Genomic DNA, 136,619 nt, shown 5'->3' with positions numbered 1-136,619 from the left:
CATAATAATGCTAAGACATTTTAATTTCTAATATAATAAATATTGATAGACATAGCTCACATGAAGAAAAGTTCAGGGGGAAGGTCCTTAATAATTTTTAAGAATGTAAAGGGGTCATGAGATAAACGAATTTGAGAACCCCTGTGATACACAAATGCGCAGCAGATAGGTGACCAGCAAGGTGAATGATAGATTTGCAAAGAGGGAAATTTGACCTCATAGGTATCACTGAGACTTGGGGGGAATGAAAGCTACGATTTTATTTAAAAAGTACCCAACTAGTAAAAGGACCAGTAGGGTGTGTGTGTGTGTGTGTGTGTGTGTGTGTGTGTGTACGTGTGCACGTGCTCACATGCATGCATGAGCAAGGACAAGAATATATTAAGAAGCTACATTCACAAGAAGAAATACAAGAACCAGAATGGGGCAGGATGGTGAAAAACAATTAGGTGAGGATCATCAGAGACAAAAACAGAACTGATATTGTCACTGGAGTTTGCTACGGATCATCCAGACAGAAATAACAAAGAGATGAGGCTTTTGAGAAACAGACCTGAAGTCTGACGTAGAGACATGACACAGAAGTGCTGGGATAATGTTGATTATCCCAGCATCTGTTGGAATTCTCTTTCTGCTAAAAGCTGAGCAGTTGATATTTCTCGAATTGCCTGGATGGGAACTGCATTCTTGGGTAAGAGAATCGACCAGAAGAACCATTCTGTATATGATTCTCACCAACAAGAAAAAACTGGTTGCTGAGGTGAAATGATGGAAAATTGGGAGCGAAATGATGGAAAATTGGGAGCAAAATAACTGCTCAAACTTAGAATTTGCAACTGATTTTTATAACTATACAACAAGGTGATGATGATGATGATGATGAAGAAGAAGAAGAAAGGGAGGGAGGGAAGAAAAAAGGAAGGGAGAGAGGGAGGGAGGGAGAAAGGAAGAGACAGAGGGAGGGAGAAAGGAAGGGAAGGAAGGAAAAAGGGAGGGGAAAAAGGGGAGGGATGAAGGAAAGGAAGGAAGGAGGGAGGGAAGAAAGGAGGGAAGGAGGAAGAGAGGGAGGGAGAGAAAAAAGGGAGGAAGGGAGGGAGGGAGGAAGAAAGAAAGAAACCATTAGCCTTATATGAATGATATATTTTGATCACTTTCCTAAACCTTTTGATCATCCTCACCATTCCTAGAGGGATGAGAAGAAGAATTAGGGGAAGGACTTGCATGTCTGGAACTGAAACTGTAAGGCAAGGACAGCACTGAGGGAAAGGTCTTTGTCCCTGCTCCCTCCTTGCCCTCTAACCCTCCTGGCTCTCCACTAATGAGCGAGCTGTCCCTGGCACTCTGGACTTTGCCCCAGCAGACCTCAGCTCTGCAGTGAGAGTCCCAGTCACTGCAGACGGTGCCACAGCAACGACAGAAATAGTGTCAGGTGACAGTCACATTCCACCACCAGCATTTCTCCATCTCTCCCTCTCCTGGCTCTCTGGCACTGGAACCAGTACCCAGATGAGACAGAACAGAAGATTGGTCACAAAGAAAGAGTCAGATGCAGTGGCTATAGGAACCTCTCTCAGAGGGGAAGCCTTCATGCAAAGCAATCAAGGGAGAAGGACACAGTGTCTGTCTTTGGCTTCCACCTCCCCCTTTCTCCTGACCTTTCACACAGCTGAATTCATGCTCTGCTAGCCCCACTTTCCGAATAGCCTGTGGGTTCAGGTTCCCTTTTGGCAGGTCTCAAGGTCCCACAAACTTCCACAGAGAGGAAACCTTTTGCCGCATTTCTAAAAATATGAAAACAAGGGAAAATGATGAAGAATGTTTTTTTTTTCCCCAAAAATGGCACTCATAAGAATTGTTCCAAATAAAGTGAAATACAAGACCGTTGACGATTTTTTCTTTTTTGGTGAGGCAATTGGTGTTAAGTGGCTTGCCCTGGGTCACACAGCTAGAAAATATGAAGGGTATCCAGGCCAGATTTGAACTTCCAGACTGGTGCCCTATCCATTGATCGATCTAGCCGACCCCATTTTTTTAAATTATTGGGAGAAAAGAGGAGGTTCACAGAATGGACAGGACTTCTATGCTTTTACCCAAGTTACGAGAAAATTTGAAACAGCATCTTTGGAGTACTCCATTAGAGATGCCCTAAGCTGACAGCACAACATGAGGCTCTTAGATCTGGCAGGAACTGTAGAAGTCCTCTAGTCCAAATCCCTCATTGTATACCTAAGGATCAGGTGGGCTGGGGGACTTGCTCAGGATCATACAGTTCAAATCAGTGATGGGTTTTAAACCTGGATCCTGTGACTTCAGGCCACTGTGGGGCATTATAGGGCACAGAGTGCTGGGTCTGGAATCAGGAAAGCTCATCTTCCCAAGTTCAAATCTGCACCAGGCACTTACTAGCTGTGTGACCCTGTCCAAGTCACTTAACCCTGTTTGCTTCAGTTTCCCCATCTATCAAATGAACCAGAGAAGGAAATGGCAAACCTCTCTAGTATCTCTGCCAAGAAAAACTCAAATGGGATCATGAAACAACAACCAAAGAATAATGAACAGGTGACTTCAAAGCCAAAGCTCCTTCCACTGTACCCCACTATCTCTGGGCCTGGCCATTCTGTCTGTTTTGTGGCTTCCTAACAGTACTTTAACCAGCCTGTCTTTCTCTCACTCATTTACTGACAGAGTATGGAAAACTATCAAATCATTTGCTAAAATCTAGGTAAACTTTTACCTATGGCATTCTCCCAATCTACTAGTAACCCTGTCCAAAAGAGAAAAAAGGTTAGTCTGACATGGCCTGTTCTTGATGAAGCAATGCCGGCTCTTTGTGTTCAACAATTTCTTTTCTTGTTGTTCACTCACCATCTCCTTTATAATCAGTCAGTCGTGCATTTATTAAACACCTACTATATGCCAGACACTGGGTTAAATGCTGGAGATACAAAGTAAGGAAAAAAACAATCCTGTGCTCAAGGAGCTCATAGAATGAGGGAAACAATACCCAAATGACTAGGTACAAACAAGCTATATTAGAGCCAACTTTAGCAAGGAGGCATTAGCATTAAGGGGATGGGGAAAGGATCCACAAGATGATAGGTCAATCACTGAACTCTATTTTCCCTCAGTTTCCTCAACTGTAAAATGGAGAAAGAAATGGCAAATCGATTCAGTCCTTCTGCCAAATGTGAGCCACATGGGGTCACAAAGAACTGGACACGGCTGCAAAAAAAAAAAAGCATGAAAAATAACCAAGTTTTGACTCTACTATAGAATTTTATCCTAAATACACAAAGGGACTTAGCACTGCATTCTGCTGCCTATTTCTGTTAGCTAGGAGATATCCTTCGTCAGGGTAGAGGAGAGCATGAGGGGAGAGGATGGAGGGCTGGAAAGGGGAGGTGAGTTCAAGGACATGGGATACACAAACAAGGAGCGTCAGGGGGATGGAGCCAGCCAGAGGCAAGAAGATAGGACCACATAATCTCTAAAAGGTTCCTTCTGCTCCTGGTAGTACTTTGCTGGATCAGGATGCATCCAGGGCAGAGCCATTGCTGCCACCTGGTGGTTGCAATAACACATAGCATAGAATGCCAAGGGAATATTGTGAGCCTGATAATAGGGGAGTTGGGGGCTCACAGGAACAAGATTGGCCAAGAAGTTATTCACTAAAAATAATAAGAATCAAAATAATTATGATTTATGGAGTATCTTAAGGTTTGCAAAGCACTTTACGTAAGGTTCATCCCTTTGCTCTTCACAACCTTTTGAGGTAGGGGCTATTATTAATTGAATTTTGCAAATGAGGAAACCAGGCACAGAGAGGTTAAGTGGCTTGTCCAGAGTCACACAGTTAAGTAAGTGTCTGAGGCAGGATTCAAACTCAGGTCTCTCCTGATTCCAAGCCCTGTACGCTATCCTCTTCACCTCCTAGTTGACTCACCAATGCATTTATAGAATGTTATAGGTAGATGGGACTTTAAAATATAGAATGTTATATTGGATCACTTGCCATCTCGGGGAGGAAATAGGGAGAAGAAGAGGAAAATTTGGAGACCAAGGTTTTGCAAGAGTCAATGTTGGAAAATTATCCATGCATATGTTTTGAAAATAAAAAGCTTTTGGGGCAGCTAGGTGGTGCAGGGGACAAAGCTGGTGCAGAAGTCAGAGGACCTGAGTTCAAATCTGGTCTCAGATACTTAACACTTCTTAGCTGTGTGGCCCTGGACAAGTCACTTAACCCCAATTCCTCAGCAAAAAAGAAAAAGCTTTTGGGGACAGTTAGGTGGCACAGTGGATAGAACACCAGCCCTGAATTCAGCAGGACCTGAGTTCAAATCTGGTCTCAGACATTTAGTACTTCCTAGCTGTGTGACCCTGGGCAAGTCACTTAATGCCAATTGCCTGAGCCAAAAAAAAAAAAAAGAAAAGAAAAGGCTTTAATTTTTAAAATAGAGAATATTAAAACTGAAAAGCACCTTAAAAGTTTGTGAATGTTCAGATTTGGAAGAGACAAAGTATAACATCACATAATGTTAGAATTGGAAGGGATTTCAGAAGATATTTCACCTGAATCATTTCTCAAAAAGAATCTCTTCTACTACATCCTAATAAAGGCGCTTCCATCTTCTATTTGAATATTCCATGATGAAGAACTTTTTATCAAACTAATCTGCTCTACCTTTGTTTTTTAATATCATTTAACTTTTTCCAATTACATGTAAAAACAATTTTTAACATTCATTTAAATTTTTTCAGTTCCACTTTTTCTTCCTTCCTTCCTCTCCTCCCCTCTTCATAAAGTGGTAAGCAATTTGATATAGATTATCCATGTGCAGTTATACCATGTTAGTCATGTTGTGAAAGAAAACAGAAAGAAAAACAAGAAAAATAAAGTAGTAGTATGCTTCATACTTAAATATTGTAAATTAGCTATCTTTCAGAATAAAAACTTATATGTAGACTTCTCTAATAATACTCTTAATTTACTTTTAATGTTTTTTATTTTCAATTTTATGAATATTTATTTTATTTGCCATTAAAATTTTTCTTTAAAATAAATAAATAGTATGCTTCGACCTGCTTTCAGACTCCATAGTTCTTTCTCTGGATGTGGATAGCATTTTCTATTATGAGTCTTGTGGGATTTTTTTACATTGTATTGCTGAAAAGAGATAAATATTCACAGCTGATCATCGCACAGTGTTGCTGCTACTGTGTACAGTGTTCTCCTGGTGCTGTTCATTTCATTCAGCATCAGTTCATGTAAGTTTTTCAAGTTTTTCTGAAATCTACCTGTTCATCATTTCTTATAGCACAATAGTATTCTTATAGCAGAAATAGTAATGGATATTATGTATATATATTCATATACCATAACTTGTTCAGTCATTCCCCAATTGGAAAACATCCCTTCAATTTCCAATTTTTTGCTGCCACAAAAAAAGAGCTGTTATAAATATTTTTGTATAGGTAGATCCTCTCCCCACACTTAAAAACAATTTCTTTGGGATCCTGACCTAGTATTTACCTCACCTTTGGGGCCATTCCAAAAGATTTTTGATTTGTTTTTAATATAGAGTCCTAAACTCGTGTCTCTGGACCTTCCACCCCTTATTCCTGGTCCTCCCTTGGGAGCTAAGCAGAATAAGGCTAAATTTCTGTTCATATAACAATTCTTGAAATATTCAAAGACCACTGTTTTGTTCTCCTATGTCTTCTCTTCTCCAGGCAAAATGGTTTCTTTCAACTGATTCTTTTCAAGCAACCATGGTCCTAAGACTGAGCTATCGTCTTCTTCCTCCTCATCCTCATCCTCCTTGCCCTCTTGTGAATGCTTTCTAGTCTATTAATGGACTACCCAGAAGTGAACACAATTCTCTAGCTGAGGTCGGATGTAGGCAGGGCACAATGGGACCAGCATCTCCTTTGTTCCAGCCACAATGCCTGAGATCTCATTAGTTTTTCTTGTTGTCATGTCAGTCAACCAGTCAGTCAATGACATGCTGTTGACTCCCATTAAGCTTTCAGCATATTAAAATACCCAGATCTTGTTTACACAAACTGTTTACCTTTGACAATCCCATTCTGAACTTGTGTCATTGATTTTTTGAATTCAAGTGTAGCTCTTTACATTCATCCTTATTAAAACTTTATATTAACTTTGGCCCATGATTCCAGCCTATTGAGATCCTTTTCTATTTGACTCTATTATTCAGTATGTTAATCTTCCTAGCTTCCCAGATTTGATAAATAAGCCATTTACACCTTTATCCATGTCAATGATTCAATTAGATCTAGTTCAAGAAATGTTTAATCACCTACTATGCATAATAGTAGTATTATTATAGTTAATAGCATTTTATTTATTAATTTGTCAATAGTATTATTATAGTTAGTATTATAGTAATAACAAGAGTATTTTTAGTGCATTTTTAAAGTTTGCAAAGGGTTTTACAAATATCATCTCATTTAATCCTCACAAGAACCTGAGATCCATTTTACAGATGAGAATATTGAGAGAGGCAGAGATTAAGTGATTTTTCCAGAGTCACACAGCTAGTAAGTGTTCAAAGTAGGATTTGAATTCAAGTCTTTCTTATTCCAGTGTTATATATATTTGGCTGCATAAGGCATTGTACTAGGTGTTTGAAATACCAAAACTAAAATGATATAGTATCTGACTTTAAGATATTTATTTTATATTATGGGGTGGTGGTGAAAGGTCTATTTTTTCATACCTTTGGGACATACACATAAATACATATACTACGAGTTAAGGTATAACCTGGGCAAAGGAAGGAAAGAGACAAAAGGACCTGGACAAAAAAGAATATTTTTAGATGGGCCAATCAAAGATGGCTTCAGAGAGATGAAGAGAAAGGTTTTGAAAGGCAGAAATGAGGAGAGAGTACATCTTGACATGCAGAAGGGTCTGTTCAAATCAAAGAAGCAAGAGATAGTGAGCTGAGCTTAGAGGGGAAAGAGTTGGTTTGGCAGGAATGTAGAGAAAGAAAGAAATGAAATAAACCTGGAGAAGTAGAGTGGAGCCATACTATAGAGGGCTTTGAATGCCAGGTTGAGAAATTAATTCATCCCTGAATGATGCTTTTTAGATTAAAAACTAGCCTGTGACATAAACATCAAGGTAAGTCCTTTCAAGCTGGAAGAGACATTGAAGGCCAATGAGACAATTTTTTACCTCATTTTATAGATGAGAGAAATTAAATCACTTGCCCAGGATCACCCAACTTCTGAGCATGGGAGGCAGGATTTGAACACAACTCTGCTTGACTCCAAGTCCTCCACTCTATCTAACATATCCCATTGCATCTCCTGCTAATTGTTTTGAGGGGATATTGTAGGATAAAATGGCTTTTAGCGCAAGAAATTCTCTGACTTTGTGAAATGCCTCATTGAAAGAGGCCGTGATATTCTATGTAATATCTTCTCTAGCCTTGTGGCTCTGTTAAAGTAGAGATCCATCTAAGAGGGGAAGTGTGGTGTAATAGAAACAACACTGACTTATCTATAGTCAGAGAGAGCTTGGGGTCTAGTCTTGTCTCTACTATGGGGCACTTCATCTCTGTGATTTCCTCTGTACAACTGAGAGGTCTAGGGCTTTCTAAAGTCTCTTATCCCTTCTATCTATAATAGCTCAGTGTCATAGGATTCAGAACTAGAAGATGCTTTAAAAACCAATCTACTCATTTTTATAATTAAAGAGACTGATTCCCAGAATAGGGAGGTGGCTTGCCCAGGATCACACAGGGAGTAAGGAGATGCAATTAAATTTGCACCCAGGACTGCTGCCCCCTCCAGTCCTCTCTTTCCACTACTTTGTCCAAGCTCTGATATTTTTTGTTTTAAAGCTGTTTCCAACCCCCCCTTCTGTGTTCTCAAGCCCTTTCCAACTCTGAAATCTGTTATTCTAAGGTGCCTTCCTATTCAGATATTCTATGTTCCAAGCATCCCTCTAATTTTGACTTTCTGTGTCCAAAAATCTTTTCAAATTTGAGCTTCCTTTGCTTATCCTATTCTGGAAGGTCATTTTTTAACCGTCTGAGATCCCTTTGAGGTTGGGGAGAGGTGGGTATTTAGGGGTCAAGGTGGGATCAAATGAGATAATATATGTAAAATGCTTTGTAAACCTTAAATCACTACATAACTGTTAGCTATTATGAGGAAGTCCTTGGGCAGAGAGAGTCCTCAGCATGAAGAAAACTCTGCAAGGACTATTGCATCAGCCTTGGCTGTGGTGAAGGACAATCACTCACAAAGAATTCTGGGTACTCCATCATAGCCAGACTGGCGTCATTATCCCTGGAGAGGGGCTGCAGGGAGAAAAGAGCACCTGGGCCCTGCCTGGCTCCCATGAACCCAGTGTAACCCCAATTGAGCTAAGGGAGAACCAAGCTTTGGGGCAGAGGCTGGGGCAGGTTGAGGAATCCAGGTGATTTTTTGGGATTCGATGATAAGAGCCCCCGTTTCTCTTAACTTTCAGGGAGCCCCCACAGGGGTTTCAGAAATTGAGGGAGGAGTGAGGGAGCAGACTGACCAGTAGCTTCATCAATAAAGCAAATACCCTCTGGGATATACAAAACAGCAATTTAGAAAGCCACCTGAGTCATGGAGAGAAAGTGATCTTGTCAAGATAATGCAGCTAAACTAAACCAGAGCTGGGATTTGAATCCAGGCCCTTCTAAGACAGAGGACTACTCTCCAAGCTCGGCCCGACTCCAAGCTGTGTCTCAACTTCCATATGGCCCCCCAAAAAACCCAGCTCTCCCTCCAGCAAACTCTGCCTCTTAGAACCAGAGAAGCAGCTCATCCAAACCCCTCATTTTACTAGATCACGTGTTCTGCAATTACTGAGACAACTCTCACTCCCACTGCCAAGTCAAGACCTCAGGGGATATGACTCTCCTCTTCCTCCTGGCTGGTGGTTTCTCCCCTAAAGGGCTTTGTTAGAGTTCTCTTTCCTGGCTCCACTGGCTGACCCCCTAGGATGTGGCCAAAACCTTCTCAGCCAAAGGAGCACTCACTTAAGCGGCAGGTGGCTGCTGAAGGGGATTGTTGTTCTCCAGGAGGACCAATGACATCAGGAGGGTGATGTCTTGACTTGCAAATGAACTGGATTTAAATGAGGCCGAATTGTGTAGTGGTCACTCTCACTCCCTCCTCCAGAAAGTGTCCCTTGGCAGGACATAGGTCAAGAAGGCTGGCAAGGGCTCCCTGAAAGGGATAAAGTCTTGGACTTGGAATCAGAAACCTAGGTTCAAATAGTTTAGTAACTTAGTAACATAGTGACTATGTGTAAGTGACTTAAAGTTCTGTCAGCCTCAGTTTTTTTATCTATAAAAGGGGGTAGTAATAGCACTGACATCACACAACATTTTGTTGTGAATTTTGAATACGTAAACTATTTAGTGCTATCAATTGGAGAATGATTCATTTTATAAATTTTATAAATTGGCTTAATTCCCTATAATTTGAGAAAGGAGGCCTTTATCCAAGAAACTTGCTATAAAATGCTTTCCCCAGTTTCTTACTTTATAATTTGGGGGCAATGGTTTTGTTTGTGCAAAATCTTTTTGATTTAATGTAATCAAAATTATCCACTTTTATCTCCTGTGATCCTATCTCTTGTTTGGACAAGAACTTGTCCCTTATCCATAGATCTGAGAGGTTAATTTTCCCATGCTTCCCAAATTTGCTTATGATAACATTCTTTATATCTAACTCAGGCACCCATTTTGAAATTATTTTGGTATATCTTGTGAGATGCTGTTCTATATCCAATTTCTGCAGCCTACTTTTCAGTTTTCCCAACAGTTTTTTCAGATAGTGAATTCTTGGCCCAATATCTGCAATTTTTAGATTTATCAAACACTAGGTTACTATGGTCATTTGCTTCTATATATTGTATACTAAAACTATTCTATTGATCAATCATTCTATTTCTTATCCAGTACCTGACTGTTTTGATGAAAACCACTTTGTAGAATAATTTAAAATCTGTTACTGCTGCCTTCCTTCACTTCCCCTTCCCCATTTTTCTTTCTAGTTACCTTGATAGTCTTGACCTTTTGTTTTTCCAGATAAATTTTATTATTATTTTTTCCCAACTTCATAAAATAATTCTTTGCTAGTTTGGTATGGCATTGAATAAGTATTGTCATTTTTATTATATTGGCTCAGCCTACCCATGAGCAATTAATATTTTCCAATTGTTTATATCTATCTTTATTTGCATGAAAAATGTTTTGCAATTGTCATATTCCTAGGAGTGTCTTGGCAGGTAGATTTCCAAGTATTTTATATGGAGTGGTATTTTATTTTACATGGAATTTCTCTATCTAGTGACTTTGTTGATAATATATAGAAATGGAGATAGTTTATATGGATTTATTTTATGCCCTACAACTTTGCTAAAGTTGTTCATTGTTTCAAGTAGTTTTTAAGTTTATTGTCTTGGGCTCTCTAAATGTAACATCACATTATCTGCAAAAAAATGATACTTTTCTTTCCTCAATGCCTATTCTTATTTCTTTGATTTCTTTTTTTCTTGTCTTTTTGCTGAAGATGGCATTTCTAATACAATATTGAATACCAGTGGTGATAATGGTGGTGATCCTTGCTTCATCCTTGATCTTATTGGGAAGGCTTCTGTCTGTTGTCATTATAGATAATATTTGCTCTTGGTTTTAGATAGATAGTACTTATTTTACTGTTTCATTTGTTCCTATGTTTTCTGGAATTTTTAGTAGAAATAAATGTTTTTTTTTAAAAAAACTTTTCAAAATTTATTAATATAACCATATAGTTTTTGTTATGGATATGGTCAATTATGCCCTGCTTTCCTGGTATAAATCCTACCCAGTCATAGTGTATGATCTTTGTGACATATTGCTATGCTCTCTTTGCTAGTATTTTATTTTAAAAATTTGCATCAATTTTCATTTGGGAAACTGGTCTATAGTTTTCTTTCTCTATTTTTATTTTCCTTGGCTTAAGTATCAAAACCGTATTTGTGTCTTGGAAGGGATTTGGTAGAATTTCTTTACTCTCCTTCCCGACCTCCTCCCCCAATAATAGTATATATAGTATGGGGATTCATTATCCTTTATATGTTTGGCACTTATAAATCTGTCTGATACTGGAGTTTTTTCTTAAGGAGTTTATTTATAGCTCGTTCAAATTCTTTTTCTAATATAGGATTATTTAAGTATTCTGTTTTCTCTTCTATTAATCTGGGCAATTTGTGTTTTTGTAAATATTCCATATCACTTAGGCTGTCAGTTTTATTGGCATATAATTGAGCAAAATAGTTCTTAATAATTGCTTTAATTTCATCTTCATTGTTTGTGCATTCCATCTTTTCATTTTTGATTCTAGTAATTTGGTTTTCTCCTTTCATTTTTAAATTAAGTTAGCCAATGGCTTATCTATTTTATTATCTCCTTCATAAAGCCAATTCTTAGTTTTATTTATTAGTTCAATGTTTGCTTTTTAAAAAAACTTTCAATTTTAGTAATCTCTCCTTTGATTTACAGGATTTCTATTTTGATGGTTAATTGGGGATTTTTAATTTTTTCTTTTTCTAGTTTTTTTATTTACCTGCCCAAGTCACTGATCTGTTCTTTCCCTTTTGTTGGTATAAGTATTTAGAGATATAAATCTTATCCTAAGTGCTACTTTATTTGTATCCAACAAATTTTGGGATATACTAGAGTTCTTTAATCCTTACCCTTGTCTTCAGGGTAAAAGCCTTCCTGGCTCTTTCACTGACAAATTTTCAACACCTTAGTCCTCTTCTCCTCTCTGCCCTGGTTCTATTCTCATTGTATTCCTCTTCTTTTTCCTTCCTCCTTTCTTCCCTATCCTGGGATCAGATGCATAGCATCTGTTACTTCTGGCATACCACATCTGAAGTGATAATAGAAAGCAATATGTTACTCAAATAGAACCACCACTCCCATAACGACCGACCAACATCTCTCCTCAGACTCTTATGGAAACAGCCCTGAATCTGGAACCCAAGAGCTTTGGGAACAGCAGTGCCTCCAAATCACCAGAATTGCTGCCAGCTCAGGCCCTGTGGTCATCAAGGGGAGAAATTATTATGAAAAAGAGGCCTGCCTTCTTCATCATTATAATCAACAATGGGCGATACGCTGCTACCCATAGGCAGATGGACACAACAACGGAGTGACAGCACCCTTAGTCCAATGATCCTGTTTCCATGCTTCACAGATACCATCTGGGGAAATGACCTGTGGAAAAGGGGTCAGGAATTGTCACTCAGAAGAGACAAGTCAGTTGAAGCAGCAAGGACCCCTGAGAGAGAAAGGAGACATCATGTACCAGACAAGTTAAATTGCTACCATCACCTTGATTACTATCTCCTCTTGGATCCTGATGAAGACAACCCAAGATCCAAGAACCTCAGGAATAGCGATGCTTACATCCCAATATCATATGGTTCAACATAAGAAACTGATCTGATTTTATCAGTGGAAATGACATTAAAGAATAAGTATTACTTCTTGCTTTGTCACTCTACCCTGAGGATCATGGGACTTTTTCCATCTGACTTACAGCTAAAGTCTTCCACATGTGTCATCTCCTAAATTGGAGGATGGTGAACTTCCTGAGAGCAGAAATTATCTTACTTTCCTATTCATATTCCTAGTAATGCTTTGCACATAATAAATGCATAATTAATGTTTAATTCATTCATTATTGTTCATTCAGATGCAACAAAGTTGTGTATTTCTTATCAGTCTGTCAATGGAAGTTTGCTTGCCTAAATACTCCTTCCTCTGTGCACAGAGTACAAGTTACTGAGGTGGGATTGAGACTACCTGCGTGGTTCAATTGGAGAAGCACTTGACAAATTCCTTTGCCTAAAAGTACTATATGGCAAGTAAGTGGTAGTGCTTGGCAATCCGCCATTTTTCCTTTGTGAGCCCACCCTACACACTCTCTGAATCAAAACAGCATAGCTGTCAGAATGCAAATATTATCTGGAAGGATAATTTTTTTTTTTTAACCATTTACAGCCAATGAAACTAAGATGCTTTTAAATTTATCAAATTATCTAATATCCAATACCCCCGAAAGGTCTAGCAGGACAGCTATTTGAAAGGGAGTTAGCTGGGCAAGAAAGTATAAAGCATCAGGAGCTGATCTAGGTAGAATGATGCCCAGAATGCTAGGTAGAATTCTGGGTAATATAGAATGAGCAGTAATATAGAATGTCCTCATGTTAGATGCCATGGAAATTATGAGGAGATGTGGTCTCTGCTGATATGATGGTAATGAGGTCTCAGAAATATTTATAGAGCACTTAAAATGTGCTACCTCATAAGTAACTGGAGGGATGGAGGCAGTAAGACTTCCAACAGGGGCCCTGTGTAGAGCAGGCACAGGTGAGGCCAAAGAGAGAGGGTTAGAATGATGGCAACATGGTTGGAATAAATGAAGAGACTTCAAAGGGACCATTTTGAGGGAGACAATTTGTATTTGAGGGTTTTAATTGTGCTCTGTTTGTTATAAAATAGATTTCAGAGGCAGTCTATGGGAGTGAGGGGAGGAAAAAGCAAAGGACTAGAGACACCTAGATCTGAGTTCTCATTGTCTTTAACAGCTGTTAAGGGAAGTCACAGCCCCCTTCTTTGGGCTCTTGTCTTCTGTAAAGTGATGTTAGAAGAGATGATCCCTAAGACCCCTCCCAGCTCTGGCATTCTGTGTTCTAAGGTCTTCCCGAGTTTGGCATCCTGTGTTCTAAGGGCCCTCCTCGGTGTAGCATTCCATGTTCTGAAGTCCCTCTCGGTTCTTATGTCTTGGGTTGACATTTACATAGTGATTTGTAAGGCTTACAAAGCACTATAGAACAAAGCCACCTCATTTTATGCTCCCAATGCTGCATGATAACTAGTATACATATTCTTTTCCCCATTTTTAGATGAGAAGATGAATTCTCTTTTTTTTTTTTTTTTTTTTTTTTTTTTTTTTTTTTTTTTTTTAATAATAAATTTTATTTTATTTAATAATAACTTCGCATTGACAGAATCCATGCCAGGATAATTTCTACACGACATTATCCCTTGCAATCACTTATGTTTCGTTTTTTCCCCTCCCTCCCTCCTCCCCCCCCCCCCAGGATGGCAAGCAGTCCTATATATGCTAAACATGTTGCAGTATATCCTAGATACAATACATATTTGCAGAACCAAACAGTTCTCTTGTTGCACAGGGAGAATTGGATTCAGAAGGTAAAAATAACTCGGGAAGAAAATCAAAATTGCAAATAGTTCACATTCATTTCCCAGTATTCCTTCTTTGGGTGTAGCTGTTTCTGTCCATCATTTCTCCAATGAAACTCAGTTAAGTCTCTTTGTCAGAGAAATCCACTTCCATCAGAATACATCCTCATACAATATCGTTGTCGAAGTGTATAATGATCTCCTGGTTCTGCTCATCTCACTTAGCATCAGTCCATGTAGGTCTCTCCAAGCCTCTCTGTATTCATCCTGCTGGTCATTCCTTACAGAGCAATAATATTCCATAACGTTCATATACCACAATTTACCCAGCCATTCTCCAATTGATGGGCATCCATTCATTTTCCAGTTTCTAGCCACTACAAACAGGGCTGCTACAAACATTTTGGCACATACAGGTCCCCTTCCCTTTTTTAGTATCTCTTTGGGGTATAAGCCCAATAGAAACACTGTTGGATCAAAGGGTATGCACAGTTTGATAACTTTTTGGGCATAATTCCAGATCGCTCTCCAGAATGGCTGGATTCGTTCACAACTCCACCAACAATGCATCAATGTCCCCGTTTTCCCGCATCCCCTCCAACATTCATCATTGTTTTTTCCTGTCATCTTAGCCAATCTGACAGGAGTGTAGTGATATCTCAGAGTTGTCTTAATTTGCATTTCTCTGATCAATAGTGATTTGGAACACTCTTTCATGTGAGTGGTAATAGTTTCAATTTCTTCATCTGAAAATTGTCTGTTCATATCCTTTGACCATTTATCAATTGGAGAATGGCTTGATTTTTTATAAATTTGAGTCAGTTCTCTATATATTTTGGAAATGAGGCCTTTATCAGAACCTTTAATTGTAAAGATGTTTTCCCAGTTAGTTACTTCCCTACTAATCTTGTTTGCATTCGTTCTGTTTGTACAAAGGCTTTTTAATTTGATATAATCAAAATTTTCTATTTTGTGATTGGTAATGGTCTCTAGTTCATCTTTGGTCACAAATTTGAGAAGATGAATTCTCAAAGAGATTCAGTGACTTTTTCAGAGTCACATGGCTTGTAAGTGGCAGAGGTGAGATTCCAGTCCAGCTACTGCTCACGAGTCCATTAGTGTGCCCACCAACCCTAACATGCTTCTAGGTTGTAGACCTTCCTGGGAAGGGAGAGCACAGGCTTTTTGGTTGTGGTGGTGCTGGGTGGTCAGAAAGAAGGGGGGAAGACTACAAATGAGATAGGTGGAGGAATGGGTGATACCCACTGACACTTCACTCCTGAGGCTTCTCAACAGGATAAGTCAGAGACAGACATGAACTTTTTGGTGAGTAGATTCATTCGGTTTATTCATTCAGAATGCTAAGTCTATTTTTAAGGTCTCGGGCTGGTCACCAAGGTTCATCTGGGCTCTGATTGATTGGGCAGAATTATTGGTAGTCATTGGTGCCTGCTCACCCTTTAGCTCTCACACTTTCACACTTCTCTTAGCATACAAAATTCTGATGGACCTCATAGCCAGCCTTGGCTTCCACACCAGCCAGGTGGAGCTAGCTCCGAAAACAAACCCAGAGTTTCCCATGGGGTGAGGAACTCAGAGATAGGGGTCCGTTGCTAGGGGCAGGAAGGCTCATCCATGGAGACCACTAGGAGAAATGTAAACTTTTTGCTTTAGTAAGAATATTCTTTCTTTCATTCCAGAGTAAAAGAATGCTGTTCACACTACTTTAGTGGACTATTTGGTCTCTGAGGCTCCTTCTACCTTAGATTCTACAGCTCTAAGGTGAAAACTTGAAGGGAAACAGAGCTGTGGACTCCAGAGAGTTCATTCCAACATACAGAAAGGTAGAGGGAAGAACCCTAGCTTTGAGTTCTCAGTCACAGATCTTGTCACAAACTGACCATGTGCCTTTGGGCAAGTTTTTCCCCTTTATGGAGAATAAATGCAATCCCATTCCTGGGCCTATAGGGTCCCACTTACCAAGGCTTTGTAGGGTGACCACAAACCCACCAGTTGGTACACCACACCATTCAGCACTGCTGACCAGCTCATCAGACATGAGGCCACAGAATTGGTAGTGATGCCCATACTTGTGAAGCCCAGGGCTCGCAGACCAAAGGCCAACAACCCTGCAACAAAGAGTAGCTAAATCAGTCCATAGTTGGAGTAGTCACATAGTCACATAGAGTGGTCACAGCCTGCGTCCTCAACACAGATGTCTCTCATTCATCAGGGCACAGAGGTGAGCTGGGGTGGGAGGAACAAATGACTTGCAGTTGGAAATGCAAAGTCATTGAATCTGTTCCCCTCATCTTACTGCTGAGCAAACTAAGCAAAGAACAATCAAGTGACTTGCTCAGGATCATGCAGCTAGCTAGCTGACATATGAATCAAGGACATTATCTACTATTCCATTCTGTTCCTTGTCTGATTTTCTTCCACAAAGCTACTTGGTTGAAGTGCTACTCACTGAAGTGAGAAACAAGATGGAGTGGTAGATAGAAAGCAGCTTTGGAGTCAGATAAAAATAAGTTCACATCTCCTGTCTCTGATCCATCTTAGCTGTGTGACTCTGGGCAAATCCCTCAACTTGTCAGGGCAAGTAGAGATTCTCTTGGACCCTAAATTTCAACTGAACTGCAGATTTAGAGAAGTGGAGGAAGTGTACACACCAGGTGTTCCCCAACCAACTAAATCACTGGTCTGGACCAAAAAAATTAAGTCCAAATTACCATTATGAACCTCATTTTACACATGAAGAAAATGAGGCTCAGAGAGACCAAGGGATTTACCCAAATTTCTATCAGTGAGCTGCAGAGGCTGACTTTTGGGTCCCAAACTCATTCTGCTCTCTAGACCCCACTGTTTCCTAGGGGTCAGCACCCATGGTATAAGAGTTCCACTAGTTATCCACTGTCAAAGAAACTCCTCTTTGGTACTGGTTGTATGATCATGGGCAAGTCATTTTCCTTCAGACTGTGTCCTCATCTGTCAAATGAGGACTAAAAAAGAGTTGTGAGAATCAAAATAACATACTATACTATAACATTATTTTAAAACTTGTAAGCCTTAAAGTATTATATATATAACACACGTTATTGTACATACACATATTATATGTTAATACACATCATGCATGATGTGTGTATGTATTATGTGTGTATTAATTTTTAAATATGTGTATATAAATTTTTAAAATATCCATATGTATACATATAGAGCAGCTAGGGGGCATCATAGTGCATAGAGAGCCAAACCTGGAGTTGGAAAAACTCATCCTCCTGAGTTCAACTCTGGCCTCAGACACTTCCTAGCTAGGTGACTTTAGGTAAGTCACTTAACTATAATTGTCTTAGTTTCCTCATCTGTCAAGTGAGCTGGAGGAGGAAAGGGCAAACCACCCCAGTATCTCGCTAAAAGATAACCCTCCATGGGATCCCAAGGAATGGGGCACAACTGAAAAGGAACATACATATTGTTCTTATTTGCCCTTAGTTTTTCCAATCAGACTTGATTGACTTCTGTGTAAATTGGATTTAAGTGAGGCAGTCATAAAAGTCCAGTGGCAAGATAAAAGTCAAGGCAACTGATAATGGCCCAGGATGCAGCGGAGGATCACAGAACCTCCTTTAGCCACCTTTGTGGCCCTTGGGATGAAGTGCTCTCATCTGTCTATTCCACTGGGGGAAGTCCTTGAATGTTTGGTTTAAGCTAGTCCGATTCACCAACCAGTAAAAAGCTTCTTGATTCCCCTCCCATCTGCTAAGATCCTTTTACTGGGGTGTGGCTACTGCACATGTTACAGATTCTCCGAGCCATGGGTGAGAGTTAGGGGTTTTGTGGGGTTTTCAGGGAAGACGAGTACCTCAGGTGTAAGGACTCGCCCCTTTTCTAGGACCATCTCCTTCCATTTTACAAATGAGGAAACTGAGGCCCTGAGAGACTGGACTAATAAAGGGCACAGCTAGAACTTGGATTTGAGTAACCCAGAGTTCCAATTCCAGCTCTCATATATATATTTACACACACACACACACACACACACACACACACACACCCGGATTCAATGGGCTGGAGCACCTCCCTTGGAGCTGGACCTGTGCTTTGGTCCCTTGCTAAAGGATAAACATCCTGTACAGATGACATAGCTCCTCATTATTAGCAGTTCCCCTGACGTGTGTGTGTGTGTGTGTGTGTGTGTGTGTGTGTGTGTGTGTGTGAAAGATGATTCCTTTGTGTGCTATAGAACAGGAGCTAATTTCTTACAGGGTATTTTCTCTTTGGGGATGGAAGCATCCAGCACTCTCTCTCCTTTCAGCCTCTCAGTAGAGGGAAGGGGAGGGCCTTTCTCACTTGATCTCTCCTTTGCCTGCCACACACTTTGCCCCCAGCAGTCACGGTGGCCAGGCGTGTGGCACAGGAACATGTGCTTCCCTTGGTGAGCCAAGGCCCCAGCTTCCTCTGTTTTATTCCTTCTTTGTTGCAGACGGGTCAGCAAATAGCAACCCTGACAAATGGATCTTTCCAGTTGTGGCAGCTCCGTCCTCAGTGCAAGGATTCCTGGATTCCCAAGGCGGAGGCCGGCTGCCCAGAGAGTAGGGCTTCCTGTAACAGCCCATTTCTCACTGGAAAGAATGACCGACTATTCGGAAACCTGAAGCACTAAAGAGCTTCTGCGCTTGGCTGGCTAGAAGCTATTGTGGGGACAATACAGGGCTGAGGGGAAAGCAATATATTTCTCCCATCCTTGGTACCAACTGGGAGAAAATGATGAGTCTAAGAGGTTCCTTGAAATATTTTATGTCATATTGGATTACTTGCCATCTAGGGGAGGGGGGAGGGGAAAGAAGGGGGAAATTTGGAACACAAGGTTTTGCAAGGGTCACTGTTAAAAAATGATCCACGCATATGTTTTGAAAATAAAAAGCTATAAAATTTTAAAAAATTAAAGAAATATTTTATATCTTCTGATTTGCTTTGCACATCTTTTTGTCTTAAGAATGTTCTATAGTGGAAGAAATAAACTGTCTTATACCTGATACCCATACACTGAATACCTTTTCTAGCAGGTTGAGCGAACAAGCTAATATAACGAGAGCCCGGAGGCAGAGGGATGGCTCAGCAGCATTGTGGTGCCTTCTGTTCTCTGTGTGGGTCTGTATGGGTTTGCATGTTAGAGATGGATAAACAGAGATGTAGCTATAGACTGAATAACTAATCACCTGTGATTTCAGCGGCTTAAGGAGTGCTCTGCAACAACAAATCTTGACTTAGGGATAGCTAAGGGTACCACGTGCCCAGAAATTTCGGACCTAAAATTCGACCTGAATTCCTAGCTATGTGATGCTGGCTAGTCACTTAACCTGTTTGCCTTGGTTTCCTTATCTGTAAGATGGGGATAATAATAATAATACCAACCTGCCAGGGCTTTTGTGAGGCTCAAATGAGATGACAACTGTAAAGCACTTAGCACAGTGCCCAGCACATAGTAAATTCTAGATAAATAACTGCTATTTTTAGCTAGAGTAAGTGGATGGGTAAGTCCTAAGCAGTTGCCTGAGGCACAAAAAGGCAGTTGTACAAAAGGGCTCCTGAGCCAGCCATGGGAGGCGACCTCCACAGGCTTCAGTTTCTCTCTTCTGCATAATGGGGCTAATCCTATTTGCCTCATAAGGTTGCTGTGAGGAAAGTGTTTGTTGAACCTCAAAGCTCCCTAGGGATGCCAGCTATTATCATGATGCCTCCCAGAGGCATTGCTCTGCTACTCATTTGCAGAAGCTTGTCTAGACCACTCCTTATTTTTCAGCCCCAAAGGTACTGGACCCAGGGAAAACAATTCCTGTTCCCTCCCCCAGCCCTCCCCAGCCCCCCACCCGCCACCCACCCTTCAGATCAAAAATAATTAGTGTGGGACACTCACAGCTTTTCCTGTGAGTGCAGAATTTGGAAGGCAAAGACAGCAGCACTGCTTCAGCAGTAGAAAAACAATAGTTTAGCACCTGGTTAGATGGAATAATTAGTCGCAATAGGGTATGGATGGCATTGTGCAAGGAGGGGAGGATTCATCCATCCTCCATTCTCCTCCTGCCCCACCTCCCAACCCTTCCAGTGGCCCACAGGCTGAGCCTTTCCCCATGGGTTGGTGTCCTAGCCTCCCACTGAACTGAGGGACCTCAATTTCCTGGCACAAACATAACCACGTTATGGTTTCTTCTAACTGCTTTCTTCCCATCCCAAGCCATTCTTTTTTTTTTTTTTAATAACATTTTGTTTTTTTCCCCAATTACATATTAAAACAATTTTAAACATTTTTAAAAAAAAGTTCTGCTACCTAAATTCTATCCCTTCTTTTTTTCCTTTCCCTCCTTCCTCCCTGAAATGGTGAACAATCCAATGTAGGTTATACATATGTAATCATGTAAAATATTTCCACATTAACTGTGCCCAAATGGCTATAAAACTGTACATAGTCTTTGATCCAGCAGTGTCACTACTGAGTCTGTATCCTAAAGAGATCATAAGAGGGAAAAGAACCCAAATGGGTAAAAATGTAGACAACAGCTCTTTCTGTGGTGGCAAGAAACTGGAAATTGAGCGGATGCCCATCAGTGGGAGAATGACTGAATAAATTGTGGTCTATGAATGTTATGGAACATTATTGTTCTATAAGAAATGACCAGCGGGATGATTTCAGAAAAGCCTGGAGAGACTTACATGAACTGATGCTGAGTGAAATGAGCAGGACCCAGAGAACACTGTACATAATAACAAGATTATGTGATGATCAACTATGATGGACCTGGCTCTTCTCAACAAATTCTCTAACAAATTTGTCAACATGACAAATATGATTATATGTTTAAAAGGATTTTACATGCATAATCTATAGCAGATTGTTTTTGTCTTGGGGAGGGAGAAAAATTTGGAACACAAAGTCTTACAAAAATGAATGTTGAATATTGTGTTTACATGCATTTGGAAAAATAAAATACTATCGAGAAAAATATTTCCACAGTTATTTTGCACAAGAAGACGCAAACTAAAAATAAATAAATAAATGTGTAAATATGCAAATAAATAAATAAATAGGTAAATAAACAAATAAATAAGAAAGTGAAAAAAAGCATGCTTCAGTTTGGTTTTTGGGTGTGTGTGTGAGGCACTTGGGGTTAAGTGACTTGCCCAGTCACACAGCTAGTAAGCATCAAGTGTCTGAGATCAGATTTGATTTAAATCCTCCTGATTCCAGGGCCAGTGCTCTAGCCATTTCATCGCCTATCTGCTCCCAGTCTGCTTCAGTTTGTATTCAGACAATATCAGTTCTTTCTTTGGAGGCAGATAGTATGTTTCATCATGAGTCCTCTGGGATCTTCGTATTACTAAGAATAGGTTAAGTCATTCACAATCCTTCATCAAATATTGCTGTTACTGTTTACATTTTCTTGGTTCTGCTCACTTCACTTTGCATCAATTCATGCAAGTCCAGGTTTTTCTGGAATCATCCTGCATATAGCACAATAATATTCCATCACAATTATATGCCACAACTTCTTCAGCCCTTTCTCAATTGATAATGCATCTCCTCAATTTCCAGTTTTTGCTACCACAAAAAGAACTGCTATAAATATTTTTGTGCAAATAGGTCCTTTCCCTTCATTTCATCGTCCTCATCAGCCTATGTATGTGGATTTACATCTAGTTTCTGCCATACTGTATTCCAGTTTTCTCAGGAGTTTTTGTCAAATAATGAGTTTTTGTCCCCAGAACTTGGGTCTTTGGGTTTATTATTTCTTTTTACTATTCTGTATTGTGTATCCATTCTATTTCTTAGCTAGTACCAGATTGTTTTGATAATTATCACTTTATAATAGTTTGAGTTCTGGTATGGCCAGACCACCTTTCTTTACACTTTTAATTAATTCCCTCAATATTCTTGACCTTTTATTCTTCTAGATTAAGGCTTTTTAAACTTTGACCACTAATGAGTCCTTTTCAAGAAAAAAGTTCACCCCTTTCCATCTCAGATCTGAATCAAAGAGTTTCTAGCAGAGTTTGTTCATATGCAGTACAAAGTGTTCATGCTATATGTTCAGAACCAAGGCTAAAGTGATATCATGTGATACAATACCAGTCAGTGTTGTTGGATTCATTTCACATTTGATTTTGAGTTAATTTTTGGTCTTTGTCTTAAAAATCTTTTACTCTTACCAAATTGTTCATGACCTTCACATTCAGTTATGTGACCCCCACATGGGCATCGGGCCCACAATTTAAGAAGCTTTGTTCTAGATGAATTTTGCTATTATTTTTTCTGGCTTTAAAAATAAAGTAAATAAAGTAAAAATACTTTTTTTGATTATTTGATTGGTATGGCATTAAATAAATAATGTAAGTAGGACTGTCATTTTTATGATATTTGATGAGGTCCTGAATGGTGGGTATAGTGAACAGAGAAAAATTGAAGAATTGATAAAAATTGTTACCTGGGACAGACAGGAAGAAGACTCTGATAGTGCAGATAGTCTGTAACCTATTCCTTTAAATAAATCTATCTTTTGCCAAAGAGAATGCCCATTATGAATCCTTCATATGACTGAACCCCAATTTTGGGTGTCTCATAACATTTGGTGTCAAACCAACCCACATCATAGATCACATCATATTGATTTGGCCTATAATTGTTATTTTTCCAATTGTTTAAATCTGACTTTTTTGTGTGAAAAGTGTTTTGTCAATTGTGTTCATATAGTTCCTAGGTTTCTCTTGTCAGGTAGACCCCGCAAGTATTTATATTGTCTAAGCTTATTTTAAATAGAAATTCTCTTTCTATCTCTTGTTGTTGGACTTTGTTGATAATATATATACTGCTAATGATGTATGTGGGTTTATCTTATGTCCTATACCTTTATTAAAGTTAATATTTCCACTAGCTCTTTAGTTAATTCTTTAGGATTCTCTAAGCATATCATCCTAATCCTGCAAAGAGATCACTCTTTGTTTTGTTTCCTCATTGCCTATTCTAATTCCTTCCTTTCTTTTACTTTTTTTATCGCTATTGCTAGCATTGTACAATGTTGAATAGAGGTGATAATTGCCATCCTTACTTAACCCTGATTGTATTGGGAAGGCTTCTAGCTCATCCCTGTTACACATAACAGCTTGCTAACTGTTTTAGATAAATATTACTTATCATTTTAGAATAAACTCCATTTATTCCTATGCTCTCTCGTATTTTCAATAGAAATAGGTATTGTATGTTGCCAAAGGCTTTTTCTGGTTCTAGATGATTATATGATTTCTATTGGTCTTATTATGGATATGGTCAATTATGTTGATAGTTTTTCTAATATTGAACTTGTCTTGCAATTCTGGTATAAATTCCTTCTGGTCATAGTACATGATTCTACCCCCTCCCAAGCCATTCTTACCCCAGATAAATCTCACTGATGTTGGGGGAGGTTGAGGTTGTCACAGCTGTTGAGTTTGATTTGTTAGGTGATTATTGTGTAGGTCAGGATTGAAGTTGGGTATCTTTGTTGAATGGCCGTGGGGGGTGGCCTATTGTATTATTAGGTTGAATTTTGTTTATTACTATTCTGGTTGTTTTGGAAGTTGTTTGAGGTCTATAATTATATGATTAATAGGATTAGTACTATAGAGATCATACCCAGATAGCTGTCGTCCTACTCGTGTGGGGTTCATGGGACTTGGACCTAAAATGGAAGCATGGGGAAGTCATGTTTCCTTTCCACAGCTTACCTTGCAATTCTCTAGTTCTTGTTTCTCCTTCACTCTGGAAGGAGACCATGACTTAAGGGATTTTATGCCATAACTTGCAAGAGAAGTGGATTTAAGTGCGATGGGGCAATGTAAAGTCACCTGCTTCATGTTCCCCTCCAGAGCCGTCTGGGTTCAGTAGCAAGATATGAACCAGGATGTCTGGAGATGGCCCTGGATGCCATCCAGGATGCCAAGGAAGACCTTGGCCCTTTTAAGCTAAGGTCTTTACCGAGTCTCACTTTGACTGAGGCAACGTTCATTCAGTGATTAAGGCTAGGTAAGAACTGAGGCAAAGAATAGCTTCTTTTCCCTAGCAAAAAACAAAAAACCAAATCAATCTGAGAGGGGAAGACTTTCAGGGTTTCTGACCAAAACAGAATCAACTGCTGTTTACATTCACTCTGAGTCATCAAAATCCAAATAATGATCAAGTGTGGCTTGTCCTGGGACCGCTTGTTGGCGAATCAGTGAGAGTCGGAGTGATTTGGGTTTAAGGCACGGTCTTCAAAAAAGAAATCTAGCCTGAATAACCGAATTCTATATTTCTTTGGGCAGAGCACCCAAAGATAAGGATATGATTCCCTACATGGAGGGAGGAAGAGGAGGAAAGAAAGAAGGAAGAGAGCTGGGACTAGCCCGTTGGTTCCCAGTGGGGCAGCTCCTACCACTCACAGGTGGTTGGTTGTCCTTGTTCTCCAGGGGGACTCTGACATCAGAAAGGTGATACCATGATTTTCAAGTGAATTGGACTGAAGTGGGGGGCCTCACTGGTGACCTGTGGCACAGGACCCCAGGACAGTGACTCCTTCCTCCAGGGTCTGCCTTCCCTGGATGACGGCCTACCTGTACCACTGGCCCTACTGACCCCCGGGCTGATACCAACTCCCCCTTACTTCCTCATGCAAATGAACCCCCAAATGTGAGAATTCTTAGCTAAATGGGGACAATCTCTTGTAGTCTAATTATAATTCCATGACATAAAATGCAGTTTTGGAATGATCCTTTAGACAGAGACCTGAAACTCTGTGTGACTCCCAGAAAGTACCTTTCCTTCTCTGGGTCTCTGAGGACATTGGACTAGCCCCTGAAGAGTCCTTTGCAGTTGGCAGTTCCTTTATTCTTCCAAGCTGTCTTGGAGCTGCTGGGGAGCATTTTGTTTAGAGATGGTACAAAACAGAAGAGGCTTTTGGAGATCGCTGAGTCTGGCTCCCAAAGGAGTCTAACACCTTTTTAGAGAAGGAGAACGACTAGAGGGTTAAGTCAGCCAGCTCATCGGGGTGAGATGAGAACTAGAACTCTGTTCCCTTCCCAAACCCCACCCTGTTGGACCGATGCCCAAGCCAGCCCCAACAACTGTCCCAGAATCTGAAGAGCAGCAGTGGGCCTGAGAAGCCCATCCTAAAGTTCCTGCCCTCATCCCGCACTCCCTGCATGATTCACCCCCTTTTGCAGCATCCCTGACTGATAACCATCCGGCCACTTGGAACACTACTCCCGAAAGAATTCTTTAAAAAACCCAAATTCCCAGTAAATTAAATTCTTTAGAGCAGAGAATTCAAAGGGTGGGGAACAGCCATTTTTCCTCATACCTTGGCGTGAGAAGCCCTGTTGAAAGAGCCTTGGCTGGTTGGGCAGGCCCCCCCTTAGACGACCTATGCAGCTGCTGGTCCCCCTTTTTGTGATCCCCTCCTTGATGCTCAGTCTGTTTCTGTTTCCCTCTTAAGGTTCGGTTTCATTTTCTCTGGTCTACAGCCCAGAAGGGAGAGTGGACACAGGCCAGTACTCATCATGGAAAAGGAAATTCAGCTGTGTCCGGCAAGTGGCGCTGGGAGGGGGAGCTTGGCCATCAGCGGCATCTGAGAGTCAGCACTTAGGTGCAGGAGCAGCTGCAACCGCCTCTGTGGCTGCCCAGGAACAGAAATCTGAGAGCGGGAGGGGGTGCTTGGGTGGGAAGAGTAGGGTCACATACTTTGCCACTTACTGCACATTAAGCCTCATTTTTCTATACCTCAATCTCCCCATCCGTAAACTGATGGCTACTAAAGTCTCCTTGAAGTGTAAATCTATGATTCTATGAAAATAGAATATTAAGGCTAGAAAAAAAGAAGGGAGGAAAGAAGCATTCATTAAGCACCTACCATGTGCCAGGCGTCATGCTAAGTTCTGTACAAATATTTTTTCAGGACAGCTAGGCCATGCAGGGGACAGAGCACCAGATCAGGAGGACCTGAGTTCAAATCTTACCTCAGACACTTAACACTTCCTAACTGTGTGATCCTGGGCAAGTTACTAAACCCCAATTGTCTCAGAAAAAATTTTTTCATCACTTGTAATTGAGGAAAAAACTAAATTTACAAATATTATCTCATTTGATGCTTTCAACAACTCTGGAAGGTAGGTGCTTTTTGTCATCCTTATCTGACAGATGAAGAAACTGAGGGATTTGCCCTAGATCATGAGGATCTCAGGAACTCAGGTCTTCCTAGCGCTATGTCCAGTGCACTATCCACTGTGCCACCTAGTAATTCTGAAGCTTTAGGGATCATCCACTCCAACCTTCCATTTTTTTTTTTTACAAATAGGGAAACTGAAATCCAGAGAGACTAAATGGGTTGCTCAAGAATACCCAGTGAAGAGTAATAGTGAGGCCAGTGCTCAAACATAAGATCGAATTTAGGAGAAGGGAAGACTTAGCAGGGGAAGAAGACAATAAAAAATTTCCCCATCTTACTGTTCTTCAGGGTTACAAAGTGCTTTTCTACTGGCAGCCGCATAAGGCAGATGGTACAAATACTGTTATTCCCATTTTATAAAGGGGGAAACTGAGACTGACTCGGTGAGGTTAAATGAATTGCCCAAGATCACATGGCTTAGAAGGGTCAGAGCCAGGATTCTAATCCAGATCTCCTGATACCAAATTCAAGATTCTCCTGACTGAACAAAGGCTTGTCACAGGGAAGGGGCAGCAAGGCCAAAAATGGGAGATGAGGGTTTTCCAGTTCTCTGCCCTGGTCAGTGTGTACCTGGAGTGTGGTTCTCCATTCTGGATGCCACAGTTTCAGAAGGATGCTGGAGAAGTTTGCTAGAGTTAGCTTGAGTCAACTCTAGAGAATTTTCCATTTAAGTGCTGACACCTTGGAAATGCACATTGATATAAATCAGGGCTTGATCTATTGTTGTGGTGATAGGAGATCAACCTAAGAAAGTGTTGGAAAAAAATGTTAATATTGAAGTTTAAAGTTAAAAGTGGGGCAAGTTGTAGATAGAAAGGTGGGCCTGAAATAAGAAAGACCCATCTTCCTTAGTTCAAATCTGATCACAGACACTTATTAAAGCTGTGTGATCCTGACAAGTCACTTGATCATGTTTGCCTCAGTTTACTCATTTGTTAAATGCACTAGAGAAGTAAATGGCAAACCACACAAATATCTCTGCCAAGAAAACCCACAATGGGATCACAAAGAATCAGACACACCTGAAAAATGGCTGAAAAACCAAAAACTTAATGCTTCAAAACATTCCCCTTTCATCCATCAGTCAGTTAAACATTTACCTGCACACCACTGAATGTTGACAAGATAGCACATGTCTAACGGAGGGTGGGCAAGATAGTGAGATAATTTAAATCTGGCCCCTATACAAAGTAGGTGTTTAACATTGCATATAATATTGAAGGAAGTGGGATGTTTAACATGAAGAACATAAGATTTGAAGAGATATGGTGGTTGTCTAGAATAATTTGGAGGGCTGTCCTGTGAATGAGGAATTAGACTTTTCCTGTTTAGTTCTAAAGGGTATAACTGGAATCAGGCTGTCAATCAATCAACAAGCATTTATTAAGCATTTACTATGTTTCAGGCACTGTGCTAAGTGTTTGAAATATAGAGACTGGAAAAAAAAAAGACAATCCCTGCATTCTATGGAGCTTATATTCTATCTTGGGGTGACCATAAGATCTTCCCAGTGGTACGAGTTTGGAGAGAATTCTTTTTTTATTATTATATTTTATCCATTTAGTATTTTCCCAGTTACATTCAAAACAATGTTTTTAACATTTGTTTTTAAGGTTTTGGAGTTCTAGGCTCTTTCCCTTATCCCTACTTACAATTAAAAAAAATACATTATGCAAAACATTTCCATAAAAGTCAAGTTGTGAAAGAAAGCAAAGATCTCCCCCCCACCCAATGAAAATAAAAACCGTCAAGAAAAAAATAAATTAAAAAGAGAGAGAGAGAATGCTTCAAACTATATTTAGACGCAATCAGTTCCTTCTCAGGGTATGGATAGGATTTTTCATCATAAGTCCTTCAGAGTAGTCCTGGATGATTGTACTACTGAGAATAACAAGGTTATTTACAGCTGGTTATGTGGGAGAGAATTCCAGAGTTCGGAAGTAAGAGGAAGACATGACTGGCATGGACACTTCAGTGGAGGCCTTGGGAGGGCCGTGATGTAGGAAAGAGAAGCTGAAGTGACAGAATACTTTTTTAAGATATGAATTCTAGGATAAAAAGGTTTCTGGAGCATGGTGGAGAAATACTGAGGCATGTATCCTGGTTGGGCGAGCTGCTGATGGGGATTGGGATTGCTCTCTCTACTAGACATGCTCTATCTTGTCAACATTCAGTGGACAGCTGGTAAATGATTAACAGCTGGCTGATGGAGGGGAGGGGGATGTCTGCATCCCTGGGGATTCCCCCTCCTTCCTGCTCCAGGAAGAGAGTTCTCAGGAGGCTAAAGGAAGCAACTGGCAAAAGTTCCAGAAAATCAGATTTGAGGTCACTATGAGGGAAAAATGGGTCAGAGGATTTTTGACCTAGAAGTAACCTTAGCATCTGATCCGATAGTTCGAGCTGTTCAAACCTGGAATGAGTTGTCTCGTGAAGAAATGAATTCCCTCTCTTTGAGGTTCTTAGAGCAGAGGTTGGATAACTATTAACAGAGACTGTTACAGAAGCAATTCCCTGCTTTAGGGGTAGTTTTAATAGAAATTCTCTGAGCTCTCTTCTGACTCTGAAATTCTGTGATTCCATGAACCAAAACTAACAGGCAGAAGTTATGGGGAGATGGATTTTAGCTCAAAATATGGAAAAATTTCCCAACAACGCAAGCCAGCCATAAATCAGTCTATTTAGAGAGATGGTAAGCTCCCCATAAGTGGAGATCAAAGTAGCTGGTCCCTCTATCATTTTCAGAAATTAGCATTCACAAAGAGTAGTACCTTAGGCAAGGATACCTGTTCATCTGAACCTTGATTGGTGATTGGGAGCCACAGGAAAACCCAGTATGGCCAAGATATTATCACACACACATACAAACTCAGAAAACTCCAGTGACTTCCTGTTGCCTCCAGGGGCAAACACAAATTGCTCTTTTTGGTATTCAAAACCTAGTCCCCTCCTACCTTTCTAGTCTTAGACCTTGTTCTTTGACACCCACCCTTCCTGGCCCCCTGTGCCGGGAGTGCTCTCTCTCCTCTCCTCAGACCACTGACCTCCCTGGCTTCCTCTAAGTCCCAACCCAAACTTCTTCCCCACTCTTCTAGTATCTTTCCTCTGCTAAGAATATATATAGTTTGTTCTGTATATAATTGTGTTGTCTTCCCCATTAGACTGTAAGTTTCCTGAGATCAGGACTAATTTTTTGCCTTTTTATATCCCTTTGGCTTAGCATAGTGCCCGGGACAGAGTAGGGTCTTAATGTTGATTGGCTCTCAAAGAGTTGGAAGAGACCTCAAAGCCTATCTCCTCCACTCCATATACACAAATCCCCTCTACTATCTATCTAACAAATCTTTGCAGATCTCCAGGATGGAGGACCCTCACTCTCTCCTGAAGTAGTTCATGCTATTTTGGCTAGTACTAATTATTGGGAAGTTTGGGGGAGTTGGGTTTTTTCCCCCCATTAAGCCTAAATTTGCTTTTTCAAAATTTCCATCCATTGCTCCTCCTCCTTCTGCCTGACCGGAGTCAGACAGAAAAAGCCTGATCTCATGTCCACCTGACAGACATTCACATACAGCTTTTGTCCCCCTCATCTCAGAATCTTCTCCAGATTAAATTTCCTTCCTTTCTTTAACCAATGTTCATACAGTAAAACCTTGTCACTTATTATCTTGCTTCTTTTCTAAAAGCTCTCTAGCCTTAAACCTTGAGTCTGTGAACTTGTTTTATTTCAGTATTTTAATATTTCCATAACTATGTTTCAATATAATTTTATTGTCACTTTATGTATTTTATTCATTTAAAAACAATATTCTGAAAAGAGATCCACAGGTTTCTTTGAACTGTCTCTGGGATAGGATCCCCCAAAAAGGTTCAGAACCCATTTGAGTTGGTTATCCTCCATAAAATGCAGCATTCAGAATTGAACACACTATTTCAGACAGTTTTGTCAGAGCTTTTTAAAACTTTTTCTACTAGCAACCACTTTCTGAGAAATTTTTGTTATCCCAGATATGTAAGCATTTAAATTTAAAATAAACCATAATTCCATAACCTCCCAATTCAGTTATGAGACCCCATATGGGGTCATGACCCACAGTTTAAAAACCTGGGTACTAGAGCAGTAGGGAGGGTTATCCTAGGCTTAGAAAGTAACGTATGAGACCAGAGCCAATTTCTGATTAAGATGGTATGGTCTGAGGATGAATAACGATGGCTGATGTAAAGGTTCCAGAAATTTATTTGGCTGAGGAAAATATTGCTATTGAGATGATTTTCATGGTTAAATAGGGGCATCATGGAGACTGAAACATCGTCATTCCATGTCCATGCAGCATCTTTGCACTTTTATAAAATTTAATTCTCTGGATGTTTTGAAGGAAAAGCAGAGCAACAAGTCTAGGGGCATCATAGAAGGCCCAAGGAATTTGGGGGGGGGTTACTGTTAAATTGTTCAGTCATGTCTGACTCTTCATGTCCCCTTTTGGAGATTTTTTTTTTTTGGCAAAGTTATTTATTTGCTATTTCTGTCTCCAGTTCATTTTACAAATGAGGAAACTGAGACAAACAGGGTAAAGTGACTTGCCCAGGATCACACAGCTAGGAAGTATCTGAGGGCAGATTTGAACTCAAGAAGATGAGTCTTTCTTACTGAAGGTCCAGCACTCTATCCACTGGACTTTGATCAAAACTCAATAGAGAGTATGGTCTGAACCTGAGCAGTAATAGGAAAATACAGTTCAAAAGACACTTTTTAAAAAATAGTTTTTAATTTTTTAAACATTATGATTGTTTTCTCTGATATCCCTCCTCCCCTCCAAAAGATCCATCCCACGTACCATTTTTAATGAAAAGAAAAACAAAAGAAAAAAAAATCAACATAACTGTTCAATAAATGTTAAAAGCCTGAAAATAGGTGTGCACTGTGTGAGCCTCTCACTTCTGTGGAGGGTAGAGAGGGGAGCTAGGCAGTTCCCTTAGCTGGCTGGGATATATATCCCAGGAAGAATGCAATCTAGTTTCTGGTGCTCTTGTTGTCCTTCCTTCTCCGAGAGGACCATGACATGGGGCGGAAATACCATGCTGTGCAAGTGAATTGGATTTAAGGCTGCACAAGGTCACCTGCCTCACTTCCCCTCCAGAGCCATCTGGGTCCAGTGGCCAGACAGAGCTCAGGAGGACCGGAGATGGCCCTGGATGCACTGGGAGACCTTGGCCTTTTAAGCCAACTCAAGAGTTACTGGTTCTGGTCCAGTAAAAGCCATAGTTCACCTGACAATCAGCAGATGGCAGCAAGCAGTTTGATTTAAAAAAAAAAAAAAAAGATTACAGATCAAGACCAGCAGATGGCAGCAGAGAATAGAAGGAATTTTGGACACCCACCAGATGTCTGTCTTCTGGGCTCTACTGCACTGTATGCTGTGAACTTGTTTTAGTAAGTTCACATTTTTATAACTGTTTCAATATAATTTATTTCCTTTGTCATATTTTATTTCATGCACTTAAAAATATTATTCTGAGAAGGGATCTCGAAAGGTCCAGGACCCACGAAAGCTTCAGAACCCTGCTCCAGTGGGTTCAGGTTCCTGATAAAACGCAGCCCCCCAAATTGAACTCGTTGTTTCAGTTTTGTCATGGAATGACAGAGTTCTCTTCCCCTGCAGTCCTGAGCAGGATTCCTCTCTCAATGCAGTCTGTTCCCCAGCGGAAAAGAGCTATCTCAAGATAGAGATAGCCTAGGACAAGTGTCCAGGGTACACATCCCAGCTCTACCTACCTCCAAAAGTGCCCCTTGGTCATAACACCCTCCAGGACCCCAAAAAACCCGCTCTGCTTGGTGTCCAAAGCTTGCCCTTCCACCTCCCTCCCCACCGCAAGCCTTAATCCAGCCACATTCGCCTCCTGGCCGTTCTCTGCCTCCTGATATCCCTGGCTTCAAGTTCCAGCTGAAATCCCACCTTCTACAGGAAGCCTTTCCCCTAATTCCCATCTTTTCCCTCGTTTAATTATTTCCATTTTTCCTGATTATAGTTTGTTTTGTATATATGTACTTGCACACTGTCTCCTCTGCGGGAATGGAAGCTCCTTGATGACAAGGACTGTCTCTTCTTTTTCTATCTCCCACACGCAGCACAGTGCTTGGCACACAGTAGGAGTTTATTGATTAAAATGCATTACATGATACCTTAATAACACTTTAAAATTTGCAAAGCACTTTAATTATATTTGATCCTCCCAACATATCAATATAAGTATTTAGGGGGGCTGAAAAGGCCTGAAAAGGGCAGATAATAAAGTTTTTAATGATGAGAAGAAAAACAAGAGAAAAAATCAGGCTTTTAAAAGCCTGAAAATAGGTGCAAATAAAGTTTTAAAATTTTTAATGATGAGAAGAAAAAGAAAAGAAAATCAGGCTTTTAAAAGTCTGAAAATAGGTGCAATGTGTGAGCATACTGTGCTCATATTGTGTTATTCCTTTTCAAAGTTTGAAAAGATATTTCTGATTGAACTAGAAGTTGGCAATAGCTGGCTAAAGATTGTCTATGTCCCTGATAGGGTTGAAAAAGTTAAGCCTAAATAAATAAATAAACAGACACACACACACAAAAAAAATAGAAAAAGTCTACTCTGGAAATAGTCAAGGTATGTTCAAGGCAAAGAGCAGATTAATGAAGTGAGATCCCTGAGCCTTTACCAGAGGGCACCTGGGGTTGGAGGGAGGGAATTTTTTTCACCCCTGACCAAGGCACCTTGCCGCAGAACCACTCAGCTGCTCACATGCACTCAGCAGGAAGCACAGAGAGGCAAGGGAAGGAAGCAACTTTGAGGAGTTTGACTTGTGACAGGATTCAAGACTAACCTTGGCAGTTAATGTGAGTAAAGGAACAGAGCTGGTCCAAAGAGTCCAGCTGAACTGACCCATCCATAGGAAGAAAAGGGAGGCTGGAGCCTGGCACTATGGGAAACATGAATTACCTTGGCTATGTATCCCTTATGAATAAAGTAATGTCCACTCTTTTTGTAGATTATGTACTTGGGGAAAGCATTCCCAGCTTTACGGGGAAGTGTTTTATAGCTATTGTTCTGTTATATGAGATTTTACTTTGAGCTAATTGTGTCTAGTGGCTGACTAAGGTAAACACACTGGTGGGGAGTCCTAAGCTATAATTTTAGGGGTGTATACCTACAGAGTACCTTTGAATCTGTAATTATAGCTAACTCTTAGGAGCTCAATTTGTACAACTATGAATACCAAGTTGGGATTCATAGTTCCATGCTTTCCCTCCCCCGTGATGATGTGGTAACCCATAGGAGAATGTGGTCCTTATCCACCAGTGATGACCTGTGGATTGTGGGTGGAGGAGGAAGACAATGGGCAAATATTTCTTGTCATTATCATGCCATCCTATTACATTAAATGCCTTTTATTTTGAACTAATGAGTCCTTTACTTGGTCTAGCAAAAAATAAACACAGTGAGGGTTTGGTTTTATGTTGAACACAGAAGACCCTTAAACCTGGGGGCTTTCTGGAGTCTTATATATGGGTAACAGGGGAGCCTTAGTGCTTCATTAAGACTAAAGAACCAAGCAGGTTCCTCATATCAGCTCTGCATAGCAGATACTACAACTTATTAGCTCCATTTTAAGATCAATTCATTTGTTTAACAAACTTTTGTCAAATCATCACCTCAACTTCATATCATCAGACAGAATGAAATGTTGGATATGGTTGCTAAGCTACTATCAGTGATCTCAAAGTTCACAGAAAATTAAAAAAGTTACCTCAAAACTAAAGAGCAAATATATCATTAATTATTCATTTTTAAAAAGGGGGTGAAGAGAATGACATCTTGACTTAAATTCCTATAAAAGATTTTGAGTGTATAAGGAAAGGGATGGTTAATGAATACATTACATATATACTGGGATCACAAAGAGCTGACAACAAGATAAGGTAAATTCAATTAATTTCAATTCAACAATTATTAAGGGCTTATTATGATTCCAGTCCTGAAAATAAAGAAAAATTGAAAAGTAACTGGAAGAATCAGTAAAGGCCTCATGTAGGAGATGGCACTTAAGTGAACTTGGAAGGAAGCAATAGGTGGTGCAATGGATAGAACATGACACTTGGAATCAGGAACACTTACTAGTTATGTGACCCTGGGTAAGTCATTTGATTCATTTTCCACATCTATAAAATGGGCTGGAGAAGGAAATCACAAACTACTCCGATCTCTTTGCCAAGGAAACCCCAAATGGTTTCATGGAGAGACGGGACAAGTGATATGATTGAATAACAACAAGGGATTTCAAGGGGAAGATGTAAGGAGGGAGAGGGAGACTCGGAGTGCAGCTTGTGCAACAACATAAGAGGGGAGTGATGAGATATCATGAATGGGGACTATCATGAGGCCAGTTGGATTGAAATGAAGAGCACATGAGAGGAAGTAACATAAAATTACTCCATAAAGATAAATTGGAGCAAAAAAGAATGCAAGTTATGTCAAGTTCCTGAGGCTAAATTTTCCCCATAAAATAAGTTATGACCTATGGCTTCCGCATTGTCCTTCTTTGGGTCAATTCACTACTGGCACTCTGCCTTGTGGTATCTTTTTCCCTTAAACCCCACTCCATGCCACATGATATCTGTTCTAACCCACTTCTCCTCATAATTAACTAACTTTTTTAGGATTTAGCTTGCCTTTGTCCTTTTCAGGATTTAGCTTGCCACCTAAGGACATGTCCCAACTCCATGGTATGATCCCTTCTCCTGGATAATTGTGAGTTCCACTGGGGAACCTGTTTTTCATAATGCTCTCCCATTCTATTTCATATTTAACATTCCTGGTGTCTATTGTAACTCTTATTTTGCCTGTAACCTTTCCCCCTAACTTTTGCCAAAGAGAATAGTTATTCTTCACATGACCAAACCCCAAATTTTGGTGCTTCTAAATCATTTGGTACTTGCCATCTTCTGGTGTCTACATCAGCTACATAAATACTCTACATCAGATTGCTTGCTGTCTTGGGGAGGGGAGATTTAAGAGAGGGAGAAAAAAAATAGAAATCAAAATCTTACAAAAATAAATGTTGGTAACTATTTTTACATGTAATTGAAAAAATAAAGTACCATTGAGAGCAATAACAAAAAGTACCTAAACCCAGTTTGGATTTATATGTTAGGACAAAAAAATAGAGAGAAAAGAAGTTAGCCTGGAAATGACAGAGGGGGCAATCTGGTGGAGGATTCGGGGCGGAATGCTATCACACAAGAGTTCTTTTCCCTGAAGGGAGAGCTCCCTCTAGACGGTCCCCATTCGTGATCCTTCCTCTTCCCAGGTGGGGACAGTCTCCCTTTCAGAACTCTCCAATCGGATCGGGGATCCTCCCCCTTCATAGAGTGGAGCAAAACGAAACCCATCTTCGCCCCTTCCTGTCCAGTCTCACTACACTGGGAGCTTGTCTCTTCTCAAATCCCCTATAACAAATTTCGAGCCCTGAGCCACCTGGCACCTGCCTCCAGGAGCAGGCCACAGACTTTCTCGCAGAGATGCTGCTACTGCTTCCCTCCCCGAACTGGGCTCTGGCTCCGTCCCACCCAAACCTTCCACCGCTCCTCTCTGCCCTGGTTCCGCCCCATGCACCTCCTCCGCCAAGTACTCCACCCCTCCCTTCTCTAGCCCAGGCTCCGCCCCCTGGTGCCCATCTTCACGCCTATAAGGCACCGCCCTTTTCCTTAGAGGAGGTGCGGTACTCACGCAACGCCTTTCAACTTCCCCGGGACCTAGGGAAGAAGTCTCTCGCGAGACTTGCGGGTTGTTTTTGTTTTGTTTTGTTTTTTTCCTCCACCTCCACCCTCTAGGGGTGAGTGGCAACTGCGGACAGTAGGCTAGCAAAAGAAAAGGCAATGAAAAGGTATAGGCACTGCACAGACGCCTAAAGCTCGCTGGGGCAGAGCGAAACCTTTCCCCGCGGGCCCCGCCTCTCTCGGTAGCCCGCCCGCGTGACCCTGGCTTTTACATAACCGCGGTTTCGTTGTGTCACCTATGGCGTCGGTCTTGTCGACCCAATCGGAACGTCCCAAGCCTCCGGACTCCGCCTCTCTTCTTGGGATGGACGTCGGGTCAGACCAATGAGTAGGCGGAAAGAGTAACTGTGCCCGCCCCGCCCCTCCCCGCTGTGTCGCCTCCGCCTCCGGTGGCTACAGGTTGGGGTTGAATCTGTCAGGGGGAGAAGCGAAGCTCGAGGCGGGGCAAGCTCGGAGCGCGGCCGGGGGCTGAGGCCCGGAGTGGGACATGGCGGCGCTCTACGCCTGCACCAAATGCCATCAGCGCTTCCCCTTCGAGGCGCTGTCCCAGGGACAGCAGCTGTGCAAGGTGAACGGCGGCGGCGGCGGGCGGCGGGACGCGGGGCGTCCGGGCCGGGGCGGGGCTGGGCGGCCGCGAGGAGGCGGGGGCCGATGGCAGCCCGCGCAGGGGGCGGGGGCGGAGGCCGGAGCTTCCACCAGCTTGCGCCCCGCGCCTGGGGGGAATGGGCAGAGGTGGCGGAAACAAAGGGTGCCGACAGCCCTGTCCGGCTTCCGCCCAGCCGCACCCCCGCGGGGCTGCCTGAAGGCCTCCGAGGGCCCGCCTGCCCGCGGCTTCCTCTGGTGCTTAGCAACGGCCCGGGACTGGTTCCACGGCCAGGGCACCCGCCCACCTCGACCTCCACACCTCTGGTGTCCCGGCGTGGATAGAGCTGGAAGAGATGGTGGCCAGCTCCCTTATTATATACCCTTGAGGAAACTGAGGTCTACTGAGGTGTAGGCACTGGTCCGCTAGGAGGTGACAGCATGTGCGCCCGGCTCTTCCAGATTGCAAGTTTTGCGCGCTTGTCTCTCACCTCGCTGCCTCCTAAGGGAGGGGCTGGAATCCTCCTTTTTCCGAGGGAAAGGGCTTGGTGGTCTTCTGAAAAGACTTGGATGATGCCTAAGGAGAGCTTCAGAGAGGGTTGACTAGATGGACAGACTTGAATCCAGATCTTTCCTGTGCGTGATGCTGAAACTCTGCTTTCTTTATAATTCAGGAATAAAAATAGCTTCTGCCTCACCTCAGCCAGGTGAATAAAGTGCTTTGTAAACCTTAAAGCACTTCCGTTAATCTCGGCTTTTTGTCATTATTGATGCTGTTGCTAATAGGAATGTTAAAGAAGTTCCTATATACCATTCATTCCAGAGCCCCACTCATTCTAGAGATAACTTTAAATAGGAAAAAGAAGGCAAATGGAAGAAGTCAAAAGATTTGCAGACTCAAAATTAGCATGCTATCCCATCTCACTGTTATTTTCTGGAAAAAGTGATATAGTGGAAAAAACATTGCATTTGAGAGCTGAGGAAATAGATTTGAATCTAACCTTTACTACTTAATACTTAGGTGAGTTTGGCAAATTATTAACCTCTTAGGGACCTTTCTGTCCTTAATTGCCTGGCCCAAATAATCCATAAAATCCCTTCCAGCTCTGAAATCTGTAGTGCTTGGTAAATTGCTTCATCCTGTGGTCTTAATTTCCACATCTCTAAATAAGGAGATCAAAGAAGGTCATATTTAAGATTCCTTATCCTTCTAATTCGCTGATCTAACTCACTGACTTTGACGAGTTGATGGTAATTTTTTAGACTTGCATCACAATGTCTTGATTTCCCATCAAATAGCATTGTCTCCAATTTTCAGGTGAATTTAGCATAGAGAAGTGACATTTACAAGTCACCTAACCAGATATCTAGATGACTATTGCTCAAGCAGTACACATTAGATATTCTAAAATAAACAGTAATCTGGCTTTCTCATTTGGGCTGTGAGTTTTCACATTTTACTGAAGAGAGTAAGGTATCTTCCTTCTACTTTTATTAGCTATCTGGAGAACTTTGATAGTTGAATGTCTTATGTGGTCCCATGATATCTATTTGGGTTCCAAGAAATAGGCATATGTATGCATTTTTTAAAATTATCTTTAGAGATTATTTAGTCCAGCCTTCTCATTTTACCAAAAAACTACGACACCCCCAAACTTAGGATCCTCCAGAATCAACTAAAATCCTCCAGCATTTAAAGCCCTTCACAGCCTGGCTCCTTCTTACCTTATAATTTTTTTTATACAGCATTCACATATTCTTCTGTCCAGTTCACTGGATTAAATGCTGTTGCTTGCAATGCTCAATTCTCCTGACTCCAGGGCTTTCTCCATGTGCCCCATTCCTGAAATGCTCTCTCTTGTCCATTCTTTCAAGACTGAACTTAAACCTGACTTTCTGCAGAATTCCTTTCCTGGTTCCCCTTCTGAGATATTTTGTATTTTCCTGTATTTATCTCATATGTACATAATGATTTGCCTGTTCTCTCCACTCTCTAGGAGGTGAGCTCCAAAATCTTTTGCCTTTCCTTGTATATTCAGTGTATACTTAGCAGAATAGCTAGCAAACAGTAGGTGCTTAATAAGTGTTTATTTACTGAGAAATCAATCCCCAGAAAGGTGAGGACCTAGCCCAAGTATATGCCGATAGCAAGTAGCAGAGCCAGTATTAAATCCTAGGTTCCTTTGATTCCTTATACTGTACTCTTTCTTCTCTGTCCAGTATGATCTCCCAGAAATGGAAAGGGATCCCAGAGGTCATGCTCCTCATTTTGCAGGTGACTAGACTGACATGAAGAGTAAATAACTTGCCAAAGTTAAATAATTCTAGGGTTCTTTCCAGCATGTGTCCTCTATTTATAGTTTTTGTCCACAAGTATTTTAACATCTGATTTTAACAATTGTATTTCATTACAGGAATGTCGCATTGCACATCCTATTGTTAAATGCACCTATTGTCGAAGTGAATTCCAGCAGGAAAGGTAAAGTTTCCATTGATAGTGGTTTTTCTCATGTCTTTTTTATAAACACATTTTCCTCCTGTAAAAAAAAAAAAAAAATGTTCTCTCTAAAAATACTTAATTTCTTACTCAGGCTGCTTTTTATTAAGCCTCTGGCCATTTCATTATTGTAATTTCTCTTTTTAATAATACTGTTCCCTTGAGTCTCTTCTCTCTGAATCTTTGCTTCACAAAGATGAGACTGAGATACTTTGGGAAACTTGGCAGGCTTGCTATAAGTATCAATTATTATCTCTTACTACTTGTGAAATTTATATTACTATAGCACCTCCTTAAGAAATGTATATTACTTGCTAACTTTACCTTCTCAGAAAGGCCCATTTCTGTGATTTCTGAGTGTTGACATGTGTAAACTTATAATTTTGAATATAATGGGAATAAAAAGCTTTAGGGAAAGACATGTGTAACTGAAAAGCTGTTTGAATAAATAGATTCATATTTGCTGGCAAAAACTACCTCTTCTACTAGGGCATCTCTTCTGCTGTGGTCCAGAATAAGGCCTGAAGTTAGATCTCCTACACTTATTAAATGTGTGACTTTGGCTCTCTAGCTTGTTTCCTTATCCATAAAATAAGAATAATCAACTATTTCTACTGCACCTTGGTATGTATATCATTAGCAAAAATTCCTTATAAACTTCAAATAAGAAGAGACTGGCTGTGCAATATATAGCTGTGCAAGATCCTCATTCCAATTCTTACAGGTTAGTTTATACTCTAGAAATAGATGATAATTTTTTGGAAATTATTTTAGACAAGTAATTTTTTTCAATTATATTTAGTTTCTTTTTCTTTTTTTTTTCTTTCTTTCTTTGAAAGGATCACTCTAAAAGTCTGTGGTATTTTTCTTTTATAGTTAGCCTGGGAAAATATTTAGTCATAACATTTTAGAATATATTGGGGTATTAATATTTTTATATTCTTTTAAGAGCCATGGGATTATTCTAAATATTGTTTCCAACTGAATGCATTATTAGGCAGAAACTTCCCTGAAGTCAATGGACCTAGCAGGGGATTTTTTGCTAACCTGAATCATTAGCTCATAGGTACATTTGATTTGTATTATGGCTCTTAGAATTTCAAAAAGGGAATGAGGGAACACTTACTTTTTTCATGAGCTTAGATTTTATGGAAATCATTATGGAAAATGAGCTGTTATCCACACTGTAGACAGATATTAAAATCATAGCTTAAACAGTTTTCTTCCACATTTGTGATTTTCTTATGCCTTTGCTTATGAAGGAAAACATGAAACAGCATTGAGTGAAGCTTCCTAAATTCAAACCTCAGAATTCTTTATTTATTGAAGATTTTTTTCCTACCAGTAATTTACTTGTAAACCTTCCAGTTTTGATTTTATACATTTTGCTGACCCAAAAGTACCAGTTATACTGCCTGGTAGTATTGGGAATACTAATAACTACTAAATAACTTAGTCACCATATCTATCAAATTCTTGTTTGACATCTTCCCTTCCCCATCAAAAAAACCCCCAAAACACCCCAGTTGCTGGAAATGAAAGGATAGCCTCTACCTGAAATAATTTTATTATATGATTTATTTTCATAGCCCTATATTCTGTAAGGTAGCAGAGTATCCACAAAATCACTGACCGGATAGTAATATTTCAGTTCACATGAATATTGTAACTAAATTGCTTTTTGAAAGGCAATTTCCCAGTCTTTAGGTATTGATCATTTTTCTATATAAAACAATTTTTTTTTCTGAAGATTTTTATGTGTTTTTCCCTTAACAGTAAAACTAATACGATATGCAAGAAGTGTGCTCAGAATGTAAAGTTGTATGGAACGGTAAGTAGACATCTCTCAAGAGTTCTCTTCATTTTTAAAAAATGCTTTAGTGATATCTTTTATATTTATTTGGTCATCATTTTCAAATAGAACCTTCCCCTAGAAGGGGCAAGGCTTTGTAACAAGAAATCAAAAAGAAAAAGGGGGAAGAAATCAGGTGGGCCAGGCTGCCCAGCTTGTCACCTGATTCGGCCAGGGGCTGCAGCTTTCCACTGTTCATGTCAGTGGCCTCTGCCAAGAAGGGAGAGAAGCATATTTCCTTACGCTCTTCTTCTGGTTCACGTGTGGGCATTATAATCATACAATGTTTGCATGGATTTTGTAGTTGTTATCATTCTTCTTTCCATTTATATTGTATTAGTCATTGTGTACAGCAACTGTTTTTCCTGGCTTTGCTTAGTCTCTTTGCATCAGTTTACTATATGTTTATTGAATTTCGTTGTGTATTTAAGGTTAAGTTTCCCAGAGAAAGCCTTTTATTTTTTTAATCATGCCTTCAGGCTAGCGTTTTGAGAAGTCTGATCTTTTTTCCTTTGCTAAAAATAAATTTCACAAAAAACATACTGAATGGACTGACAGGTTAATATCAATAATAGCTTAAAGTAAATATTAACTATTGTTATTTTTATATATAATTTTATTATATGCATAGCCCTTTCACCTTCATCATTTCCTTTGGTTCTTGTAACCCTGTGAGATAGGGCAGAGGGTATTTCCATTTTACCAAAGGGAATACTGAGATAAGAAAAGGTAAAGTGACTCACCTACAGTGTTGTAGTCAGTAAGTGGCAAAATTCCAGAATTGAACCTCTAACATCATGCCTTCCGGCCTGAGCTGTTTGTACTGGGTCACATCAACTTTTTGATAAGCTTAAGAAAAGTTCTTAAAGAAAGCTAGATGAGATAAAGAACGAAAAATTTCCTTTGGAGCTGATCTTTGTTTTTCATTTTAGCACAAGTCTAACTAAATATGTTTCCTAGGGATTCAAATTTTTAAGAATTTGTGGCGCATTATTTATTTGGTGTTCTTCTGAAGATAAAACATTGCTTGTGATCATGTGCTTGTAGGGAAGAAAAGCATTTGGTATCAATATGGCATAATTTCTCTCTTTTGCACTTTAATCAAGTTATTTTTCATTTTGGAAATTTACTACTGTGATACATTAGAGATATTAGAGTAATATTTTTAAATGTAGGAGATAAAACACATATGATTACAAAGAAAACCAAAGATGTGTGAAAATAAAGATAACAGTTTTTTTTTTCCAAGTTCATGCTTAGGGTTATCTATCCAGTTAATTTTTTTGTAATGGGTAATTGGAAATTTATTAGGTATTACTTTAGTGAAGAGTAGAATCTTTTTTAAAATGAGCCGGAAGGGAAGATTCTTTTTTTTTAATATCTTTATTTGCAAATATGTCTTTCCCTACCTTACCTGTGAGGAATCTCTTGTAACAAAGATTGGGAGGGTGAGAGGGGGAGGAAAAAGGCAATTAAAAATCAGTGAACACAATAGCTACATCTGACCATTCATGAAATTGTCCACATTCATAGTTTCCTTCATGTGGGCACAGAAAGATGGGAAGTATATATTCTCTACTCTTTTTTTCCCCCTAAGGCAATTGGGGTTAAGTGACTTGGCCAGGGTCATGTGGCTAAGGAAGTGTTAAGTATCTGAGTTCACATTTGAACTCAGGTCCTCCTGACTCCAGGGCTGGTGCTCTATCCACTGCTGCCTAGCTTCCCCTTTTCTATTCTTCTTATAGCCAAGCTTAGTCATTTTAATTATGCAATATTCAATTTCTTTATTCTTTCCATTTACATTATTATTGTGTATATTGTTTTCCTGGATCTGCTTACTTTCTTTGCATCAGTTTACTATATGTTTATTGAATTTCGTTGTGTATTTAAGGTTAAGTTTCCCAGAGAAAGCCTTTTATTTTTTTAATCATGCCTTCAGGCTAGCGTTTTGAGAAGTCTGATCTTTTTTCCTTTGCTAAAAATAAATTTCACAAAAAACATACTGAATGGACTGACAGGTTAATATCAATAATAGCTTAAAGTAAATATTAACTATTGTTATTTTATATATAATTTTATTATATGCATAGCCCTTTCACCTTCATCATTTCCTTTGGTTCTTGTAACCCTGTGAGATAGGGCAGAGGGTATTTCCATTTTACCAAAGGGAATACTGAGATAAGAAAAGGTAAAGTGACTCACCTACAGTGTTGTAGCCAGTAAGTGGCAAAATTCCAGAATTGAACCTCTAACATCATGCCTTCCGGCCTGAGCTGTTTGTACTGGGTCACATCAACTTTTTGATAAGCTTAAGAAAAGTTCTTAAAGAAAGCTAGATGAGATAAAGAACGAAAAATTTCCTTTGGAGCTGATCTTTGTTTTTCATTTTAGCACAAGTCTAACTAAATATGTTTCCTAGGGATTCAAATTTTTAAGAATTTGTGGCGCATTATTTATTTGGTGTTCTTCTGAAGATAAAACATTGCTTGTGATCATGTGCTTGTAGGGAAGAAAAGCATTTGGTATCAATATGGCATAATTTCTCTCTTTTGCACTTTAATCAAGTTATTTTTCATCTTTTTTTTTTTTTAATATTTCATTTTTTCAGTGAATTTTGGACTAAAAACTCCATGAATACAGAAATTCCATCAGGGTAGAAAAGAATTACTTATTTGTTCTTTGTTCTCTACTGAACCTATAGTAGAGCCTACTGTGCTGCCTCATGAGGACATGGATGTGATAGTGAGTTCTTGAAGTACTCTAGGGTATGTCAATACAGATTCTGGCAAGGCCTACTAAGCTAGGAAGTCTCAGAGTGAGGGGGTAGGGCTGAACTCTTATCTGTCATCCAGGGACCAGTTTCATGAAATATGGGTGAACTCATCACTATTGGCCACGAGACAATGAGTATTTTTGCTTACAGCAATTGACAAAGGTATCAGTGAACCACAGTCTGTATTGGTAAAAGGAGTGGCCATACCAATGAAAGCATGTTCCCTAAAGTATTGCATTTTAATTATTCCCTCCCTCTCCCTTTCCATAGGTGTTTAACATTGTGTCCCGGATTTAAGTTATTTTTCATCTTTTTTTTTTTTTTTTAATATCTTTATTTGCAGTTTAGTCCACTTGCTCTAGTCTGAGAATTGAAAAAGAACCCTTTACATCATGTTTAACAATGATGTGTCCAATGTTGGTGGTAGGGAATTCATTGCCTGTGAAAGCCATCCATTCCATATTTGGGTAGCTCAGAAAGTTCAGCTTTTCTTTAAATGAAGAACATCTTCACAACTGAGACCCATTGCTCCTTGTTCTGTTGGCCCTCCGGGGCTAAGCAGAGTCATCTTGTCCTTTTTCTCCATCATAATCCCATCGTCGTGCTCTTCTCCATTTCCCAGCCCCCATCCCCAGTGTATTCTCTTTTGAAAGATTTCAGCATTGACTTGTGTTATGAGATAGAGGAAAAAACCTCTCCATTTTAACTTGTCTTGGTCTTTCAGGTAGATGGGAAGTTGCTGTGTTGGCTGTGTACATTGTCATACAAGCGAGTCCTTCAGAAAACCAGAGAGCAGCGGAAGCACCTGAGCAGCTCCTCCCGAGCAGGCCATCATCATCAGGAGAAGGAACAGTACAGCCGGCTGAGTTCTGGGAGCCACTTTAACAGGTAAGGCAGAGACTTTTTTTCCCTGAAAAAATTTCTTTCTGAAAAACTGGACTGGGTGCTCAGCACCTTAGATGTAGGGTTGCTATTTTACATAATTCTTTGTGTTTTTACTTTTGATAGTTTTCTCATAGAAGCTCATTTACAAGAACAGTACATCAAGAAGTCAGATTTTATTGGTATACTTGGTGTGCTGCTTTAAGGAAATTTTAATGAAGTTTACATGACCGTCACATGTAGTATTTTTAAGCCTCCTGGAATGAATAGGGTTACCTCCAGGTTGCAGCCAAAGTTAATTCACACTTTATGGGGGAAATCTTTGTTATTTTATATATAATTTTATTATATGCATAGCCCTTTCACCTTCATCATTTCCTTTGGTTCTTGTAACCCTGTGAGATAGGGCAGAGGGTATTTCCATTTTACCAAAGGGAATACTGAGATAAGAAAAGGTAAAGTGACTCACCTACAGTGTTGTAGCCAGTAAGTGGCAAAATTCCAGAATTGAACCTCTAACATCATGCCTTCCGGCCTGAGCTGTTTGTACTGGGTCACATCAACTTTTTGATAAGCTTAAGAAAAGTTCTTAAAGAAAGCTAGATGAGATAAAGAACGAAAAATTTCCTTTGGAGCTGATCTTTGTTTTTCATTTTAGCACAAGTCTAACTAAATATGTTTCCTAGGGATTCAAATTTTTAAGAATTTGTGGCGCATTATTTATTTGGTGTTCTTCTGAAGATAAAACATTGCTTGTGATCATGTGCTTGTAGGGAAGAAAAGCATTTGGTATCAATATGGCATAATTTCTCTCTTTTGCACTTTAATCAAGTTATTTTTCATTTTGGAAATTTACTACTGTGATACATTAGAGATATTAGAGTAATATTTTTAAATGTAGGAGATAAAACACATATGATTACAAAGAAAACCAAAGATGTGTGAAAATAAAGATAACAGTTTTTTTTTCTTCTAAGTTTATGGACTTTCTTTGCAGTTTAGTCCATTTGCTCTAGTCTGAGAATTGAAAAAGAACCCCTTTACATCATGTTTAACAATGATATGTCCAATGTTGGTGGTAGGGAATTCATTGCCTGTGAAAGCCATCCATTCCATATTTGGGTAGCTCAGAAAGTTCAGCTTTTCTTTAAATGAAGAACATCTTCACAACTGAGACCCATTGCTCCTTGTTCTGTTGGCCCTCCGGGGCTAAGCAGAGTCATCTTGTCCTTTTTCTCCATCATAATCCCATCGTCGTGCTCTTCTCCATTTCCCAGCCCCCATCCCCAGTGTATTCTCTTTTGAAAGATTTCAGCATTGACTTGTGTTATGAGATAGAGGAAAAAACCTCTCCATTTTAACTTGTCTTGGTCTTTCAGGTAGATGGGAAGTTGCTGTGTTGGCTGTGTACATTGTCATACAAGCGAGTCCTTCAGAAAACCAGAGAGCAGCGGAAGCACCTGAGCAGCTCCTCCCGAGCAGGCCATCATCATCAGGAGAAGGAACAGTACAGCCGGCTGAGTTCTGGGAGCCACTTTAACAGGTAAGGCAGAGACTTTTTTTCCCTGAAAAAATTTCTTTCTGAAAAACTGGACTGGGTGCTCAGCACCTTAGATGTAGGGTTGCTATTTTACATAATTCTTTGTGTTTTTACTTTTGATAGTTTTCTCATAGAAGCTCATTTACAAGAACAGTACATCAAGAAGTCAGGTTTTATTGGTATACTTGGTGTGCTGCTTTAAGGAAATTTTAATGAAGTTTACATGACCGTCACATGTAGTATTTTTAAGCCTCCTGGAATGAATAGGGTTACCTCCAGGTTGCAGCCAAAGTTAATTCACACTTTATGGGGGAAATCTTTGTTATTTTATATATAATTTTATTATATGCATAGCCCTTTCACCTTCATCATTTCCTTTGGTTCTTGTAACCCTGTGAGATAGGGCAGAGGGTATTTCCATTTTACCAAAGGGAATACTGAGATAAGAAAAGGTAAAGTGACTCACCTACAGTGTTGTAGTCAGTAAGTGGCAAAATTCCAGAATTGAACCTCTAACATCATGCCTTCCGGCCTGAGCTGTTTGTACTGGGTCACATCAACTTTTTGATAAGCTTAAGAAAAGTTCTTAAAGAAAGCTAGATGAGATAAAGAACGAAAAATTTCCTTTGGAGCTGATCTTTGTTTTTCATTTTAGCACAAGTCTAACTAAATATGTTTCCTAGGGATTCAAATTTTTAAGAATTTGTGGCGCATTATTTATTTGGTGTTCTTCTGAAGATAAAACATTGCTTGTGATCATGTGCTTGTAGGGAAGAAAAGCATTTGGTATCAATATGGCATAATTTCTCTCTTTTGCACTTTAATCAAGTTATTTTTCATCTTTTTTTTTTTTTTTTAATATCTTTATTTGCAAATATGTCTTTCCCTACCTTACCTGTGAGGAATCTCTTGTAACAAAGATTGGGAGGGTGAGAGGGGGAGGAAAAAGGCAATTAAAAATCAGTGAACACAATAGCTACATCTGACCATTCATGAAATTGTCCACATTCATAGTTTCCTTCATGTGGGCACAGAAAGATGGGAAGTATATATTCTCTACTCTTTTTTTCCCCCTAAGGCAATTGGGGTTAAGTGACTTGGCCAGGGTCATGTGGCTAAGGAAGTGTTAAGTATCTGAGTTCACATTTGAACTCAGGTCCTCCTGACTCCAGGGCTGGTGCTCTATCCACTGCGCTGCCTAGCTTCCCCTTTTCTATTCTTCTTATAGCCAAGCTTAGTCATTTTAATTATGCAATATTCAATTTCTTTATTCTTTCCATTTACATTATTATTGTGTATATTGTTTTCCTGGATCTGCTTACTTTCTTTGCATCAGTTTACTATACGTTTATTGAATTGCGTTGTGTATTTAAGGTTAAGTTTCCCAGAGAAAGCCTTTTATTTTTTTAATCATGCCTTCAGGCTAGCGTTTTGAGAAGTCTGATCTTTTTTCCTTTGCTAAAAATAAATTTCACAAAAAACATACTGAATGGACTGACAGGTTAATATCAATAATAGCTTAAAGTAAATATTAACTATTGTTATTTTTATATATAATTTTATTATATGCATAGCCCTTTCACCTTCATCATTTCCTTTGGTTCTTGTAACCCTGTGAGATAGGGCAGAGGGTATTTCCATTTTACCAAAGGGAATACTGAGATAAGAAAAGGTAAAGTGACTCACCTACAGTGTTGTAGTCAGTAAGTGGCAAAATTCCAGAATTGAACCTCTAACATCATGCCTTCCGGCCTGAGCTGTTTGTACTGGGTCACATCAACTTTTTGATAAGCTTAAGAAAAGTTCTTAAAGAAAGCTAGATGAGATAAAGAACGAAAAATTTCCTTTGGAGCTGATCTTTGTTTTTCATTTTAGCACAAGTCTAACTAAATATGTTTCCTAGGGATTCAAATTTTTAAGAATTTGTGGCGCATTATTTATTTGGTGTTCTTCTGAAGATAAAACATTGCTTGTGATCATGTGCTTGTAGGGAAGAAAAGCATTTGGTATCAATATGGCATAATTTCTCTCTTTTGCACTTTAATCAAGTTATTTTTCATTTTGGAAATTTACTACTGTGATACATTAGAGATATTAGAGTAATATTTTTAAATGTAGGAGATAAAACACATATGATTACAAAGAAAACCAAAAGATGTGTGAAAATAAAGATAACAGTTTTTTTTTCTTCTAAGTTTATGGACTTTCTTTGCAGTTTAGTCCACTTGCTCTAGTCTGAGAATTGAAAAAGAATCCCTTTACATCATGTTTAACAATGATGTGTCCAATGTTGGTGGTAGGGAATTCATTGCCTGTGAAAGCCATCCATTCCATATTTGGGTAGCTCAGAAAGTTCAGCTTTTCTTTAAATGAAGAACATCTTCACAACTGAGACCCATTGCTCCTTGTTCTGTTGGCCCTCCGGGGCTAAGCAGAGTCATCTTGTCCTTTTTCTCCATCATAATCCCATCGTCGTGCTCTTCTCCATTTCCCAGCCCCCATCCCCAGTGTATTCTCTTTTGAAAGATTTCAGCATTGACTTGTGTTATGAGATAGAGGAAAAAACCTCTCCATTTTAACTTGTCTTGGTCTTTCAGGTAGATGGGAAGTTGCTGTGTTGGCTGTGTACATTGTCATACAAGCGAGTCCTTCAGAAAACCAGAGAGCAGCGGAAGCACCTGAGCAGCTCCTCCCGAGCAGGCCATCATCATCAGGAGAAGGAACAGTACAGCCGGCTGAGTTCTGGGAGCCACTTTAACAGGTAAGGCAGAGACTTTTTTTCCCTGAAAAAATTTCTTTCTGAAAAACTGGACTGGGTGCTCAGCACCTTAGATGTAGGGTTGCTATTTTACATAATTCTTTGTGTTTTTACTTTTGATAGTTTTCTCATAGAAGCTCATTTACAAGAACAGTACATCAAGAAGTCAGATTTTATTGGTATACTTGGTGTGCTGCTTTAAGGAAATTTTAATGAAGTTTACATGACCGTCACATGTAGTATTTTTAAGCCTCCTGGAATGAATAGGGTTACCTCCAGGTTGCAGCCAAAGTTAATTCACACTTTATGGGGGAAATCTTTGTTATTTTTATTTTGTCTTTTGGGACAAGAGAGCTTTGCTTTACTCTACATTTAGGCAAATGTGTGAACCACATTCTAGACCTTTTCACTTGGAGGACCACACAGAAAGCGGTCCTATTGTGACTGATCATAGACTCCTTTTCAGAATATCTAGCACACTATAGGAAGTGCTGTTTAAGGAGTTCCATTAAGTCAGGTTCTCAGATATTAAATAAGAGCATTTCATTGATGAAAAATGGACACCAAGAGCTTCAGCGTTCTTGCCACTATTCCATATCATCTCCTGGCATCTTTAAGCAGCCTAATAAAATGAAATTAAAACTTGTTAAAATTAACTGTAGTAAGGACATAGTTAAATTAATGTAGTAAGGGCAGAGGGGACATTAAAACAACAGCTGAGATTGGGCGGGGGGGAAATATTTAACCTGCTTTATGCCATACTTTAAGGTTAGGTTAGACTGTCTTCTAGCTAGCTTTTAATTCCTAAGGATAAAATGTGAGCTAGAAATAAGATTGGGCTTTACTTCTGCTGCCAAATCTACAGTTAGCTCCTATAGAATATGGCAGCTTATATGATTAAACTAGGTGGAGATCAGATATAGGTTTTGATGATTTTGATGATTTTTGAATTTTGATGATTTCAGAAACAGAATAACGTTGACTCCTATAGATCTCAAGAGTAGGAGTTTTTAACACTGCAGTGGGCCTCAGAATTTAGCAGCTTACTAAGATCAAGCCTTTATTGACCTGGGTTTCATAGCCACTAAACAACCCAGGAACTTAATTTTGAGGTAGTTTTTGAGGGGCAGTATGATGTGGTGTGCAAAATACTTTCCTCGGAGACCAAAAAACTAGGTCTAAGGTCTGGCTCTGCTCTTGTGCTAATCAGTATGATTCTAGTCAAGTCATTTTCTCTCATCTACAAAACTGGGGTAACCTCTACTACATGAGGTTCATTTTTGGGAAAGAAAGGACTTTGTTACAGCTAAAGGAGATGTGAGTTATTATTTTAAACTATAAATAACCATAAATAACTAAGTTCTGTTTTAGCTGTTCAGCCATTTAGGAAGCAAAATCTGTAATTGAAAAGCAATTTGTTTATATAATTCACTTAAATATTATGAAAATGAATTGGCACTTTACATAGCCATAACCTGTATCTTTTGTGAAAATGAAATGAAACTTCATTTACTGTTTTGTTTATGTTTCTAATGTATTCCTTTGTTTATGTTTCTAATGTATTCCTTTTTTTGTTGTTTAAAGCCAAAAAACTCTGTCTACATCTTCAATTCAGAATGAAATTCCAAAGAAGAAACCTAAGTTTGATGCTATCACTGCTAATGGAGACAGGTGAGCTATCTGTGTATGTGTTGTCTGTGTGTGTGAGATGTATGAGATGCATGTGCAGTTTTTATAAAAGGGGCACGTTTCAGAATGTTCTGCTACTAGACACAGGTGCTAATATCACTGCTTACATTTGTTGATATTTGTCTATGGTTCTGTCCTCCTCAATGAACTTTTAGAAATGTTAACAATCCTATAGCCTTTGAACCCTGTAGTCCATCAGGCATAGTTTTTCACAGTAGTTAGTAGTAGTTCTAGGTTGAAAAAAGCCGTGAACCACTTTGTCATTGTGGACTATACTGGGAACACCCTTTAGCCTTGTTGGTCTGAAAGGCAGAGAAGGCAAGTTATAGTGAACACAGATTGTAAATATGAAGGCTGGTTCAATCCATGTCATCTTCCTTCTGTTCAGAAAAAAAAGGTGAGACTTTTCTGTGACCAGCTCAGAAGCTATATAAGGAAAGCATGAGATGGATATAGATATGTAGCTATATATTTAATTTTAAACTTGTATAAATGCATATTTTTATTCCTCGCTTTCCTCTCTCCTTCTCAGCGTTCCTTCCTCTTACGAGCTGCTTTGTCCTAATATCCAGAGTGCCCCGTCCGTGTTGGTGCAGTGGGCTGCTTCCCAACAGAGTCTTGGTGCCAACCATTATCCTGTTCCTCCAGGCACTGGCATCCTGAAGTGAGATCACCTGACATGCTCTTCCCCTAAATCCTTGGAATTATCTCCGTTCTGGAAAGTGTCCCCCTGAAGGATCTCCCTCCAGAGTAGACTGAAATCGGGAGCAGATCATCGTGCAGGCTCTCCAGGGCTGGCTTTTATTGATTTTAGTGGAATAGAAGATCTTTTAAATTCATTAATCACTCATTAGTCATCATTTCAACTTATTTCAAATCCCTCACAGTTGCTCTTCTGATAGCTGGTCCTGTTGATTCTGGATTTCTTGAATCTAATTTAAATGTGCAAATTGAGTGGGGGGAATGAACTGTAAGGGATTTCTTCTTTTTAGTCAGAAGCAATGTTCCTGAGAAGCCCTAAACACCATAGGGCAAGTGTAGATTGTTTCCTGTCACCTCCGTTTGCCTGGCCAGGCCTGCAGGGAAACATTTGAAGTGGAGAGTCTCTGCAGTAGCAGGATTTAAAGTGAATGCTGCAAAAGCTAGGCAATGAAGCCAAGGCCAGGGCCTTCCAAAAAGCTTATTATTGACCCTGGGATAAGGTTAAACTGCCTGAAAAACAGAAGTCTGTAAATTTTGCTGTAAGGTGATTGATTTCTGTTATTTTGGGTTTCTTGGATTACTTTATTTTGGCCTTACTTTAGAGTCTGCCCCACAGCTAGAGCTAAACTAATACCTTTCCATCCTGTCTGCTATTCAAGTTATAAACTGATTATCTAAGGTATTTGCTTTTCTCTAGTGGGACGCTCCTGCCTAATGAGCCATAAGACTTAATCCCAGAAATGTAAAATTTCAGAATGTCCTGTATATTAATAGGTAGGCTCTGAACTAAGGGATCAGTAGCAATTGTTCTAGATTATACATAGAAGCATTCTTCTAAAGAGTTATTCACATGCTTTCTGCTTGTAAGTTTTTATTAAAAATAGATTTTGGAAATGCATATACTACAAAATGTTTTTTTAAAAACATTCTATTCTAAAATTTCTTTATTACAATTCCTTATGCATTTCTTTTCTAGTTAATTATAATTTTTTTTTTTTTAGCAGAAAATTTTAAAACTTAAATATGAGTGAAAATGAGTTTTCCTTATTCAATCCTCTTCAGTCCCCTTGGACTGTTTCTTTCTGCTCCCCACTTTCTTTTTTAAAAATATAGTTTTCTTAACTGTTCTTTAACAGTAACAATAAAATAAATGCATTTATTGAGCTCTTCTGCTGTACATAACTAGCTATTCTAGTCACTGTCATTTTTAAGCAATCAACTGTTACAACTACTTTAATTTCTTAATTTTCAGTGTATTGATAACACATTTCCTTCTTTGCTATTCTAACATAAAAAAGCACTCACTCTTTCCTTGTGTTTTAAATCTTTGATTTTTTTTTTTTTGAAATTCACTTGTCATCTTCAAGTTTCTTAAACTTCATATTATCTGATTCTTATCCCTTCCTTTTCATGCATCTCACAAAACTTTGTTTTCTTTATCTAATATAGCTTAACGATATATAAATCACATTGTTTCCTTAATTAACCAGAAATTTCACATTTTTAGGATTTTTTAGCCTTTCATTTCTCTTTTTCAATCTCCTATAAAATTCCTTCTTTTACTGCCTCTTTTCATTCAAATTTTCAGATTTGTCTTGTTGAAATTGTAACAAAAAGTATCAAATCTGGAGAGGAAAAAACCCTCATTTCCCTACTATTTTTTTCTCTAAGAAACATAGCAATTACTTTTAATCCCATTCATCTAGACTTCTTAAGTCACAGCAATCTGAACAGATTACATTCTGTTCATATTTGGGAGCCAGTCTTGGGGTTGACTTTTTCAAACAAATATTTTGTGGTACCTATTATTTCTCCTCACCTTCCTCTAGTCTCTGTGACTTATTCTGAATCTTTCCTCTAAAACTTAGATGAAATTTTGATGAGTTCAACTTTCTTTTCATTTGATTCTTCTTCTTTCTTCCTTCTTTTTCTCTATTCATCTGGGTTAGTACAAAGAGTCTGGACTTGGAACCAGAAAATCTGGGTTCAATTCCATGTCTGGCACAATGTTGGGCATAGAGTAGGTGCTTAATAAGTGCTTATTGATTGATTAGTAGTTGAGAGAAAATCATTGGATCACTTTTTTGTACCTATTTTTTCATCTTATATGAAATTGTTAATTCTTGAATAAGGTGAGAAGCCACGAATGACTTATGATCTCTTTATATAGAAAGCCAGCAGCTTTATGAATTAAATGTATGTAATAAATTTTGCAGAACCTCACTAAAGTGCTATTACAATGTTAGGCATAATCATTGTAGAGAGGTTGAGTTTCTTGTCAGCATTATTAAATAGTCAGTTTTGGAAATAGAACTGATCTTCACATCCCTGATCCTCAGCCTTCCTATGGGATTATGGAGCTTGTCTAAATCTTCCACTTAATTTTCTTCTGTGTATGACACATATGAGCATTTTGATATTTTGAGCCCTTCTTGGAAAGCTGCTGTGCAGAGTCTCTGTTCATTCAGGAGGAGAGTTGGGGTTTAGCACTGCCAGATTTGCCAATGATTGAGCCATGATAAGATCAGACTGGCAGGCACAGCTTGCTAGCAACAAAGGGGAGAAATGCTCTAACCTGAAGGCATTCTCTGCAGAGATACTTGCTATTACTCCGCGTCTAGGATAATCTAGCTGCCACAGTTCCCCTAACTCACATCACCAGTATAAATTTGAACTATTTCTATTTAAAACTTTTCTTGTTTTATTTTTCAGTTGTAGATTTTTTTTTTTTTTAAATAAATTCTCCTTAGGGAGGGGAGAATCTCTCCTAAAAAGAAAGATTGTTCCTGAGGTTATAAGACCCAGCGGCTGGGCCAGGATCTCCCAGATTGTGCCACCCTCTCTTAACTCTTGCCTCATCAGGCAGAGGCATTGCAGGATAGCATCAAAGGCCACTTTTTGGCCCCCTTGGTCTTTTTCCTTTGCCTCACCATGTGATTATAACAAGGAGTGGCTGTTCTGCCTCTGTTCAGTCATTTTTGCATTTTAGCTGTCTGTCTCCAGTTTTTTTGCATGGATAGAAATCACCTGCATTTGGGCATGTGCTTTAATGTCACTGAGTTTACGTCATTAAATTCACTAATGCCAGTTTAATGTCAGTTAGGTGAAATTAGAGTTTTGTTTTGGAATGGCATAGATAGGAAGTAGAGAGATGGAATCCTAGATTAATAATGATATATAGAGCTGGAAAGGATATTAGGGTCAGTTAGTCTAACCCCTCATCTTACACCAAGGCCCAGAGAGGTTCCGTGCATTTAGATGGTAAATGACAAGGACAGGATTCAAAAACAATTCACTACCATTTTGGTAAAATGGAATTCTCTACTCTTGTCCTACTTTGAAATCCAGTTGGAAATACACCAGCATGTGGTCCCAGAGTTTTATCACTGCTTCCCTCTTTTTCTCTCATGTCTGACAGTCATGGAAGTTCCTTTACTGAGAAGATAAAACAGTAGCCAGATGGTTAAAGCTCTTTAACACTAAATTACTTAACTGTTTGGGAAAACCAGTTTCTCTCCTAATCAAGTCTTCTTTTCATTTATTGCTTTTTTAAGATGGGATTGCCTCTGGGTTGGAATGCAGCTGTTCAACAGTTCTACCCAATTATAACTTTTTCCATGCTAAAGTGCAGAGAGATTACATCTGAAGGAGACTCTGAGAAGTTTATGCAAAGGCCTCTAAATTGTTATTCTATTCAGAACAAAATAATAAAAATTTTAACATATTAAGTCAACAGGATCTTTAAAATAGCTCAAACACAGATGAAATCTCCTTAGTACTACTGAGGCATCATGTGAGTACTAAATGTGAATGAAAAGACTGCACTATTGCAGGTACTTTGTTGGAACGGTTCAATTGTAGTTGTTCAGTGACCTTAACCAGAACCTGGCTCCAGAGACCACAAACAGTGGATGGAAATTTTCATCTAATTTCTTGCTCTCCCTCTTTTTTAAAAGCAGCTTTTCACCAGATTTAGCTCTGGACTCTCCAGGCACTGATCACTTTGTCATCATTGCCCAGCTAAAGGAAGAAGTGGCTACACTTAAGAAGATGCTTCATCAGAAGGATCAGATGATCTTAGAAAAAGAAAAGAAGGTATTATTGATTCAGACATGTGTGTGTGTGTGTGTGTATGTGTACATATGATATAGTATGCCTTTGAAGATAGGAAGATTGCTTTTTAAATGGATTGTGTGAAGGTGCCCATTTTTCCCCTATTAGTCTTCCAGAATTCTGTACTCTATTTCTCTGTTATTTCCTTGATAATTTGCTCTTATGTGATGTTTGGGATCAACTTCTTTTTTTAAAATAATATTTTAAAAAATGAATGCTATTTTTAGCATTCATTTTTAACTTTCTTTTTAAAAATTTTTTTGTAGTATTTTATTTTTCCAAATACACATAAAGATAGTTTTCAACATTCATTTCTGCAAGATTTTATATTCTAAATTTTTTCTCTTCTCCTTTCTTACCTTCCCTCTCTCCAAGACAGCAAGCAATCCATTATAGGCTATAAATGTATAGTGTTTTTAAACATATGTCTATATTTGTTATTTATGCAAAAGAAATCAGAACAAAAGGGGAAAAATCACGAGAAAGAAAAAAGCAAACATAAAAAAGGTGAAAATGCTATGCTTTGATCTACAGTCTATTTCCATAGTTCTTTCTGAGTGCAGATGGCATTTTCCATCCCAAATCTATTGGAATTGTCTTAGACCAATGCATTGCTGAGAATATCTAAGTTTATCATTGTTGATCATTACATAATTTTACTGTTACTGTATATAATGTACTCCTGCTTCTGCTCCTTGTTCTGCTCATTTCACTCAGCATCAAATCATGAAAGTCTTTCCAGATTTTTCTGAAGTCAGCCTGCTTATCATTTCCTGTAGAACAATAAAATTACTTTACCTCTTTATACCATAACTTATTCAGACATTCCCTCATTGATGGGCATCTAGTCAATTTCCACTTGCCTTGCCACTACAAAGAGAGCTTTAGTATTCATTTTTACAAAAGTTTTAGTTTGAGCTAGAAGCATTTCCAATAAGATCAAAAGTGAAACAAGGTTGCCCATTATCACCACTGTTATTCAGCATTGTACTAGAAATGTTTGCTTTAGTAATAAGAGAAGAAAAAAGAAATTGAAGGAGTTATAGTGGTAATGAGGAAACAAAATTATCACTTTTTGAGATGATATGGGATTTTTAGCCCTAGATAATCAACAAAAAAAACTACTAGAAACAACTTTAGCAAAGTTGCAGGACATAAAATAAATTCACATAAATCATTGGCCTTTCTGTATATTACCAACAAATCCCAGCAGCAAGAAACAGAAAGAGAAATGCTATTGAAAATAATGATAGGGGCAGCTAGATGGCACAATGAATGAAGTACTGGCCCTGAAGTCAGGAGGACCTGAGTTCAAATCCAGCCTCAGATACTTAATACTTTCTAGTTATGTAACCCTAGGCAAGTCACTTAACCTCAATTGCCTCAGCAAAAAAATAAAAATAATTGTAGACAGTATAAAATATTTGGGAGTCTACTTCCCAAGACAAAACCAGGAACTATATGAACACAATTACAAAACACTTCACACAAATGAAGTTATATCTAAACAACTGGAAGAATATCCAGATGCTCATGTGCAAGAAAAATCAGATCAAAAGGGGAAAAAAACACAAAAAAGAAAAAAAAAACAAGCAAATAACAACAACAACAAAAGGTGAAAATACTATGTTTTGATTCATATGCACCCTCCGTAGATCCTCTCTGGATGCATTTGGCACTTTCATTCACAAGTCAATTGGAATTACCTTGAAATTACCTTATTGTTGAAAATCAATCTGCCAAGAAATTACTTTATGGAGCTGGGAAAAAAAAATTCATCTAGAAGAATAAAAGGTCAAGAATTTCAAGGGAGTTAATGAAAAAAAAAATGCAAAGAAAGGTGGCCTAACTGTATCAGACCTAAAACTATATTATAAAGTGTCATGAAAACCATTTGGCACTGGCTAAGACAGAGTAGTAGATCAGTGGAAGAGGTTAGATTCATAAGACACAATAGTCAATAACTATACTAATCTAGTGTTTGATAAACCCAAAGCCTCCAGCTTCTGGGATAAGAACTCACTATTTGACAAAGATTGCTGGGACAACTAGAAAATAGTATGGTAGAATATAGGCATTGATACCCTATATCTAACACTCTATATCAAGATAAATTCGAAATATGTTCATGGTTTAGACATAAAGGGTGATACTATAAACAAAATAGGAGAATAAGGGATAATCTGTCTTTCAGATATGTAGAGAAGGGAGAAATTTATGGCCAAAGGAGAGCTAGAGAACAATATAAAATGCTAAATGGATAATTTTGATAAATTAAAAGGTTTTTGCACAGACAAAACCAGTGCAGTTAATATTAGAAGGGAAACAGAAAGCTGAGAAAAAATTTTACAGTGTTTCTGATAAAGACTTCATTTCTAATATATAGAGAGAATTGACTCAAACTTGTAAGAATGCAAGCCATTCCCCAATTGATCAAAGTATATAAACAGACAATTTCCAGATAAAGAAATTAAAGCCATTTCTAATCATATGAAAAAATGCTCTAAATTATTATTGATTAGAGAAATGCAAATTAGGACCTCAGGTCCCCCTTTATACCTCAGATTGGCTAAGGTGACAGGAAAAGAATGAATGTCAGATGGGATATGGGAAAACTGGGACACTAATGCATTGCTGGTGGAGTTGTGAAATGATTCAACCATTCTGGAGAACAATTTGGAACTATGTCTAAAGGTCTGTCAAACTGCGCATACCCTTTGATCCAAAAGTATCTCTATGAGGTCTCAATCCCAAAGAGATTGTAAAAGAGGGAAAAAGACCCAGATGGGCAAAAATGTTTGTAGCAGCCCTTTTTGTAGTGGCAAGGAACTAGAAACGGAGTGGATGCCCATCAGTTGGGGAATGGCTGAATAAGTTATGCTATATGAATGGAGTATTGTTGTTTTAAAAGAAATGATAAGCAGGCTAATTTCAGAAAAGCCTGGAAAAATTTACATGAACTTATGTTAAGTGAAGTCAGCAGAACCAAGAGAACATTGTACACCGACAAAGCAATATTATGTGATGATCAACTAATGCACTCACCAAGGAGGTAATTCAAGGCAATTCCTATAGACTTATGACTGAAAGTGCTATCTGCATCCAGAGAGAGAACTATGGAGAGTGAATATGGATCAAAGCATAGTATTTTCATCTTTTGTTGTTGTTGTTTGCTTTGGGTTTTTTTCCCTTTCTCATGTTTTTTCCCTTCTGATCTGATTTTTCTTGCACAGCAGGCTGAAGATGGAAATATGTTTATAGGAAGTGTATATGTTTAATTTATATCAGATTGCTTGCTATTTGGGGAGTGGGGAAGAAAGGAAGAAAATTTTGGAAACAAGGTTTTGCAAAAGGTGAATGCTGAAAACTATGTTTGCATGTATTTGGAAAATAAAATGTTATTAAAAGGAAAACGAAAGGATTTTTTTAAAGTTCCAAATTGTTCTTCTTTCCTTCTTCTCCTCCCTTCTTCCTAAATGGTAAGCAATTTTATATCGGTTCTATATGTGTAATCATTTAAAACATTTCCATATTAGTTGTCATTGTGAAAGAAGAAACAGAACAAAAGGGAAAAATCATGAAAAAAAATAAAGAAGGTAAAAATAGTATGCTTCTATCTACATTCTGCGTCCATCAATTCTTTCTCTGGATGTAAATAACATTTTCCATCATGAATCCTTTGTAATTGTCCTGGATCATTGTATTGCTTAGAAGAGGTAAGTCATTCATAGTTGGTCTTTACACAGTGTTTTGTTACTATGTATAGTATTTTCCTGGTTCTGTTCATTTCACTTTGCATCAATTCATATACATCTTGGAATCAGCTTCTTAATTTGGAAGGTTATGTAAGAGAGTGATCTTCACTTCATGAAATTTTAACTCATCTAGTTCTTTATGCTTATATATTCACTATTATTTCTCATATATATATATTGCTATCAAGAGAAAGCTATATTGTCTTTAGTAGCTAGAAACCAAATTTTCTGGGGTTGTTGGTCATTAGCATGTCAATAATAATAGCCTTTCATAAGCTCAGCTCTGCTTCTAGCATCTCATTTGAAGTAGAAACTAGAAATAAAATTTTAAATGATTCATAAATTAGAACAACAAGTAAAAAGTTGAACATCAATAGGGACAAGTAGAAATTAATGTATTTAAAGAGTAAAAGGGTACTGTTAAAATAGAAAATAGGAAATGTCTGAGCCCAGAAGAAAAAAAATGTTAGGAGTCTTAGAATCAACAATTTAAGAGCTAAAACAATGGCAGAAGATTTTATTCTAAATAAGAGGGCTTTTAAATGCAAGTAGTAGCAAAGTATTCTTTCCACTTTTATGTATGGGAATTGTGCTCTCCATCTTGTTTCAGTGCCACTTATTGGGAACGATTTGGGGCAGTTGAAGAGGTTCTGTATAACAGTTTGAAAATGCAGTATAGGAAAATTACTTGCATGAGAAAAGGCTGAAGTGAGAATTATTTGATCTAAAGAAAATTAAAGAATGAATTAGATTTTATATTACCAGCTATATGGAACAGAAAAATTTTCTGTTGATTGTTATGTTACTAACATATTCCTTAGGAAACTGATAAAATATCCCAGAGATCTTTAGGAAAAGGAAAATCATTGGTTTTTAGATGATTTAGGTGTGGACCTTGAGATAGAGAGATCACTGGATTTAAAGATGCTCTTTTCGAGAGGTTATCTAGTTTCTTAGTACAAAGGAATTCTCTTTTCTATCTTTTTTCAGATTACTGAATTGAAAGCTGATCTGCAGTACCAGGAATCTCAGATGAGAGCCAAAATGAATCAAATGGAGAAGACCCACAAAGAAGTCACAGAGCAGTTACAGGTGATGGAGTTTCTTTCAATGTGGTGAAATATTTATATAGAACTGGCTATATTTTAAATGAACAAGTACTTAGAAAACTGTTCTCATAATAATGGTAAATCATCTATGAATCTATAAGTGTTTTCTACTCTTTTACCTTATGCCTTTTCAGATTTAAATCACTCAGAAAATATAATATTTATAACTTTGTACTTTCTTTGCCTACATATAAGCTGAATAAAATTTCAGACATTCAGATTATAACGTACTCACCACACAAGAATCTCCATGTTTTGTAAATGTATAGCCCCTTGTGCAGCAGAGTGATGGGATTCCTCATGATCATCAAGTTTGTTTAAGGGTGATTGCATTCCCTTCCAGGTTCACACATGCTCATTGGTAGCTTTTTGCCACCTTTGCTTTCTCTCTCTCCCCTCTCCTTGTTTTCCTACTTATGTCTCTGCCTTTGCAACTCTCCTGTTCTATGTAGATTACAGGTCTCCACTTGTTAAAACCTTATTCTTGCACTGTGTTTCCAGGCCAAAAACCGAGAGCTTCTGAAGCAAGCAGCTGCTTTGTCAAAGGGCAAAAAATCTGAGAAGTCAGGAGCAATGACTTCTCCATGAAAAATGACTTGGGAGCTTCTTGAACAGCAGCAACAGGAAGTCTTAGGCTGGTGCTGGAGGCATGGCTCTACTGGGAGCTGCAAGCTTTCCCAGGAATCTCCTTTTATACTGTGGCTGTGGGCAGGGTGGAAACATCTGGTGTGTTACATTAGGATCCGATACTGGAGGGTGTCAGGGTTAAATTGATATCTCTCTATTTTTTGTACTTTTTGTTTTTTATAGTGGTAACTGCTCAGTGTTTTGTGCAGAAGGAATTATTTTCCCCACTCCTGCATCCTGCATTTCCCATGAACAAATAGTTTGGCATTGGGTAAATATTATCACTGCCACCTTTTGAACTCAGAAGCTGCCACTCTAACAGGACTTAACCCAATGGAGGTTTCCCTCTCCATTAAATTGCTGCTTCAGGGGCTACTTTTTTTTTTTTTTCCAGGTATACTATGAACTTTGTACTATATATAGACAGAAGTTTATTTATTTAAAAAACAAAAAATGAAAACCCTTTTTCTTGAGAAAGGGAAATAATCAGACCAGCTAGTTTGCTTTGTGACAGAGCTGTGATAACTATTGAAAAAACCACCCCAATCTCCATTTAGACTACAGAAAAGGATGGCAATTTCATTTGATTTAATGCTTAGTTGTTTCATAATGTTGATGGTTAAAGTGAGTGAAACAGTTGGATTCAGAAGTGGGGCATTAGGTGCTTTTTTTTTTTTAAGGACCCATTAAGAAAAGGGCATTTGAGGAGACATTTTAGGAGGGAACAGGGATTTCAAAAGTGTCTCTTTAGATAATGTTAGAAAGTTCTGTCCAGGTTGTACTGGACATCTTCACTTTCCTAATTATTTTATGTAATTAATTTTGAACTTTTTTCATACTGCCACTTAGTTGCTTTTTGAGTCCCTTTCCTTCCCAACACCAGTTGTCAGATTAAGTCACTGCCAGTGGACATAGTGAATTGGAAAAACTGCAAACTATAGAGCATGTTTTAAAATGAAATGAGCTATCTCAAGATAGGCTGTTTGAGTCAGAAGGAAGGATTGCGAGAAATATTGCTGCTGCTGCTGCTGTATGTGCATGTGTGTGTGTGTGTGTGAGACACTCACTGTGTGTGTGCATGTGTGTGAGAGAGATACTATGTGTGTGTGTGTGTGTGTATGTGAGACACTCACTGTGTGTGTGCATGTGTGTGAGAGAGATACTATGTGTGTGTGTGTGTGTGTGTGTGTGTGAAAGAGAGAGATACCATCCTCAGATTTTGATGGAAATAAAATGGGAAAATATCTCTTGCATATAGTCCATTCTCAGACATAATTGTGAGTGTTGCCCAAGATGTCCCAATTACTTACATTCAGTACACAATACACTTTGGTTTTTGTTTCATAGGGAGGATGAATTTGCAGTTTTATTTGCATACTCTTAATAAGCCCCACCTTTGTTATCCCAGCATATATTTGAGAGAAAATTGTGTGGGATTAAGATTTACAGTCTAAACCATGAAACACACTCAACTACACTAAGTAGTAGATAATAATAAGTAATTCGTGTAAGTTACCCATTACTTTGGCCCCATTGATCCATGAGATACCACACAACTAATCAAATGGCAGGCAAGAATTTGAGGCAAACACAATGGAGGGTGTGTGTGTGTGTGTCTAAGAGATGAATGAATGAGTCTAAGCTAGCATGATTATTAGGATGGATTCAGCTTCAATGTATTTTTTAGAAGCAAAATATTACAGTTGAGAATGAAGTACACTGGTGGCTTAATATTATAGCTATTTCCAGGTTTGTTGACATCTCAAATATCACATATAGATTAACTAACAAATTGGGAAAAAGAAAAAACAGATCTGGAAATGGATCTCTTTGCCTTATCTAGAAGGGGTATAAATAAAGTATGTGTGTTGTGTTGTCCATACATTGCTGTCATTTGAAATACCAGGTTCCCTTCCAAAGAAGGGGGACCAGCAGTACCAGTTAATTGTGTATTTTTTTGAATTAGAACCTTTAAATAAAGAAGATCAGACAATATTATTCAGGTACATTTGTTCTAAGTTTGAAGAAAAGGTTGAAAAAAATGTGATACTGTTTTTTAAACCTTAGAGATTGCGAAATTGTTACATCAAATGTGATACCATAAAATGACAAACTTAGTTTTGTATTAAAGCTTTTTTTTTTTAAAACTCAACATTTAATATGAAGCAAATTCACACATTTTCTAACTTTCCTTAGATTTTGAAAGGGAGGGAGGGGGCCCCTGGATTTGAAATATTGGTTTTTAAAATCATGATGCTGTTTTATCATGAAATTGAATAGGTGACTTTTAGTAACACCGTTGTTTCTTTGTATGTTTGTAATAATGGAAATTTTAAAATGCAGGAATGCGTTGGTTTGTACAGACTTTGACAGATGTAAGAGTGTAAAAAATTCTTATTCACTGAAATACAATTTTTTTCCTATTCATTTCTTGTTTGGTCATTATGTGAATATTTATAGTCCCAAAGAAAAGGATCTTTTTCTTAAAAGGTTAGTGCAGGGCTTCTTAAACTTTTTCCACTTGTGATCCCTTTTCATCTCAGAAATTTTTACATGACTCCAGGATAAAGGTATATAAAAGTTATACAAATCAAATATTTACTGATAATAAATTATGATTTCATGACCCCCCCCATTCAGTTACACAACCTCATATCACAAACTACAGTTTAAGAAGCTTTAATCTAGTTTATTCCTCTCCTACATTCCTTCAGGACTGCCTACAATCATCTCAGAAAACTAATTTTTAAACATGTTTTAATAAAATATTTTTATAACTCTTCAATTCCCTCCCATTCCTCTACACCTCCCTCCCCCAATTTTGGAACAGTTCTGTGGAGTATAGGTTGGAAGGAAAAAGTCAGAAGTAGGGAGACCAGTTATAAAGTTTGAGGATTGGTGAGAACAAAGGTAGTGGCAGTGTGAATGAGAGAAAGATTGAAGGAATGTGGAGTTAAAATCAATAGAACTTCACAGAATCTGAGTTGGAAGGATTGTCCGCCTATTGAAGCCCATCTTGTAAGGCAGAGTGGGGAGTATGATGAGGGAGAAAGAATGGTTTAAAAAGACTTAATTTTTGAGTCTGGGTGACTGGGAAGGAGCACAGTAGTATTCTTATGAGAAATAAGGGATGTAGGAGGAAAGGCAGATTTAGGAGAAACAGTAAAATTCACTTTTGAACATGTTGTCTCTAAGTTACTGATTGGATATCCAACAGATAGCTGGAGATGCAGGTTTCATCCTTGATAGCAATCTGTAGTTTTGGGCTTTATCTGCATAATGGAGATAATTCAACCCACTGGAATAGATGAAACCATAGAGGAAATTGTAAAAAGAAAAGGAAAGAGGACTAGGGCAGGGCTTTGGGAGATACTTATTTTTAAGGAGCAGGAGGAAAGCAATGAAATGAAGGAGAAATTAACATTTATTAAGGCTCTACTAACCTGTCAGACACAGTGCTGGGTGCTAGAAATACAGAGAGGAAAAACCAACCCCTGTTTTCAAAGAGCTCGCCTTCTAGTTGAGGAGACAAATAATAAGAACTAATCAGAGAACTAGGAAAGAGTGGTGCCATGGCAACCAAGAGAGGGGAGATTTTTTTAGGAAGAGATAGAAGTGTTGACTTCAGAGAGATGAAAACGAAAAAAGTTCATGAATTTAACTATCAATCAGACATTTATTAAGCATTTATTAGGTGTCAGGCACTTTGTGCTAAACACTAGAGATTCAGAAAGAGGCAAAAGGCAGGGAACAAAAATATGTACAAACAAATTATACACAAGATAAATTGGGGATAATTAAAAGAGAAGTCATTCTTCCAAAACCATTTAGATTTTAGAGAATTTGGGAAAATCTTCCTATAGAAAAGGGAATTTTAGTTAGAACTTAAAGAAAGCAAGGAATTTGAGTCATGGGAGCAATAAAACTGGACTAGACATTTTCTCTGATCCCCATGACCTCTTCAATCTCTCCCAAACAGAAATTGTGTACTCTAGGATAAGTCAAATTTAGTCATTGTTATGGTCTAGGGCACCCATAAGATGGAAAGAAGAAAAAATGGAAAAAATATGAAGCCCAAGAACTAAGGCTTGCTGATCTTGAGCTCATTTAGCACTCTTCCTTACCTCCCATGCCCCCAGCAATGAGGCCATACCAGTTGATCCAAGCATATGACCCAAACATATTAAAACCCTCTCATTTGTCCTGTCTCCCCCTCTCTCAAGTCTATAAGAAGTTCACTTAGGCTTGAACAGCCAGCTTGGCCACAGACATTCAGGAGCAAAAGTCTGATAGGACTGCAGCCAGAAAGCTCCAGTGCTGCAAAGCTCTGAACTGCCAGTGTGGGGGGAAAAATAGCCTCTGAACTGTACGTATTGGGCCAAAACACAGGAACAGAGAGAACGCGACAAGTCCCCAGGACAGGACTGTGTGTGTATGTCCTGAACATACAAAAATCAGTTGGGACAGAGACCTAGGCTGAAGAGCCATGAATTGTCCAGTATGACGGGAAGCTGAAACACTTTGAGATTTAGTCTCCAAAGAGATTATCAGAAAAAGAGAGGCAAAAAATAACATAAAGAGGAAAAATGTTCTCTGCGCAAGCAAAACATACTGATCTTGAAGACAGAATGTGCTAAAGGTCATAGGTTTTCTAGAAAAATATGACAGGACAAAAAAAATCTTAATATCATAATGAAAATAATAGAAGAAAACTGCTAAGAACTTGTGAACATAGAAAATGGAATTCCAATTGAAAAACTGACAGATTATCTCAAAATCAAAAATTATGTCCGAAGGCCTACATAACTCTGCATACCCTTTGATGCAACAAATACCATCACTAGGTCTATATCCCAAAGAGATCATTAAAAAGAGAAAAATACCCACACGTACAAAAATGTTTATAGCAGCTCTTTTTGTGATAGCAAAGAATTAGATGAGAATGCCCATCAACTGGGGAAAGGCTGAACAAATTGTGATATATAAATGTATCTTCTCATCTCTTTTTGGTTTTGTTTATTTGTTTGATGTTTTTGCCGAGGCAATTGGGGTTAAGTGACTTGCCCAGGGTCACACAGCTAGGAAATGTTAAGTATCTGAGGTCAAATTTGAACTCAGATCCTCCTGATTTCAGGCTTGGTGCTCTATTCACTGCACCATCTAGCTGCCCTGTAATATATAAATGTAATGGAATATTATTATTTTATTGGAGATGATTAATTAGCAGGCAGATTTCAGAAAAACCTGGAAAGACTTACATGAACATGATGCTAAATGAAGGAAGCACAATCAATAGAATAATATATATAAATTTTGTGTAATAGTCAACTATGATAGATTTAGCTCTTTTTCAAGACAATCCAAAAGATTCATGATGGAAAAGGCCATTCACATGCAGAGATTAAAACATTCTATTTTCACTTTGTTTTTTCTTGTGGTTTTTTTTTCCCCTTTGTTCTGATTCTTCTTTCACAACATGACTAATGTGGAAATGTGTTTAACATGATTGCATGCTCACTGTCATAAGGAAAGAAAATTTTTTTTATAAAAAATGAATATTGATAACTATTTTTTCATGTCATTAGAAACAACAAAGTACTATTTGCAAAAAACACAAACAAACAAACAAACAAACAAAAACAACCCCAAAGTTGCAAATACCAAGATACATAATGTTTAGATTTAACATTTCAGTTTAAAAACAAGTTCTGAAAGCCATGGGGAGACAGATCTTCAAATGCAATGGAAAGGATATTTAAAAAATGCAAGATTATTCTTCATCTAGTAGAAAAGTGAGAAGGGAATGGAATAATGTGTTCTGAAGAGCTCAGGATGGCCTATTCTGAATATCTGAGCTTAACCATACAGGACAAAATATGGGCATTCACTAATAAGGAATTGGAAACATTTTTTAGAAGGAAAATCAGAACTGAAGAGATTATTTGCTTCTTTCACAGCCCAACTACAATAAATTCAGATAGCAAAAGCAATAGAGTGAACACAGAAAAATTAGTAAGCAACTTCTTAAGGTAGAAATCTGGTATGAGTAACAGTGAGAAGGCAGACATTATGGACAGAACCAGTCAACAGGAGAACGCTTCTTTTGCAGGACTACATTACATTATAGGAGGTTACATGAAAAGAAGCCAGGAGAAGCAAGATAAAGAGGAGTGTTGCCAGGGTCAAATCAAGGGCTATAATGAGGGGAATGTGACCTCTGTAGTCTCAGGAAGAAAAGATCCTACAGGACAGTGAGTAAACAGGAGGAGGAAAAGAATGAAAAGGGGGGAAAGAAAAGAGGGCTTACTTTGGAAGTGTGAGGAGTTCCCTGATGCTTCTAAGGATAAAGGAAAATGAAATTCTTACATTTGATAAGGCTTGGGGATTTGGTACCTGAAAAGTCTACTTGTTCTGGGATGGAACTTCTGGGAGCATTTAGAAAGATGGAAGAGCATGGACATAGAGAGATTTCCAAATGGAGGGGAAGGAAGGTCAACAAGAGATGGGTATAGATCAGTTGGGAATGGGGGGAGCATCGCCATGGGGCAGTGTCTCTCTGACAATCACAATAATTGTCGTTCTGAGATTATGGTACATGGGAAAGGAGAATCCATGGGGTAAGCCCTACAAAGCAGAGGCAGAAAGTATCTAGAGTGCAGAGGCTAGAATAGGTACCTGAAAGCTTTGATTGTATGTAGACTACAGAGAAAAGAGAGCTCAGTTTTAGGGATCATGAATCTGAAAATGTGGGTCTTGTCTAAACAAAAAGAGAAGATGGGATAATGAAATGAGAAAAGGGTGCAAAAAAAAGTTAAAAAACTTTGTGGAATAGTCAGGAGGTTGGTATATGGTGGGAGGGATGGAGTGGTGTGATGCTGCTCTGCTAAAGTGTGAAAAGACTAGAAAGGTAGTAGGAGACTAAGCTATGACAGGCTTTAAATACTCAAACAGAATTTTCTATTTGATCCTGGAGGCAAGAGGAAATCTTTAGAGTTCATTAAGTAGGGAAGTGATCAGATCTGGGCTTTCTAAAAATCACTTTGGGAGCTGAATGGAGGGTGGTTTGGAGTGGAGAGGAAACTTGTGAGAGATAGACATACCAGCAGGTTTTTGCAATAATCCAAAGGTGAGGGGATGAGAGTCTACAAGGAGTTGGGGCAGTGCTAGGGAAAGAAAGGGTTTATTGAAGAGCCATTGCAAAAATGAAATCTACAGGCTTTGGTGAAAGCTAGGATATAGGACATAGTGAGAGAGAGTGAAGAGAATGACTCCTAAATTGTGAGCCTGTGAGACTAGGAGGATGGCATTGCCCTCTCTAGTAATAGGGAAATTAGGAAGGAGAAAAGATATTGAGTTTAGTGTTGGACATGCATGAGTCCATGTTTACTGGACTTCCAATTTGAAATGTCTGTAAATTAAAAGGTAATTTTTGATCTTTGAAAAAGTAATTCCATTAGACAAGTGGGTTATAAACCAGATGGTAAGGGATTAAGAAATATTGTACAATTTACTTTCTAGGCATTTATCACAAAAGGGAAGAGACACCATGATAGCTTTGATGTGACTTACTCTTTTCTCGTGTCAGGAAGATGTCATTATCAGATAATTCCCAGACTTTCTAGGAAGGAACTCTTTATCAACGTCCATTGTTCATTGCCCAACCTCTTTAAACAACTTTTTGAGATATTTATTAGCATATCTTTAGAAAGGTCTGTGATTTGGTCTGCCACCTGGTTCCTAGACCCCTTCCTTTAAGTTCCTGACTTTATTTCTCTAGTCTCCCTGAGGAAAAAAAAAGACAAAAACCCCAAGACTATTATTGACTCCTATTCTTTTGTTTGTATGCTAGATTTTTGGGTTTACGGTGTAAGCCTGGACTCCCCCAACAATGGGAGAAAGGGGGGGCTTCTGTTCTATTTAATCTGGCATTTTTCAGTTTATGCTTTGCACTCCTTTTTACTGACAAACACCTTGTCCGATGGGAGACGCCCTTTCTCTGAAATCGTAATAAAGCCCTTTTGCTTTTTCTTACTCTGAGAGTCTCTGATTGTTTTTGTGGTCCATAGTGAACCAAACAGAGGTGTGTATTAAGTCGGCCCCAGGCAAGGCCTAAGAATCCTTGCAGAGCAGTAGTGATCCCCTACAAAATATCTGCTTATGATGATCTTTTCTAAGTTCTATTCAGGACTAAACCCACTATGAGGTACTCTCTCTCCTCTTCATAGTACCTTTCCTCTAATGGCATCTTTCTCCTTACTCTGGCTAACTTGTGATTAGTCTAAGTATATGCTCTTCCAAATCTATTTCATACTTAACCATTCCTAGTGTCTGTTGTATCACTTCATTTGTCTATAACCTCTTTCCCTAAATAAATCTACCTTTTCCCAAAGAGAATGGCCATTGTAAATTTGTCATACCTCTATTTTGAACTAGGCATTGCTACCTGGACCCCACTAATGGGACGGCAGGTCTAGAGAAGTTGTTTTGTTTTTTTAAGGTTAGAGAGATCTAAGGAGGTTGCCAATAGACAGGAAAATAAAGATGAGTGGAGAAAAGAACAATAGGACAGGCTCTGAGAGATGAAAGATATTATTAAGAGTGAGTTAAGGTTATTGATATGATTTTTCTTGTGCAGCATGATAAATGTGGATGTGTTTAGAAGAGTTGCACATTTAACCTATACTGGGTTACCTGCTCTCTAGGGGAGGGAGGAAGTAGGAAGGGAGGGAGAAAATTTTGGAACACACAGTTTTGCAGGAGTGAATATTGAAAACTTTACATATATTTTGAAAAATCAAAAGCTATTTTTTAGAAGATAAACTTATTACCTCTAAGATATTAAAAAAAAAAAGTGACTCAAGGTAGCTATGTGGCACAGTGATAGGCTTGAATCAGGAAGATCTGAGTGTTAATTCTACCTCAGACTCCATGATCTTGAATTAGTTATTTAACCTCAGCCTCAATTTACTTCTCTATATTATGAGAGAGCTAGCCTTGATCATCTTCTAAGGTTTCTTTCTGCTCTGAATCTATGATCATATTAGTTAGCCATGGTAAAAAGGACTGTTTAATTATTTAACAATGGAATAGAATTGAAGAAAAGAATTTTTCCTCCATATTTAGAAATATGGAAGAAGGAAAAATGTGGAACCTTAGGACGGATGGTCTCAATCCATTTAATAAAGTAGGAGGCCATGCTATTTGATTAAAAGGGGAGAATTGGGTGTTGGAAGAGAGAGGTTTGGAAAAGCCCTGTTTAAGAAATAATTAGAGATGAGTAAAAAGATCATACATTGGTGAGATTGTAAAAATCTTCCTTAATATGCTCTTTCATCTGGCTATTAAGAAAGTCTTCTTTACCTTTAAATAGCTTCTATTCTTAATGTAGTCCAGAATGTACAATGTAATCCAGAATGATTTTAGATTTTTTTTTAGCTCTGCATGGTGCACTGTTCATAGAACCACAGTAGCTTAGTAGATGTTGAAAAAGTTTGCTTGGATGGAAGATGAGTACTCAGCAAACTGGGATCTCTACTTCTGCTCTGCAAGGATTCTTAGGCCTTGCCTGGGGCCGACTTAATACATACCTCTGTGTGGGACCACAAAAACAATCAGAGACTCTCAGAGTAAGAAAAAGCAAAAGGGCTTTATTACGATTTCAGAGAAAGGGCGTCTCCCATCGGACAAGGTGTTTGTCAGTAAAAAGGAGTGCAAAGCATAAACTGAAAAATGCCAGATTAAATAGAACAGAAGCCCCCCCCTTTCTCCCATTGTTTGGGGGAGTCCAGGCTTACACCGTAAACCCAGAAATCTAGCACACAAACAAAAGAATAGGAGTCAATAATAATAAACTCTGAATTTAAATTTCCCTAGAGAACTGCTGTACAAGTAGATATCCTCATATAAGAGAATTCAAAACCATCATCATCTTAAAAAGTACTTAATTTCTCTCCCTCTCCCTCTTCTTTTCTCTCCCCCTCGCCCCTTTTTTTCTCTCTCTCCCCCCCCCCCCCCCCCCCACTGGGCCACTGAGCTGCCCCGCCCTTTATTCCCTATATCTAATTGGCAGCAACAATTAGATTGCTGGAGTCAGGAAGTCTTGAAATCAAATCCATCCTCCTCAATTGTGAAAAGAAGATAATAGATAACACCTACATCACGGGGTTGGTAAGGATAAAATGAAATACTTATAAAGTGTTTTGCAAACCTATAAAACGTTTTGCTAAAGTGCTATATAAATGCCAGCTACTAAAGTAAACCAGGTAAAAATAGAAAAACATTGTATACCAAAATAGCAATACTGTAACAACTGATCAACTACTCTACATAATTATCCAGGAAAATTCAGGATAAAAGATGGACAGATGAACTCAGTGTAGATTTATGCATATTTTTTCACTTAACCTTTTTTTTTTGCAACATGGCAATATGGAATTATGTTTTGCAAGATTTCATATGTATTATTGATGTCATATTACTTGCCCTCTCAGTGGGTGGGGGAGATCTGGAATGAGAGAATTTGGAACTCAATTTTTTTTTTTTTAAATCAATGTTCAAGTGAAGTATAAAAAATGCTGACTGTTATTTTATCGGAGTATAATAGGCACTGTGACTTTGATCTTCTAGTTTAATGTGAACTTAATGTTCCCAAACCACCCTATGTAAGTTCATTTGCATAGATGGGAATCTATTTTAATGCAGGGAGGCTTGCAATATACACATTTAACCTATTCTAAAATCAGGGCTTTTGAAGTGGAGACTTGTTTCTATTAACATGGTAGAAGACTAAGTGAATTAGGTGATTGAGCTTTTAGTGCTAACTTCGGACAGTTTACTTTATGGTCGTCGGCAAGACATTTCTACGTTTATAAGCAAAATATACTCCTTAAAGATAGAAAATAAATTCTAAAAATTTTAATAAAATTGAGGCTTTTAGGTGATTTTTTTTTTTTTTTTTTTTTTAGTTTTGAAATCCAGTGTATCTGAGGCATCTAGAACAGGGCAAAAGTTTCCGCTGCTAGCATCGAATACAGATTTGGAACCGAAGGAATCTTAAAAGTCATCTAATCCTACCTCTTCATTTTACAAATGAGGAAACTGAGGCTCACCTCAAAGGGTTAGAGATTTGTGATTCCAAATCTAGCACTTTCCACCATGCTAACTTCAGTTGTTTGCTAAAACAGTAGGAACTGACGCCGTTCCCCCCTTCCCGTCCATTTCCCACGATGCAGCACCAAAGAACAATTCGATCCCTAAACCACATAGAATTCCTGTCCTTGGCTACTTTCTAACTACCGAAGTGCGTTGCTTTTTCATCCAGTGGGGATGTTATGGGGGTAGCGAGGTGGCGCAGAGCACAGTCCCGTGCCTGGATTCAGGAAGACTCCTCTTCCTAAGATCAACTTCACCCTCAGACTCTACTAGCTGGGTGACCCGTGGGTAGGTCACTTCACCCTGTGTGCCTCCGTTTCCTCATCTGTAAAACGAGCCGGAGAAGGAAAAGGCAAACCTCTCCAGTATCGTTACCAAGAAAAGGCTGAGAGTCGGGCACGACTGAACAACGAAAGGCTGGGGCGTGGGAGTGCCCTGCCCCGGGTCACCCACATGGCAAGCACCCGCCCGCCTGCCTGCCTGCAGACTAGGTGCCGGACCTCAGTTACTCGGCTCCTACACACACAGAACTACAGCCCCTTTGGCTCCGAACTTCCTCCCCGCCCGGCACCCCAGGAATGCCGGGCCCCTCCCCGAGAACAATGAGGTCATCGCTTCTGGGGCGGAAATGAGTCTACAGATGTTTACATCAGGGAGGGGTGAAGGCGGGAGCTGCCCACACGACTCTCAGAAGAGGGGTTTCGAATCGGATGAGCGCAGTGGATCTTTCCTTTAGGGGCCCCCAAATCTGTCTAATGCAAAATAAAATTCGGGTCCACAACAACCTCAAAGACCAAGAAACTAAACCTCTCCCGGCATCCGTCTTCAAGGCGCCGTTTTACGTCACGTCACGTGAACCTCCGGGGAGGGCGGAGCGTGTTAGGCGCATGCGCGCCGCGCCAGGTCGTGGTGCGCACGCAGCAGTCTTCTATTTTTCCTCCTCCCCCTCGCTCTCCTCCCCGGTATCTCTGTTCTCTTCCTCCTCCCTGTCACTGTTCGGCGGGTCTCCTTCCGGCCGGACCTCGGTGCAAATCGGCCCCGGCCCAGCCAGGCAGCCCTCGCGATGTCCTACGGGCCCCTAGACATGTACCGGGCGGCGGGGCCCTCGGGCTCACAGGGCCCCCAGCCCCGGGACTTTGACAGCATCTTCAACATTTGCTGCGGCCACATCCAGAAGATCAGCTACGCCAGTGAGTGGGAGCCGAGGCCCGAGGGCGGCCGGGGGGGATGGTTCTGGGCCCCTGCCAGTACCCCTTTCCCCGTGGATGTGGGTTTGGAAGCGCTGAGGGTCAACCCGGACCCCGGCTCTGCCCCAGGCCCGGACTGTCCACTGGGGAGGCGCCTTCCTACTTCCCCTTCGCCCTGTCCCCCCCTTTCCAGGTACCCCCTGAGGAGGCCCTTCTCTCTGGGCCGTATTTCGGCCTTAGAGCTGAGCTCATCTCATTGATGGGCTGGTCAGTCTCTTCATTTTACAGGTGGGGAAACTGAAGTGGAGAGAAGGGAAAGGCCCAGAGATGCCATAGCTTTTATCCTAGGTCTGGGGGCAGCCCAGTTTGAGACATCTAATTTTTCTTCCCTGCCTCCTCCTCTTCCTCCTTCGCAATCTGTTCGTTCAGCTTTTGTGGAATAGTTTAGCTTCCCATTCTGTATTCTCTATGGTACTGAACCAGGTGGAATTCAATTTAAATGGCAATTAAGGTGAAGTGAGTTGTACCACTTAAACCATTCCGAGAATTTCGTGGTCCTAGAATTGGGAGTGTGTGAAGGGGCACAGAGGCTATGAGTCTATTTTATGTTGGTTTCTGAAGGGTGCCGAACATTTCTTTTTAATTTCCCTTGGCAACCTAAGATTAAAGTAAAGCTTGTTTTATTAATCTACCTTGGCTGTCTAAGATTCAGAGATTTCTTCGTTATCAATCTAGCTTTTAGATAGCAGCAGCTAGTGTTTGGTTTTGATCAGTTTTATTAGCTATTTCCTGAAGTGAATTTCATATACAGAGAAGTTAAGTGACTCCACATCACTTAGCAGTATATGCCCCAATTAGAGTTGTTGTGTTTATGGGTTGTCTTCCTCATTATGTAATGTGTGTGTAAACTTAAAAGTATATACCTCATCAATACCAGTCAGGTAGCATCATCTTTGTGCATAAAGGTTGATATATTACCTTTTTTGAGTTTTAGTGATTGGAGCTATATTCCTAGACTAGTTATTGACTTGAGTGATTATATTCATCAATTAGTGATAAAAGCATATTTAAAATGCTTTAAGATTTGCAAAATACTTTCATCACAACAATCTTCTGAGGAAACAGCATTATCTCCTCTCTATTATGCTGCAACCTGGTCTCAAACCTGTTTTCTGATCCTGAGATAGTGCTGTTTTTAATACCCCCTACTGAAGTTTAAAGAACTGTGTCATACTTTGTTTTGCATTTAGTTATTTAGAAAACAAGAAACAGTATGTGGTAGATAGAATTCTGTGAATCAAATAAGGTTAAAGCAGCTAAACTCATTGATTTTCCCAGTTGTATTTAGAGATGACTGGAATACAAGTTAATCTCAACAGTCCTTTTATAGGATTGGTATATTTCAATACCTGTGGGAAGTATAGCTCTCTTACAAATTTGTAGGTAGTCCTCAGGAGTTACTGTAGCAGAAATATTCATATTTGTGGGCAATAAACCTCTTATCTGACATGATCCTTGAACAATAAACCTATGATCCTTGGGTTTGTACTTGGAACTTTTTTGAGAGACCTCTTTGAGATTGCATTCTATTATAGCCTAGCCTTTGAAAACTCGGGGTTACCTCCATGTCACGAGGACGCACTGGAAGATGACTTCAGTGACATGATGCTGTGAAAATCTACTAATAAAACTCATTTATATGGTGCTTTTTACATTTCAAAATAATCTTGTGAGATGTACAGTACAAATATTATCCTGTCTTTACAGATGTTGAATTGAGTCCCAAGTAGGTTAAGGAATTGGCTAACATCACAAAGCTAGTAAGTGGAAAAACTGGGGCTCAAACTTAGGTCTTTTGATTTTAAATCTCTTGCTCATTTTGATAATATATATTTGATTCTTTGTTCTGTGATTGTGAAGTCATATTTTATTTCTTGAGGAAAGTGGCAGGATTTGGTTAAGGGCATAGTAGTAAAACAAAGTTGTGCAGATATACTTATTAGAATACTCCATTTTAAACATTACCCAGAGTTAATTTTCACTAGGGAAGATTGGCAAGCAAGTAGTAAAATTGTTATCATTGCTTAATAATATTAGTGATCCATAAATATTAACTACTTCAGGTGAAGGAGTAGAGTTTATTTTTTTCCCTCTTAAGACAAATTTCAGAATTGGAAGCTTTCCTTCTCCCACCCAGCTCTTCTTGCCAACTACCATCCTAGGATATTTTTAATTTTATGACTGTTAACCTTTGGGAGTCCTGGCTAAAGAGTCTGTCCCTCCTCTTTGTGGAGAATCTAAGATGCCATTTGGAAATAAAATAGGAAGAATTCTTTAATTGTTAGTGTGACTGTTCACATAGCCCAAACCTCTCCCAAGTTTTTCTGTTCCATTACATTCACTGTATCATACTTATGTGAGCTGAAACTATGATGCTCAAAAATTCATTTCTTGTCCTTTAAATTTGGTAATAGGATAAACAAAAACACTTTGTTACCTTCAGTGCCCATTTCTAGTTTTTGTTAGAAACAAACAACACCTACATTTAAGATGTAATTGTAGTAACATTGTTGAATCTTTTTTTCTGGTAATTTAAATTAAAAATTTGTTTTCATTTCTATTTTCCCTAGTAACATGTAAAAACATTTTTCTTATGCATGTACATTCTTTTTTTAAACATTTCCTAATGAATCATGTTGGGAGAAAAAAATCACAACAAAAGGGGAGATCTATGAGAAAAGAAAAAAAAAAGTGAACATAGAATGGGTTGAGTTATATTCAATCTTCATAGTTTTCTCCCTGGATGCAGATGGCGTTTTCCATCCAAAGTTTATTGGGATTGCTTTGGATCACTGAACAGCTGAGAAGAAACAAGTCTGTCATAGCCGATCATAGCACAATCTTTTTTTTTTTTTAATTGTTAATAGCTTTTTATTTACAAGTTATATGCATGGGTAATTTTACAGCATTGACAATTGCCAAACCTTTTGTTCCAATTTTTTCCCCTCCTTCCCCCCACCCCTCCCCTAGATGGCAGGATGATTAATACATGTTAAATATGTTAAAGTATAAATTAAATATAAAATAATTATACATGTCCAAACCGTTATTTGCTGTACAAAAAGAATCAGACTCTGAAATATTGTACAATTAGCCTGTGAAGGAAATAAAAAATACAGGCGGGCAAAAATATAGGGATTGGGAATCCAATGTAATGGTTCTTAGTCATCTCCCAGAGTTCTTTCGCTGGGTGTAGCTGGTTCAGTTCATTACTGCTCCATTGGAACTGATTTGGTTCATCTCATTGCTGAAGATGGCCAGGTCCATCAGAATTGATCATCATATTGTATTGTTGTTGAAGTATATAATGATCACCTAATCCTGCTCATTTCACTCAGCATCAGTTCATGTAAGTCTCTCCAGGCCTTTCTGAAATCATCCTGTTGGTCATTTCTTACTGAACAATAATATTCCATAATATTCATATACTACAATTTATTCAGCCATTCCCCAATTGATGGGCATCTACTCAGTTTCCAGTTTCTGGCCACTGTAAAGAGAGCTGCCACAAACATTCTTGCACATACAAGTCCCTTTCCCTTCTTTAAGATCTCTTTGGGATATAAGCCCAGTAGTAACACTGCTGGATCAAAGGGTATGCACAGTTTGATAATAGCACAATCTTGCTGTTGCTGTGTACAATATTTTCCTGGTTCTGTGATTGTGAAGTCATATTTTATTTCTTGAGGAAAGTGGCAGGATTTGGTTAAGGGCATAGTAGTAAAACAAAGTTGTGCAGATATACTTATTAGAATACTCCATTTTAAACATTACCCAGAGTTAATTTTCACTAGGGAAGATTGGCAAGCAAGTAGTAAAATTGTTATCATTGCTTAATAATATTAGTGATCCATAAATATTAACTACTTCAGGTGAAGGAGTAGAGTTGAGTTTATTTTTTTCCCTCTTAAGACAAATTTCAGAATTGGAAGCTTTCCTTCTCCCACCCAGCTCTTCTTGCCAACTACCATCCTAGGATATTTTTAATTTTATGACTGTTAACCTTTGGGAGTCCTGGCTAAAGAGTCTGTCCCTCCTCTTTGTGGAGAATCTAAGATGCCATTTGGAAATAAAATAGGAAGAATTCTTTAATTGTTAGTGTGACTGTTCACATAGCCCAAACCTCTCCCAAGTTTTTCTGTTCCATTACATTCACTGTATCATACTTATGTGAGCTGAAACTATGATGCTCAAAAATTCATTTCTTGTCCTTTAAATTTGGTAATAGGATAAACAAAAACACTTTGTTACCTTCAGTGCCCATTTCTAGTTTTTGTTAGAAACAAACAACACCTACATTTAAGATGTAATTGTAGTAACATTGTTGAATCTTTTTTTCTGGTAATTTAAATTAAAAATTTGTTTTCATTTCTATTTTCCCTAGTAACATGTAAAAACATTTTTCTTATGCATGTACATTCTTTTTTTAAACATTTCCTAATGAATCATGTTGGGAGAAAAAAATCACAACAAAAGGGGAGATCTATGAGAAAAGAAAAAAAAAAGTGAACATAGAATGGGTTGAGTTATATTCAATCTTCATAGTTTTCTCCCTGGATGCAGATGGCGTTTTCCATCCAAAGTTTATTGGGATTGCTTTGGATCACTGAACAGCTGAGAAGAAACAAGTCTGTCATAGCCGATCATAGCACAATCTTTTTTTTTTTTTTTTTAATTGTTAATAGCTTTTTATTTACAAGTTATATGCATGGGTAATTTTACAGCATTGACAATTGCCAAACCTTTTGTTCCAATTTTTTCCCCTCCTTCCCCCCACCCCTCCCCTAGATGGCAGGATGATTAATACATGTTAAATATGTTAAAGTATAAATTAAATATAAAATAATTATACATGTCCAAACCGTTATTTTGCTGTACAAAAAGAATCAGACTCTGAAATATTGTACAATTAGCCTGTGAAGGAAATAAAAAATACAGGCGGGCAAAAATATAGGGATTGGGAATCCAATGTAATGGTTCTTAGTCATCTCCCAGAGTTCTTTCGCTGGGTGTAGCTGGTTCAGTTCATTACTGCTCCATTGGAACTGATTTGGTTCATCTCATTGCTGAAGATGGCCAGGTCCATCAGAATTGATCATCATATAGTATTGTTGTTGAAGTATATAATGATCACCTAATCCTGCTCATTTCACTCAGCATCAGTTCATGTAAGTCTCTCCAGGCCTTTCTGAAATCATCCTGTTGGTCATTTCTTACTGAACAATAATATTCCATAATATTCATATACTACAATTTATTCAGCCATTCCCCAATTGATGGGCATCTACTCAGTTTCCAGTTTCTGGCCACTATAAAGAGAGCTGCCACAAACATTCTTGCACATACAAGTCCCTTTCCCTTCTTTAAGATCTCTTTGGGATATAAGCCCAGTAGTAACACTGCTGGATCAAAGGGTATGCACAGTTTGATAATAGCACAATCTTGCTGTTGCTGTGTACAATATTTTCCTGGTTCTGCTTGTTTCACTCACTATCAGTTCATGTAAATCTTTGCAGGCCTTTCTAATATCAGCCTGTTCATCATTTTTTTATAGAACAATAATATTCCATTGCTTTCATATAGTATTATTTATTCAGCCACTCTTCATTTATTGGGCATCTCATTTTCCAATTCTTTGCCACCACAAAAAGAGCTACTATAAACATTTTTGCATATGGGATTTCTTTTCCCTCTTTTATGATTTCTTTGGGACACAGACCCAGTAAAGGCATTGTTGGATCAAAGGATATACACAGTTTCATAGCCATTTGGGGATAGTTCCCAAATTAATTGCAGTTTTTTAAAACTGAAAATGCAGTTTTAATTTCCATGTTGGCATATTTGGGAAATTGCAGGGTCACAATTACCTCATATGTTCTTGTCTCCATAATCTGACTAATGGACTTCAATTTTTTCTTAAGATACTGAGTCATCTGGTGGGCAGATGCTGGAGAGCTGCTTTTCCTCTTGATGTCAGTGTCTTTCATATCAATGGATGTTATGTTTTGGATGGACCAGAGTTCATTTAGAGACTTATTTTCTGAATCCCTAATGGTGAATGATAGGAAGTATATTCATTTTAGAACAGATCCTCATTTAAATCATAGGATGTTAGAACTGAAAATTTCTTAGAGATCATCTAATATCATTTTACAGATAATGAAACTGATATCAGCTATTGTTAGACTGTCCGATTTTATTCCTAGTCTTTCAAAAATTTTTAGCCAGTCCTTGCTTTGAATGAGATGTTGGTGATAGAGAAATTTAAGTTGTCCTCGTCTTTAAAATATACTTGTATATGATTTTAAAAGGTATGCAACACAACTGAATACACATACAAGGCATGTGTATTGGTTTGGGTCATCTAGTTTCTGATTATTAGGGTTTTTTAAAAATAGGAAATCCTGTCATAATATTGTTGTAGATTATCTAATTTCTGATTATCACAAGTTATTTTTTTCCTGTTTTTTAAACAGGAAGTCCTGACCATTAGCATGTAATAAGTAAATCCAGAGTAAAATATATCTTGCAGAATGCTTTCAATTGAGTAGAGAGTAGGTGCAATTTTGTAAATTTTCTGATGCATTGCAAATCAATTTATCAACAAGCATTTATTAGGGCTTACTATATGCTAAGCTCTGTACTAAGTGGTGGGGATTTTTAGAAAATAGCACAAACAGGCCTCTCCCTAAAAAAGCTTGCATTCTAATGTGCAAAGCAATACATATACATAGGTGTATACAAAACATATACAAATTGGAAGGTCACTAGCTGCTGGGGACTTGGGAAAGGCCTTTTGCAGAAGAGGGATTTTAAGAGGCAAGAAGCATTTCTGGCATTGGGAATAGCAGAAGATAGATGGGGCTCTGTGTGTGGACCAAAGATGGGTGAAGACTGAAAAGATCAGGGCCAAGTCAAATGAGGGTTCGAAATAGTTGGGTTTTGATCAAGGTGTCTATTCTTGCTATTTAATATTGGTGAGTGTTTGCTGTAGCTATTTCTCAGGAGTCAGGAAAGTTAACCCCCTTATACAGTAAACTCCAGGAGCTCCCTGTTGTCTCCAGGAGCTAAGTACAAAATGTTCTCTTTGGCATTTAAGCTCTTCCAGATCTAGCTCCCTCATTCCTTTTCAGTAGTCTTCTTGCATATCAGAGGCACTTAATAAATGTTTATTGAGTGAATGAATGATATGTGTCAAAGGAGAAAGAATTCTTTCACCTTAGTTCTTTTCTATATAAGGTACCTAGCACATTCCTTTGCACACCAGGCACTTAAAAATATTGAATTGAACAACAAAACCACCCAAATCTACCATAATTTCAAGAAAATATTCCAGAAGATCACAAGATGAAACAGAACTCTATAGCTATATGTTCTCACTGAGAACGTGCAGAGTTGCTAAATATTGATTTTATCTTCTCTCTGTTCTCTGAATCTCAGGATGTTTAATACATATTAAGTGAGCTATTCACATGTCTTCTTTGACCTCTGAAGAAATCCTACTTTTTTATTTTTTTCCTTTTTTGGGAGGCAGTGGGGTAAGCAACTTGCCCAGTTTCATCCAGCTCCGAAGTATCTGAGGCCACATTTAAATAAAGGTCCTTTTAATTCCAGGGCCAGTGCTCTATCATCTGTGCCACCTAGCTGTCTCTAGCCTGCTTCCTTTCTTTTTTCTTTTTTATTATTATAGCTTTTTATTTACAAGATATATGCATGGGTAATTTTTCAACATTGACAATTGCAAAACCTTTTCCAATTTTTCCTTTCCTTCCCCCCTGCCAATTAACATGGCAGGTTAACCAATACATGTTAAATATGTTAAAGTATATGTTAAATACAATATATGTATATATGTCCATACAGTTATTTTGCTGTACAAAAAGAGTTGGACTTTGAAATAGTGTACAATTAACCTATGAAGGAAATCAAAAATGCGGGTGGACAAAAATAGAGGGATTGGGAATTCTATGTAGTGGTTCATGCTCATTTCCCAGAGTTCTTTCGCTGGGTGTAGCTGGTTCAATTCATTACTGCTCTATTGGAACTAATTTGATTTATCTCATTGTTGAAGAGTAGCCTGCTTTCTTAATAAGAAAATTTAGCCGTATGAAGTCATTTCATGGACTTTGTGCTGAAGTTTTAACCAGTGTAGCTCCCACTCATTATTGATCAGGAAGGTGTGGTTCAGAGAAATTGAGTGTGGTAGAAGCAGGGCATTTGAACCCAGTCTTACTAATGCCAAATTCCGACTTCTGTCCACTGTCTTGCAATCTCCTCATCTACAAAATGGGGACAACCTCACACACCTTAGAAGGGAATTGAAAGGAAATCACTTTGTAAATCTAAAGATTTAAATACAAAGGTCAGCCACTGTTTGCTGGAGTACTTTCTTTCCCTTTCCCTTTGTGGGTTGCAATCCTCCTTCACTTTTCCATATTCAGTAACAGGATTGTTACTTTCCATCAATTCTCTATAGATTTTCTTGTTCTGTGTTTTGGAAACCTACTGTTGTTTCTTTTAATACTTTACAGATATCAGAGTAGCACTCAAGCTGTCTGTCTAGAATTCCTTGCTATATTGAGCACACATCTCCCTTTTTGGAATTATACATGTTCTTGGTGTGGCCAGCAAGGTGGCACAGTGGATAGTGCATCGAGTCTGGAGTTTGGAAGATCCGAATTCAGATTTGCCTGGGATATACAGCTGTATGACCCTAGGCAGGTCACTTAAAGATTTTTGCCTCAGTTTCCTCATCTGTAAAATGAGCTAGAGAAAGACATGACAAATCACTGCAATATCTTTGCTAGTACCCCAAATGAAGTCACAAAAAGTTGGTTGTGGCTGAAAATAACAAACAACAAAACAAAATGTTCTTGATATACTTTGTCATGTCTAGCATGTGTCATGCTGAAAGTACACCTACCATGAATCTTTCTATTACCATTTTATGTCACTTTTAATTTTGATTCTTCTAAAATCATGTTGTGTTCAGTGGTTTGTAGCCATATAACATTTCCATTGAAGCACTATACAGTTTCACATATGGGATCCAGCTGATTCTGTTTTTCCTATTCAAATCTGGGATTGATAATTATCTTTTTTTTTTTTTTTTAAATAACTTTTTATTGACAGAACCCATGCCAGGTAATTTTTTACAACATTATCCCTTGCATTCACTTCTGTTCGGACTTTTCCCCTCCCCCAGATGGCAAGCAGTCCTATACATGTTAAATAAGTCACAGTATATCCTAGATACAATATATGTGTGCAGAACCAAACATTTCTCTTGTTGCATGGGGAGAATTGGATTCAGAAGGTATAGATAACCCGGGAAGAAAAACAAAAATGCAAGCAGTTTATATTCATTTCCCAGTGTTCTTTCTTTGGGTATAGCTGCTTCTGTCCATCCTTGATCAATTGAAACTGAGTTAGATCTCTTTGTCAAAGAAATTCATTTCCAACAGAACACATCCTCATACGGTATCATTTCTCCTGGTTCTGCTCATTTCACTTAGCATCAGTTCATGTAAGTCTCGCCAGTCCTCTCTGTATTCATCCTGCTAGTCATTTCTTACAGAACAATAATATTCCATAACGTTCATATACCACAATTTACTCAACCATTCTCCAATTGATGGGCATCCATTCATTTTCTAGCTTCTAGCCACTACAAACAGGGCTGCCACAAACATTTTGGCACATACAGGTCCCTTTCCCTTCTTTAGTATCTCTTTGGGGTACAAGCTCAGTAGAGACACTGCTGGATCAAAGGGTATGTATGCACAGTTTGATAACTTTTTGAGCATAGTTCCAAATTGCTCTTCAGAATGGCTGGATGTGTTCACAATTCCACCAACAATGGGATTGATAATTATCTTCCCATTGGGCCTATCCTAATCAATCTGGGCAATTTACATTCATCATTCAGTTGTTTAATTCCTATGTAAAGGCTGATCTCTTTAAAGTGTGGGTAGACCTCTATAAAGAAGACCGGTAATATGGAAAAGTGCTTCCTTCAATCAGCACTATGTTGTTCTCCAAACTAGAGCATTAGGAAAATCTCTCCACCTATAGAAACTGGCTCTTCTATTTGAACCTTGATCAGAATATTCTCCATTATGCTAGGAAACAGATTTGATGGACCTATATGTCCTATTTTTTGCCTTGCTTAGGGGTTACTTTTTTGATAGCACCTCAGTATATCTCCCTGGTTGTACTTATCAAAGTCAATGTATGGGCTTAACATATGCACAGAAGATACTCATAGGAAGTCTCAAAGACTTCTTTTTGTTTGATTTTTTCCATTGCATTTTCATAACCAGCAAATAATAAAAACACGAGATCCACGTTCTCTATATCTCTTAATCAAGTCTGAGATTGTGAAGGTGTGTTCTCTTCTAAAAATGGTTTTACCTTAATATTTTATCAAGGATATGCTTATACTGAATAGACCTCATAATTTGGGATTTTTTTTGGCCAAGTATTATCTGTCAGTTATTTCTCTTTTAAAAAAAGGTTTGGGGGTTTGATTCCCCCCCCCCCCATATTCATTTCCAAGTGTACTCCTTCCTTTCTGTACCCCTTCCCCCAAGTAGAAGCTTGCCCTTGTAGCAAAGAAAAATAGATAAGCCAAACTAATAGCAATGACCAAACCCTTAATCTTTCTCCAGTGAAGGGAAGGAAACACTCATTTATTTAGCCCCCTACTCTGCATTAGGCACTGTGCCTAGTACTTTACAAATATCTCATTTGATCCTCCACAAGCCTGAAAGGTACTTATTATTCCCCCTTTATAGTTGAGGAAACTGAAACTGGTAGAGATGAAGTGCCTTTCCCAGAATTACACAGTAATAAGTATCTGAAGTCACATTTGAATTCAGGTCTTCCGCACTCCAGGTCACTGAGTCACCAGCTGCCTAAAGCCATGCTTAGAAGGGAAAGAAAAGGAGGTGCTTTTCCTCATCCATTCCATGGGACTGATATTAGTTAATACAATTACATAGTGTTCAATTTTTTCTTAGTGTTCATCTCATTTACTTTATTGTAGTTATTGTGCACATTGTTGTCTTTGTTCTTTTCACTGTTCAACAATTTATACAGATCTTCTGATCTCTTTCATCTTCGTTTCTTATGACAATAACATTTCATTATATCACATTTGTTCATATGTGAAAGATACTAATTTTTAATATATCACAAAGGGAAGCTTCCTCCCAAAATAGGTCTTTGGAGATATTATTGGTGATCATGGATGATATTCTTAAAAAGTTGATTAGCAACTATTAAATTGTATGCCTACTTTGTCTCATCTCTATACATTCTTTTATCCATTTCTTAATGTATTAGTAGTGAAGGGATATGAACAACTTTTTTTTTTTTTTTCCCCTGAAGCAATTGGGGTTAAGTGATTTGTCCTGGGTCATACAGCTAGGAAGTGTTGTGTCTGTGACCACATTTGAACTCAGGTCCTCCTGAATTCAGGACTGGTGCCCTATCCACTGCACCACCTAGCTGCCCCTATATGAACTACTTTCAAAAGAATTGCAACCTAAAAGAATCTGAAGAATTGCTCCAAATAATAAAAATGAAGAATTCAGAGAAGCTACTGAAGACTTATGTGATTTATTTTGAAAGAAACAAATAGAACCAAGAAAACAGTACACATGATTACTATAACAATATAGCTGAACAAAAAGAGATAAATGAAATTAAGATAATAAACAAAAATTTGACCCCATGAGACTATGAGTATAATTTGTATCTTGCATCTACTGGAAGGTATGATTGAAATTAGCTAGTTTTGCTAAACTAGATTTTTTTCTTTCTCTTTAAATATTTATTTCAAGGGATGGTTCACTGGTTGAGGAAGAGAAGAGTTTTATATATAGAATCTTTGGCAAGCATTTGTTCTGTTCCTATTTGCATTCATGTAGCATTATCAGATACTAAAACTTTCATTTCTTAATTGTGAGCAATATTTTCCATTACTTTTCCTCTGCAATTGAATTTACCAAGTTATATGTTCATTTAGTTGAGAGAATCTTGTCAAACTTTCCTTAGTTTTTCTCTTTCATCTTGGGTACTTCTTGTGATGAGCAAATGACCCATGAAATGCTATTTCTTCATGCCTTTGGGAGCACAATGAAAACAACCTTATCAGCTTCTTTATTTGGCCCCTTGGGAGAACCTGTGAATTATCTTTCTTGCTTCTATATGCCTTCTTGTTTCATTTAGAGGAAGAATGATTGAAGTTCCTTCAGTAATGAATCAATCATTGGATAAACATTTCAATATTAAGCACCAACATTGAAATATCATAAACTATTTTATATAACTGGTTCTTTTATGTCATATTGACTAAAGAAATGAAAAAAAAAAAAGCCACACAAAACCAAGGCTCATTTGATATCTTTTATCTATTTCATGGTCACAACAGCCAAATAATTCGTTTGTGATCTACTCACTGGAGATGATCATTTTTATTTTTTTAACCTACATTTGTCTTGGGCTGGCAGACAATTTATTACAAGGGACCATTCTTAGAGCTTTGCCAGCTTACTATAGAAAACTGTCAGAGCTTGCATGCACTATACTAATCTTCCTACTGTAAGAAGTATCAAAGGAGAACTTTTGTAGAGGGAGCTATTATTACTGTTATAAATAACATTTTCTTGATTATAGTAAAGTATTGCTTGGTAACATACTAATTAGCCTATTTTTGGTAACAGAAGGGGATTTAGTCGTTTCACTTTGAGAATATCAGACATAAATCAGTGATCCTGAATTTTCCAAATTTGAAGGATATTAAACTATAAAAATTGAATTTGTAATGGCAGAAATTTTAATTTAATTCATCAATAATAATAATGACTAGCACTTATATTGCACTTTAAAATATTATCTCATGTGAGCTTTACAAGAACTCTAGAACCCTATTTTACAAATAAGGAAATTAAGGCAGACAAAATAAGTGATTTATGCTGGTCACAAAGGTAATATGTATCAGAGGCCGGATTTGAACCAGCTCTGTCCATTTTGCCACATAGCTCAGTTGGTTGCATTCAGTTCTGTTTTCCTCCAGCCACTCTCACAGATTGACCTTTAAGCCATCTGGAGTTGAGTCAGATTTTAACAATGATGGGAAAGACTGTTTTAGAGTTGTATTGTAACATGAAGATAAAATATGGTTGATCTGAGCAGAAATTTTTCTTTCCAAGTATTCTCATATCATGACCAGCTGTCACTACATTATTCATTAAAATGATGGTACTATTTTTCAAAATCTGTGCTTTTGTTGGTATGGATACACCCATACCATCTGTTAGATTACAACCTTTCCACAACTCAGGAGATTGTCTTTGAGAATTATTGTAGCCAAAAATTTCATTATCCTGTTGCCAACTAAGTGATGAGTCTTTCCTTAAGTTAGCTGGACTGGTTGTTGGATGATCTTATCTGGAACTATCCCTAGGATTGAAGAGGCCCAATCAAATGGACCTATAGTGAAAAGTCCTTTCAGCTTGAGGAGAACCTGTCATGGCTTCAAAACATCACTTAAAAAAATTTGAGAATCCCAAATCACCATGCTATCATGATGAAACATTAAAGGATTCTATAAGTTTTGTGCAGTTGGACTCAAAAAAAAAAAAAAAAAAGGCTGAAAATAATACTTTTTGGGGGGTGGGGGTAGGGAGGAGATCAAGTTTTAGATCTAAAAATCTAGAGACTTGGAGAGGATAAAATTGAAACAGAAAAAATAAATATAGAAAGAAGGTCATTAAAAAAAATAAGAACGTCACATCTAATCAAAAGTTGCTGAAGAAGGTGACCTAGTGATTTTTTATTAGTGCCCATTGACATTTTTAATCATAAGTTGACTTAATCCTTAGCTAATAATAAAATGAAGTGTAATGGGTCTGGGAGAATGCTGATGAAATTTCACTTTAGAGTGACAACACAGTCTGTGGCATACAATTCATGTCTAGGGAACATATAGTTATCCTATAAGAGAAAAGGTTATCTTGTCATTAATTTGAGATAGAATAGATTTTCCCAGGTTTTGATCCCAGCTTCCTCAGAGATTAGTATTTGGGAAGGTATGAAGAAGTAACTAAATCAGAGAAGAAGTATAGGGCAGCAGTGATAAATGTAGTTTCATCCTTTACTTATTACCTCATCAAAAATCTTTTTTGTTTTTTCTAGCTGCTCAGATCAAGAATTTGATGAGCCAACTGGGAACTAAGCAAGATTGCAGCAAACTTCAGGAAAATCTGTGAGTAGTTGTAAGAAGGCTAAGGCTTTTGAGGCCCCTTGGTCTTTCAGGGCTTTTGAGGTGAAGATTAGAGATTGGGTTCACAACTGGATCAGGTATAAAAAGCTGCAGAACTTAATGCTAGTATAGCATGAGCTTTATATTTTAAGGATCTGTGATTTTCATTGGGATGGATATTTCTCCCGATGAGGAGACCCAGGAACCATCAATGCTGTGATACACTGTCTTGTGAATTTTCCTTGCTGAATCTCCTAATGGTCAAGTCTCTTTGTAATTAGGCCAAGACATATATCTATTAAGCTCCAAATGGAAATGTTTTTAACTTGATAGCACCTCCTGTAGTTTCTCTCCTCTTCCCATCCCACAACAGCCTTGTAGAGTCTTGAGTCACTTCCATGGTACCAGAGTAGGTAGGACATTAGTGGAAGATCATAAACTTTCTTGCCCTAAAATTCCAAGTGCCTGGTTTGCCTTCTTGAGGCAATTTAGCATAGTTTTCTTCTTTCTTTTTCCTCTTCTTCCTCTTCTTCCTCTTCCTCTTCCTCCTTATCCTTCTCCTTTTTCTTCCTCCTCCTTCTTGTTCCTCCTCTTCCTTCTCCTCTTCCTCCTCCTCCTCTTCCTCATCTTCCTCTTCTTCCGCTTCCTCTTCTTATTCTTTCTATTCTTCTTCATTAAATTTAAATTATCAAAGTTTACAAAACATATGCATGGGTAATTTTTCAACATTGATCCTTGCAAAACCTTGTGCTCTAAATTTTCCCCTCCTTCCCTCCACCCCCTCTCCTAGATGGCAGGTAATCCAATACATGTTAAATATGTTAAAATATCTGTTAAATCCAATATATGTATACATATTTATACAGTTATCTTGCTGCACAAGAAAAGTTAGATCAAGAAGGAAAAAAAAACCTGAGAAAGAAAATAAGAGTGAAAATGTTTAGCATAGTTTTTAAGGGAAGTGGGAAAGGAACCTCCTTCCATTCCTAAATTATAATTAGGCACAGTGGATGGAATACTGACCCTAAAGTCAGGGACCTGAGTGCAAATCCCGCTCAGACACATACTAACTGTGTGACTTTGGACAAGTCACTTAACTCTGCCTCAAAACACCCCTTTCCCCATTTTAATTAGGTTGGAATCTTTATTGAAATGAATCTCATGGGTGGGTAGTGTTAATGAAAGTCTATAATGGGAAACTGATTCCTAACAATCTGTTTCATAATATTAATAGTATATTTATTTTTAATAGTATTTTAAAAGTATATTTATTTTAAATAAGGACCACATTTTCTAGCCCATCTGTTTATCTTAACTTAGCTACTAGATCTCCAAATATGAAATCATCTTGGAAAAGTAAATTAGGACCAAATTTGAAGGATTATAAAACTGAGAATTTTGCAAGTTAGATTAGAGCCACAGAAGATTTTTGCGAAGATGAAGTGATGAGTTCCCAAGAACTAGATGACATTGGCTGAGAAAATCTGAAGTACTGATAATATTATAATACTCCCTGAGGCAAGTAGGGAAGGGCACTGATGGGATCAGCTCAGCTTTATCCAATCAGAAAGCCAAGTTATTTAACCCCAAAATCTGTGGGGTTATAAATCCCCTATAAATCTGTGGCTCATGCCATCTGTGCTGAATCTTTATTGAGATTAGCCCACCTTAGCTTTCTGGTCAAGGTATCTTGGTTCTCACCACCCTCCCATGCCTCATGATGTTTTTCTCCTTGTTATAGCTAATTCTTTTAAAGTACTAAATTCTCTATAGATTTAGTCTGCCAGTCAGTGGTATATTCTTACCTCATGGTATATTTCCTTTCTCCTGGTTAGTTGTGATTTCCCCTGGGGAACCTGTTTTTTCCACTGTTACTTGGTAAAAAAAACCTCTTTTCTTGCTAACTAGATGCTCTCCTGATAACTATTTCATGTTTGCCACTCCTGATATCTGTTTTATTTCTTCATTTTGTTTGAATTTCATTTCATAAATAAAAATACCTTTTAGCAAGGAGAAAGCCCTTGTGAATTCTTCAAGTGAATTGCTACAGAACCCCATAATTTGGTATCAGACCCCAACTTCATTAGAGGGATGGGATTGCTCATTTTGGTAATGCTGTGGAGGATGGATCAGAGAGGGGTGAAAGTAGAAACAGGGAGACAAAATAGAACATGGTTGTAATAACCTATACAAAAGCTATTGAGGGCAAGATTAGGTGACTCTATATAAGAAATGAATGTTATTACAGAAATCTTTCATGAGACATATGGTCATCTTGTATAGAATTGGCAAAAGGACCGTCATCAAGATAATTATAACGTAAGCTTCAACATGGGACACCTAGGTGGTATGGCAAAAGATAGAGCACTGATCCTTAACTCAGGAAGACTCATGTGCCTGAGTGCAAATCCAACTCAAATAATTTACTAGCTTCATGATCCATTCCATCATCTTTAAGTAAATGGTCAAGTCTGAAAATGGGAAATGAATAGACTGGCTGGTATAGTTTAACCATTGTAAATCTGCCACAGTCCAGAAACAAAGAATCCAGAGACTGCTCCAGCCAGCAACAATTTGATCTCCTTGCCAAAATAAGAGATATAACAGTTAAGGACAAAACTGTCTTAGAATGTATACTTGTTTTCAAAATCCTTTATTGGAAGAAGATGGAAAATCACGAGCAGTATTTCCTTGTGAAGCAGTGGAAGGACAAACAAGTTTACAGAAAGCTTGGTAAGGAACCTAGCCAGGCCATATCATTCCTAGAGCATTTGAGGATAGAACTGGAAGGAGCACAATAATCAGTTGGAAAATGGAGGAAAGTGTCACTAATCTATAACAGATCCTTTTTGTCTATTACTAGTAATAGAACCATCATATTTGGACTTGAACATGACAGACCTTGATGTGCCCCATGAGGACTCCTTTTTAAATTTTTTTGTATCCCCACATTGGGTATAGTGCTCAATCATTCTTGTTGGCTGATTGAAGTAGAAATGGCTCTAAAGTAGAAGGTACCAAGTAACCAGACCAGATCCAGGATGCACAGAGGAGGCCCTGCCACACATAGTACATGTTTGAAGGGTCAATTCTCAAGATAGTTGAAAAAAGATACCTATACTGTGACATATTTAACATGTATAGGACTACTTGCCATCTGGGGAAGAGGTGTGGAGGGAGGGAGGGGAAAATCGGAACAGAAGTGAGTGCAAGGGGTAATGTTGTAAAAAATTACCCTGGCATGGATTCTGTCAATAAAAAGCTATTAGAAAGAAAGAAAGAAAGAAAGAAAGAAAGAAAGAAAGAAAGAAAGAAAGAAAGAAAGAATTAAAAAAGATATTTGACTTTCCAATAAAAAAAAAAAAGGCAACCAAGAAATGATTACTGCCTACTGTTCCATGTGTGTATTTTTCAATCTCTACAAAATTTTTGAGTAATATACATGTACTTCAAGTGTTGCTGTTGTTGTTTTAAAGGAACAGGGAGGCTTTCATAAATTATAATCTAGAGTAGAACACATTTTTATTGACTAGAATATAAAATCCTCTTGAATACTACATGGAAGATTTAAAGAAGGGTGAGAATATGAATTGCTTAGGATAATAAAGTGTGAATAGATGACCATCTCAATTGTAATGAGAACCCACATCAGTAGGATCACAAGTATCCTTCAAAATATTTTAAGTGACCCAAAGGTATTAGGGTAGATAAGTCAGGAAAGAAAAATAGAATCACCAAAGTAATCTAAATCATAACAGTGCTGAAAAACAGTTGACTGTAGATTAATTTCAGTAAATGTACTTTATTCCAGAAAACAGCATATATAATACCCACCCCCCTTTTTGGGGGGAGAGATGTGAAATACTACCAATGCAGAATATTGTAGAGCATATATTGTTAGACTTAGTTGTTCTGTTGATTATAGGGTTATACCTAATTGTGTTTCTTTTGAGGAAAAAAGCAATGAGGATGGAGTGAGGAATTATATTGGGAACTAATTGTGTTATGAAACAAAAACAAAAAGCATCAATTTCTAAAAGAAAAAAGGGAAAGAAAGAACAGTGGGTTGTCATAGTGAATAGCTGGTTTCTTTGAATCACTTTGTTTTGACTCCATTTCTGCTTTTGGAACTACAGTTTCATCTTTAAAATATTTTTAATATTTCCTTTTTCATTCAAAGGATGAGAAAAACCTTTTGACATATTAGAACTTCTTTGCAGAAGTCTCCAAATAGAAATGTGGTGTACCACTTGTAAGAAAGGGGGACTTGTCAGTTCCCTTTTTCAGTTATTTTCTCTGGTCTAGAAGCTTCTTTTCAGTGACAAAGATTTAATGAATTGGAAACAAATGGACCAGTATAGGAATTTGCTTTATTTGGTGCTGCATATTTGTTACAAGGATTTTCTTTTTTTGTTCAATTGTGGTGAAGGGAAGTGGGAATAAAAAAAAATGCTTTTTTATTTTGAAAAATTAAATAAAAAATAAAAGGAAGTACAGGGCCTTATCATTCTTATAGAAATCTTTAAAAGGGGGCAGAAAAAAGGAAACCATGAAGAAAAGGAATTTGTCTTCTATTTCCACTGCCTTTTCTCCAATCTCACTTCATGGATCACCTTTCTTTTATTCTTTCATTCATTCCATTCCCCATCCCTTATAAATCTCATTCCCATCCCCCCAACTACATAGGGCATCTTGTGTTAGGAGGGGAAAAGAGCCAGCTAGGATTGAAAATAGAAATGGAGATGGAATCTCCAGTTGAAACGACCCAGGACCAGAAGCAGGTATAGAGCTAAGGCTAAAGCCAAAAATATGGCCAATGGCCAATAACAAGGCATGAGTCTAGAAACCGGTCTTTAAGGGTAAGAACTGTGCACACATCTATTGAACATTTCATTCAAATGTCTTTGCCTGAGTTTCTTTCCATAGTCAGTGGACTGTGACTCATACCAGGAATGAAGGATTTTGTTTATGTCCAACTCAAAAGCTTTCATAATAGCTCAACTTATCAGATTTTATAAGAAGTATAAATTGCTCCTTTCCCGCTTGTCAAAACTGGCAGCCATATTCTAGAATTCACAAAGGATAGTTATTCTGTATTCAGTATTTATTTATGTTTTGTGTGTCTTTCTGCTGAAATAGTTAACATTTTAGTTTGTAGTCCTTTCAGAAACTCTCATCAAGATAGGTCCCTTTACTCCTCAGATGCTGCTTTGTTGTGTACTTGGAAGAATTACTATGGCATTGTTGCTTCTACTGAGGACCAGAAACTCATTCCTACCCTTGCTCTTCAAGTGTCCTTCCCCTCAATTGTGGAATAAACGGATTTATTTTATAAAAGCTCGTGGGAAATAATGGCATTCTTAAAATTGTCCTTTTTTAGACAACAACTGCAACATTCTACAAATCAGCTCGCCAAGGAGACAAATGAATGTCTGAAAGAGCTGGGATCATTGCCACTCCCACTGTCTACTTCAGAACAGGTTGGTGTTTTCCATTTTGAAGGGAAGATTATTCTAAAGGATTTCAGGTGAAGAAAATCTTGATGCTTACTTCTTTCTGGTGAATGTTTAACAGTTGTATATTTGCAAAGCAAGGTTAGATTCATTCCCCAAGATATCATTCTTTACATAGTATCCCCTTCTCTTCCCCTCCTCAAAGTGAGTCATTCACAGGTTGAATAGTTCCCTGGACAACCTGGTAGACAGCAATAATAAGGAAAAGGAATTAACTGTTTTAAAAATATACTTAATTTTTTTTCTGGAGGTTTTTAAGATTTTTCAAAAAACAGCATGAAATAGAAAATGGGCTGTGTGCTTTCTTGCTTTTGTGTTTTTGATCACAGTTTTCTCATGTCCTGGATGCTCCATAATCTTGCCTGCTCTTCAAAGCCCAGTTCAACTCCTACTTTCTTCACAAATCTTCTCTAATCACCACAACCCATATTTTGTGTATCATTCACATTAAATTTAATCATTTTAGAACATGTATATATATGTGTGTATTTGTGTGTGTATGTGTGTTTGTATACACTTTTTTTATTTTTAAAAGATAAGAGTGTAAACTCTTTAGGGTCAGGAAGTAGTATATATTCAATAAATATTTGTTGATACTGTGGGAAATGGGAATCAGTTTCCATCCAGCTTAAATAGAAAAATTCTATCTAATAAGTATTGCATACACACAGTGTGCAGACTCTGTGCTTAGTACTTTGGAGATTGCAAAAGTGAATAATTTAGCAAATGATTCTAAGCTCAGCCATTTGTCTGGGTGACCTCTTGCCCAATTTACTTTCCTCCTCAGCAAAATGAGAGGGTTGGACTGGGTGATCTCCAGTTCTGAACTGTCTTCCAGTTCTGAAACTGTCATTCAGTCCAATCCTCTCATTTTAAACACTTAGATTAAAACACTTATTATTTGTAAAACATGATACTAGATTCTAGGAAGCTAAGGATCATATTATACACCATCTCCTGCTGTCAAGTAGTTTACCATCAAGTAGTGGAGATAAGAAGTGTGAACTACAAAACAGAAGAAAAACATCAGGGAAATGTCCAGACAAAATATTTTGAGAAGTTTTTGGACAGATTTGCTTTCTGTTAAGTAGATAATGGAAAACGTGGCATTTAAATTGGAGCTTGAAGGAAAGATATTTGAACAGAAGAAATGGGGAAGGTAAATTCATGCCAAGGATAATAAGAGTATAAGCAATAGCACAGAGGTGAGAGAGGGGAGCACAAGAGGAGAGACAGTGAATAATATTGTTTGGTTACTACATAGAATTGCTACATAAAACATGTAAATATGTAAAAAGATATATAAAATACATTTTAAAAAAAGGTCTAGGGGAGCCAGATTGTAAAGGAATAGATTGTGGAGACATTTAAATGCCAGTCTCTGTCCTTACATGCCTCACATGAAGTGTACACACATTAAGTATACTGTAAGATTAACAATGAATGTGCTATATGATTGTGAGAAAATGTCTTCTGAAATCGAGGGCAATACTTCCCACTTGGAGGACTGATTAGGGAAGGCTTCATAGAAACTTCAAAGAAAAGCTGAGCCATGGAGAAATTAGGTAACAATGGTTACCTTATTTTTAAATTTTCTTATAAAGTTTAATTAATTTTTTTTCCATTGAAAATGTTCCAGTGAACTATGAATCTTTATCCTATAGGCTTCAACCAGACACTAAGAGATATCTTTTCATTTAACTGTCAGTTTATTTGTCAAGCGCTCCCTGTAATAAAGATTGCAGCTGTCAGCAAAGAGATAAAGGCAGTTATCTCATAGACTATTATTTAATTTAATTTTTTAAACTAATCTTTCCTTTCCTTCCTATCTCTATCACACTTTCCTGTTGAAAAAGAAAAACAAAATTTTTGTAATCTATTCAAACATTATCAAACAAAACAAATTCCTTTGTTGTCCAGACAATGGTAAATAGCTATACACAAATACATACATACATACATATATGTATGCATGTATAGGTTGCTTTTTAAAAATTCTAGTATGGCTTATTTGAATTTTAAAAAATTTATTTAAAACTTAAATGCAAAATAGAAAAAATTAGTGGGGGTGGGGGGGAACATTGTCATATGCCCAGCAGAATTTCAAGGAAGATTCAAGATATGTAACAATAAATTTCCATTTCAAGAAAGCATATATGATAATAGGAGACATTATATTCATGGCTATTCATTTTTCTTTGTTTCTTTAAAGGTTTTCTTTTGTTCTCTGCTGTGCAATTTTTACTTTCTTCTTTTTTTTCCTTTTTTTATTTCCCCTCTTCCATCTCTGCCAAGCAGGCTATAATTAAGCATGGATATATTTATGTGTATATACATACACATACTTACACCTACATATATACATATGCATGTACACATAAATAGACTGGCATCTAAAACCATGTTAATATGGCTGACGTATAATGTAGATGTCTCTTGATTGACTTAATGATTATTACCTCTACTTTTTTCCTCTAATATTCCATTCCTGAGCATAGTTGTTGTGTTTGTGTATATCTCTTATTTCTTATCTCTAACTCTTCTTAAGTCTTTAACTTGCCTTGCTATTAAATCCCCCTGCTCTGAATCCCTCCTTTATTTTCTCTCCTTATCTTTCCCTCCTTCTTTATCCCATTCCCATTAATCTACATATCTAGTCCCATTCTTTTTGATCTTCAAATGCTTCTATATCTCACCTTATCCCATTTCCCTCCTCCCTTATTTCTTTATAGATTTTAGAGGGTGCTATATCTTTTTTGGTATATTTTCCCTATTTAACCCATTTCCTATGTGAGCAGGTTTTCAGAACTACTAACCCTCCTCATCCATCTAATTACTCTGTGTTGGTTCTTGCTCTCACACTTCATTCATGTGTCATAATTATTATTATTTTTACCTTTTCCTAGATGGTTTTGCTTTTTAGAGTCACATCATATTCAGCTCTGCTTCAGTCTTTCTTTTGGACTACCTAATTACTGTCAGTCTTGGATATGTGGTTGACATTTCCACATGTAAAGCATATTGAGTCTCTTGAAATTAGTTTTTGATGATGACTCTTATATATTAAATTTTCTATTGAGTTCAGCTTTGTCTGAGACAAAATCTTGAAAATCTGAGAATTCACTGAATGTCAATTTTTATTCATTTAATATTTAATTTTGTTGGATATAGTATTTTCAGCTGCAATCCTAGTTCTTTTATTGTCTATCTGTGTTATTCCAGAACTTGCTGTCTTTTGTTGTAACCACTGATAAATCCTGTTCGGTTCTAATTTGGAGCTCCAGGATATTTGAATTGATTTTTAGTTTTGGTTTGGGGAAGGGTGGGGGATTGTTTTGTTTTGGTTTGATTTGGGTTTTTTTGGTTGGTTTCTTGCAAAATTTCTTTTTGTTCTGGGGTTTCAAAATTTAGCTATAATGTTGCTATATATCAGGGGTCCTCAAACTTTTTAAATAGGGGCCCAGTTCACTGTCCCTCAGACTGTTGGAGGGCCGGACTATAGTAAAAACAAAAACTTTGTTTTGTGGGCCTTTAAATAAACTTCATAGCCCTGGGTGAGGGGGATAAACAAAGCTGCTGCATCTGGCCCGCAGGCCCTAGTTTGAGGACCCCTGCTATATATTCTCCTTGTAGGATCTCTTTAAGGTAGGCATTGGTGGATTTTTTCTATTTCTACTTTCCCCTTTTCCTGTCACTTTAGGACAATTTCCTTTGGTTATTTCTTATGTTATTGTGTCAAGGACTTTTTTTTTATTTGGTTGCAGCTTCCAGGTAGTCCAATTATTATTATGTTTTCTCTTCTTGCTCTGTTCTTCAGATCTGTTGTTTTTCTTATAAGATGCTTTACTTTCTCTTTTATTTTTTCATTATATTTTGTTTTGTTATTTCTTGGTTATTTCTTATAGTGAAACTATAAGACTTGCTCTTGTCTGATTCTAATTTTCAAAGAGTCATTTTCGTCTTTTAAGATTCTGGATCTCCTTTTCTTGTTGGCTTACTTTCTTTTCATAAACTTTTGGGTTTTTGATTTTTTTTTCCTTCTTTAGTCTCATTTCATTTTTAAAGTCTTTTTTGAGTTCTTCCGTAAATCTTTCTTGGCAGATATCCATTTAACATTCTCCTTTGGGGTATGAGAAGCTTTTTTTACTTCAGTGTCCTCCTCTGATGATGAACCCTGGTCCTGCCTTTTTCAAAGTAACTTTCTATGGTTCCTTCCTTCCTTCTTTGCCTATTCACTTAAAAAAAAAAAAAAGAACTATAAGCACTTCTAATCCTGGGACATGGGGATAGTGTCTTTGTCTTCCCTTCAGCTTTCCCCTCTGGGCTAGAACCCCAAACCAGTACTTCACCCTTCTGTAAGTTGCGCTCCCCGCAGCTTTTCTGCCCCACTGCTTCTGCACTCACTGGGTATTCTGATTTCTTTTCAACCACAGCTGTGTCTCAGCTGTGCAGTTGGGCATGGCATTCCTGATTTAGAGACTTTCTCTCAGTCATCCCAGTCTCAGATGCCAGACTCCTATGGTTCTGCCTAAGATTGCCTCGAACCCAGCTAGACCCAGGGTTCCCTGCTTGCTCTTTCAGCAGAGCTACCTTAGAGGTATTAACACTTCACACTGATTGCCTTCTCTGGTTATCCTAGGAGAATTCCTATTCTGCCCCATGTCTTGTTATTTATCAGTCTGTATTTGCCTTGAGGTGCAATTTTGTTTTGCCTTTGGAGATAGCTGCCCTTAAAAGTTGTCCCATCTACTTGGAAGAAGGACCAAAGCGAAGCAGGTTTTCACTAATTCTAGTTATAGTATCCCCTTTAACAGCTAAATTTTGGGAATTTGAGGTATTCTAAATTCTTGACAATCTGAGATATTTATTATTCTCCATGTTAGTGATCACAAAGGGAAATTTTTCTTGATAATCAAGAGTTGACTATATTTACAAATGGCTTATCAACTTTGGAGGTTATTCCTGACAAATTTTTGATGGGATCAACTTGCCCTTAGCATACAAATATATTTCTAGTTCATTCACTGTCTTTGCCCAATTACATGTGGTCAGGAACTACAAAGTTATTTAAATAACTTAGGCAAAATGAGATTGGTTGAATTTGTTACCCACAAAGATCAGGTAATATGTTCTAAGCTAAATAAAAATTACTTCTTAGATTATTTGTGCTTTTATTTTCCTCTCACAGGCTCACAGACTTAGAGCTAAAAAGTACCACAAAAGGATCACTAAGTCCCGCCCCCTCATTGTATAGCTGAGGAAGTAACAGTTAACTTTAATATATCATTTTAAGGTTTACAAAGTGCTTTACTCTTATTATCTCATTTGATTCTCACAAAAATTCTAGGAGGTAGGTATTAATAACATCTTTTTTTTGCAGATGAGGAAATTCAGATAGGTTAAATAAGTGACTTGTTCAGTATCATGCAGACAGTAATTGAGAGTAGTGGGATGTAACTCAGGTGTTCTTTCCATTGTATCTTGCCCTTACATTGTACTACTTCTGTTTGCTGAAATAATTACAGGTCAACCATCTAGAACAAAAAGTATAGCTGTGTCAATAACAGAAATACTGCCTTTATTCAAATGTATTCAAATATCCTTTTCAGCTATTTCAGTTTTTTAATCTTTTCTCAGAGTAATACCAATCTTATTACTTCCCCTTCTCCCACGGTGGTACAGCCACATTGGCTTTCTTCTTCCTTACACATGACATTCTATTTCCCAACTGTGCACCTTTGCGTGGATTTCCCTTGTGCACTAGAATGTACTTCTGCTTTGCTGTTATTTCCCAGAATTCTATGTTTCCTTTGGAACTCTGCTCAGGGGACACCTATAGCTTTTACCCATCCCCCAGCTGCTGCTAATATCTTCTCTGTAAAAAATGTATATTGTGTTCAGTGTGTGTGTGTGTGGATCCTTTTTGGTTGATCAAATGTGACCTCATTCATTTCTTCCTGGGATTATCAGGACCCCATTTTTTCGTCACTCTGAGGTCCCAAGCATATCTTTGTGTACCTTCTCTGCACTGTCCTGTACTTTCTTTTGGTCATTTAATATTTAGCATATACCTCCTCCTCTTAGTGTTAAATCTTTTGAACACATGTATCTCATGTCTTTGATTAGGTTTCAGATTCCTTGAGGATTGGATTCTGTACATAGTAGATGCATAAGTTATATTTCATGTTAGTTTATAGCATCCTTAGCACCTTTTCATTTCCCTCTGGTACCCACACATTCGCTACCTTGTATAATATTTTACAAATATACACAATACTTGGCCCAGAAAATGAGCAGACTTGGGTTCCCAAAAATTAGGGCTGTGAAATGAGACGACTCTTTTGTAGTCACTTTCTTGTTGTTTCCAGTAACTCCAGAGTATAGTTTTGTTAATAGTGAGAATTGCTTATATTTAAACAAGATCAAATTCTAATTTACTAAGTTGTCGATGTGGGCAGAAGTAGTCCAGTTAGGCATTGCTGCGACCAAACTGAGTGACTTTTAGCATCACCAAGACTCTGAACTGTTGAACATTACCATAAGTGTCTCTAGGGATTTGGAGGCAGCTATGGGCATGGTCTAGACAAGAGCTTTCTAAATTCTGGTTGAAGTCCTTTTGAAGAAAAACATCTATTCTATGTTTAGAAGAATTTTTTCAGGCAGCTAGGTGGCGCAGTGGATAGAGCACCAGCCCTGAAGTCAGGAGTACCTGAGTTCAAATTTGACCTCAGACACTTAATACTTCCTAGCTGTGTGACCTTGGCAAATCACTTAATCCCAATTACCTAAGCAAAAAAATAAAGTTCTAGAAGTATCTTTTCCTCCATGTCACATTTGTAAGTAATAAAGATTTGGATTTCCCTTTTGAGTTTCTGAAAAACAAGCATGAAATGATGAAGTTGATTAGCTTAAAAGAAAGAACAGCCAATTTGGCCTAGAAATGAAACAGATTGGGCTTCCCAAGGTACTAAGGGCTACAGAAGGACAAGGAAACTACTTTTTTAATCACTTTTTTTTTCTCAGCAGCCCAGTGTACATGTAAGTTTTGGCTTTAGTGGGAATAGAATACCTAAACAAGTTCACATTCTAATTTAATATTCCATTTCTTTTCCTTAGCGCCTGCAGAAACTTCAAAAGGAACGTTTGATGAATGACTTCTCTGTAGCCTTAAACAACTTTCAGGCTGTTCAGAGAAAAGTGTCTGAGAAGGAGAAGGAGACTGTTGCTCGAGCAAGAGCGGGATCCCGCCTCTCTGTAAGTTTGTTTCCAAGAGAAAAGTTTTTCAATTTTCCTACTTTTCCTCCCAGACTTTACCCTTTTGGCTTTTCTTTTTCATGCTCTTAAAAACACATACAATCCTCTGGAAATATCAGGCTGTCTTATGTAAACCTGATTCCTAATGGAAGATTGATGTCCATCTTTCTAAAAAACCTGCTTCACTGATATTTTGTGTTCCTCCTAAGTTTTCAGCCTGGCAGACTGGCTCTTTATAGACAGTTTCTCCGATCATATCCATTTTCTTTGCAGTACCATACAGTCTTCTTTCCTAAGGCTAGACCTGAGTTTAAGTTTCTCTTTGATCGCTTTATATCCAGCTACTCACTCTTACCAGAGCCTTGAACTCTTCCCCAGACCTTGTCATGGCTGAGAAATGTCTCTTCCTTTCTTATTTAAGCAAAAGCTATCAAGTATGTCTCTGGTGTATTTCTGGATACCAGCAGCAATAATCCCTCCTCTTTCATAGGCGGAGGAGAGGCAGAGAGAGGAGCAGCTTGTCTCATTTGACAGGTAAAGTGATTATTTTTCTATTTTGTCACATGTTGGGAAGTAGAATGTAACTGTTTTTTTAATTTTAATTTAGAGCGATGTACAATATAGCAGTTAAGAGTAGATTTAAGATTCTTGCCTTATGATAGGACTAAATTCAAGGAATCTAGAAATTTCCAAAAGGAAACTGCATCTTTGTTGTTAATTACTCTGATGCCCGGGACTCAACAATAAAGATGAGGAATTTGTATGTATTGATTTCTTTACCAGGCATTGGCTCTTTACTTTTTTTTTTAAATCAATGTCATCTCATTTCATCAGCATCATCCATTTAAAAGGGACAGAACTCCTATTCCGAGGAACATTTGGAATAAAATTAAGTAAATGAGTAACAAGTGCTTGATACACAGAAAATGCCCTGTGCTAGATTTTTTAATGTAGCCTATTTAGTGAAAAATAGAATGTGCCTATTCCTTTATCACCTTTGACATCTGAAAATAAACCTATCATGTTCTTTGATTTTGCAACAACTTTTCTCCATTAGTGTTTTAAAAAAATGTCCATTGAAAAATGGGATTGACTATTTGTCCAAAAAGAATGTATAGAAGAACTCAAAAAAGATTTTAAAAATCAAATAGAGAGATTGGGGTGGGGAAAGAAAACCATTCAAGAAAAATAAGATTATGAAAAAAAAACTAACTAGAAAAGACCAGAGTCTTAAAAAAGAAAATGACTCTTTGAAAAATTGAATTGGACAGGAGGAAGCCAATGAAATTATTTGTTACAAAAAGTAAAAAAACAAAATATGAAAAATGAAAAAGTAGACGTGAAAGTGAAACAAGAAAAACAACAGGTCTAGAGAACAGATCAAAAAGAGAAAACTAGAGTAACTGGACCATATAAAAGCTATGATAAAAGCAAAAAAGAACCTTTATACAGTAACACAAGAAATAAGGAAATTGTCCTGAAGTGATAGAATTAGAGGGGAAAGTAGAAATGGAAAAAATTCACCAATCCCCACCTTAAAAAGGTCCTACAAGGAAATCATAGGAACATTATAGTTAAATTTTGAAACCCTCAGAACAAAGAAAATTTTACAAGAAACAAAGGAAAACAAAAGAATTCAGATATCCTGGAGCTACAATTAGAATTGTACTGGATTTATCAGTGACTACAATAAAGGAGCAGGTCCTGGAATAATATATATTGGCAGTAAAAGAACTAAGGTTATAGTTGAATATGCTATATTCAGCAAAATTAATTTTAATATTGAGTGAAAAAAATGGACATTCAATGAACTCTTAAATTTTCAGAATTTTATCTCAAACCTGAATTCAATAGAAAATTTAACATGTAAGGTATAACTAATATAATATCATAATATTATATAACATATAATTATATGATTTCAAGGGACTCGAGGACAGATTGTTTAGGTTTTATCATGGAAACCACATGTATAAGTTTGACATTAGTAATTAGGTGGTCCAAAAAAAAAAAAATTGGGGGCAAAGTTGCGAATTCTTCAATGACTGGTTCAAAGCTATAAACAGACAATTTTCAGATGAAGAAATTAAAGCCATCTGTAGTCATATGAAAAAAATGCTTTCAATCACTATTGATTAGAGAATGGAAATTAAGACAACTCTAAGGTATCTGAGAGATGTCTCTCATATTGGCTAAGATAACCAGAAAAGATGATAAATGTTGGAGGGGATGTAGCAAAACTGGGACACTAATGCACTGTTGTTAGAGTTGTGAAATGATCCAACCATTCTGGAGAGCTATGTCCAAACTGTGCGTTCCCTTTGATCCAGCAGTGTCTCTGCTTGGTCTGTATCCCAAAGAGATCATAAAAGAAGGGAAAGGACCCACTTGTGCAAAAATGTTTGCAGCATCCCTTTGTATAGTGGCAAGGAACTGGAAATTGAGTGGATGTTCATCAACTGGGGAATGGCTGAATATGTTATGTATAATATCTTATGGAATATTATTTTTCTTTTTTAATTGTTTTATTTTTCTGATTATATATGTTTATTAACTTTTAATACACATTTCTTTATAAAATGTTGGGAAAGAAAAATCAAAAGGGAAAAACCATGGGGGGGGGGAACAGAAAAAAGAAGTGAACATAGCATGTGTTGATTTATATTCAATGTCCATAGTTTTTTTGGATATAAATTGCATTTTTGATCCAAAGTTAATTGGTATTGCCTTGGATGAAATAATATTTTTCAATAAGAAATGATGAGCAGGATGATTTCTGAAAAGCTTGGAAACTGGACTTATCAACAATGAGGTGATTCAAGGCATTGCTAATAGACTTTGAATGAAAAATGCCAATATGGAAAAGAACCATGATTCCAATTTTTTATTGGTCCTTCAGCCACAAATCCAACACTCTTTATGTGCTGTTATTTTTAAAATGTCAAATATGTGCAGCTTTTATATACATATTTCTACTTTTATCATGATGCACAAGAAAAATCAGATATTAAAAAAAAGCAAACAACAAGAAGAAAGGTGAAAGTACTCTGTTGTGATCCACCTTCAGTATCCATAGTTTTCTCAGGGTGCAGATGGCCCTCTCCTTTACAAGTCTGTTGGAATTGGCCTGAAGCACCTCATTGTTGAAAAGAACCATGTCCGTCAGAGTTGATCATCACATAATCTTGTTGTTGTGTACAATGTACTCTTAGTTCTACTCACTTCACTTAGTATCATTTCATGTAAGTCTTCCCAGGCCTCTCTAAAATCATCCTGCTGGTCATTTCTTACAGAATAATAATATTTCATTACATTCATATAACATAACTTATTCAACCATTCTCCATCTGATGGGCATCCACTTAGTTTCCAGTTTTTTGCCACTATAAAAAGAACTGCTACAAACATCTTTTGTGCTGTTATTTTTAATTCAAGATTTTTGAGACTGTAATTTTCTTTTTTTTTTTTTTAATTTTTATTTAATAATTACTTTATATTGACAGAATCCATGCCAGGGTAATTTTTAGACTGTAATTTTCTTAAGAAAATGCCTATCTCATTTCTCTCTGTTCATTTCCTACTCCACTCACAGTTTTGCAGCTCCACTTAAATGTCATACTTCTCTTGATAACAACAATTCCCCCAAAAAGACCTGGTATAACCAGCCTTGGAGAGGTCTGGCAAGCCATATGCCCGTGTATATTATATGTTGTGTGCCTTTTCTGCTCAGAAGTTTTGGTATCTCAGTGGCCTTATCTGTTACTCCTTTAGCAATGAAGAGTGGAATCAGATGCAGTCACAGGAAGATGAGTTGGCTATTACGGAGCAAGACCTTGAACTTATTAAGGAGCGAGAAACTGCAATCAGGCAGCTGGAGGTAAGAGGAGGATGTCCATGAAGCTATTGGAGTCCTTTTGTTTTATTATTCCCCTTAGGAATTTCTTTCAAAACTCATGAGTTTATGAATCAGAGGTGTAAGTCCTCTGTCGCTACCTACTTTCCTTTGGATTTAGGCTGGCAGTCAATGGATAGTAGTGATAGGGCAGCCTGAAGGAGCTGAGTCTGAATGCCATTCATCTTAAGATGTTGAATATTTTTTTATGTGGTAAAGTTCAGAGACACAAAAGATTATCAAAATACAACCTTATATGATAATACATGTGAGGTAACTGGTACTTTAAGTACATACGTTTTATGGCTCAGCTAAGTTTGGATGTCTGTAGTCTTGCTGTTTCTTGCCAGTGAAATTGTATGTTGTATGTTCAGAGGCATCAGTCCCTAATACATCAATAATATTGAAACAAATTCACTTTTTTCAGAATAAAACTTTTTAGCAGAACTGACTATATTCCAGAAATGTGTTTTTGTGGGAAGTATGGCAGGGACCAGCTATCTCTGACAAAGACAAAACCCTCTGTATGTGCCCTTGATCTTGTTTCCTATCTAATCTAAGATAATGCTTTCTCTATCATTCCTATTCTCTCATTTATCTTCAGTCCCTCCCTATCTGCTGGCTCATCCCTGCTATATATAAACATATATTTCTTTATTCCTGCAAAAAAAAATCTTCAATTGACCTGACCACACCATCCTTATTATCTATCATCCTGCATCTCTCCTCTCTTTCATGACTAAACTTGAGAAAGCTGTCTACAGTATCCTCATGTCATATCCCCTTGCTCTTTTCTAAATCTTCTACCTGTGGCTTCATACCTTATCATTCATCTATTTGACCAGCACTAATTACTTCATCTTTACTCACAATTTGTGGGGAAATAGTTCTGAGTATGTAAGGTACGTATAAACATTTGCATTCCTCTTAACAACTAAAGCATGGAGCACACGAGAGAATAAATTAAAATGTTGCTTAAGATTGTTATGTTCTATAGGCTGACATTTTGGACGTCAATCAAATATTTAAAGATTTGGCCATGATGATCCATGATCAGGGAGATTTGATTGGTATGTACTATTATTGATTTAGCTAAACCCTAACCCTTACTATGTATTGCATTTGGGTTGAAAAAGAATATAGTTAGATTCTATGCAAAAGCCTTGTATGTATGTTGTTGGACATATTGAAAAATAATTTCCATGACAAATATCCTCTTTTTTAAAAAAGTTAAGCAGACTTTCTTCCATTCCAACCTCCATTTGCCTTTTCCTGGCTTAACTCTATCATATGTGTAATGTCCGGACTAGCTCTCTGGAGGACTTTGGGATTAGCCTGAGTCCTTGGTCTTAGTGGAGGAGTGAAGAAGGCAGGGGAGCCACCACGAGGCTGGTGGAGTCTGGAATCTGGCGTCTTCTCTTATGTCTGTGGCTGAAAGCTGCCTGAGAGAGTCTTCTGTATCTGAGACTTCCTTTAAATAGTCTAGTAAGATTACTTACATCACACTTAGCATGCGCAACTGTAGCCATTACTGTGCAAGTGCTGACTATAGTAGCATTATATCACCACAGCACATTAAGTATAGGTACTTAACTAGAGTGATTACATCATTAGTTAGAGAATCATTATCTCATCAATCATACTGAGTCTGAAGTATACTTTTTCAGAATTCTGGCCCTCTACACATATGAGTGTCTGCCAGGCCTTGTTTTTTTTTTTTTTGTTTGTTTGTTTGTTTTGCCATGGTGGTTGTACCTAGCTTTCAGCTTCTGCAGTCACACGAATGTAGTATCAGTGTCTCCTAATTCCTCTGCACTGTCAGTATGTCCAAGCAACTGAGACAATGATAATAGGGCAAGCAAGGAGAGCTATCAGTTCATTCCCTTGGGCGTAGAAGGAAGAGAGGGAAGGAGGGAGAGAAAGAAAGAGAGAGGAGGGAGAGAGGGAGGGAGGAAAAGAGAGAAGGGGCGGAGGGAGAGAGGAGAGAGACTCACTGTGTGTATGTATGTTGACTGCCAACATCGCTTGCTTTTCCAGATAGCATAGAAGCCAATGTGGAGAGCTCTGAGTACATGTTGAAAGAGCCACAGACCAGCTGCAGCGAGCTGCATACTATCAGGTAAATATGGAGGGCAGACTGTCCCGGAGCAGGCCCCAGCTGCCTTTTCAAGTTTATGCTGGAGAAAAGCAGCTGTGATTGGCCCTCAGTCCTACTTACTCGCTTTTTTGGGAAGCCATGTTGGAAATTCAATTGAATAATAATAGCATCTATTTATATCATACTTTATAGTTAGAAACAAGAGAACTCTCCAGTAGGTGGTGAAACGTGCTCCCTGCTCACAATCTCCATCTTACAGAAGGGAGAGGGAGGCTTATGAAGGGGAAGGGGCAAAGCCACAGCCAGTGATTCAAAGCCTAGGGCCTCGGCTTCTTTCTCCTTTGCCACACAAGAGTGTCCTGGACAACTCTGAAAAATGAGGGCTGAGCTTTTGTGTCTATAATAACAAAAGTGAGAACAGAATCAGCCTTTGGTTGAATCAAGCTCTGCAAACAAAAGAGAGAGATCTGTGTGAGGAGGGCTTCCTTGGGGCTGGGGGAGTGGGCCAGTCCTTCCCCACCTCTCCCAAGCAGATCTCATTGATTTATACCAGACTTTCCTCAGCTCCAGTTTCTCAAGGTTAAACTGCTTCACTATGGCCCATAGATTTGAGCAATCTGCTGATGCTTTGTTCCTGCCGAGTATGCTCAGTGGAGTCATTACAAGTTTAGATGAGAGATTGTGTCATCTTTGTTTGGTCTTTTGTTTTGTCATCATTTATGTTGTCTTTGAGCAAAAAAAGAGTTTTTGAAATATCATTTCCTTCTCCACATCATTTTATAGATGAGGGAACTGATGCAAACAGGGTGAAGTGATTTGCCCAGGGCTGTACAGCTAATGTGTGTGTCTAAGGCCAGATTTCAGCTTAGGAAGATGAGTCCAGGCCTGGCACTTAGCTGTTCTAATTTCAAAGCTTGAAAGGGCCTTAAAACATAAAAAGGCAAAGCTGGAAGGAGGCTTAATAATAGACTGCTGTTCCTGTTAGGCTGGCATAGGCACTAAATGATAAGACTGCAATTTTAGTTGAGAAAACTTAGTCAGAGGTAGGAGTGCAGAGCCACTGGTGGGGCTGGGGTAGAAGAGTTGTTCAGAGGCAAGTTGTTGTTCTTTGCTCTCAAAGATGACCAGCATTACATCACTGTGTTGGAATCAAGTTACTGTGGGTCCGGCTGTGGCTGATGAGACTGGCACAAGCTCAGAGCGCTCTGCCACAGGTTAGGCATAAATAGTTCATATGAACATTTGGGGTGGATTCTCCAACTTTGCACATCTCGTGTTTGTTCTGAGCTAATTCACTCATTCACTGATTCACTAATTTGCTCATAGAGCACAGCACCTTCTCTTGATGACAGGGTACACCATGCTGGGCAGTCCTGTGCTAGTGTCTGCCAAGTCACAAAAGAGTGTTCTTCACAGAGCCCATGGGGACAAGTCCATTTGTCTCAATAGATGTGGTAGTTAGTCCCTGGGTTCAAGGTGATGTGGGGGCAGAAAGCAAGGCACAAAGATAGGAGGGACTGCCCCGGGGGAAATGGTGCACTTGACAGTTCCCTGAATACAAATGTCAAAGGAGAAGGGAGAGTCATTTGTAAGAGTCAAGAGGCTGCAGAGTCAGGAGGATGAGTAAATAAGATATAGACAGATTCACTATTTGACTGTGCTTACGCACAATATTGGGAGTATTAGACGAGTATCACTTCCCACTTCCAACCTATGCCAGTCTCTTTTTTACATTATTAAGTTTGGGGGCTTGCCGTTGAATTTCATATTAATCCCATTATCCAGTAATTAAAATAGGACAGTTGAATTCAGGGGCCTTAAGTTTAGTGCCCTCTGTTCTAGCAAGTCTGCTACCTTGAACAGGTTGCCATGAATCCCTTTGTATAGCAGTTCAGAAGTACTAGGAGAAGGCAGGAGTATAAAGCCTTTTGAAAGTGGATTTGGACTTTATGGAGGTAAAACTCAGTAAGCTGTTTTCTTATCAATCTGTTCTTTTCCTTAGAAAAAATCCCGGAAGAAGATCTGCATCCTGGTGCTTGTACTTGCAGTGGCTATAGGAATCTTGATATTCATGATCATCTGGTTATCCAAATAAAGTGGCCGATTCCCTCAGAGTCCACTCCTGCTGAACAGCTTCCAAGCAAGAGTGTGTCGGTGTCTCCAGAGCAAACTGGTCCCCTCAAGAGAGCATCCCCAAGCTCCCTGTTAGTAATCTAGGTAGAAACTAACCACTGGTGACTAGGACTTGGGATTGGTGAACCATGGAGATGGTGTTTATCAGTTTATGTACAAATTGTATCAGTTTTGCAAATTAGGAATTAACTTATGTGGGTTTTTGCTTTCTTTCGTATTCTGATTGCTCTCTGTCCCAAATGTCCGCTGATGAGTGAGTCCTTGGAGATTCCGTTCTTGAAGTTCTTGTTTGACAGGTAACACACTACATTCATGTGCTGTTGTCTTTTATGTGTGTGCCAGAATGGCCTTTTTACCAGCAACCGGAACAGAAGGATTTTCTGGCACCCAGTGTAATGGAGGCCATCAAGAACCTTTGATAAGCCAGCAATTTTTCTTACTTGCCATTTTGATTTGGAATTTCCAAGAAAAATATTCTCCATCTGCTTTGGAAGATTTCAGCCCTGTGTTTTCAGCTGAAAGTCTGAACTGGCCAGTCTTAATTAATGGTACACCTCCCTTTTGACTTCATATTTCATCCTTCAGTTTCTGCTGAAGTCAATCCGTGGTGACCATGGATCATTAACCACCTCACCCCATTTGGATTGTGTTCAGACAGCACTTTTTCTGGTTTTCAAATGAACTTAACCTATGTATTTATTAGTACTTCCTGGGGCCCTTCTCTCATCTATAGAGAAAGGATGATTGAACAGATCACTCCTATTTAAAAGTGGCATTCTTATAAAAAGCTAAATGGGAGCAAACAATTTGCAGTGACTTAAATTTACTTTTATTTAGTTTGTGACTCTTCTTTCCTGGTGAATGATGATTGTTGCTGTCACAAAGTTGAATGTTCCTCTAATCTTTTCCTTCTCCCTCCCTCCGCCTGAAAAGTTGCTGGGTGATGAATGGAAGAGAGATTTTTAAAACTAGTCGGAAGTTTTCTTTAATAACTTATCCTGTGAACCTGAGGCTAGAGTAGGTAAAAGGTTCATTTTGTAAATAATGCTGGTTTGGAATAGTAATGCTAACCCTTGAAACTAATTTATGAACAGGAGACTCAGCTCTCTGAATATAGTTTAGACTGATTGAAAATGTTAGAAACAAACCTGTCTTTGTGCCACATGCAGACGTGGCCTCCTTCCCCCATGTGTCGGCCTGGAGTGAATGGAGTGAGCTCAGCCTTTCCAGCTCTGACTTAAATGTGAACCAACCCGCCTGATGATGAGCTAGCTGGTGCGTGGCCAGTCCAAGCGTATAGACGTCCTCCACCCTCCCTTAGCCTCCCTTGGTGTTTGTTTGATCCTCTTTGACCCATCCAACTGTGAAAATTAGGAAAAACAAGGCCCCAGAATTGCACACATTTCTTTGCACTATCGCACCACCATTCCATCCAATTAATATCAATAAACATTTTTAAAAGTTTTTTGACTATGTTTATGTGGATCAGTGTCCTGATAAAATGAATGTTGAATCTATATTCTGCTGCTCCCTAGAAGCAAGAGTGGTGGTTCCAGGTGAGTTCTGAGGGCAAGATTGTGAAGTTAATACTTCTGGGAAGTGTGGGTATTTGTTTCCTCTACCAGTACAGATCGCAGGTAATTCCTCTGTTATTTGGGAGATGGTTTGTTCCACAGGATTGGTATGACTGAGAAAATACAAGATGCAGTAATGAGCCTTTCTCAGCTCAGCAGCACTGATCTTCAGATTGTAGGCATACTATGTGAGTCTGTTGCCATGTCTGTACCTGCAGCCTTTCCAAGCTTATCTGCCACAGTTTGTGATCCACTAGGCCTGCCTTTGAGATAATTACTGTACCTCAGTGAGCCATTGGAGGATGATTTTTCTCCTCACAGCACTAAAATCCTAGGGTTCTCAGTCTGTTCTAACATTATGGGAGATTTGGCTTGCCTATTCAAAAGAATATGGTGGATGCCTTATAAGCCTGTTGTTTATGACTTTCTCCTTTCTCCAAAATTGTGGAGAACCCTAGAGAGTTTGGACAAAATCAGGACCTCCTCAGGTAAAATCAGAAATGTATGGTGGAATGAAGTTAGAACCTACCTGCCTGTTGGCATAATATTGAAAATAGGAATCTGCTAGGTCCTAAAATGATCTCAGGCTAGTGTGGGAGGGAATGATAGAGGAGTGTTTCATGGCCTACTTGCATCTTAGGCTCTCAAGCAAAAAGTTTGAAATGACTGTGTCATATCTAGTGCAAAACAGATCATAGCAGAAAGAACTAATACTCCTCCTCTCCCTTTCATGGTTGCTTCAGCCACTCAGAGGCTGTTGTAGTATTTGCACTTAGGACTTCTGTAATTCCCTCCTCAAGATGGAAAAGTCTTCATCACAGTGCCTACTGTGACCTTGGATTCATTTTCAGCTCCTACAGAATGTACCTTTCCTTGGGGTCTTTGAGGCAGGAATGTGGGCTGTCCAGAGGTCTTAAACACTTTCTTGTACATACTCTCACAAAGCATGGTGCCTTTGTAATCCCCATGGCTCTATGAAATAAGGGAATGATACTCACTAATCACATTTAAGACTTGTAAAGCAGCTTACTTCCATGAAGTAGGTGCTAGATAGTCAACATTTTAGAGACGAAACACAGACATGAGAGGATTTGCCCAAGATCTCTCAGTTAATAAGTAACTGAGGCAGGGCTGGTACCCAGATCTTCCCGATTCCATGCTCAGGGCTTTGACTATTCTTCCATACCTCACTAGAAATGCACTAAATGAGATACCCATTTTAGATGGGTTTTAAGTCCTAATCTAGGCTTTACCTTCAGATGGCTTGATCAGTTTGGTCGGGAAAGAAATGTACTTTTCCTCAAATTGAAATTTGACCAAAAATAACACTGATGTAGAGCCTTAAGCTCTACAAAGCAATTTATAATGCTTTTATCTCCACTTATTTATTAAGCAACAGAAGCTTTAAAAAGAGGCTTAGTATCACCACGATACTAGCAAATGTATATGAGATAGGATGTGAGTGGAGGTCCCCTGGCTCTTGTATTGCCATGTTGCCTTCAACTATTGCAATCCATTTGGTGTCAGATAATCCAAGTGAGTTTTCCAATTCCAAATGTGCCTCCAGTATGTTCTGATTTCTTATGTATCTGATTCTTATCTCATTTCCAGGTTAGTTCTTTTAGTTCTTTTATTAGTTCTTTTCTCTTTATCCTATTGTGGATACATCAGAATGCAAAGGCTACTGTCCAGGCTCTCCAGAGCACAATGTTGAGGACTTAGATGGCTGCCTCCCAGTCTGCAAGCTATCCTGACATCACTGATGATGCAGGAACTCAAACAAAGAGGGTTTTTTTGCATTATAAGAGGGGTAGGTAGTGCAAGCTGCCCCCTGTACCAAAAGGGTTGTGTTTGCATCCACTGTGCTGGAAACAGCGGGAACATGGCTAGAACAGAAAGGATTATAGGGGTAAGAAAGGCATTTGAGGCTTCTTGGGCTATAGGCACTATAGATGGGGGAGGGGAGAAAGTACACCAGTATATTGAATACTAAGAAATGGAAAGGCCAAAAGAGGCTTCATCTAGGGTCATGATTGAGAGAGGCCAACAGACTTTAAAGCCATGGTGTTTAATCCCTTTTATAGATAAGGAAAAGGCCCAGATTGATTCATTCGTTTGTTCATGGTCACACGGAATAAGGAGCAGAGTTGGATTTTCAGTCCAGATTCCCTACCTCTAAATGCATCTTCTGCCACACACCAATTGTTGACCAAAAGTTATCACTACTTAAGCATGGATCAAAATAACTGAAAGCTTTAAAAGTCCCCATAACCCCTAGCAAGTAGTGATTGAATCTTGGTCTCATTTGCTGCTTTAAGCATAATTGTTTCTCAGATATCACTCCCCAAAAATAAGGTATGTAAATTATTCCCATCTTCTTGAAATCATGAGTCACAGAACTGACTGGAGAGAGAAAAAACACAGGATGGGATTCAGCATTCCTGTCTGGAACCTATTTTATAGGTTTTTCACAAGATTGAGGTGACAGATAAAAAGTAGTATGCTAGCTCATAGCTGTTTCCATAGCATGGTCCTCTTTGAACTAGACAAAAACATATCCTGTTTCTGGACAGGAAATATATCTAGGAAGAAGTGACCCTATAAATGTCCTGAGCTAACCTATTTCCCTGAAATTCTTAAATGCAAACTAAATTTGTATTGCACTCTGAGCTTACCACCAGCTGTTTGCCCCAGTTTGAGATGTCACTAAATTACATAAAAGGGATCAGCTCTTTGCTAAGATAAGTATTCTGGGCTAGCTGGGGCATTTTTTATAGAGTACAGGATCTACCCAGAAGAATTTGAGCAGTCCTAAAATTAACTGGATTGTTTTGGGAGGCAGTCAATGTCAGTTCGATGGCCACTTGTCCCAGTGATGCTGGAGAGAGAATCCTTGGGATACAATTTGTACTTAAAATCTCTGAGGTTCCTTCTACCTCTGTGATTGACAGGTATGCATCTTATGGTAAAGGCTCTTGAACCTTGTGAAAATGGTCATTTACCTTGACCTGTATTGATGTTATTCTTTTCTGAAGTCATTTTATCTCTGCCTAGATGCAGCTTAGGTGGCTTAGTAGAAAGAGTGCTAGGTTGGAATCAGACAAATTCAAATTCTTTCTGCAGATACTTAATATGTGTGAACCTAAGGAAGTACCTTAATTTCTTTCAGTTTACTAAACTGTAAAATGGAAAAGATAATAGCAGTACTCCCATCTCAGGGACTGTGAGGATCAATTGAAATATTTATAATTCATGTAATACTATCTGGCACATAGAAGGCATTTACAAAATGCTTATTTACTTTCCTCTTTCTGGATCCAAAAATTTGTTTCCTTTGGGAAAAAGTCAAGGGGCTCCATTCCCTACCACCCTCTGTTTCCCATCCAATAAAAAGAAAAGGAAGAGCCAAATACATTAGAAAAGCATAGATAACCAACACAACTGAGGTCTGGCTGAGAGGCTTGTTTCTGGTCAACACAACTTGATACTGTGGCCAATGGTCAAACTAGGGGAAAAGGGCTACCTCTTTTACTATTTCAACTTTATAAGCTGCTATGTACATTTATTAGGTTCAAACAAATAATGTTTATTAATTAGGAGCCTTGGGTTTCCACTTTGGTTGTCTACTTTCATTTCTGTGGATAGCTGCTGTCTTTCTCCAGGTCCAATCAGGGCTTTAAGAAATGTGCCTATTAAATTCAGCACTTTCTAGCATGGCATATCTTTAGGAAAGAAAGTCAGCATGGGTCGTCATCAGTACTGGAAAAAAGAATAGACTTCCAGCCTCCTTTTCTCTGCTCCTTCATTGTTCTGTCCCAGGAAAGATTTTTATCTATGCACATTTCAGGCATATTGATGTTTCAGTGATTCTGGGACTTCATTGACATGTATTCACCAGAGCAGATGCAACATTGGAATCCTTGCTTTCTTATCCTCTATACATCTTACCTATGTCATTCCATTTCTCTGGACTTTTAAATATTTCATAGTTATCAGTCTAAAATTTGGACTCTGTCATTTCTTGTTTTTAATGTGATCAGTCTACTTCTTTTCCTGGACAACATATGGTCTTGATGTAATCATTCATCATGGGTCATGGCTGGTAATAAAACCCTGTTAAAACCTCTACCAAGTCCCTTTCTTCAATTAGTTTAAATTGAAAAATATTACAATACAATTTAAATTCATTGCAGAAAGCAGTAGGACTCAAGGTCTCTTAAATGAAGGTTTATGTGAAAGTGCTGTGAGCCCTGGATGAAGGGAGAAATTTCTGGTCATTTTTTTCACAAAAGAAACAAAGCTAAGGGAATGGGGTGAGGTAGAAATCAGTCATGGGACTATCCTACATGCTTTTCAGTTACAAAGCAGGATTCCCTGTTCAGAGCATGGGGAAAGGCACTGAATGAAGGTGGTGAGTATATGAATCATGGACTTTCAATCAAGAGAGGAACGTGGGATATCAATCTTTTTGAATTTTAGATCACAGAATATGTTTGGGGAGGGCCCTTAGAATTTAGGGCAAACTGCAAAATATAGAAGGTCAACAGCTGAGCTAGACTATAGCATGTAGAATGCCAAAATACTGACTATTAAAGCTGAGGAGTACCTTAGAACATACACTATTAGAGCTATTGTTGTTATTTAGTTGTATCCATTTTTTATGGTTCTCTTGGGGTTTTCTTAGCAAAGAGGGATTTGTCATTTCCTTTTACAGATGAGGAAATTGAAACAAACAAGAATCACACAGTATCTGAGCTCAGATTTAAATTCAGATCTGACTGACTTCAGATAGTGCTTATATGTACCACACTACTTTATGTTCCCTAATATCAAAGCTAAAGGGGACTTAATATATAAAATGGCAAAGCAGGAAACAGCCTTAATGGTAAAATGCTAGAATATGGAAATTGTGTGTTGATCAAAAGACACAGAATATTAGATCTTAAAAGAGCCTCAGAACTGGAAGGGGCTTTAGAACACAGAATGTCAGAACTGGAAGGGACCTTAGAACATAACATGTAAAAAGTTGAAAAGAGCCATGGAACACAGAACATCAGATAGGAGGATCCTTACAGTACGATGTGATCTGGAAGCAGCTGTGGAGCATAAAGTGTCAATGCTGTGAAAGACCTTAGAAAACAGAATATTAGAACCAGATGGTAGAAGGAAAACAAGTATTTATTAGGGATCTACTATGTGCCAGATACCATGCTAAATATTTTATAAATATTACATCATTTGATCTTCATGGCAATATTCTACAAGGATAGGAATTTTACTGCTGAGGAAACTGAGGTAGACAGTTAAGTAATTTATCTAGGGTCCCACAGTTTGTAAGTTACTGAGGTCAAATTTGTATTGAAATCTTCCTGACTCAAGATCTAGTATTCTATCCATTGCAGAATGTCAAAGCTGGACGGGAAATGTCAGAACTGGGATGGACCTTACAACATGGACTATCAAGACTAGGAGGAATCTTGAAACCCAAAAGTCAGAGTTGGGAGAGGCCTTAGGACACTGAGTTGGGAGGGCTCATGGAACATAGATTATCAGAACTGAGAGGGGCTTTAGAACATGAAGATGTCAGAGCTGGGAAAGGCCTTAGAAGAGGGAATCTCAACTGGGAGGACCCTTGGAATGTTAAAATAGTCAAAAATGGGCCTTAGAATCCAGGATATTGGAGCCAAAGAGGGCTCTTCGGGACCCAGGATGTCGGAGTTGGAGGGAGCTTGGAATCCAGGATGTCAGAATGGGATGGGGGGGTGGGGCTCCTGAGACCCAGGTATCGGAGCTGGGTGGGAACCTTAGAACCCAAGATGTCAGAGCTGGGAAAGCCCTTAGAATCCAGGATGTCAGAGCTGGGAGGGAGAGGGGGTGAGAACCCAAGACGTCAGAGACTGTCTAGTTAGTTTTAACTAGAAACAGAGCTTTCTCAGAACTGAAGTTCTCTACTGGCTCAAACGTCAGAGCCACGGCTCAATCTGCCAGACCCATAGACCCACGAGAGAGGTGGGACAGAACGGCGCATGCGCCATCGGAGACCTTGCTATTAGGTCTTCAAGATGGGGGGGGCACCGGTTTCGGACAGAGAGGGTGGAGGGGCGCGCATGGATTGCTGGGATCCCTCTCCTCGTCTCCCCTCCCCAGTTCAGTCCTCCCACTTCCCGGCATGCTTTGGGTTCTCCAAATGGGAGGGGGAGACGCAAGATGGCGGCAGCCGCGAACTCAGGCTCCAGTCTCCCGCTGTTCGATTGCCCGACTTGGTGAGCGCCGGGGTCCGGGTCGGGCCGGGGGCAGGGGCGTCTCCGGGGCGCGGCGGTCAGGCTTCACGGCCTGGGCCGGGAGGCCGTGTGGGGCAACGGGGAGAGGAGGCGGCCTCCATCCTACATCCTTGCTTCCTTCTCGCCTCCTCTCCCCTAACCGGGCCGGCCCGGGGCCCGGGGGTCGGGCCTGAGGCCGCTGAAAGAGGGGGAGGGGAAAGGTTAAGAGTGGGAAAGGTTCCCCCTGCCCCGCCTCCCCATTTAGGCCCTTGTAGACCGAGACCAGCAGAAAAGGGCGGGCGGACGGACACACGGGAGGGAGAGAGAAATCGCAGACACCGCCCCCCCCCTGCCCTGCCCGAGAACTGTTTCCCAGTTGAACGGGAAGCTTGGAAAGGGCTCCGGCCTAATCTCACCGCCAAGGACCCCCAGGGTGTGAGCCTCAATATCGGTCCCCTCCCCTCTGGCCTGCCCCCCCCTCCCCCGCCACCCCCTCCCCCCCTCCCCGAGCTGAGCAGCAACCCGGACGGGCAGCAAGCACGCCCAAGAGTAAGAGCATCCATCCAGAGACCGTCCGAGGTCAGCGTCGGAGGAGGTCCCCAAACGGGCCCCTGCCCTTAACAAGCGAGAAGAGCCGAAAGCCGGAGGTGCAGACCCATTAGCCCGAGGCTGTCCCTTTTTCAGTAGCTGAGAATCCCCAGACCCCAAATCAGGGACACCTCTGAAGGAGAGTGCCCGCCAGCCCCTGACACTGTAGTCGGAGGGTTGGGGCTGGTTTGGGTGGGCACGCGCCGCCTCTCCGGTGGTTTGCTGGGCAGGATGGGGTCCGGCTCCTGAGATGACTCCGTCGTTACTGCTCTTGTCTGTAGGATATTAACGGGATGGATGTTGATAGGTTTGCTTTTGTTTTCAGAGAGGTCTAGCTCCAGTATCATGGGAAAGGTCTTATTTGACCCCAGGCTTTCACTGGAAATGAAGGAGGAGGAGCTTTTGGGTGCATGTGATCCCTTGTCTGATTCTTGTTCTTAAGTTCATCCCTGGGCCTTCCTGGGCAGCCAGTTCAAGATTGAGATGATTTATCATGGCTGTGTGGAGATAGAGGAAGTATAGTGCTCTTTTATGTCCATGTCTTCCAACAGGAGGTAGGGGCTTCCTATGTCAAGGTCATCTATGACTCCGAACTGGACAGTATTTGTGTTCTTTTCAAGGTCCGAGTCACTAGTCTGTATTTGTACTGTGACATGACTAACTTTTGAGTTTTCCTGCATGTTATTTCATACCTTGAGCCCCAGATACTTCTTGGCTTATTCTGCCTTTTCAGATTATGTGTCAGACCTTAGAATCAAGCCCAGATTTCCTCATCACCGTGGAGGAAGCATTCTGTCTTTATAGGCCTTTCCTGCAAGGTAGACATATGGTTTTAAAATAGAGGTTTCTTTCCTGCTGTTCTAAATATTGCTTAACTGAAGTCTGTTTTGGAGCAGTTGAATCATTGGAGAAGTACAGCATCGAAAAGTGGAAAGGAGCTGTAATAACAGTGAAGGAGATGGCATTTCTACTTGAACATGAACTAATTATAGGCTGGTTGGAGAGCTACAACACTCAATGGGAACAGAAACTGTAAATAGCATTCATTGTACTCATCCTGAAGGTCTTTTTCTCTTTATTTTCTAGGGCAGGTAAACCCCCACCTGGTTTACATCTGGATGTAGTCAAAGGAGACAAGTTAATTGAGGTATGAAAATACATATCATGCATTTTTTCCATCATGGGAAAGCATGAGTCACTTCCCACCCCCACTTCTCTGCTTTGTTTTCCAGTAATGCTATTTTAAATTCCCAATTTTTTCCATTAAAAGTACTTAACAATATAACACATTGAACCACATGTATCTCTTCAACATGAGGTATATGTTATATGTTAGATTCTCCAGTTTCCCAGTTTCTAAATAGGTCATGGACCTTTGAACTCTTAAGGCTATAGGCAAAGGGCCTAGAAGAAGTTTCTGTCTCTTACTGGGAAATAGCATGAGATGTACTGGGAATTAATTAGCTGAATAAATCACATGGAATAATGGAATACAGAGCATGAGAAAGAGGAGTCTATAAGAATTGTCTCTGAATTTTGCTTAGAGGATTGGACAAAGCTAATAAGGAGCCATGCTTTTAAAAGAGGAATGGGAATCATGACTTTGTCTGAAGGAACAAATAATTAAGTGTTAAAAGTTCCTTATAAATTGTGGCATCCCCCACTCCCTCATGCATGTGCGTACATGTGCATACACACAGAATTTTGGAGGCTGAGGGTACTTCACCAGAATCCAGTTGAACTTTTAAAAAGAGCTTTCGGAACTTAAAAAATTGTTCTTAGGTTGAGACATCATTATCACCCAGAGACAGTATCATTGTTGCTAAATGATATGAACCAAAGAACCTCTGTGCTTTACATCAGTTTCAGCACTTACTATAATTTCTCTTTAATTGTTAAACATTATGTATTGTACTGTCCTATTGTCTGTTTGACAAGTGGCCTTGTATGAAGGATACTTCCAATGGACTTTGTTATAATTGGTCCCTGTTGGACTACGCTAGATTAAAGTACAGCTTGATATGAGGGACTGGCTCTTTCCTGCACCCAAATGCGGGGTAATCTCAGGTCAGTTACTTATAGTTGTTTTATCATAGGTTCCACTTTTTAAAGTAGAACTTGTAAGAGCCTCCTGTTGAGATTATTGCAAGGAATACTTCAGAAGATCTCTGCTCCTTTGGTTCCAGCCGTGCACCAGTGCAGATCACAGTCCTTCCTCATCTCTCCTCCTGGCTTCCCTGGCTTCAAACCCAGCTAAATGCCACCTCCTACAGCAAGCCTTTCCCAACTCCTCGTTATTGTTGTGCCTGCCTCAGAGATTATCTTCAGTTTATACTGTCTGTTGTTTGTATGTAGTTGTTTGCATGTTGTCTTCCCCATTAGACTGAAGTCTTTGAGAGCAGGACTATTTTATCTATCTCTATTGCTTAGCACAGTGCCTTTGGCACTTAGTAGGAACTTATTAAGTTTTTATTGACTGAATGTTTCTCACAAACTATACTCCTCTCCTGACAGCAAATATTTTCACTGGCTATCCCTCCTCTTCTCCAGCTCCGACTTCTTTGGCTGCCCTGCTGCAAGTCTTAGCTAAACTCCCAGCTTCTATTAGAAGCCTTTCCTAGGCTTCCTTCATTTTGATGTCAGCCCTCTGAGATTACTTCCATCATAACCTGTTTATGTCTTATTTCTACATAGTTGTTTGTATTTTGTTTCCTGCATTAGACTGTAAACTCTTGGAGGTTTGTTTTTTTTTTTTAATCTCTTTTAAGTTTTTTAAAATTTTTGATTTGACTAGAATTCAACTAATATTTCTATTATCAATATAAGTGGAAAGGAGACAAATAGGCATAATTTATAAACTAGCTATTGATTCCTAGAATGAAATCTCTCCTTTAAATGCTCCTTTAGATGACAGGCTAAGTCATATATGGCAAGTCAGAATTCTAAGAGGGTCTTTTTGTCATTCTTATTAGCAACACACCTGGACCGGTCTTATCTCTATAGAATTATCAAGCACTTGATACTAACCAAGCTATCTGTATCCTGAGCTGTTCCAGAAGGTTGGGATGTGTCTTGTGATAGCTGGGTTTTATAAGTGCAATATTAAAGTAAACCATGAGTCTTTTAAGCCCAGCATGTTGAGGTGAGCACTCTGGGTTATAACTCAAAGGTACAGTCCTGATGATGGCCAGACTGGGAATAATGGCTGGAGTGAAACTCAGAATTCTAGCTTGAAGTGAACTCAGAGGTGAGATGGTCCCATAGTCTGAGAATGTATCATTATGAAGCAGGGACATTGAAAGAGTAGCCAAGCAGGTCCTGTTAGACATGTAACCTTGCCTTATTTGATGTCATTCTCAGGACTTGTAAAGAGAGTGCAATTGATTTGCCACCATAAATCCTCCATGAGTATTTATAAAACATGAGTGGAGAATGCCAAGATAAATTTGGCCTGTGTTTTGGACACATGGATCCAAATATGCAGGGCAGAGCGAGATAAATGCAAAGAAGAGGTTCAAACATTTGAGAAGGGAAGTCACTGACCCATGGCATGAGGAAGAGAGGTGTCTGCGAAGAGCTTTTTGTGGGACATTGTGCTGGGCCTTAGGGGAAAGGAGGGATCCAAAGACAGGTAGAAAGGAAATCTCTTTTAAGCATGAGGCACAGAGACAGTGTAGGATAGGACGGAAGACAGAGGAGACTAATGTGATAGGATTGAGAATACATGCAAAAAAAAAAAAAAAAAAAAAAAGGGTTGAGAATACAAGAAGAAACTAGGGAGCTCCTCAAAGAGGGAGTAAGAAGTGACCTGACCATAACAACATCAGGAAGATTACTTGGGAAGCAGCATGAAGGGATAGGGTAAAAGTAGTATGGGTGGTTAAAAGATTGTCTTATGACCTATATATAAAAAGAGTTAAGAATGGAACTAAGGAAGGAGGTTGAGGGTTAGGGTAAGGAGAACAGCCTCGAGGAATCAAACCAAGGGCAATTAAGTGCACTATGGATAGAATACTGGGTCTGGGGTCAGGAAGACCTGAGTTCAAATCCCTCCTCAGACTCTTACAAGTTGTGTAACCCTGGGCAAGTCACCTCATTGCCTCAGTTTACTCATTTGTAAAATGGGAATAGTAATAGCACCTCGCAAGTTGTTGTGAAGATCAAATGTGGTAATACTTATAAAGCACTGAGTGCTTTGCCAGTGCTTGGCACATAGTAGGCATTTAATAAATGGCTTGTTCATTTACTTCAGGTTGTATAGGTAGAAGTATTTGGCAGCTACTAGAATATGGGGTAAGGGAGAAAGAAAAGTTAAAGTCGACCTCATTGAGATACTGGGAGAATGGTGGTACCATTACCTGAATGGAGAAGGTAAGGGGGGAAAGGTAGGTTAAAGGGAGAAGGCCTTCATTCCTAGACACGGCCACATTAGGTTCCATTGGTTCATGTAGATAATGAGATCCAACCAGAAGTTGGAAATCCAGCACAAGAGCCCACGGTAAAGGATGATATGGAAGATAGAAATCTGGGAATCACTGGCACAATGGTGATAACTGAAGCCAGACAAATAAAGTCACCCAGAAGAGAGGCAGAGAGCAGGAGAAAAGAATGCTGGTTCCGAGTCAGAGGGCTTTGGGCTCAGATCTTAGTTTGGTTTCTTCATGACCTCTGCGACCTTGAGTGAGACTCAGACTTCTCTGCTGTAAAATGAGAGCATTGCTGTTGTAGAAGCAGGGTCATGTAAGGCAGGAGGGGAGACAGGGAGGTATCAGCAAGGAGGGCACCCACTACATATTGCTCAATAACTGAGTGAGTCTAACCTGCCTACAACAGACCCTGAGTGACCTTTTAGACTCTTTTAAATTTTCATTGTTTTGAAGCAGGTTCAAAGTAGAAGCCACTTCATGAGCAACAGCTATTGAACAGTGCATGTGTTTTGAGAGTAGAGCCACATATCTAGGTTAATGGGAACTAATTTAAGCTGAGGCCAAAGTAAATTAGGTTATAGTCAATGAGTTTGAATAATAAAAATACTATAGACTATGGATCGTGACAGAGGTGTCAAACATGTAGGAACAAATTAAAATGTATTTGGGGAATATTTAATGAAATAAATTAAAATACAGTGAAACATAGATAACATTGATATATGATTTTTCTAAGTCCTCATCCTGTTGCAGGGATCCTTTTCTGCATTTTATTTTAGCAGCTCTTGTTTCTCCTACCCTCCTGCACTGAACCTGGCAGTGTCAGCTCCTGATAGAGCTTATTGGAAACACCTCTCTTTTGATGTAAATAAATTAATGAAAATATTATGGCCTCATTGTAGTCAGTTGTATCTTCAAAGTCATTTATCTCTTTTGTAATAGAAAAACTGAGACACCCTGGGAAACAGTAGCCTTCTGTAGATCCAGAATTGAGGATTCCCTGATTCCCAAGAGTGCCATTCCTTGGGCCACTCTTCCTTGTTACCTAACTTTATCTAGGAAAAAATTTATTTTAAAAAACTTAAGGTGAGTTTAAAAGGAACTTGATTTAAAAAAGAAAGCTAGAACAGCCCTCTCCTGCAGACAGGAGGTTTGTCCTCCATAGTACCTTAGGAGACACCCTGTCTCCTTTCTATTTCCATGGAGCTGCCTTTACTTTTGGCAGCTGCCTTCAGAATCTGTGGTGTGTTATTTGGTGAATCCTCAGGTTTAGCAAATATTTGTCTTTTGAACAAAAGTCGTACAGAGCATTATACAGTGAATAAAATATGCATTCATGGTGGAGGGGTGGTTTTGATCAAAGTCAAAGCCTTGAGCCTGTGGCCTGATGTGGAAGAAGCACATAGCTTTCCAAGGTGACTATTGTGATGAATAGCACTGGTTTGGATAGAGAAATCAGAATGAATATGTTTAATCAGTCTTCATTGCTTTAATCATGTCTTGTGCTTTTCTTTTCAGTTTCAACTTGAAATTAGGCAGTATGAAAAGTTTCATTTTTAGATAGCATTGTTTTGTTAGATAGCATTGTTTTGTGATGGGGTTAGAGTGAGGGAGGTAGAAAAGGAGTTAACTTAAAAAGAGGATGAGGGAGCCTGATAGTCTTGTCCCCTGGCTTCATCATAGAGGGACAATTCAGCAGTGAACATTTATTCAAAGAGCAGCTGCTGTGCATCAGGGCTTGCAGATACTAAGACAAAATGAAGTTGTCCCTGTGCTTAAGGATTTGACATTCTAACAAGGGAGACACCTGTATTTAGATTAGTATGTACATAAGAAAGACCAAGAGATTTGTAGAAGGAAAAGCACTAGCTGTTTGAGAGGATTCTTGAGAGAATGATGTATATCCAGAAAAAAGGCTGCCAGAATGGGTGAAGCCTGGAGATGCTAGAATTATTGAGGAAAGGTTGAAGAAACTGTGGCTCATTAGCTTGAAAAAATAGGAGACTTATATAGGGAGGTACAATGATTCGTCTTTTAAAACATTTGAGGGGCCATTACGTGAAATAAGGATGACTTGTTTTGTTTGATTCCAAAGTATAGCAATAAGAGCAGTGAATTTAGATGCAAATTTCCATTCAATATAGGGGGAAACTTTTTAATAATTAATTGTTCAAAAATGGAATGGGTTACCTCAGAAACAAATTAAATTCCAGTTGCTGGAAGTCTTCAAACAAGAGCTGGATCGCCATTTATCTGGGATATTATTGTAGCTAAGATTCCTGCTCACATAGCGGGTTGAATTAGATGTTCTCTCGGGTCCCTTCCAAATATGAGATTCTTGGTGGGGGGAGGCGGGAGGATTGAATGGTATCCCTGAATTTGACATGTGATTTCTGTTTAGGAGAAGTGTTATGAAATGTATTTTGTTTTTGACAGAGAGCTATCACTCTGCAAAAGACTATTAACTAGTTGAACATTTTTATTGATTGGAAAACTTTGGGGGAAAGTCATCAATGCAAGATATTAAGTAATGTTGTTTATTTGGTACTCAACCTTAGAAACTGATCATTGATGAAAAGAAGTATTACCTGTTTGGGAGAAACCCTGATCTATGTGATTTTACCATTGATCACCAATCTTGCTCCCGAGTCCATGCTGCCTTGGTCTACCACAAGCATCTGAAGAGAGTTTTCCTAATAGATCTCAACAGTAGTAAGTAACTTTACTTCCTGTCAAACTACTTTGGACTAATCAGTCTTTAAATAATGCTTTATTGCTGACTAAATAGGAAATTAAGGGTTTTCATTTAATTTTGCATATATAACACTTGCCTGCTCTTTTCCAGCTTTTATTGCCACTTTCTACCCTTGAAATAACTGATGTTTGAGACTGGAGATATAGGGAGAGAAGCCATAGAGGGAAGGTTCCCCTCCTTCTTCTTCAGAGAAGGTAGTAGGAGTGCAGAGAGGCAGCTTCCCAAGACCAGAAGTTGGAAGGTTGGGAGAGACTGCCTTCTAGGACCTAAGAATTTGTAGAGAACTTACTATAACTTACTAGTTATAGATTCTCACTTGGGAAAAATCCTTCCATAAGTCCATTCTACCCAGTATCAGTGACTGCTCCCATGAAAATACATCATTACCTGAAGCAGGATTATAGAGAGCAGTTAGTTTTGTGGAAGTTGTGTTCTAAAAAGGGCCTAAAATTCAGAGGATTTAATGCCAGGGAGGGCTTGAACTCTCAGTTTGTCACTGGTGTCTTGAGGTGATCAGTCAAAAGACAAAGCACTAGGATCTGTTGTAGCATAGTAATGATATTATTGTAAATAATAGTGGATAGGTCACAATATTGTACAGAGAATGCCAGTCTTAGCTGTATTAGCAGAAAGAGGAAGCCGTTTTGGAAACTAATATATGATTATTTGAATTTTAATTACAGAAAATTCATCTTACTGATTGTTTTACTTTGGCTGACATTAAATTTGCTTTGTTAACTAATCTGAATAAGGTTTATACTGTTATCCTAGAATCTGGCTTGTATTAAACCTGAGTAATCAATTATGATATTAGCTTTCAATAAAGACCACCACCTCCCCTCACCTCCCTCTTTCCTATATATTTGCATACTGTGATGTACACCTTTCTCATATACACATACTTCTTCCCCTTTTTGAAGAGCTCTCATTTTAGGAATATTTTTTTTTGGGGGGGGGGGACCAATAATAGCTAACATTTAAATAGTGACTACTATGTGCTCAGCACTGTGCTAAGTGCCTTGCAGTTGTTATTTCATCTTATCTTTACAACAACCTTTGCAAGAGTAGTAAGTAATCTCCACTTTTTAGATGAAGAAACGAAGGCAAACAGAAGTTAAATGACTTTTCCAGATATAAGTGCCTGATGCCAGATTTGAACTTGCCATCCTTGGCACTCTATCCACTGAGTCCACCTAGCTGCCCTAGTGAGTCATTGACAGTTTTCTTTTGTGCCCAAAGCACATGACAACTAATAGCGTATGCTAAGTAACTGTAGGGAACTAAAACTGGATTAAAAATTTGGCCACAAATAATTTATATCCAGATTGAGAGTCACTTCAGTGAATCTGAGGTTTTAGTTTGTTCATTTCAAATGTGTTCATTGCATGATCTCTTGCTTTATGGCTTCTCAACCCCTTAGTCAACTGGGAGTGACCCATGAGGGCACTGGCATTGACTTAGGGGAGAGTCAGATTCCCCACAGTCCTTTGTTCATTCATATGTAGGTTATATATAGATCCCAATTTTGGTGTAGCCCAAGTGGAAAAATGTTGAAAGGGGATCAGCATGGTCATTCTTTTAGTCAGGTTTTATTCTGGATTAGGGAAACTCAGTTAACAAATCTAGACTGGGCACTTTATAATCATTGCATCATTGCACATTATGGTAGTATATAAGAGCTAAGACATTTCTGCTTCATCCTAGACCACATGAGGGCAGCCTAGCAACAGAGTTAACATTCAGAATGCTGGGAGAATTGAGTTTTAATCTGAGTAAGGAATGAGCTAAAAATTTAGGTCAAAGTTCAGAAAAGGGAATTAGGGCTTTTTAAAAGGCAAAAGAAGGGGATGTCCAGGCTGGAGTTTATGTGAGTGTCATCATAGAGAAGTGTGAATTTTCTGACTGGAAAAATCTGATTGCAGCCATTAAGTTACAAAAAAATTCTATGTACACCATCATTGGTTACAGGCAAATTGTCTCTTGAGCCAGTTGCTTAATGTTGTAGCTAGGGGACAGGAATCTAGAGTCTTGAAAGTCCTAGCCCTGACAATTCCTGACTTTGTGATGTTGGGCTAGTTAGTCTTTCTTCATCTCAATTTTGTTATCTGTAATGTGAGCATAAGAAGACTTACTACAGATAACAAATGAGAAATCTTGTTTTATAACTTAATTCAGAGTTTTTCATTTTTAATGTAACTCTTGTATTTTTCTGATGCTGTGATCTTATTTGTGCAGAAACTCCTTATGCCACAATTGCAGTAGCCCCTATAACACTTCCACCTTGTGTATTTTAGTCTCTATTGCTCCAGGAATTCCTTGTGGAGGATCCACCGTGTTGTGAGGCTCGAATGAGAGAATGTAAAAGTGCTCTGGAACTGTACTATCTGCAGGATCTTAGTGATCTGGGAGGTCACTGCTATTTGGGACTGGAGAATCTAAACTCAGAAACACTATAGAATGGCTCCATTCTCACTCCTACCTTTCTTATCTTTCCCAGCACACGGCACATTCTTGGGTCACATTCGATTGGAGCCTCACAAACCACAACAGATCCCCATCGACTCCACAGTCTCATTTGGTGCATCTACACGGGCGTATACTCTTCGTGAGAAGCCTCAGACGTTGCCATCAGCGGTGAAAGGAGATGAGAAAATGGGTGGAGAGGATGATGAACTCAAGGGCTTACTGGGCCTCCCAGAAGAGGAGACTGAGCTTGATGTAATTCTGTGGTATTATTTTGATATTTTGGACCAATGTGTGGAATGTAAATGATGCAGAGACATTCTCCGTTCTTGTAATTTGTAGTTCTCCGCTTGGGAGAACAAAAGAATCAGCAGCAAACAGAGCCTGATCCCCATGATGTACATCAGCATTGTTGCTGAGTGGGCATTGTGATGCAGGCTTACGTCATCACACCCAGAAATGGGGAGATTTGGTGAGGGGGGGGCTAAGCTCATCTGTCTCATGACATCTCATCTTCCTTACTTTGTCACCTTCATGGGCTCATAGACCACATTGTAGGCTGTGAGTTGCAGGTGTTCGTCCCTTTCCTCTAGCTGATTGCTTTAAGACAGTAGAAGCCATAGCGTATGCTATTCCTTTGTGTAGACCACAAAGCTTAGAAACTCTCAGGATGTTAACACAGGACTTACTCTGGTTTTCTGGGCCTTGCTGCCCACAGGAGGAAGCCATTTCTAGAGCGGTACAGTCTGCCTTTCCTGGAAGCTGCTTCCCGTGGGTCTGCTGCTGATGCACCTTAATATGAACTGACATTTTATAGAACACTTTAAAGTTTGCAAAGAACGTTTACATGCTTTTTTTGTATGGACCTCACAGCAACCCTGTGAGGTAGGTACTATAGGTATTATTTTTCACATTTTACAGTTGGGGAAACTGAGGCTACAAGTGGTTCAGTGATTTGCCCATGGTCATAGAACTCCTGAGGATCTGAGGAGGGATTGGAATGTAGATCTTTTTGTGTCTGTGTTATGGCACCTCACTGCTCACTCCCTTGGGTTATCTTTTAAAATGGAAGCAGATCAGCTTTCTGTCTTAGACAGTCACATAATTGTCACCCTGATAGATGCACAAGTTGGTTTGATCTTTTGCTTTTTAAAACCCAAACTCATAATTTCTCATTCAGGACTGATTTGATTAGAGCTGAAAAGTGAAAAATCATCTTGTTCCTAAAATTCAATTCAGAGTTTTACATTTTTAGTGTAACTCTTGTATTCCTCTAATGCTTTGCTGAATCTGTGATCTTATTTGTGCGGGAGGTCCTTATGCCACAGTTGCTGTAGCACTTCCCATCCGGTGTGGTTTTTTAGTCTCCATTGCTCCAGGAATCCCTGCGGAGAATCCAGCTCAACCCTGGAGCTCTTCCTCCCTCATGGGCACCAGCATGGCTCTCCGGGTTCTCCCTTCACTTGTACTGCTTTTCTAGGCATCCATATCTTCCATGATGCTCACAGGGATCCTTGAAATGAATTGATAGGATAGCTTTGGAAAACTAATTTATGTGTTTTTGAACTCAAAGGTTTTTTTCTTTTTCTCCAATAAATGTCATTTTTTTTTTTAAGCTCTGAATCTGTACATGGGCTGTGTATTACAGGTGGGATTGGGTGTGTGTGGTGTGTGTGTATGTCTGTCTGTGTGTATACACATCGGTCCACCCTCACAGATGAAGGTAATTGCCCAGAGTCATAACTCTGTAGATCCACAACAGAATGGAAGCAAAACTCAGACTTGATCTCCTGACTTCTAGAGGCTTCTTCACGACACTAGTTTTTCATTTCCCTGGCATAGACTCAAAAAATTCACATTAAACTACTCTTATTTGCTCTGTGGACATGGTGATTCTGTGCATATGTATAATATGCTGTGTGTCATTGGTGCGTGTATGGGGTGATTGTTTTAGATACATGTATGCCTATACATGGGTATATAAAGATGGCAAATGACGGAGAAACATATCATTTTAGTGTTGCAATGAGAAGTTGGAGTCATGGAAAGAATCTTGAGAGCCAGGAGTTGAGGATTCTCAGTCCAGCTTTGGCACTGTGCTTTTGGGCAGGTCACTTGGACACTCTGGACCTGTTTTCTCCTCTGTAAAAGGAGGGGTTTGGGCTTAATGATTGTGCAGCCAGATTCACTTTAGCTGTTTCTTTCTCCTGTTTGTCTTCCTGCCTTTTCCCCACAAATATTATCTTCCTTTCCAATTCCTAGTGAAATGCTAGGGAACCCCTGTACTGCTAAGCAGCCTCCAAGGACTGGTCTCCAGAAACTGGAGCATCCAAGGCTGCATTGCAGATTGGAGTAAGTCCAGCAGAAGATAAAACAAGTAAACTGTACTGAAGACAAAATCAGTTATCGAGATAGATGGCTCCATGAGTATGAATAAAATGGGGAACAAAGAGCAAAATCTTAATGCTAAAAGTGAAATGCACAGAGGAAAGGAACTCTTTATTCTTTGTGTGTTGGATTTTTTTTTTTTTTTTGCTTAAAACCAAGTTCTTTGGAGCTCCCCCCAGTCTCACTGCATCCAGATGTTTTTCTTCATCTGTCCTCACAATAAGAATGAATTTAATCACCTTTCTTCAGACAAATAATAAAGTCCAAATAATATTTACCCCTGCTTTTTCACTTCATTTGGATGGTCTCTGTTCTACTTGTCATAGAGAAGTTCCCAAATCCCGACAAATAAAGATCATTAGGTATGTGAATATAGGATCAAAGAAATTTGAGATTTTGAACAACAACATAGATCCCCATTTGTCTAGAAAGGACAAGATGAATTTTCAAAGGCTCTCCTAGTCCTGATACTCTTATCTTGTTGCCCTGCCCTGAAACCTTTATCTGTAGGTACACTGACTCCCTGTCTCCTCTGTGAACCCATCCTTAGAACTTGACAGAGTTCAACACAGCCCATAACAAACGGATTTCTACTCTCACCATTGAGGAAGGGAATTTGGACATCCAGAGACCAAAGCGGAAACGGAAGAACTCTAGGGTAACTTTCAGTGAAGACGATGAGATCATCAATCCAGGTGAGTGTGGGTTCCCTGAGGAGAAGCTTGTCCTTTCAGAGAACCAAACAAACATCATTTTTGGTGGAGAGAAAGCTTGGATTGGAGTTAAGAGACCTGGATTCAAATCTTGTCTCTGCTATTTGTTAACTTTGCAGTCTTCATCTCTGAGCTTCACTTTCCTTACCTGTAAATTGGGAATGATAAAATTTGCACTGCCTGCTGCAAAGTGCTTTTAAGAAGGTCAGATGAAATATAGTATATAAATACTGTATACATTTTATCTGTGTTCTAAACCTTGATTTCATGTATTGGGTTTTGTGAAAACAGGGCTATTCATTTTTTATCCTCCTCAGCATAAGTAAAAGTTTGTTTTATGGCTAAATTGGTAGCTAACAAGTAGCAGAGCTGGGATGTCCTAATTCCAAGTGTAGCATTCTCTTCACATGACCAAGGAAGTTCTTTATGTCATAAGAGTTCAATGCAGGGTTATTCTAAAATAGGATTTTGGTTTTAGAAATTCATTTTATGGACCATTTTTCTTCAGGAACACATCTCTTTGTATAGGCAAGGCATTACCCATGCTGCCTCTATTCATATTGTTAATATTCTTAGTCATTTTAGCTGATCTGTCCTCTGCCGATTATGAGAAGCCAGGATCCGGATTGTGATTTAATACAATGTGTTCACAAGCTTCAGAGTTGGAGCTACTTCTCCTAGTCTTGTACAACATAGTTAATTGAGCCCTTAGAGATTTCACATCTCTTGGCAAAGTGTGGCCTCTGGATCATAAGTTAAGGAATTCAAGTCAGAATGCCGAGCACTATTCTCCAGTCTTTACATTGATTTGGGTGGCAAATGCTGGGCTAGGCTTAGAGTAGGCTTGTTCTTGCAGATATATGCACCTAATATCACAGATTAATTACACAAAACCATAATGTTGCAAAGGGCTAGTGCCACAGAAATAACTTGATGCCAAGTTTGTCTGCATTCTTCTTATTTACACATCGGTCTCACTTTGTTTCCATTGCCCTTTGCAGAAGATGTGGATCCTTCTGTTGGCAGATTCAGAAACATGGTACAGACTGCAGTGGTTCCAGTTAAGGTATGGATTAGTGAAGTATGATGTGTGCCATGAGCTGTGGCTCCAGTCTTGTTTTTAAACTCCCCTTCGTGTACGTGAGGTTTAGTTGCATGGTTCATTTTAATATTGAGTTCTTCCTGTCAGTCTTCATTTTCTAGTTTCCTGATAATTCCTTGGTTTGTATCTGGCTGGGCTATGGGAAGCTTGGGAGACATTCTCTAACTAGCGGGCCTGGTGCTGCCCATTGTGGATATAGATATAACAGAGGCTTTTCCAGGAAAGGCCTCCGGGATGGTTCTAGATTGCCTTTTATTTTTTGGCCTCTTCCCTTTCTCTTATTTGGGTGGTTGAACTAAGTTGACCTTTAGGGTTCTTCTGCAATTGTGAGTCTTAAGACCACAGTATAGGTCGAAGAGGGAAGGTGGGGAATTGTCAGGGTTACCATAGAGCTCGATCTCTTTTTCTGCTTCACCCTTTTCTCTCTTTATTTGCAAACCCTAGAAGAAACGCGTCGAGGGCCCTGGTTCCCTCAGTTTGGAGGAGTCAGTGAGCAGGCGCATGCAGAACTTTCCATTCAGCGGAGGATTGTATGGGGGCCTGCCCCCTACCCACAGTGAGGCAGGTTCACAGTCACATGGCATCCATGGGACTGCACTAATTGGTGGCCTGCCCATGCCCTACCCAAACCTCGCGCCTGAGGTGGACTTGACCCCTGTTGTGCCATCAGCAGTGAATATGAACCCTGCACCAAACCCTGCGGTCTACAATCCCGAAGCTGTAAACGAGCCCAAGAAGAAGAAATATGCAAAGGAGGCTTGGCCTGGCAAGAAGCCCACACCCTCCTTATTGATTTGATATTTTTGGTCCTGGGGTGGGGTGGGAATTGGGTGGAAGGGTGGTTTGGGGGGCTAATGAACTGAGGAAAAAAAAACTTTCCATGTGTGCAGTATCGTCTTTCAGAATGTCTCTTGGTGTCCTAACCATGTAATTTTATGACGGGCTGGGGTTGGGGTTGAAATATCCCGTTAAAGATCTGTCTTCAGAACGCTTTCTATGTATAGAAATTTATTTCATGCATCTTGTGAGCTAAACTGCCCAGCCACCTTTTCTCCAGGCCCTTCGACCTCCCTTCTAGGATCATTTTTTTATTTGAAGTTATATATATATTGTTTGTAATGAACACCAGGCCCTCAAGATGAGTTGGATGGCCATGTAGCAGGAAAGCTGCTAGTGTTACTGATAATGTGGGTCATGTGACCTGATTTGTATTTGCTATACTTGAAATTCCCAGATAGAGTTGATTTTAATGAATTTTTCCTATGACAGTAGGGTTCTCATGAATTATAGACTGGTCATAAAAGGGTTCTAGAGTTCTTCATGAAAACCTTATCTAGGTTTAAACTTAAAGCTTTTCCCCAGGTCCGCAAGTTGGAGTCCTATAGTTAGACCTGTCCCTTTCTGTCCTTACTGTTGGGATAAGAATGATTAGATCCAGGTCTGTAGTTGCGGTTAAAACATGATTGTAATTTGACCTGTGGTTTTGTTTTTTAGAAAACATCAGCACTCCATTTGCTAATGTTTCTCATTTGATTCCAGGGTGCTGTTTTCTCAAGGCTTTATTTCTCCTGTCAAAAGGCGTTAGGAAGATGATTTTTAAAAAAGGCTATGACCAGTTTAGGGTAGTTTACATTGAACATTAAAAGATTTTATTTGGCAAGTGACCATCTCTTGAGGAGGATGACTTTAGGACTAGATTCAACAGCTTTTCCCCTCCCTGTGATGTGAGTCCTTGGTAGCTCAGAACTTTTAAGGCTGGTCTTGGCCAAGACACATAGGAGGCAAAGGGAGGGAACATCAATGGGAGATTTGGACAGAGGTTTGTACATTTGTGAAATAGACTTTTTTCCACACTTTCTGTGTAGCTTTTTACCTGTAACCTTGACTACATTGTAAATTAAATGCGACTTTTTGCCATTTGGGCTGGGTCAATGTTTCAGTCCCCATCCCCTACTCCCACATGGTTAGGAACTGTTTTCCATCCCAGAATGTACTGATCTGTTCCCATTTTGGTGCTGCAAATGAAGATTCCCGATGAAGATGGAAGTTCTAATTAGCTTTGTAGGTCCCCCAGCTCGAGCTGAAGGATGTAAAATAGGTTAACATGTACTGACCTTCTTCATGGAGAGAAAACTGCTGTAGTCCTGCTCACCCAAAGGTGTATTATATATACAAAGCTGCCTCCCAGCCCCTCATGCAGTACCTCCACCTCCTGGGACCAATTATATGTTTTTGAGGTGTGTGGTGGTAGACTAAATTGAAGCCAAAGGTTAAGATAGTGGAGTTTTGCAGTTAAATAAAGGTAATAGCTTTTTAATTAAACTTGTATTTCTTGGTATTCTGGGATCTGACTTTAATATGGAATAAATTGGATAGGATATAGAGAAATGTAATTGGTGGGAGTGGGGAAAGGCTCATCATTTTAGTTATTGATCTAGAGGATGGACTTTTTTTTTTTTTCCTCCCAAAGAACCACTGATAAAAATGGTTCTTAAGTGGGCCCCCCTCAGGGCAGCAATTGGACTGGCTAGATTTATTGGATTTCATCATCAATTTGCTGATGGAACAGTACATTCAGCTTGGGCCATTTGGAGTCAGGAACAGAACCTGGCATGGATGCTTCATGAGTGCTGTGATTTCTATGACCTTTTGGTTCCAAGACTTGGCAGGGATAACATTCCCTTTTATTTACAAGGCATTCAGTTGTCAACAGAAATCCAGAATTTACTGCCCTTTGTAGGTGGGGCATTGACCTATAAGAATGGGGGGTTGGTTTGGTTTTTCATTTCCACTTTACATTTTTAACTCCAGAAATTGGATCAAGGGTCAAGGGCATCTTGACTGCCCCTAACATTCCTTTTTCAGCTTCTGAATACCTCTGTAAGATGCTTCCAGCCTGAAATGAAAAACAGTTTCTGGGAGGTTATAGAAGTTCTCTGAAGATCTCATTTTCTCCAAGTCTCCCTGCTGACCAGCTTCCTTAAAACCTCAGGCAGTTTGCTTTTTCCTTGAATTGAATTAAAACAGCTGGAGGAATTGGATACCCACCACTTGGATGTCCAAGACATTTCTCCATCCTGAAAAGTGCCTCTAATTTGTGGATGTCAAGTCAGACTCCTCATTTCACGGTTACATGACAAATAACTAAACGTCAGGATAATATTTTTGCCACGTGTGAATGTGAGTGCATTTGTGATATAGATGTGTGATTTATCTGTAGTAATTTCTTAAATTTGTAGAATATATATGTGAAGAACCTCAAAAATGTGTTAGGGTAATAATGGATTTTCTTGTTTAGGTATTTAAAAGAATTTTGAGGATTGGGAAAGTGGGATTTTTTTGGCCTTTTGTATTCTGTTCCTCCCTGATGAGGTGGGCACTGTCCAGCAAACCTTCTGGCTTGTGCCTTGATAATAATAAAACTATTGTGAGATATGCACATGTGGTGTTCCCTTCTATATGTGGGGCAAACCTAACATATTCCCTCTCTGTTCTCATTCTGTCCATTTCAGGAGTCTGGCTGAAGGAGGAGGTACTTCATTCTATGTCACTGCATCCTGGGGCCCACTGTGGCATCTCCACTGCTCAGCCTTTTTGGCACGAACCGGGCACATTGCCACGGGATAATGGAACCTTGCTGTTAACTGTTCAGATTCAGACTGCTTTGTGCCAAATTCTCTTGTTCAGCATGGAGCAGAGAGACAGGGTCACTTAGAGCCCTGCTGCTCTTTTAAAGGTAAAATGTCCCACTTAATTTTAAGTAAGCCCAGCCACATCACAGGGTTTGCTGGATTAGGATTTAGCCTTTGCATATCAGGAGGACTCCTCCTTTTGAGTTGCAGTTCAATTTGGGCAGCAATCAATTTGGTCTCTTAGGGTGTGTGGGGGGGATTTGGAAGATTAAACTAGCAATTCATGGCTCAGGAAAAAATAGTATGGAGGCCAGCCCTTCAATGCAATTCAGTGAACATTTATTTAAGCCCCTGTTGTGTGCAGGACACTGGAAGAAATACACATAGACAAGTACTTTTAATGCAGTTAGAGGACTGAACCCTTGAGATGAGAATCTCCAGCTTGGGGAGATATCAGCCCACACCAAGGAGATCTGTGAAGCCTCCCTGGAAGAGAGGGGGCGAGTACTTGAGCAGGGTGAAAATGATATTGGGGTCTGGGTGGATTGCAGGCTAACTTGGAGCGGCAGCCAGCGAGGCTCTGGAGAGCTCAGGTTTCTTTAAGGAAGGCCTGGTGCCTGGAATGATAAGAGTTATAGTGGTATGGCTTCCCAGTGGGGCAGCATCTTCACCAGTGTGTTCTTGGTGCCCCCCTTCAGGAGGGGCCTGGATAAATTGGAGTGTGAACAGTGAAAGGTGGGCAATCAAGATGGTGAAGGATACAGAGACCACACCACATCACGGTCAGTTGGAGAAACAAATGGTAGCTTGGAAGACAGGATGGTAATTATCATCAAGTCTAGTATCTGAAGAAAAGTTTCATGGAGAAGGAATTAAATATGCTGTTGTCAAAAATGAAATTTAACAAATGGGAAAGAGGCAATTTTCTAAGCTAGATATAATTTATTAGAAGCATGCAGCTTGATGATAGGCTAGTCTCCATTTGTGTCAAAGATTCAGAGTGAGACTTGACAGTGTTTTTCAAATTCAGGTATATATATCTTCTTTCTATTTGGCCTAATTTGGACCTGTGATAAAAGCAAGACAATCCTGATAGGTGGATATTTTAATAAAGAGGCAGATTAATATAGTTCTCAGTTCCTCCCATAGGGTAAGGAGAGAAGAGCAATCTCTTGACTAGAAAAGCATAATCCATCTCAAGTTCTTTCTGGTTTGGTCTCCACTTAGACTGGACCACTCTAACTTGGATTAGCAAAATCAAGGACATAAAAGAAGTCACTGGGGAGGGCCTAGCTCAATCTGATCATCAAAAAGCTATTGGGGGCTGGGAGTGATCACCTTAGTCTATCATGCTCTTCAGAAACTGTCTGACTTTCAGAAATAGGGTCTGTCAAAAGAGGAAATAGGTGGATTATAGAGAAATGTTGGTTATTAGCTTCATAGAGTGTAAAACAGGAAGTACAGGCGGAAGAGGCAAAGAAAAGATAGATTCTGATTTGATATAAAGTAGGGTTTCCTCTTCACTGAGGATCTTCTAGGGAAGTCTGGTACCCATCTATTGGAGAAATTAAAGATGTGATTATCATGGAAGTGTGAGGTGCACTTAGCTCTTAAGGTCCTTTGCAACTCTTGATTCTGTGGGCTGAGCTTACAGAAATCAATCTCGGCAGGAAGATGTGTTTGGGAGAGATTTTATCTACAAGAAGTAGTGTGCATAAAAGCAAAGGAATGGTAATCAAAATCAGGAAACACTATGTGGTTTGATCTGGGATGCTGAGGATGTAATAGAGTTGAATAATAAGGATATTGATCTTTTGCACGATACTTCATCTCCCAATTCTGTGTCCTTGCCCAGGTTGTGCCCCCAGGTTGGAATGCTCTCTTCACCTCTGCCTCTTAAAATCCCTGGTTTCCTTCAAGACTTATCTCAAATGCCAATTTCTGCATAAAGTTTTTCCTATTTCCAAGGTTGCTA

General features: G+C 38.8%; 3 protein-coding genes and 1 non-coding gene across 6 annotated transcripts; all 4 read left to right on the top strand.

The window, feature by feature from the left end:
- The first annotated feature begins 36,301 nt into the window (after nucleotides 1-36,301).
- On the top strand, nucleotides 36,302-63,612 carry FAM76A (family with sequence similarity 76 member A). The gene is made up of 7 exons (XM_051988063.1): nucleotides 36,302-36,874; nucleotides 39,303-39,367; nucleotides 41,162-41,216; nucleotides 44,735-44,898; nucleotides 55,541-55,676; nucleotides 60,440-60,541; nucleotides 61,060-63,612. Exons 1-7 carry the CDS (start codon nucleotides 36,794-36,796, stop codon nucleotides 61,144-61,146), a joined length of 690 nt encoding a protein of 229 aa, XP_051844023.1. The 5' UTR covers nucleotides 36,302-36,793; the 3' UTR covers nucleotides 61,147-63,612.
- A 9,612-nt stretch (nucleotides 63,613-73,224) lies between these two features.
- On the top strand, nucleotides 73,225-110,206 carry STX12 (syntaxin 12). The gene is given in 10 exon segments (XM_051988062.1): nucleotides 73,225-73,526; nucleotides 87,786-87,855; nucleotides 93,233-93,332; nucleotides 100,482-100,619; nucleotides 101,110-101,153; nucleotides 104,391-104,496; nucleotides 105,509-105,581; nucleotides 106,549-106,578; nucleotides 106,581-106,630; nucleotides 108,612-110,206. Coding segments are annotated over 10 exon segments (831 nt in total). The 5' UTR covers nucleotides 73,225-73,399; the 3' UTR covers nucleotides 108,705-110,206.
- A 6,157-nt stretch (nucleotides 110,207-116,363) lies between these two features.
- PPP1R8 (protein phosphatase 1 regulatory subunit 8) lies at nucleotides 116,364-133,334 on the top strand. 3 transcript variants are annotated; one of them, XM_051988060.1, is made up of 7 exons: nucleotides 116,474-116,579; nucleotides 118,251-118,311; nucleotides 124,150-124,303; nucleotides 126,844-127,064; nucleotides 129,748-129,892; nucleotides 130,912-130,976; nucleotides 131,457-133,334. In XM_051988060.1, the coding sequence occupies exons 1-7, from the start codon at nucleotides 116,524-116,526 to the stop codon at nucleotides 131,808-131,810; spliced, it is 1,056 nt and encodes a 351-aa protein (XP_051844020.1). In that variant the 5' UTR covers nucleotides 116,474-116,523; the 3' UTR covers nucleotides 131,811-133,334. The 3 variants fall into 3 exon arrangements, with proteins under 3 accessions (XP_051844019.1, XP_051844020.1, XP_051844021.1); XM_051988059.1 differs by lacking the exon at nucleotides 118,251-118,311 and having other exon boundaries at nucleotides 116,364-116,579; XM_051988061.1 differs by lacking the exons at nucleotides 116,474-116,579; nucleotides 118,251-118,311; nucleotides 124,150-124,303; nucleotides 126,844-127,064 and adding an exon at nucleotides 127,071-127,694 and having other exon boundaries at nucleotides 131,457-132,929.
- On the top strand, nucleotides 120,175-120,341 carry LOC127558523 (small Cajal body-specific RNA 1). Its single transcript, XR_007952901.1, has one exon. It is a non-coding gene; the product is annotated as a small Cajal body-specific RNA 1 (non-coding RNA).
- Nucleotides 133,335-136,619: the final 3,285 nt, after the last annotated feature.

Source organism: Antechinus flavipes, chromosome 3 (genome assembly GCF_016432865.1).
Source record: "Antechinus flavipes isolate AdamAnt ecotype Samford, QLD, Australia chromosome 3, AdamAnt_v2, whole genome shotgun sequence".
Lineage (NCBI taxonomy): Eukaryota > Metazoa > Chordata > Mammalia > Dasyuromorphia > Dasyuridae > Antechinus > Antechinus flavipes.
Note: the sequence above shows the minus strand (reverse complement) of the source record. Positions and strands in the feature narration are given on the sequence as shown.

Bases quoted from the DNA above. Each gene is read 5' to 3' on its own strand.
- FAM76A (XM_051988063.1), top strand. From the start codon at position 36,794: ATGGCGGCGCTCTACGCCTGCACCAAATGCCATCAGCGCTTCCCCTTC. The intron at 36,875-39,302 runs GTGAACGGCGGC...ATTTCATTACAG, and splicing joins AGGGACAGCAGCTGTGCAAG to GAATGTCGCATTGCACATCC. The intron at 60,542-61,059 runs GTGATGGAGTTT...CTGTGTTTCCAG, and splicing joins AAGTCACAGAGCAGTTACAG to GCCAAAAACCGAGAGCTTCT.
- PPP1R8 (XM_051988059.1), top strand. From the start codon at position 116,379: ATGGGGGGGGCACCGGTTTCGGACAGAGAGGGTGGAGGGGCGCGCATG. The intron at 124,304-126,843 runs GTAAGTAACTTT...TATCTTTCCCAG, and splicing joins CCTAATAGATCTCAACAGTA to CACACGGCACATTCTTGGGT. The intron at 129,893-130,911 runs GTGAGTGTGGGT...TGCCCTTTGCAG, and splicing joins CGATGAGATCATCAATCCAG to AAGATGTGGATCCTTCTGTT.